The sequence below is a fragment of the Leucoraja erinacea genome, chromosome 10 (genome assembly GCF_028641065.1).
Source record: "Leucoraja erinacea ecotype New England chromosome 10, Leri_hhj_1, whole genome shotgun sequence".
Lineage (NCBI taxonomy): Eukaryota > Metazoa > Chordata > Chondrichthyes > Rajiformes > Rajidae > Leucoraja > Leucoraja erinaceus.
In genome coordinates, this window is record NC_073386.1 from 18,312,247 (window position 1) to 18,456,425 (window position 144,179).

Below are 144,179 nucleotides of genomic sequence, written 5' to 3' on the forward strand. Positions count from 1 at the left end.
GTCCCGACCTGAGACATCACCTATTCATTTTCTCCAGAGATGCTGCTTGACCTGCTGAGTTACTCCTGCACTTTGTATCCACCCCTTGGCTCTAAGCTGTCTTTTAACCACATAGTGTATATAGCTTGATACAAATGGCTGGAGTAACTCAGCTGGATGGGCAGCATCTCTGGATAGAAGGAATGTGTGACGTTTTGGGTTGAGATCCTTCTTCAGCGAGTATATGGCTATTCCAATTGAGATTCTGGTCAATGATATCTCAATTGATATTGAGAATGAGAGTTTCAGTGATGCTAATGCCATTGAATGCCAGACAACAATAGACAATAGAAAATAGGTGCAGGAGGTGGCCATTCGGCCCTTCGAGCCAGTGCCGCCATTCAATGTGATCATGGCTGATCATTCTCAATCAGTACCCCATTCCTGCCTTTTCCCATATCCCCTGACTCCGCTATCTTTAAGAGCCCTATCTGACTCTCTCTTGAAAGCATCCAGAGAACCTGCCTCCACCGCCCTCTGAGGCAGAGAATTCTACAGACTCACTACTCTCTGTGAGAAAAAGTGTTTCCTCGTCTCCGTTCTAAATGACTTACCCCTTATTCTTAAACTGTGGCCCCCAACATCAGGAACATGTTTCCTGCCTCTAGCGTGTCCATACCCTTAACAATCTTATATCTTTCATCGATCGCTGGATGTCTCTCACTGGGTATCATTGTTGCCTGGCAGTTGTGTGGTGCGAATGTTCTTTGCCACTTGCCAGCTCAGACTTGGATATTGTCCAGGTCTTGCTGCATTGAGATGTGGACTCGTTCATTAAATGAGGAATCGAAAATGTGGCTGAACATTGAGTAACCATCAGCAAACATCTCTACCTCTACCCTAGGATTAAAGGAAGGTCATCGATGATGCAGCTGAAGATGGCTGGACGTATAATGCTACCCTATAGAACTCCTGCAGAGATGACCTGTGGTTGAGATGCTTGACCTCCAAACATGACAACCATACTCCTTTGTGTGTGGTGTGACGTCAACCATCAGAGGGATGTTCCCCTTGCTTAGCTCCCTTGGCCTCCCATTATACAAGCTCAAGGTGATCAGTACCATCTCTAACATTTCATTCAGTTTGGACATGGGCCAGGAATTCACCTGTTGTGAGGATGTCACTTCTATTAAGGAGTCATTGAAAACAACACAGAAACCTGTCAGAAGACGTCCATGGAATTTCTTATTATGTTGGAGCAAAGTGTATGTATCGTGAGTCTCAAGTCAGATATGGGGACAGTGTGATCTGGCATAATGAAATTAGAGCCTTTATGCTGGGGATACTGGGCTGGGAAGAGATGCTGGTTTGTTTTCTTCACGCTAACAAATCAGGAGCACTTTATAGGCACCGTTTTGGTGATATCTTCCCAGGCATGGCATTCAATGTTTCTGAAACAGACAAGAAGTTAAGGATAGACACAAAATGCTAAATGATATTTGAAGTCAATCATTCTAACCCCAGCACATCATTGCAGGAGATAGACACAGAATGCTGGAGTAGCTCAGTGAGTCAGGCAGCATCCCTGAAGCAAAAGGATAGTCCGATATTTCGGGTCGGGATCCTTCTTCAGACTTAAAGTAGATGGGGGAGGAAGGAGGATGGGGGGACGGGGTTGGTGGAGGGGGGGGGGTTGAAGAGCTGGTGTCGAGAAAAGACCAGAGCTCACTGTTTACCTGGTACAACATTAGAATGTTGAGTGTGACTATTTTAATTTGGCCTCAGAGGGGCTTAATCTTTGATAGCACACTGAATGCAGTGATGAATTTTGTTATCAATGTCGGACTTTGATAAGGCATGTCTCCCGAGTTATGGAAAGTGATCCATGTTTTCCAAGGTCTCAAGCTGGACTTTATTATAATTATTGATGTTATGAAGCAAGGGTTACGTTGATAGAAAACCTTTAGTGTTGCAGATGTGTACTATATGACCAATTCTTCGGTACATTTCTGGAACTGAGCTAATGAGGATTTCAAATGTGGCCTATAATTAGGGATTGTCTCAATACAACAGCTTGATGGCTGTCGATTCTAAACAGAGAAGCTGGTTTGCATTGGTGATTATGTGTCTTGTAGGAGGCAAAAGTTCAATATTGCGATCGAGAACATTAATGTTGAAGCAATGACATAATTCACTTTGTGTAGGAAGGAATCTGCAGATAGACACAAAATGCTGGAGTAATCAGTGGGACAAGCAGAATCTCTGGAGAGACGGAACGGGTGATGTTTCGGGTCTGAAGAAGGATCTCAACCTGAAACGTCACCCATTCCTTCTCTCCAGAAATGCTGCCGGTCCCGCTGAGTTAATCCAGCATTTTGTGTCTATCTTCGATTTAAACCAGCATCTTCAGTTCCTTCCTCCAGGAACTGCAGATGCTGGTTTAAACCAAAGATAGACAACATTTTTTTCCCAACTCTCAGTCTGAAGAAGGGTCTCGATCCAAAACGTCACCTATCACCTATCCCTTTTCTCCAGAGATGCTGTCTGACCCGCAGAGTTATTTCAGCTTTTTGTGTGTATCTTCGGTTTAAACCAGCATCTGCAGTTCTTTCCTACACATAATTCACTATACTATGTATGTAAACACACACAATTCATGAAGCAATTGATGCAAAATGAAGAATTATTCTTGTACTCAATATTTTATTTTTTATAGATACAGAAGTTATGACGGCCTTGAAAACTACATGTAAAAGATTGGGTGCACCAGCTCCTCCCATTTAACAATCCTTCTCCACTATAAACAACAAGCCTGTTTTCAACTCATCTAATTCACACCATTCCTCAGCTGTTCTATCATTTATAGCACTTGTAGTTGATAATGCTTCTAATACTTTAAACATATATTAATTTCAGCACAGTTCTAACAAGGCATTGCATTTTCACAAGCCGCATGAAAGCTTCGCGGAATGAGGGCCTGTGAAACACGGGTGGCTGAGGAGGCCACTATTCCCGACCTCGGGTGGACTATGATTAACTATGGATTTTTAGTGCCTTCCCTCACAGTGAATTCTGCTGTGGGGGGACGTTTCATGTTGATTTCTATAGTGTACTGTGTCTGTGTCTTTTTTCTTTTTCTCTTTTTTGATTTGTATGGATTTATTGCATTGATCTGTTCAATTAATTTTAATCAATCTCTGTAAAGCACTTTGGTTCAAATACTGGTTTTGTTGAAAAGTGCTATATAAATAAACATTATTATTATTATTATTATTATTAATGCAGGCAGACATTACAAAGGAGCATCATCTTCATCCAACAAAATGGTCATACATGATCACTTTTAAAACAGAGACCATTGGTAGATTGGCAAGAGCAATAATAAATCCTGATTTTCTGATCAATGTAATATGCTAAGATCAGAGAGATTAATACAGCTAACTTAGCACGGCTACCTTACAGTGCTTATAAAGCCATAGACCCAGGTTCTATCCTGACTAGGGGCACTGTCTGGATGGAGTTTGTATGTTCTCCCCTGACTGCGTGGGTTTTCTCCGAGATCTTCGGTTTCCTCCCACACTCCAAAGACGTACAGGTTTGTAGGTTAGTTGGCTTGGTAGAAATTGTCCTTAGTGTGTGTAGGATAGTGTTATTGTGCGGATATTGTGGTCGGTGCAGGCTTGATGGGCCGAAGGGCTTGTTTCTGTACTGTATCTCTAAATTAAACTAAACTAAACTAAACTAAACTAAAAACACTGGTCAGGGACTGATATTGGGACTCGTTCTGTGTGGCCCAGTTCAGTATAGTACTAGTTAAATCATCAATCTCAGCAACTAGTTTATCAACAAAAATATTAATTGCGATCAAAAACGAACCATTCATTCATCTTGCCTAACTCCAAAATTACACATCTCCCGATTAATTATTTTAGCTATTTTTAATTATTGCAAAAAAAGTCAGATTTATGTAAGATAACACTTCTCTATAATCAGTGGAATCAAGTGCTGACTTTGCTATGCACTCTGTCTGCCAGAGCATCTAAAACTCCTGGTTGCAAGCCAACTTAATACCCCTTCCAATTTCAACAATGGGCTGGATTTCCTCTGCCTCCTCTGCTGCATGGGCGAGAGGAAACTAGAGGAACAGCACCACATTTTCCGTCTGGGTAGTCTACAACCCAAACATTCAATTCTCCAAATTATTCCTTGGAGCATCTGAGGAGGGAATAGGCAGGTGACAATTCGGGTTGGGGACCCTTCTTCAGACTGATTGAAACAAAATGGGCTGTAGTAACTCAACGGGTCAGGCAGCATCACTGGAAAACAAGGATAGGTGATGTTTCAGATTGGGACCCCTCCTCAGAATGAAAAGGTAACCCAGCACAGTTATATCCAGCACTCGTGGCTAACCACCATTATCTCGGTCACCCAAGACCTCCATCAAAATTCATTGTTTTCTTCCATAACTGTTTATGTACTCTTTGAGACAAAGGAAACATTCATGTGCTGTTGTGCAAAGAACTGAAAGACTTCAAAGACTAGCACTGGAAACCACCGATGAGACCACAAGGTTGCAGGCAGGAAATTGTCCTGCCTAGTCCTTGGTGTCACCGAGTAGTAGCCTGCAACAACAGGGTTCCTTTGGGGGAATATCTGTCAAAAAAAATAGACACAGAACTTTATATTGACTTTTATTTGTTGTTCCACTTAATGTGGGATTACGAGTAGGTGCAGTTCATTATCAGATAGACTAAAGGTACAAACTTGCCTGCCTGGGAAATTTTGGGTGGGTTACATTAACACATCCCATTTCCACAACTTGTGCAAAATTTTCTAGTTTGCTATGCAAAATTGACAGCTATTTGAACTGTACCCGAATGACCTGTGGTGTTTCCCTGCAATATTATTTCATATTTGATATCCCCAGATGAAGGTTTACTAGGCACTGCTGCCTGGCTTTCATATGTGGTGCAATTCATCAAAGACTTGCAACGCACTCCCTCGCAGAAGTTGTTTCTCTGTATGCTTGATTGATTGAAAACTGGCAGTTTTTCTTAAATCATGCATTACTTACTTACCTGATCCTCAAAGTATCTTCTATGTCACTATATAATGGTTTAATTGAATGAGCTAAATTCATAAGCAGCACATGAGCAAATTGGGTTATTTTGGTGAATATCATGAATTCTTCAAATTAACTCAATTTCTTTAAACAACCCAAAGCACCGGAGGAATTCAGTGTGTTTTAGACTTTAGAGATGCAGAGCGGAAAAAGGCCCTTTGGCCCATCTAGTCCGCACCGATCAACGTTACACTAACGTACACATACACTAGGGACAACTTTCCAAAGCCAATTAACCTACAAACCTGTACGTCTTTGGAGTATGAGAGGAAACCAGCGCACCAGGAAAAAAACCCTTGCGGTCACCGGGAGAACGTATTAACTCCGTACAGATAGCACCCTTATTGAACACAGGTCCTCCTGATTAAATTTTACTGATTGTATGCCTCGTTGTCAGCTTCCTCTCAGCTAACGATGAACCATCCTACATTTTCCTTGATCGTCGTCCCCTTTGATCTCTCCTTTTCACACTTTTCCCTTCCATATCTCTGTCCCCCTCTCCCCTCACTCTCAGTCTGAAGAAGGATCTCGACCCAAAACTTTACTCTCCAGAGAGGCTGTCTGTCCCACTGAGTTACTCCAGCATTTTGTGTCTATCTTCAGTGTAAACCAGCATCTGCAGTTCCTTCCTGTACCTATTAAGAGTAGTCTTGACCTGAATCCAGCAACAATATTTGCCTCTACTACGTTATTTGAATGTGCGACTGAACAAACCCCAGTTCAGTGCCTGATACAGTGAACGGAGTCACATTGAACCTGTTCTTACAAGTGAGGTAAATTGTTTTTCACCACTGGGTGTCATCATGTTCAAAGCACCTAGCTTTCAAAAATGTATATATCCTAAAAAAGTATTTATTTTTTGAGCAATGTCATTTTATATCTGTTACCATGAAGTATAATTCTATTATCATTCTATATAATGAAAATAGAATTATAACTTTCATTTTTCTTCAACTTGTAATGTACCTAGCCACAATATTTAAAAAATGATCTGAAAACATGTTCTTAAAATCATCCCCAGGAGTGTAATTTCCAATGACTATTACAAATGTTGAGAATAAAATGCTTTCATGGCATTGTAGAAACTTTATAGTGGGACTAATTTCTTCTATTATTCCATATTCTTCATGACACCCCTGCCTTTTTTTAAACTTTCTTTTGAATTCTGTTTTCATATAACTCTGTCAATGATTCTTTCATTGTGGACTTCATTCAAGCCCAGTGACACGGTGGCACAGCGGTGGAGTTGCTGCCTTACTGCACTTGCAGCGCTGGAGACCCGGGTTCAATCCCGACTGCGGGTGCTGTCTTTCCGGAGTTTGTACGTTCTCCCCTTGACCGTGTGGGTTTTCTCCGAAATCTTCGGTTTCCTCCCACACACCAAAGACGTACACGTATATAGGTTAATTGGCTTGGTGTAAGTGTAAATTGTCCCTATTGTGTGTAGGATAGTGTTAATGTGTGGGGATCGCTGGTCAGTGCGGAATCTGTGGGCCGAAGGGCCTGTTTACATGCTGTATCTCTAAACTAAATTACACTAAATATGGCAGGTTTTTCACCCATAAAAAGGTATTTATAATTTTAATGTAAATGGACATGGCAAATTAAACTTCAAGGCTGATTCAAGCCCTAAGATCACATGGTTGCCCTCAGCCGTATGCATATAATAGGATTTTAAAATCTCAGTCAAATCAATAGCAATGGTACTACATTATGGCAAGGTTCTTTCCACAAGAGAGGCTAAAGTCGTAAGGGAAGGACAACCCAATTCATGTTTAGCCTGGTCAAACTGAGAGGAGTTACAAAGCGACAGAAAACAAAATACTTATCACCTGTCCCAAATTCTCATTTAGAGATTAATGCACAGATACAGAACTGCAAAAATAAATGTTAACTTATGTTATTCTACTGGATGGAACTTATCAGCATTCTAACATTTCTCCCTCTCTCTCATATATATATATTTTAAGGAGCGCTTTACTCACAAATTCACATCCTATTGAAATACTTACTGAACTAATTTATCAGTCTTTCTGTTCATGACCCGACAACATAAATAGAAGAACCAGATGTTTGCGAATGCAACAAAAAAAATGTCTATTGATAACTCTGACATCAACACCAAGGCCTGCTCGTTCCTTTTCTTTCTGTAATCAGGCTTTGATTTCTGTTCAACGCAGTCCAATGTTTATGTGTGTGAGTATCACATAAACCAGGATAATAACAGCGGCACACACTGAGCAAATTGTGTGTTAGCAACAGGAACCCCAGTGGAAAGGCAGCTGTCACAGCCTGCAGCTTGGGTGGTCCATTCAGCTGTGTTTATGCTCCCAGCCTATGAGATTGCCATGCTTGTGCTGGGGAATTGAATCTGATTTACAAGTGCTTTAGGCCATTATGGGAAATCAAGCTGCAAATCTGGGATTTCTGGAGGCGTTCAGCTCACCCCCCCTGAGCTCCACATTTTACTTAAATTAGCCAATTTAAAGTGATTGAACTGCATACGAATGAAACTGTATCTCTTCCCTTTGTCACATCGGACAGGAGCACACAGACTGAGCCTTTAACCCTTTCAGGAAAGCAACGCTTTTGTGACTGAGTTGAGGAAGATATATTAAAAGGACAATTTCATAATTTGACACTTCATGCAAATGGTTTGGGTTTATAATTGTCTTTTTAATAAACCAGTGTCTTCTGAACTGCACTTTTCCAGGCAGCAATAACAAGAACAATAATGGTTGACCATTGTGGCCTCCAGCTTTCCTTGATCATCATTATATTTTGCATATCTTTCATTTATTTATTCTATATCTCTCTATAATGACTGTCTATATCTCTCGTTTCCCTTTCCCCTCTCTCTCAGTCTGAAGAAGGGTCCCAATGCGATACGTCACCTATTCCTTTTCTCCAGAGGTGTCGCCTGACTCGCTGAGTTACTCCAACTTTTTGTGTCTATTTTCTGTTTAAACCAGCATCTGCAGTTCCTCCCCACACATAACTTCCATTGTGTTGTGCTTTCAATGGAGTAAAATGTGCTAAGGTGTTAGTTACACAAAGGGTGTTATCAAAGAATCATTGACTCTGAACTGCCTAAGATTGTGCCCAAGTAAATACCTAAAAAATTGTGTTATAAAAGATAGGCGTTAAGCAAGATTTTAAATGAAGGTAAAGAGGTGGAGGGAAGGAATTCTAAAGGTCTGGGACTCAGCAGGCTGATGGAGTGATTATATTTAGGGATAATGCCACAAGTGCAGATATAGACCTGGATTACATTACTGAGATAGAGAACAGACCCTATCTTCCTGACCTGAGTTTCACTCTATGGCTCAGCAATGGTCAGGTTGTTCTGTGCTGTGCTTTATCCAGGTTAAGATTTACTTAATGTGACCAGCAAGTGAATAGTCTATTTAAATTGTTATACTTACGTCAATGATTGAGATTGGGTTTGATAAAACAGTAAGTACATATGCCCAGGTTGGGATTATATTTGGCGTGACTAGGTAGGGTTTTCATTTTATACCCTAGCTGACATGTAATACAAAGGGGGGAAAAAATCACAAAGATAATTCAAATCATGGGAGAAAAATAATTAAATTCGGGGATAGACACAAAATGCTGGAGTAAATCAGCGGAAGAGGGAAAGCAGAGGGAAAGCAAGGGTTACTTGAAGTACATTGACTTCTCTAACTTCAAGTAACCCTTGCTTTTCCTCTCTCTCCATCCCTCAACTTTCCAGTTCACCGACCAGTCTTACTGTCTCCGACTACATTTTATCTCTGTTTGCTTTGAACAGAGATTAAAAAAAAGCAGTTAACTCCCAGCTAACAATGATCTATTCTAAGGTACACAAAAATGCTGGAGAAACTCAGCGGGTGCAGCAGTATCTATGGAGCGAAGGAAATAGGCAACGTTTCGGGCCGAAACCCTTCTTCTATTCTACATTTTCCTTGATCGTGCCCTTTGTCCTATTTTCACACCTTACACTTCCTTATCTATGTATGTCCTTCTCCCTTGACATCAGTCTGAAGAAGGGGCTCAACCCAAAATATCACCCACTTTTTCTCTCCAGAGATGCTGCCTGTCCCGCTGAGATACTCCAGCATTTTGTGTCTATCTTCGGTTTAAACCCACATCTGAAGTTCCTTCCTACACATTAAATTCCATGCATTGTTTAAGCAGGAGCATTGTTTAAGCAGGAGCCTGTTCAGTGTGTCAGGGGTTATGGGGAGAAGGCAGAAGAATGGGGTTGAGAGGGAAAGATAGATCAGCCATGATTGAATGGCAGAGGAGGCTTGATGGGCAGAATGGCCTAATTCTGCTCCCGAGAATTTATGAACATCTGTAGGAAGAGAAACAGAGATAACTAAACAGGTGGAAGTGCCTTTGTCTTTCTGCAGATGCTACCTTTTACTTTGCGGGACATTGTGCTCTGTGGACCTTGCTCGGATGTATAAGATCTGTCTACACTTTGTGCTGGACAGTGCAGTGCGGGAGGGAAGGGAGAAAAACTGGCAAATGCACAAGAGGCAAATATTTATTTCCTTCTTGGTTGTGAAATAACATGCAGTCTTGCCCATTTTTATAACCGATATGTTTACCTGAATCAGTGTTCTGAATTCTCTGGCTTCTGCTGCCTGTCCAAATAATAGCATTTGCATGCGCTACAGAGACAAGCACACAGATACCAGCGGTACTCTCTTTGATAAGCCATGGCCTCTACTATGATTATTAAAAATTTCATTTTATAGAATCTGGCATTTACTTATTGCCAATCCCCAATTGTCTGATTGCAGATTATTTTGTTTGGCCTCATACTGCGATAATGGAGAGGAATTTGTGAGTTTGTGCTGGGAGCTAAAGCCAATGCACAATTTTTCTGCCACGACAGGTCAGCTGGTGCAAGAGTCCATCTCTGGACAATTCCTGGATGGAGGTTGTAGTGCAGCCTTCCGCCCAGCAAAGCAGCTGCTGCAGGACTTCTCCACTGCATGGTTGGACACCTCACAGAGCCGATTGGAAGAACAGTGGTGAATCTCTGGAACTCTCTGCCACAGAAGGTAGTTGAGGCCAGTTCATTGGCTATATTTAAGAGGGAGTTGGATGTGGCCCTTGTGGCTAAAGGGAGCAGGGGGTATGAAGAGAAGGCAGGTACAGGATACCGAATTGGATGATCAGCTATGATTATATTGAATGGCGGTGCAGGCTCGAAGGGCCGAGTGGTCTACTCCTGCACCTATTTTCTATATTTCTATGTTTCTATATAACAGGAATGTGTGCAGATATCCCTAGGAGTAACCCAAAGAGCCTGCACCAGGTTACCTCAACACAAGTAGAATGGGCCAATTTCAATTACTGCGAAGAGTCGCTGGGACAATAGTATGAAAAGGTCTTTATTGGGTTTTTAAAAAGCTAGTTTAAATGTTTAACTGTGTGTGTATGTGTGTTTAGTTTAACATCCTTGTCATTACTGTCAGCCTCTTGCATTGAGAGATCCATCACACTCCTTGCTGGTGTACTTGGAGTTAGGGTCATCAAGGAAAACCACAACCTGGGCCTGCTGGACAACTGCCCCAATGCATTTAGTCTTCCTAACATTTCATTCAAAGAACCATCTGCTCACTCAATACTGGTACCTTCAAATTCCCACCGTTAGCCTTTGGCCCTTCATGCACTGTGACCCTTGCTCGGCTTGGAATGCTGGGAGACAATCCTCCACAGCTCTACCCCATTTTCACCATTTGGACCATTGCAATGGATCCTCCAGGCTAGCGACCTCCATAAACTTTGGAGCAACTGAAGCCTATACACTAACTCACAAAAATTACTGTTCATATACCATCCCCATATTCACTAATAAATGCTGGCATTATCTCAACTTTAAAATTCCCATCTCTGTTTTCATATATCATTTTCACACCTCCCCCTTGTCTTATTTTTAATGTTTCCAGATCTGTGACCTTCATTTCCTCCACTGGGACTGTTGCACATCCACGATTTCATTCCCTCCAAACATTATTGCCTATGCTACAGCTGCCTTCAGCATAAGCAATAGAGATTTCTCCTTAGAATTTTCCACACCGCTTACGGATCTCTGCAGCATCAAGATGCTCCTTGAAATATTGTTCTGAGACCAAGCGATCACCGTGGTTCAGTGACAAACATTGTTTGACGATGTTCCTTGGAATGTTTTACCACATTACTACGCTAGTTTACGAAGAAGCTGCACGTTCCCCATACTTGTCTGTATAAATGATGTTTTTACAAATCAGAACCAAAAATGGCTTTCTGAAGTGGCTCCCTAGTTTGAAGCCACGCTGCCGATTGGCCTCAGCTGCTCCCTCCACACTCCAGAGACACTGGGTCCAGTACAAGTGCTACTAGTCGGCCCTAGAGAGCAGTACAAGTGAGTAGTTGTGGGTGGCAAAGTGGCTGCAGGCAACGGATGTAGATTACTTAATCATCAATCGAGAATGTCCCAAGCAACCGGTTTGCATGCTTCTAATTTTTCTCTGTCACTTTAAACAGACCCAGGCGTTTAAAAGGTCACAGGCCAGGCTTTGCTAAGTTCCTTCCCAGACAGTATCTAAAGCATGTAAATGATTATGCTGACTAGCACAGTAACTCATGTAACTGATCACCCAAATGTATGTTCTTCATATATCATTCATTGAAGTCACAAAGTCTCAGAACATAAGGAACCGTTTTGCTTAGCACTGACCCCTACTGGAATTATGAATTATTGTCATGCGTATAATGAGATTTATAACCTGATGCAAATAAATTTGAATTAAAAATCAAAATTGAAATGCAACACTGGCATGAACAGATGTGAAGAATACAACTGTATGCTCATTGATTCCAAGATTTATTCTTCCATTGTTTATTACCAAAAAATGTTGAATTTCACGACCTGTATGAATTGGATCTGGTCAATTTCTCCCTCCCCTCCATACCCACTCCCCGTGGTATGTTTAAAGTGGCTTTCTCTTTGTGATTATTTATTTTACTTTTATCTGGATAAGGAACAAAGCCTGAAAAAATATACTATTTTCGTCATGATATTCCCTGAATCATCCTTCGCATCACATCATGTATGCGACAAACAGAATCTGCCATTCATTTTGTATGAACGTGGAGCTTCTTTGACAACATTCATATAAAGGGGCTGTTGCACTTGGGCGACCTAATTGGCGAGTTTAGAAGAGTTTAGGAGAGTTTGAAAATATGTCATGTTGAAGACCATGTAGAAGACCTCCTTTGACTATGTTGAGGACTACTTAGGACTAACTTCTGGAAAATTGGACACTGAATAGTGGAGAGTGAAGATGACCTCCTTCGATCTCCTCAGACCTCCCTTCGACTATGATGAAGACTATCAACGACTACCTTCGACTACCCTCGATTACCTACGACTAACATGCCGACCTACTACGACCTACTACGACTAAACCTACGAGTAAAAAAAGTATCGATTTTTTTCCATGGCGACCTTTTTTTACTCGCGGGCATTTTTCAACATGTTGAAAAATACGTCGCGACCAAGCTGTGGCCTCGAGTACACGGGGACCACTCTCAAGCATGAAGGGGAGTTATAAAAACCTCCTACGACCTCGTGTCGACCATGCTGCGTGTACGAGTCGAGGGCAAACTCGCCAGAACTCGCGAATTAGGTCGCCCAAGTGGGACAGCCCCTTAACTAATTTCTCCCCATTATTTATTTTATTTCCTCCTTTTTCTTTGCAGATTTCCCTTATTGTAAATGCTATAATTATAATTTAGAATGGGGTAAGGTGCTATCCGCCCCTCAATGTTTTGAGGGGAACTTATAGAATCATGTCAGAAAATGGTTTCACTTCTAATTGGTTGTAAAACCTCCCAGAATGTAACTGTGGTGCATTACTGGAAACACCTGTGGATTGATTGAAAGTCTCTTATCTGCCATGTAGAAATAAAGCACTGCTGATGCTGCCTAATACAAAAAAGTATATAAAGTACTGGAGTAACTTGGTAGGCCAGGCCGCATCTCTGCAGACAATATGAATAGTTGACCTTTTGGGTTCAGTGGGTCTCAACCCGAAACTTTACTTATCCATGTTCTCCAAAGATGCTGCCTGACCTGCCGAGTTACTCCAGCACTTGTGTCCCTTTTGTATTTTCTCATCTCCTATATCTGCGATGATTCTAAGTAAAAGCAGCGTACTGGATACTTTCAGTGGGTTCCAAATAAGAATCGAAGGTAGAAACAAAATGCTGGAGTAACTCAGCGGGACAGGCAGCATCTCTGGAGAGAAGGAATGGGTGATGTTTCGGGTCGAGACACTTGTTCAGACTCAGGTCACCCATTCCTTCTAACCCATTCCTTCTCTGCCATTCCTTCTTTCCAGAGATGCTGCCTGTCCTGCTGAGTTACTCCAGCATTTTGTGTCTACCTTTGATTTTAACCAGCATCTGCAGTTCTTTCCTCCAAATAAGGATCTATGTTACAAAAGGTGCCCATTACATCTGTCTAATCCTTGTAAAGCACGAGGATGCTGGTGCAGAAAATGGAATTACCCAAGTGCTTGAGGGCGAAAGCTGAGCTGCGCTTAAGGTAGGAGAAGGAAACAACAAAAAATCTTGCACTAACTGTGCTGTAGATAAATATATAGTACAAGGGGGACTTGTACTTTGAATTTCCAAATCCAACTGCACAGCAACCCCTCACTTTAATAAATGGAAAATTCTCATTTCCTTTTTGTAAACTGTTCTGATAACATCAAAATCTCATTACGATTAGTACATTCTTATGCTGTTGTTGATAAAGCCCATGAGTTACCATTAGAGGAGGTAGAAAACTGAAGGGAAAACTGCAACCCATTACCTCCCTTGGTTTATTACTCTTTGAAAATATATGTATTTCTAAAAGTCTCCACCCATTATTGTTAATTTAGCTATACCAGCCAAAGTTTTGTAAATTGCTGTTCTTATTGATGGATGCAATAAATTATCTGTCGACGACTATGGCTCAGCATTTTGGTTGTTGAAAATAATTGTCCAAGTATAAAATGTTATTGGTTCTTTAAAATAAGCTGCAACAAAATCTATTCAAACTCCTCTTGAGGTGGGGTGGGGCGGACAGCAGAGAACAAAGGGGAGACCTGTTATGGGGCCGTTAAGAACGAAGTGGGGATCCTCGGAGTGCTGCCTGCTGCCACGTGCGTTGGCAGGCAGAAGATAGGACGGTTCAATGAATTTTTGTAACTTTGGCAGTGCTAGAAACATGGTGACTCTTGTGTACTGCTTAGGTGAAGTCTTCTAAATGATATCACCGGGTTGTTTGCGAAACAATGCCTTTCACTGTGCCTAGGTACATGTGACAATAAAATATAATTGAATCAATGAATGATTGGCAACCAGTTAAGCTTCTGATAAATGGTGATTCCCAAGATGTTGTATTGAGATTTTGGCTACGCTGATGACTTTGAAGGTCAAGGTGAGATGTCTGGCGTTTCTCTTCTTCAATTTAGCCCATGGACATTACCCAGAACTCAATGCCGTAAGTCTGGATATTATATGAAGTCCTGCTTTAAATTGCTATTATTTATTTTATTAATGGGTGAATTTGAATGAAGATGAACACAGTAGAATCATAAGCAAACAGCTCCACTTTTCTAATGAAGAGAAGATCAACTGGAAATGGTCTGATCATCTTTTCTTCTGTGAGAAATCTGTTAAATAAAAGCAGGGGAGTGTATTGAGTGCTCAGTTAATTGCAACCACCTTTCTTTGCAACAATTGTAATCTCAACTACTGGAGAGTTTTCCACGCATAGACTTTTGAAAATTTCATGGTACAGGTACTATGCATATATTGTAATGGTGTCTCAATAACGTGGATAATTACTCCAACCTCTCCTCTGCCTTCAGTTATTCCATGCATTCCTGAATCAAGCTGAAAGTAGGTAGACACAAAATGCTGGAGTAACTCAGCAGGGCAGGCAGCATCTCTGGAGAGTAGAAATTGGTGACGTTTTGGGTCGAGACCCTTCTTCAGACTAGTTAGGAAAAAGGAAAATGAGAGATATAGACAATAATGTAGAAAGATAAAGAACAATGAATGCAAGATTTGCAAAAAACATAACGAAGATAAAGGAAACAGGCCATTGCTTGTTGGGTGAAAACAAGAAGCTGGTGTGATTTGGCTGGGGGAGGGATAAAGAGAGAGGGAATGCCAGGGTTACTTGAAGTTAAAGAAATCAATATTCATACCAGTGGGCTGTAAGCTGCCCAAGCAAAATATGAGATGCTATTCCTCCAATTTGCATTTAGCTGCACTTCAAATGGAATTGGCATAAGTTTATTACTGTCACATGTTCCAAGATACTGTCACATGTTCCAAGATACAAGACTAAGCGATGCAGGCCATATGGCCTATAGCTGGGACTTGTCGTGGCCTAGGTCCTCTGATATACCCAGGGCGTTCTTCCACTTATTGCAAAGGTGTAAAATAATTTTGCTGGAAATTGCCAAACAAAATGACGGGAAATTGTGCAATTAGCCATAATAGCAGGCAAAATAAAGTATTTCATCGTATCTTAGTATACATGACAATAGTAAATAAATCCCATTACCAATAGTCTTCTGTTCCCATCTGCTTCAAAGAAACCTCCATCATTTCACTTAATCACATCTGTCCAGTAACTCTGCCATCAACCATGATAAAGTGCTTGGCAATGGCTCACATTTTCACCAGTAATCCGGACAATTTTGACCTCGTGCAATTCATGTACACAAAAAATAGATATACGAAGAACACCATCTCTTGCACTACTTTCAACTGGCTTATTTTGACAATAAAAGCAATGCTATTGTTGCTATAGATGACTAGACATTGCTATACACTGACTATGTTGAGGCAGCAACTATGCAATGTTTAAGAAACAATGAGGCAGGTACATGGGAAAGTTTGGCAGAAGGGCCTTTTTCCACGGTGTATCACTATGATTAAATGTTCTCATTCTTTAGTAAAAATGCTCCCCCCCCCGGCTGTTGTGGATGGATTCCTCATTTATGCCTTCTCTGTGTCCTGTAGTTCTGCTCTCTTCACCCCACCCCCCCCACCCTACAGATGGAACAAGGATAGAGTTTACCTGGTCCTTGCTTTTCACCCCCACCCTCTCTACAGCATCCAACACATCATTCTCCAATTTTCTGCGACTGGCAAAGTGATCCCACCACCAATCACATCTTCCCATCCTTCCCTTCCAACTTTCCAGGGAGACCCCTTCCCATCCAAACTGCTCCCCCTCCCCCAGGTACTTTCCCCTGCTACAGCTGGAGATGTAACACCTGTCCCAACACCTCCTCCTTCATCTCCCTCATCTCCTCCATCCATGAACGCCAGCAGCCCTTCCAAGTGAGTCAAAGCTTTACATGCACATCCTCTAACCTCATCTACTGCATTCGGTGCTCATGATGTGGCCTCCTTTACATTTGCGAAACCAAGTGTGGACTAGCATCAAACACTTGCACTTGTCCGCCAAGGATCTCTGCTGGATCTCCCATTTCTAACTATTTTAACTAACCTTTCCATTTCAATACCAACTTTTCTGTCCTAGGCCTGGTTCAATGCCAGAGTGAGGCCACACGCAAACTGGAGAAACAGCATCTTGTATTCCACTTGGGTACCTTATAATCCAACCTTATCAATGAATTCTCCAATTTCAGGTAACACCCCACTTATTTTAATTTCTTTCCTGTGCCTCTCCCACACCACTCCCACGCCTATTTCTCCCATAATCCTGGACCACCTTCTACTACAATCAGTCTGACTAACTCTTTTCCAGCCTCTACTACAATCAGTCTGACAAACCTTCTACCAGAGTTGCTGCCTGACCCATTGAGTTTCTCCAGCACTTTGTGTTTTACTCACGATTCCAGCATCTGCCTTGTGTCTCTGCCTTGGATATCTTCCTGGCAAACAGGATAATCATAAAAGAGGAACTATTTACTTGCTTCCCCCAACTGTGTGTGTTAAAAGGTCAGGAAATCAGCAGATTGGGAGGATGTGGACAGAAGCTGATTTTACTCCTACAATAAATTGTACCAGCACATGACCTTTTTCTTGCCTTTTTTAATTACCACATTGTTCCCAGTCATTTGTCTTTCTGAGGATGGCAACAATTTCAGAACCATTATAAAGAATTAGCCTCAAAACATTTTACATTTAATCCTCTCTTCCAATCTCTACTCCCCATAATTGCACTTCACTTATTTGGCAGTCTGCAGATCAGATAGGTTGGCACTAATTTACTATAAATGGACTGTAAACACTGACTTTCCATGGGAGGGAATGTAGATCAGGCAGGATAATAAAGTGACATGAATAGTTATTTCATTAAGTACCTCATTATTATTCTCTGTGGGAATATGGTGCACCAAATTTCAGTTATCTGTTTCCTGTTCTCTCTTTTAAATGAACCTCATTCCGAACCCTTCCTGTGAGCTTTTCCTTGTAACTTCCAATGAAATTACATGACCCAAATCTGCTTCAGACTGATTTGGAAGGGTTTTGGATACTGAGATTGTTAAAGGATTATTTGGGGGTTATAAAATGACATGGAGGTAGCAGCCATTATTTCAAAACAAGAACCAAAATATCTGTTCGAATGTGTATTGAACGCAGTAATCAGTTTGCCATTAAAAGGATTGTTTGGCAAACAGTCAGGCTATCTAATCAAATGACCATGACTCGTTTGTGTGTGTGAATCAGCCAAAGTGTAAAATAATGGGGTATGTTAATTGGCCTACATCAAACCAGGAAGCTTCATCTTGTTTAAGAAAGAACTGCAGATGCTGGAAAAATCAAAGGGAGACAAAAATGCTGGAGAAACTCAGCGGGTGAGTTTTTCTTTTTCTTCGCTCCATAGATGCTGCCTCACCCGTTGAGTTTCCCCAGCATTTTTGTCTACCTAGGAATCTTCATCTTGTTATTTCACACCATTGTGATTGAGATGACAGAAGCTTCCAGACCAGATATATTTGTCACTTGGTCATAAGCATGAAGTCTGAAGAAGGGTCCCGACCCAAAACATCACCCATTCCTTCTCTCCAGAGATGCTGCCTGGCCCGCTGAGTTACTCCACCTTTTTGTGTCTGTCAGAGGCATATTTGTCTGTCTAACAACAATTGGAATATTTATATTGTCAAGAAAGTCAGCCCTCACAATGCCAATTTTGGGTTGCTGGATTCTCCGCCCTCAGATGCTTTGAGATCATCCCTATGAATTATTTTGTCCCAGCAGGTGTTTGAATACTCAAGAGGAGCCTTGGCAGCTACAATATGCTCCAATTGTAAATATGTAACTCTGCAAAGTTTCTTGTCTTTGCAAAAAATGTTAAAGCTCAGTAGATAATTGTCGCCGTTGAAACTGTAGTTAATCATTTATTGCATGGGAAGGAACTGCAGAGGCTGTTTACACCGAAGATAGACACAAAATACTGGAGTAACTCAGCGGGCCAGGCAGCATGTCTGGAGAAAAGGAATAGGTGACGCTTTGGGTCGAAACCCTTCCATTGTTGCCTTTGTGTTTCAAACATACATAAGCTCGAAGATAGACACAAACTGCTGGTATAAATCAGCGGGACAGGCAGCATATCTGGAGAGAAGGAATGGGTGACCCTTCTCGACGCGAAACGTCATCCATCCCTTCTCGACCCAAATCATTATCCATTCCTGCTCTCCAGAGATGCTGCTTGTCCTGCTGAGTTACTCTAGCTTTTTGTGTCTATCTTCGGTTTAAACCACCATCTGCAGTTCCTTCCTATACATAAGCTCGCTGTACATTGAGTTTGTAATTTTTGTCGAGAGCTTCTCCAACAGAACAGCTGTTTCTCTTGGATAAACAATGACTTTTATATCAACCAGCTTCAGCCTCTAATGACTTAGTTCAAAATATCACAACACATTAGACTCATTTGAAAGAGTTTTGGGTACCAGGAAAAAAAACATTGGAGAGGAGAAACAAGGTGAATATATACCAGGGAGTGATAGTGTGTGGATGGTTAAAAATGAAATGCCTTGCCTTTATGTGGAGCCTTTCATATCCTCAAGTGTTTTCCAATCAATTGAAAAGTGGTCATTATGGTGAGGAAGAAAAAGTAGCAACCATTTTGCACAATGTGATAAAAATATAAATTTTGAAATGCTGAATGAGGGGAAAAAAAATTACTTGCATACCAAGAGGCAAGAGTCATGAGTGTTTTATTGTCATATGTCCAGAAACAGGACAATGAAATCCTTACTTGTTACAGCACAACAGATATGCAAACATAGTACTCTGCATACACCATCATTAACAAAAAAGTTCAGTATATATAAAATACATAAACAAAAATAGTGTAAAGCTAAAAGCCATGCCCCAAGTCTATGTCGATCTTGTATGAAGGTTGTTGTATTTAACAGCGTGATGGTTGTTGGGAAGAAGCTGCTCCTGAACCTGGACTTTGCAGTTTTCAGGCTCCTGTACCTTCTTCCCTATGGCAGGAGTGAAATGAGAGCATGGCCAGGGTAGTGTAGGTCTCTAATGATGCTGGCTGCCTATTTGAGGCAGCGACTCCTGTAGATCCCTTCGATGGTTGCAGTCAGTACCTGTGATGGACTGGTGGTCAGCATTCATCACATTTTGCAATCCTCACCATTCCTGGGTGTTCGAGTTGCTGAACCAAGCCATGATGCAACCAGTCACTATGGTCTCAATTGTACACTTCTACAGAAGTTCAAGAGAGTATTATTTTCGATACCGAATCTCCTTAAACTTCTAAGGAAGTAAAGACATTGATGAGCTTTCTTTGTGATTGTGGACTTTGTGTTGAGTCCGGGACAGAGATAAGTACATCCAGGAATTTGAAGTTTTTCACTTTCTCCACCACCGCCCATCGATGAAGACAGGTTTGTGAATCCTTGGCCTTCTTCATCTAAAGTCAACAATCAGTCCCTTGGTTTTACTACTGTTGAGAGCAAGGTTGGTGTTCTGGCACCATTTGGTCAGTCAATGATTTCCCTCCTATACTTATTATCATCTGTAATTTGTCCAACAATGGCGGTGTCATCAGCAAAATTGAAGATGGAGTGGGAACTGTGTCTGGCTACACACTCATCGTAGAATGAGCAAAACGCAGGGCTGAGCAACCAACGATGAGGTGCTCCTGTACTTGTGATTATCGAGGAGGAGGAGGAGGTGTTGCTGCCAATTTGTTCAGATTGTGTTCTGTTGATGCAGAAGTCAAGAATCCAGTTGCAGAAGAATAAGCATAGACCCAATTCTGAGTGCTTGGTAACATGTTTGGAGGGGATGATTGTGTTGAATGCCGAGCTGTAGTCAACGAACAACATCCCGACGTATGTGTTTTTATTGTCCAAGTGGTCCAGTGCAGAGTTGCGAGTCAGTGAGATAGCATCCTCCATCGACCAGTTGTGGTGATAGGCAAATTGTAATGGGTCCAGGTTTTGAGTAAGGTAGGAGTCGATATGCGCCATAACCAACATCTCAAAGCACTTCATCACCATGGTCATTAGTGCCACTGCTTGGTGACGCTGTGTGTCATGGAGGCATTTACCTTACTTTTCTTGGGTACTGGTGTAATTGACGCTCTTTTCATTCCCATGCTCTCTTGCATAACAGAGCCTTGGGATCTTTTGTAGAAACAAGGAACTGCAAATGCTAATGAAGAAGGATCTTGACTCAAAACATCACCTATCCATGTTCTCCAGAGATGTTGCCTGACCCACTGAGCTACTCCAGCACTTTGTGTTCTTGGGATCATTTGTGTGTTGAGCTTCAATTTAACTTCACATCTTAAAGGACAGAAATTCCAAAAATGCAGCGATCCATCAACTAAAGTATTAGCTTATGTTTTTGTTTTTCAGTTTCTGGAACAGGACAATCCTCACAGACTACGGTGAGATTGCAGTGAATGTAGAAATATGCATGTAGCATGGTAAATACAATTGGTGTAACCACAGGTCTTTGCAAAGGACCAAGATATACTAGCAATTAAGGGGAAAAGAGAATTTATAATTCAGGAAAGAGTTTGAAGGCAAAAATAGAGCCACTGGCAGCTTTAAATTCATAGCATTGAAGAGGGATGTTGTGGTTTCGGGCTCAACAACAAAGCCCCAGAAATTGTGATTTGACTAATAATGTACATCAAAAAGCCAAAGCAAATCATAATAGGGGGGTTAAAGCTTTAGAATCAGTTCCTATGCCAACCATACCCCACCCAACACTATAAGTGTCTCCATGTTAATCCCACTTGCCTCCTTCATCACTAATTAAATATCTCCCTGACTGACTGCTCTCTTTTTGATTATCTCACTAATTCAACATTCCATGGGATCATTGAACATGTCTAGCCAATTCCCAACCACAGCACGGTGGTGCTGCGGTAGAGTTGTTGCCTTACAGCGCCAGAGACCCGGGTTCGATCCTGACTACGGATGCTTTCTGTGTAGAGTTTGTGCGTTCTTCCCATGACCACTGGGTTTTTCTCAGGGAACTTTGGTTTTCTCTGAGATCTTCTGTTTCCTCCCACACCCCAAAGATATGCAGGTTTGTAGGTTAATTGGCTTGGTATAAATGTAAAATGTATACGGATTGGAGTTGAGTTGATCGGGTTGGACTCGGTGGGCCGAAGGGCCTGTTTCTGTGCTGTATCTCTAAGCTAAACTAAACTAAACCTCCCCATCACATAAGTACCAACCTGATTCCTGACATGCAAGAAGATTGACTTGAATCATTTCTTTGCCTGCTAAAACAAAAAGACTGACTGATCTCGCTCATACTGCCAACAATAGAAAAGTAGACATTGCTTTTGCTTCCTCACTGTGAAGACATAGGTGAATTGGCTCTTGTAAATGATCCCTATTGTAGGTGGGTAGCAGGGGAATTGTAAAGAGTGTTAATGTGCATGAAGACAATAGGTTACAGGGAAATACTGTAAGTGGGGAAATAGGATGAGCCAGCAGAGACTTGATGGGCTGAATGGCATTCTACATCATAAACAATATGGGAAATCTATAAATGACTGATTCTAGCCATCCCTAAAATCAAGAAGAATAGCCGATCCCTTCTCTGCCCAAACACAAGAAGACCAGTCAACCCGTCCCATGTTCCAATTGTTCAATGATACTTTATTTCAGATGTACTTTGGTAAAGTCATTGCTTAATTGCATATAGTTCAGGAAAAATCTCACCATGCATCGGTACAGTCATACTCAAATTGAAGAATGTACGAATAGTAAATACTGAGTCAGTAGACAAAGAGTCGCTGCATTTCTAGCATTTTTTTGTACGATTCAAGTCCAAAGCTGCTAAAAATGTAGAGTCTTGACTTTGCCATGAGAGCACGTTGTCCTGGCGGCAGCGCTGGGTTGGAGTTGCAAGGTCGGCTTGGTCAGGCCGTGCTGTTGGTGTCCTCCACCACTCTGCTGCTTCATGCTGCTGCATGCCACCTGGAGCGGCGCCTGATCTAATCTAGCCCCAGTTGTCTGATCCTTCCCTCTGTAAGCAAGAGAACCAACCTTCTATATAGTGTGGCACAGTGTTACTGTGGTAGAGTTGCTGCCTTACAGCACCAGAGTCTCACGTTTGACCCTGACCACGGGTGCTGGCAGTACGGACTTTGTACATTCTCGCTGTGACTGCGTGGATTTTCTCCGGGTGCTCCAGTTTCCTCCCACACTCCAAAGACTATAGGTTTGTATGTTCAGTAATGTTAAATTGTCCCTAATGTGTAGGATAGTGCTAGTGTATGAGGTGATCGCTGGTCGGGGCGGACTCGAGAGGCTGAAGGGCCTGTTTCAACGCTGTATCTCTAAAGTCTAAAAAGTCTAAATTTCACCCCACTCCTCCACCTCAATGCAGGAAAAAAGAACAAATCTCTCCCACCTCCTCAACACCAGCAAGCTGCCTGACTGCCTCTCCAAGCATTACAAACACAATGACCACCCACCACTCCTCAAGCACAAAAATAACTGGCTGAGCTCTTCCAACAGAGTGGCTTAAGTCATGGCAATATTAAGAATTAAAAGTAACATTACCAAATTTTCCGACAACACAAAGCTGGTTGGCAGTGTAATCTGTGAAGAGGATGCTATGAGGATGCAGGATGATTTGGACAGGTTGGATGAGTGGGTAGATGCATGGCAGATGCAGTATAATGTGGATAAATGTGAGGTTATCCACTTTGATGGCAAGAACAGGAAGGCAGATTATTATCTAAGGTGTCAAGTTGGGAAAAGGGGAAGTACAATGAGACATGGGTGTGCTTGTAATTCAGTCACTGAAAGTAAGCATACAGGTGCAGCAGGCAGTGCTTCAGTCACTGAAAGTAAGCATACAGGTGCAGCAGGCAGTGAAGAAAGCTGATGGCATGTTGTCCTTCATAATGAGAGGATTTGAGTATAGGAGCAAAGAGGTCCTTCTGCAGTTGTTCGGGGCCCTGGTGTGACCACACCTGGAGTATTGTGTGCAATTTTGGTCTCCTAATTTGAGGAAGGACATTCTTGCTATTGAGGGGGTGCAGCATAAGTTTACAATGTTAATTCCCGGGATGGCGGGATGATGAAAGAATGGAGCAACTGGACTTATATTCACTGGAATTTAGAAGGATGCGAGGTTGTATCACGTTGTAGCGGCTCCTACAGCCTGTCTGTCTTTTTTTTAATTTTTTGTCTAGTTAAATGTAGTTGTTCGTGTTTTTTTTTAATGCTGTTTTTAACTGTATACAAGTGGGAAGGGGGAGGAGGGGGAAACTTAAAAAAATCTCGTCCCTGCAAGGGAGACCCGACCTTTTCCCTGTCGTGGAGCAGCCTCCACCGGAGCAGCCTCCACCGTGGAGCAGCCTCCACCGGAACGACCTGGGGGCTCCAGTCGCAGAGTCTGCGGACTACTCGCCATCGTGGGGCTGGCCGGCCTCGGAACGTGGGGAACGGTGGTGGCTTGCTGCTGCGGCCCGGCTCCAGTGCTCGGAGGCTCCAGCTGCAGACCAGTGGACTGTGATATCGGGAGCTCGCGGGTCCGGGTGGGAGACCGCTTTTTGGAGCTCCTGCAACGCAACTTCTCCTGCCCGTGTCGCGGTATTGGAACGACCCGGAGCGGGGGCGTACATCGCCCAGCGCGGTTTTAATGGCCGCGGGACATTACTGCGCCTGCCTTGGGCTCCAACTTTGTGACTTTTGGGCCTGGAGCGGGGCCGTACATCGCCCGGCGCGGCCTTAAATGGCCGTGGGACTTTCCATCGCCCACCTGGGGCTTTGACATCGGGAGAGAAATGGTGCAGGGGAGAGAAAATACTTTGCCTTCCATCACAGTGAAGAGGAGATTCACTGTGATGGATGTTTGTGTAAATTGAATTGTTTGTGTGTCTTGTAGGAATTGTTTTGTTGGTATGGCTGTGGAAACTGAGTTTTGTTTGAGCCATACTGAGGTGCAAATGCCATGGATTAAATATTGTATTGTATTGTATTGAATCAAAGGATATGGGAAGAAGGCAGGAACGGGGTACTGGTTGTGGATGATCACATTGAATGGCAGTGCTGGTTCAAAGGGCCAAATGGCCTACTCCTGCACCTATTGTCTATGTGTCTATGTATTCCCATTTGGCAAGGGAGGGGGGGAGAGGGGAGGAGGGGGGGGGGGGGAGAGGAGGGGGGGCGGGGGGGGGGGGGGGGGGGGGGGGGGGGGGGGGGGGAGAGGGGGGGGGGGGGAGGGGGGGGGGGGGGGGGGGGGGGGGGGGGGAGGGGGGGAGGGGGGGGGGGGGAGAGGGGGGGGGAAGAGGGAGAGGAGTGGGAGGGGGGGAGAGAGGGAGTGCTGTAGACATTTGTCAGTGTCATTCAAAGCTCTGATTGAGGCACACCACTTGTAGAGATTGATTGAGGCACGCCACTTCCTGGTTTTATAGTCGCTCCCCCTCCCTCCAGCAGGGGCAGCAGAGAGAATGGGGAATGTTGTAAAAACATTAATATCTCTGTGTCAATTTTCATCGATGGGAAAAATCCTCGGCACACATGCGGCGGAGGGGGGCTCTGAGCGAGGTGGCCAAAAATGACGGCCGTTGGTGACGGCGTACTCTCGGAAACTGCAGCACAGAAAGCCGAAACCGGTCAAGAACAGAGTTTTAGTAGAATAGATAAGAAAGATATAGATTACTAGGGGTATAAAAGAAGGGGGATTGATTGGATAGGTGCAGAGGTGATTTTCCCTCAGTGTCTAGAACTGAGAAGCATAATTTTAGAATACCAGATTGTCTACTTCACATGGGAATGAAGAGGACTATCTTCTGTCAGAGAGCCATGACTCTGAAACTCTTTCCCCTGGAGAACTAAGGAGTCCATTCAAGGTAATGAGTGGCAGACATTTAAACTACAAGAGAGTCAAGGAATGTGAATAGTGTGTAAATAAATTGGCGTTACGGTCGAGATTGGATCTTATCGATTAATGGAACATGCTTGAGGGCGGCACTGCTGCTCCTGTTTCTGAGGGTCATTCAAATAAAATGAGTCTAAAGGAACCACGGACATCCTTAACTAATGTTATATATTAACCTATTTACCTAGTAGCAGTGCGTTTGTTTTGCGTTGTTGTGAGAACTGTTATTAGGTTGTGCAAGTGAGCACAGTGTCCTCCAGCTGACTCCAGCCGTCCTTGTCAGTTGCAGCAGGCCCATTGCAGACCCGGAACTGTAGATCGAAGGCGCAACGAACCCAGTTCATCCGGACACCAAGCGCACATGCTGTGTCCGCGCTTCTTTTAACTCCCCGGGTCCAGTCACACACAGAAACTGTCCCGCCTGCTCCCGGCGTAGAGTTGTTTTACACCGTCCACCTTGTTTTTTCTCTAACAACATCGGTGGAGGCTGCTGTGCTCCGCCGGCTGCGCCGCAGAGCCCGCGCTAAGGTAAACGCGAGGAGAGCGGCCTGGGCCTGAAGCCGGAGAGTGTGAGCCCAGGACTGGGTGCAGGGGACAGGAGAGGGGACCAGGGAAGAGGGGATTGTGATCCAGGGAGAAAGCATTGGGCTCCGGGGGAGAAAGGACTGGGGTCGAGGGGAGAAAGTATTGGGTTTGCATCAGTGCCGGCTCTGATTTGTTCTGAACCTTTTCATACTTTTAGTTTCCCCCTTCCCTGAATCCCAGTCTGAAGAAAAGTCCTCACTCAAAACGTCTCCAGAGATGCTGCCTGACCCACTGAGTTACTCCAGCATGTTGTGTCTGTGAGAGGTGAAGGATGACGGGCAGGTGGAGCTGAGGGGTGGGAGGAGGTTGCAGTTGGGACACAGGCAACTGGGTAATAGGGGGAAGATGCATGGATTTGCAAATGATAGCAAAACAACAAACTCAAATCTAGACACGAGGTGCTGCAGATGCTGGTTTACCAAATAAAAGACACAAAATGCTGGAGTATATCAATGGGCCAGGCAGCATCTCTGGGGAACTTGGATAGGCGACATTATGGGTCAGGATCTTTCTTCGCTAATTGTAGTAGGGGGGAGAAGACTGGAAGACAGGTGAGGGTGGGATAAAGTCTGACAGGTGATAGATTGATAAAGGTTTGAGTTCAGCTTATTGTCACATGTACTGAGGTAGTGAAAAGCTTTTGTTGCGCACTAAAGAGAATACATGATTACAATCGAGCTATCCACAGTGTACAGATACATGATACAGGGAATAACGTTTAGTGGAAGGTAAAGTTTGATCAAAGATAGTCCGAGGGTCTCCAATGAGGTAGATAGAACCTCAGGACTGCTCTCTAGTTATTGGTTGGATGGTTCAATTGCCTGATAACAGCTCGGAAGAAACTATCCCTTGCACCTGGAGGTGTGCTTTTTTACACTTCTATACCTTTTGCCCATGGGAGAGGGGAGGTGGGAGTGGCTGGGGTGCGACTCGTCCTTGATTATGTTGCTGGCGTTGCCAAGGCAGCGTGAGGTGTAAATGGAAGGAAGGTTGTTTTGTGTGATGGTCTGGGCTGCGTCCACACTTAAATCTGCAATTTATTGGGGTCTTGGATGGAGCTGTTTCTAAACCATGCTGCGATACCTTGCTAATGCTACATGGGATGGTTTGGACTAGATTGGAAGGGGGGGATGGGATCGCGTACAGGACAGAGGCACGTGAGAGGCTAGACCTTGGTATGGAGGGTGGTGAGAGAAAGGTTAGTGGACAGAATGGGCAGGTGAAAGGCAGAGTGCGAGGAAGGAGTGTTGGTTTAAACGGCATGTATTTTAATGCAAGGGGCCTGACGGGTAAGACAGATGAGCTTAGGGCTTGGATAGGTACGTGCGACTGGAAAGATGTAGCCATGACTGAAACCTGGCTAAGGGAGGGGCAGGGCTGGCAGCTCAATGGGGTACACGAGCTTCAGGAGAGCCGGGGGGGTGAGGGTAAAAGAGGAGGGGGGGGGGTTGCATTGTTGGTTAAAGAGTATGTCACGGCTGTGGTCAGAGATTACATTATGTCTAGTGAGGCTATATGGGTAGAGCTGAGGAACAAGAAAGGGATAATCACCTTGTTGTGGTGTACTGGGATCCCCGAATAGTGAACGGGAATTGGAAGAACAAATATACCAGGAGATTGCAGACAGCTGCAGGTCAAATATGATTGTTATAGTAGGGGATTTTAACTTTCCCAATATTGAATGGGAAAATCATAGTGAGAAGGGTTTAAATGGGGTGCAATTCCTCAAAAGTGTTCAGGAGAGTTTTCTTAAGGAGTATGTAGAGGCCCCCACACGTGAGAGGGCAACACTAGATCTAGTATTGGGATATTGGGAAGGGCAAGTTAATGAAGTGTTTGTGGAGGAGCCTTTTGGGACCAGGGACCACAGAGACCACTGTCTGAAGAGGGGGTCTCGACCTGAAACGTCACCTTTTCGTTCGCTCCATAGATGCTGCCTCACCCGCTGAGTTTCTCCAGCATTTCTGTCTACCTTCGATTTTTCCAGCATCTGCAGTTCTTTCTAAAGAACAGTTCGATTAGGTTAAAGATAGATATGGATAGAGATGGAGAGGGTACACATGTTAAAATGCTCAACTGGGGTAATGCCAACTTTGAGAATATGAGAGATGGTCTCGCTCAAGTTGACTGGAGCAGGTTATTTGAGGGGAAGGGAACATCAGCCAAGTGGGATGTTTTTAAAAGTGTGCTGACACAAGTTATGGATGTGTACTTCCCCGTTAGAGTGAAGGGCAAAGCTGACAAACGTAAGGAAGCTAAGCTGATGAGGGAAATTGCGGCGTTGGTCAAAATCAAGAAGGATGCATGGGACAGGTTTAGGCAGCTGGGATCAAGTGCATCCCTGGAGCAGTTTCGGGAACTATGGAGTAAACTGAAAAAGGAGATCAGAAGGGCAAAAAGGGGCCAGGAGATAGCTCTGGCGGGTAGCATTAAGGACAATTATAAATGCACAAGGGGGAAAAGGGTGATTAGAGAGAGAGTGGGATCTCTCAGGAATCAAAGCGGTCACCTCTGCGCGGAGCCACAGGAGATGGGCAAGGTACTATATGAGTATTTCTCCTCTGTATTTACCGAGGAGAAAAACAGTAGGACAGAGGAACTTGGGGCCGTCAATGGAAGTGTCTTGAGAGCAGTCAGTGTTACCGTTGAAGAAGTACTGAAAGTGCTATCGTGTATGAAGGTAGACAAATCTCCAGGGCCTGATCAGATATATTCAAAGACATTGCGGGAAACTGGAGAGGAAATTGCGGGAGCCCTGGTTGAAATTTACGAGTCGTCCTTAAATGCAGGAGAGGTGCCGGAAAAATAGAGGGTGGCAAATGTTGTTTCAAGCAGGGCTGCAGGGAAAATGCTGGGAACTATAGGCCGGTGAGCTTAACATCTGTAGTTGAACAGTTACTAGAGAGTATTCTGAGGAATAGGTTATACAGGCATTTGGATGGGCAAGGGCTGATTAGGGATAGTCAGCATGGTTTTGTACATGGGAGGTCGTGTCTCACAAATCTGATTGATTTTTTTTTAAGAAGTGACCAAAAAGGTCGATGAGGGCAGAGCTATGGATGTTGTGTACATGGATTTCAGTAAGGCATTTGACAAGGTTCCGCATGGTAGCTGCTCTGGAAGGTTAGATCGCATGGGCTCCAAGGAGAGATAGCTGAATGGATAGCAAATTGGCTCCATGGAAGGAAGCAATGGAAAGGGTGATGGTGGAAGGTTGCATCTCGGACTGGAAGCCTGTGACTAGTGGTGTGCTTCAGGGTTCGATGCTGGGACCCATTACTGTTTGTCATCTACATCAATGATTTGGATGAGAACATACAGGGCAAGATTAGCAAGTTTGCCAATTATGCAAAAGTGAGTTGTTTTGCAGACAGTGAATATGGTTGTGAACAATTGCAGCAGGATCTGGATCGATTGGCCAGGTGGTCTGAGAATGGTTAATGCAGAGAAATGTGAGGTGTTGCATTTTGGGACGTCGAACAAGGATAGGACCTACACAGTAAACAATAGGTCTCTGGGGACTCTGTAGAGCAGAGGGATCTAGGAGTGCAGGTGCATGGTTCCTTGAAGGTCAAGTCGCAGATAGATTATGTCGTCAAAAAAGGCTTTTGGCTCATTGGCCTTCATTAGTCAGAATATTGAGTATAGAAGTTGGGAAGCCATGTTGCAGTTGTATAAGACATTGGTGAGATTACATTTAGAATATTGTGTTCAGATCTGAGCACCAAGTTATAGGAAAGACTAGACCAAGTGCAGACCCGTTGGGTCTGTTCCCCCAACGTGCGGCTGGGGGGGGGGGGGGGGGGGGGGGGGGGGGGGGGGAAGGTGGCATGCAGCGTCACACACTAACTACCCCCCCCCCCCCCCACTCACGCTAATGGAGGAGAGAGAGAGCGGGGGGGGGGGAGGGGAGGGAGGGGGGGGGGGGGGGGGGGGGAGAGGGGGGGGGGGTGAGATGAGGGGGGGGGGGAGGAGAGGGGGGGGAGGGGGGGGGGGTGGTGTGAGGGGGGGTGGGGGGTTTAGGGGAGAGGGAGGGCGGGTGGAGGGAGGGGGAGGAGAGGGGTGTGTGGAGGGGAGGGGGGTTTAGGGAGAGGAAGAGGGGGGGAGGAGGGAGGGGAGAGGAAGACGGGGGGAGAGGGAGGGGAAGAGGGGAAGAGAGGGGAGGAGAGGAGAGGGGGGGAGAGGAGAGAGAGGGGAGAGAGGAGGAGGAGAGGGGGGGGGGAGAGGAGGAGAGGGAGGGGAGGAGGAGAGGAGAGGGGGTAATTTGGAGGAGGAGGCAGACGGGGGGGGGGGGGGGGGGGGAAAGGGAGTGCCTTTTTACTTCAACCCAAACCCAAACAACCATTTGCAGGCAGTGCTTTTTTACCTCTAACCATATTTTCATTTTCAAACCAAATTAAGGGTACTCACAGTGCTGTAGACATTTGTCAGTGTCATTCAGAGCTCTGATTGAGGCACACCACTTGCAAAGACTGATTGAGGCACACCACTTCCTGGTTTTATAGTCCCTCCCCCTGCTGCCAGCGGGGGCAGCAGAGAAAATGGAGAATTTTGTAAAATCATTAATATCTCTGTCATATTTCATCGACGGGAAAAATCCTCGGCACACATGCGGCGGAGGGGGCCTCTGAGCGAGGTGGCCAAAAATGACGGCCGTAAGTGACGGCGTTCTCTCGGAAATCGCAGTACAGATCGCCAAAACCGGTCAAGAACAGAGTTTTAGTAATATAGATATTATCAAGCTTGAAAGGGTTCAGAAAAGATTTACGAGGATGTTGCCAGGACTAGAGGGTGTGAGCTATAGGGACTGGTTTAGTAGGCTGGTCTCTATTCCTTGGAGCGCAGGTGGATGAAGGGTGATCTTATAGAGGTGTACAAAATTATGAGAGGAATAGATCAGGTAGATGCACAGAGTCTCTTTTGTCTACCTTTGATTTTCCAGCATCTGCAGTTCCTTCTTAAGCACAGAGTCACTTGCCCAGAGTAGGGGAATCGAAGACCATAGGTTCAAGGTGAAGGGGAAAAGATTTAATAGGAATCCGAGGGGTAACTTTTTCACACAAAGGGTGGTGAGTGTATGGAACAAGCTGCCAGAGGAGGTAGTTGAGGCTGTGATTGTCCCATCGTTTAAGAAACAATTACACAGGTACATGGATAGGACATGTTTGGAGGGATATGGACCAAGCGCAGGCAAGTGGGGACTTGTGAAGCTGGGACATTGTTGGCCAGTGAGGGCAAGTTGGGCCGAAGGGTCTGTTTCCACACTGTATCACTCTATGACTTCCGATAAAATACTTTCTACGGCGCACCTGTAGAAATTGGTGAGAATTGTTGGGGACATGCTGAACTTTCAAAGCCTCCTAGGGAAATAGTGGCGTTAGTATGCTTTCTTGACCATTGCTTCAATATGGGTGGTCCAGGACAAGTTGTTGGTGATATTTATGATGGTGATCTGAGGAATTTGAAGCTTTCAACCATCTCTACTTCGGCACCGTAAATACAAACTGGGCTCTGTGTACAACTTCACTTCCTGAAGTCTATCACTATCTCCTTTGTCTTGCTGACATTGAGAGAAAGGCTGGTGTCTCAACACCAGGTCACGAGTTTCTCAATCTCCCTCCTGTACTCCGTCTCATCACTATTTGATATTAGGCCCACAACGGTGGTGTCATCTGCAAATGTTTAAATTGAATTGGATTTGTACTTGGCTGCATGGAAAGGGGTTGGAATTGGCAAATGGGTGGACAAAGGGCTGTGATGAAAAGACAAAAAGTGCCTGGAAGAAGCATGAACATTTAAGAATTTAATGTTTATGCCTTTTAGTTGCAAGTTATCCAAGTGGAATATCAGCCACTGTTTGTTCAGTTTGCATATGGCCTCGCGTGAAGCCCAGGATAGTTAGGTCAGTCAAGGAATAGGAAGGGGAGATAAAATGATTAGCAACTGGGAAATCCAGCAGGTCTTGGCGGACCGAGCGCAAGTGTTTGGCGAAACAGTTTCCAGGTATACGCTTGGTCTTTTTAAATAAGAACCAGATAAAGTAGAGGAGGTGGATGTGAACCTCTGTTTCATTTGAAAGGGCTGCCGTTAGCCCTGCATGGATATCAGGGAGGTGGAATTGGGACATCTCCTGCGGTTGCATAGCACAATATCTGGGAAGAGGGTGGTTTGGGTGGGAAGGGAAGAATTAACAAATTAATAATTAAAAAAGCATATGTAATCGTGTGGGTAGTGCAATGAATGTGTAAACAGCTGCTGAGGGTGATTGGCGAGGATGTGGAGGCTAATGTTGTGGGATTCTGATACATAGAGAAGGTAATAATGGGAATCTTTAAGGGACAGATGAAGGGTCCCAACCCAAGATGCCGACCATTCCTTACGTTGCACGTTTGCTGCTGCCAGTGAATTCCTCCAGCACCCTGCATTTTGTTCCAGATGCCAGCATTTGCCATCTCTCGTGTCTCTGTATCTGGTCTGATCAGACCTCGTCGAACATTTCCAATAAAATAGGGCAAGAAATTTTGATGTACAAAGAATCTTTGATATAATGGAAACTCTTGCAGCTTCTGTCACTTTGTCTAATTTGTGCGATACTGGACAAAATGTTATTGCTGGAGAATTATTTTGCATTTGGAGTTCACATTTCCATTGTGGATCATGAACACCAGCAATAATTTTCATAACTTTCACATACTTTTCACAAATAAATAATTCCCGAGGTACTTTGCTGCGGCAAAAATAAGAACAACATGACAGTAAATCTTCATAAACAGAAGAGTCAAAGAATGAGGATTTGTAAGGGAGAATTCAAGGTAGCATTGACTGAGGTAGTTGAATTACTTTATAGTCGTACTTGGAATGAAAGGGACAAAGGGACACATGAAAGACCTGATTTGGCAGGACTGGTCACTGGAATTAAAATAGAAATGTAATATGAGGAAAAGTTGCATTATTGGGGGCATGGCAAAGTCACATTTGCATGAGAAAATACAGATGTAATGAGATGGGAGGGGGGGAAGAAAAAGCAGAAGTGGAGAAGTATCAAGGAAGCTTTAAGGGGCTATCCCACTGCAGCGACCTAATTGGCGAGTTTAAAAGAGTTTAGGAGCGTTTGAGAAAGTGCCATGTTGAAGACCTCCTTCGACTATGTTGAAGACTAGCTTCGGGAAAATTGGACACCAAATAGTGGAGAGTGAAGACTATTTCCTTCGACCTCCCTTCGACTATGTAGAAGAATACGACTACGTTCGATTACTTTCGATTACCTTCGACTACCCTCGATTATCTACGACTAACATGCTGACCTACTACGACCTACTTCGACTAAACCTATAAGTAAAAAAAATATCGATTTTTTTTTCCATGGCGACCTTTTTTTACTCGCGGGCATTTTTCAGCATGTTGAAAAATACGCCGCGACCAAGCTGAGGCCTCGAGTACACGGGGACTACTCTTGAGCATGAAGGAGAGTTACCAAATACCTCCTAGGACCTCGTGTCGACCATGCTGCGAGTATGAGTCGAGGACAAACTCTTCTAAACTCGCCAGTTAGGTCGCCGCAGTGAACCAGCTCCTTCAGCATGTTCGAAAGTTAACATGGGACTTGAATGAGTTTGGGCAAGATTGTGATTTGAGGGTCGAGAATGTGTGAGATGGAAGGAAGATATTTTGGCAATGGCTAACTTATTGGGCACAGGATCAAAACCACCTGCCCACTCCATTATTGCACTTTAGTCCATCGGTTACTCTGTTATTGAGCTTTAGTGTTTTCTTTTGCATTCTTTCAAATTGCAATCTGTGTACCATTCTGTTTACATTTGTCAATATATTTATTGTTGAATATATCATCATGTGTATGGGCATCCAATTAACTTAATGTGAACAAGGAATTTCATTGCACCAAGGCATTTATGACTAAACTAATCTGAATCATTTTTTGAGGTGGGACTAAGCTATTTTACCAATGGCTAATTTATAAGTTTTAAAGCTCGGCAATAGGTTGAACAGACTATCAAGGTTGTTTTAAAGATTGATTAAGTCTGTGTGATTTGCTGCAGGAATTGGACGGTCAGAAACATCCTCATTTGTATTGTTATGATGAATCCTAACGTCAGATGGAATGGACCTGACCTTTAATAGTTGTCATGCATAGTTCATCAAATGCTCATGTATGCATTGTTCAAATATAGATTTTATGTTTTATAGAAAACCATAAGATGGAGTTCCAGGCTGTGTTGATGGCAGCTGCTGGGGGCTCCCGCATGATGGACCTCACCTCCAGTATCCCAAAGCCCCTTCTACCAGTTGGAAACAAACCACTAATATGGTATCCTCTAAACCTTTTGGAACGACTTGGGGTTGAAGGTAGGATTGCTGCAGCAAAAGAATTGTAGAGATTGGCCAACGATATGTTAACGAATATTAATTGAAGTTGGCTTCATTCTTAAAGCTAGCAATAATAGATTTTCTGAGACTTCCCTTGGATTTTGAAACATTTTTTCTCACAGAGAGTGGTGAGTCTGTGGAATGCTCTGCCTCAGAGGGCGGTGGAGGCAGGTTCTCTGGATGCTTTCAAGAGAGAGCTAGATAGGGCTCTTAAAAATAGCGGAGTCAGCGGATATGAGGAGAAGGCAGGAACGGGGTACTGATTGGGGATGATCAGCCGTGATCAGATTGAATGACGATGCTGGCTCGAAGGGCCGAATGGCCTACTCCTGCACCTATTGTCTATTTTGCTGTGTTGATGAACCATTCCTGTTTCACACCCCTCCGTGGGACTGGATTTTTAATGGCTAATAATAGCCAGGTATTGCTCCTTTCCTGAAAATGACAATTTTATACCTGGAATATCAGCTTCCTAAGATAGACACAAAAATCTGGAGTAACTCAGTGGGTCAAGCAGGATCTCTGGTGAAAAGGAATAAGTGGCATTTCGGGTTGAGACCTGAAGAAGAGTCTCGATCCAGAGGTGCTGCCTGACCTGCTGAGTTACTCCAGCTATTTGTTTCTTTCTTCAGTGTCAAGATTCCCATCCACAATATATACAATAGCCTCCATAATGTTTGGGACAAAGGCCCATCGTGTATTTATTTGCCTCTGCACTCCACATTTTGAGATTTGTAATTTTAAAAAAAACATGTGGTTAAAGTGCACTTTGTTAGATTATAATAAAAGCCACTTTTATACATTTTGATTTCACCACATATAAATTACAGCTGTGTTTATACATAGTCCCCCCATTTCAAGGCACCATAATGTTTGGGGCACATGGCTTAATTGGTGTTTGTAATTGCTCTTGTTTGTTTAATTGCCTCCTTAATGCAGGTATAAGAGAGCTCTCAGCACCTAGTCTTTCCTCCATCCAGTCTTTCCATCACCTTTGGATACTTTTGTTGTTTATCAACATGATGACTAAATTTGTGGCACTGAAAGTTAAAGAAGCCATTATGAGACTGAGAAACAAGAATAAAACTGTTAGAGTCTTCAGCCAAACCTTAGGCTTACCAAATTCAACTGTTTGGAACATCATTAAGAAGAAAGGGCACTGGTGAGCTTACTAATCGCAAAGGGACTGGCAGGCCAAGGAAGACCTCCACAGCTGATGGCAGAAGAATTCTCTCTATTATAAAGAAAAATCCCCAAACACCTGTCCGTCAGATGAGAAACACTCTTCAGGAGTCAGGTGTGGATTTGTCAATGACCACTGTCCGCAGAAGATTTCATGAACAGAAATACAGAGGCTACACTGCAAGATGCAAACCACTGGTTAGCTGCAAAAATAGAATGGCCAGGTTACAACTTACCAAGAAGTACTTAAAAAAGCAACCACAGATCTGGAAAAAGGTCTTGTGGACAGATGAGATGAAGATTAACTTATATCAGAGTGATGGCAAGAGCAAAGTATGGAAGATAGAAGGAACTGCCCAAGATCCAAAGCATACCACCTCATCTGTGAAACACGGTGGTGTGGGTGTTATGGCCTGGGCCTGTATGGCTGCTGAAGGTACTGGCTCACTTATCTTCATTGATGATACAACTGCTGATGGTAGTAGCATAATGAATTCTGAAGTGTATAGACACATCCTATCTGCTCAAGTTCAAACAAATCCCTTGAAACTCATTGACCGGCGGTTCATTCTACAGCAAGACAATGTTCCCAAACTTACTGCTAAAGTAGGAGTTTTTCAAAGCTAAAAAATGGTAAATTCTTGAGTGGCCAAGTCAATCACCCGATCTGAACCCAATTGAGCATGCCTTTTATATGCTGAAGAGAAAACTGAAGTAGACTAGCCACCAAAACAAGCTAAAGATGGCTGCAATAAGCTAAAGATGGCTGCAATACAGGCCTGGCAGAGCATCACCAGAGAAGACACCCAGCAACTGGTGATCGCAGACTTCAAGCAGTTATTACATGCAAAGGATATGCAACAAAATACTAAACATGACTACTTTCATTTACATGACATTGCTGTGTCCCAAACATTATGGTGCCCTGAAATGGGGGGACTATGTGTAAACACTGCTGTAATTTCTACATGGTGAAACCAAAATGTATAAAAATGCCTTTATTAAAATCTGGCAAATGTGCACTTTAACCACATGTGATTTTTTTCTATTACAAATCTGAAATTTTGGAGTACAGAGGCAAATAAATAAATGATGGGTCTTTGTACCAAACAATATGGAGGGCACTGTAGGTGACTCCTACATGGGAAGGGGGAGGATTGCGTTCCTAGGAATCAGTTCTATCATGATCTTCCATAACATGAAGCCGCATCACCTGCACATGTGGCCAAAAATATAAGGCTTAGGAAAATGTTTTTAACAATTAACCTTTTATAACCATAAATTCCGTCATAGCTTAAATTTTGGGAGTTTGTAAATTGTACAAGGACATACTTCCATTGCCCAAAGGCTACAATCTGGTTTAAAATGCTACGTTTTCTGATTAAAGATTTTGTAGCAGAAGTTATCTTCACCATTAAAATCTCCATCTTGGAAGTTGGAGCCATCTGGCAATGGCTTGGCTTGAAAGAAAGTTGTACCAATTTTTAGTTTAGTTATGAGATGTTTGGCCCACCAAGTTCATGCCAACGATCGAACACCTGCTCACATAATTCTATGCTATCCCTCTTTCTCATCCACTCCTTATAAACGAGGGGCAATTTACTGTCCAATTAAGTTATAAATCCACACATCTTTCAGACCTGGGAGGAAACCCATGCGGTCACAGGGATAGCATGTAAACTCCACAAAGACAGCGTCCAAGATCAGGGTCGAACCCAAGTCTGCTGCTATGAGGCAGCAGCTGGGCAGCAGCGTCACTGTGCTGCAGTCCATGACTTTCAACGCCTTGTATTACTTATTACATTTTAATAAAATTGAGATGCTGTTGGGAGTTGGTTCACCCTCTGCAGATCAGCAAATGAATAAGGTTAAATATGAGTTTTTTGCAGTTTAATTTAGATGAACACTTGAACACAAGCTTCAATTAGCACGTAGGTATTAATGTTATGGTGTTTCCAGTAATGGTTGTCTCTCTGTCACATTCTATTGGGTTTGTGTGGATCACGTTGTACTATTATTTGTACGCTACTCACAAGCCCACAGCTAAGTTCTCCTCCATCTTGACAGCATTTGCTGACCTGGAAATGCTTAATTAATTCTTACACTGCCATGAGATGGCGCTGCATCTTGTATAACTCACCAATTTATTTTTATGAGCGGTATTTAGATCGGTATAACAAGCAAAAAATAAAGAGCAACAGGTAAATTCTTGTTGGTCAAAAAGAAAATAAGCCTTTAAGCACTGGGAAACAGGATTCTAATAATCAGAGTTTTAATAAATTCAAGCAAAATCGTGGTATTGCACGTTTTTCTTTGGTCCTTTGATAATGCTGCAAAATTAAATTTTGGAAATTAAAAAATAACTATCTCAATCATTTGAGATGGCCTTTAAATGTTAGTGCATTCCTATTTATGAAGTGGAAGACACCCTTAAGGACATCTAAATCAGAAATTTACCAGTACTTTTTGTAATCCTGTAAGCCAGGAGTTCATGATGACATGGGTTTCATTTTTAAGAAACAAATTATATTTGTTGTTGCTGGGAGAAACTGAATATCATGGAGTGTGTCTGTAGTGGGAGATTGGTGGGGGGTGCAAAATGATCTTATAAATCATTGTAGATTTTGCTAACACTGAATTTTAATATATACGTTAGAACTTGGACAACACTGCAAAAGGTTGCTGAAAAAATGTGAATAATAATAATGAGATTGATTAGCTGAGTAGTACTGCATGCTATTTGTACGTGATTTTCGACTGAGGCGATTTTCAAACTGAAGACATTCCTCTTTATCAAAGTCACATGTAACGTTTCACATGTTTGTGACAAATATTTTCAAAAACAAATGTTGACTAGAATTGCATTTTTGGAAGGTCAAAATGACCACGAAATGACTGGGTGAGGTCTGATTTAATCCTTCCTTTCACAAAATTTCCTTTGAGAGGATGATCTCTTCATTTCAGCATCATAAATCTCCATGAAATTTCTATGCTCTGGGCTTGAAATACCATCTCCCACTACACAGGAGCATTATTCATTTTTATAGTGAACCAATTTTCTTTTGGAGAACGATAGCTTATTTTATATTTACAAGCAGATCACTCAAGGCAGATGATGCTTTTTAAAGTATTTTGACTGGTTTCTGAAATTAGTGAAGACATAAGGGACTGCAGATGCTGAAATCTTGAGCAAAAAGCAAACTGCTGGAGGAACTCCGGATCAGGGAGTATCTGAAAGGAAACGGGCAGATGAAGTTTGTCCCCTTCCCCTCACCACAATCTGTCAGCTATCTCCCCTCTAGATTTGATTTGATTTAATTTATTGTCAAAAAAAAAACTCTACTCCATTAATCTGAATAAAGGTTGTCTGTCCATTTCCCTCCAGAGTTTATTTTGTGTTCTGGAAGACCAGTGTTGACATTTCCATGTTCTGCATATAAGAAAATACTGCATTTACTATGCAGTGTGGAAGACAAGTTTTCTTATCTTTAAGCAAAATCTGTTAAATAATAGCACCTGCTTCCGGAACTTGGTCTTGTCTTTAAGAACGGTGGTTGGTTTTGAAAATGAGTTACGCAATATGACCATGTGTGTGGACATACTATAAGTATGAAGGTTGGTTTGAGTTCTTAATCACTGGCTGGATTTTTACACCCAACACCTGTATTTGAGAACAGAATCATGGTGATTTATGCTTCCAAAGTACTGAATGACATTCTGAGAACGTGAAAGGTTCTTTACAAATCAAATGGAAGGGTGTCCTGCCCACACCCTTTATAATTGGATCAGTCATGAGGGAGAAGGTAGTAAATAGTTCACTCAATATGGTATGGCTAATAGTATTTTTGAAAAACATTAATAATTGATTTGCTTTGTTTCTGCGAATAGTGCAAAAATGCTAATTCAGATTACTAACTTGTTTTAAAAAATGGCTCTCCGAAGGAATTTGCTCTGATGACCCATGCCTTCTGGAAATCTCTTGGCCCAATCTGTTAGACTCCATACTGGTATCAATCCTCAGATTTTTTCAGTGGACAGTCTAAATTCCACCTTCTATCTATTCATCATCTTCCCTCTACCTCGTGCTCCATTTGTCACAAACCCAAAACCCATCCCAGAGCAAGTGATGGATGTGTTTAATCTTTGTGGCAGATCAGGGATTTGTACTGATTCAGACCTCAAGGATTTCTATATTACATATTTTGAATAAAACCCTGATATATCCTGTGATTTGTGTTTTTAAATTTGTTCACTGTGGTTACTGTTTGAGAGTTATCCTTTGCAATGAAGGAAATAATAGATTTCTATCCAGCGGATATAAAATATTATGAATGCAGTGGGATGAATGGTCTCCTAATGGTGACAAATGTCTAGTTTCTGGGTGATTCATAAGGCAGCTTCCTGATAGATCTGTTACTGCCAACTGTTTACCCTTGGTGACTTGCACTTTTCAGCTCTGTTCATGTTCTGTAAGCAAAGGATAACCAAAGGCTTCATGGAGTTAAATTCTGAAAGCGAGATTATGCAAAAATTCAATTTAAACAAAGTTGACAGCTCGGGCATAGGTCTTCATCCCTACAATGCCCTTCTCATTGCTGCAGCTCTTCACTTGTGACGGGGAGTCTCAACACAAGACCCACCCTAGACCCACTGGGAGAGCAGCATGGTGAAGGAGCAGCAGGTTATGGAGGATCTACTCCTTAACGTTCTTGTGAGGAGAGGACAGGAAGTGACAAAATGCTGTCGTATAAAAATGTGGATTGCTGTGCACCGAATAAATAAAATAATTTGAAGAAGTATGTGAGAGCACCAACTGGAACAATGTTTTTAACATTGGGACCAGGATAATAATTTTCATTGTATGTGAAACTGCGGTTTCACTTAGAACTTGGTCTTCCAGATTTATTTTTCCCTTGTGCTGCATCTCAAATTCCTGATTGGGATGTGTTGGTGTCAGCAAGGTATTCTACTGCAATGCCATGTTCTTAATTAAACGGGAGATTTAAATAAACATGGATGGGGAAGCTGGGTTTCTTGCTGAGACGTTCCATTATCCATTCTCTGATGGATTGATAGAGCACTGCTCTGATTTTCTGGCAATCCTTCCTAACCAGATTATTTAAGGTATTCGACAGACACCAGCCATCTGCTGTTAATATTAACGTAACCCCATTCCTGGAATTTGGAATCGGATTAATGCTTTCTCCTGGGAACAATGATGTCAGCGAGGGGTTTTAGAAGTATTATGCCTCTTTGTTCTTTTCAAAATCACTGCAACTAGATAACTAAATACCATGGTCTTATAACTACATCTGGGCAATGAAAATTTGCAGAGAACCTCTACATATTCTGCCATACTGTTCTAATCCATTGCTGCTTGACATCTTCTGCCATTGAAAGCAAAAAATGCTTCTTTATCTTTCATCTATTGTAACTTTTGATGCTTAGTGAAAGAAGAAAGGATATTGCCAGGTTCTAGAGGGTGTGAGCTGTAAGGAGAGGTTGAGTAAGCTGGGTCTCTATTCCATGGAGCACAGGAGGATGAGGGCAGATATTATAGAGATGTACAAAATCATGAGAGGAATAGATTGGGTTGATGCACAGAGTCTTTTGCCCAGAGTAGGGGAATCGAGGACCAGAGGTTCAAGGTGAAGGGGAAAAGATTTAATAGGAATCCGAGGGGTAACATTTTCATACAAAGGGTGGTGGGTGTATGGAACAAGCTGTCGGAGGAGGTAGTTGAGGCTGGGACTATCCCATTGTTTAAGAAACAATTAGACAGGTACATGGATAAGACAGGGATATGGACCAAGCGCAGGCAAGTGGGACTGGTGTAGCTGGGACATTGTTGGCTGGTATGGGCGTTGGGCAGAAGGGCCTGTTTCTACACTGTATCACTATGACTCTAAATCGAGGCATTATTGGTCACCCTATTCTGAAAACTCTTAAATCTTACTATCTGATATTAAGATTATATTTTGACTGAGATAATATAACTTAAATATGATAAAAAATCAAATTATTGTTGTGATACCTCAGTGGGGGAAGGGGAAGATCTTTTGGTATTTCCATTAAAGTGCATATTTCCAGGGCTAACGCAAGCTATTATGGTACTAAGAAAGATAGACACAAAGCTGGAGTAACTCAGGCAGCATCTCTGGAGAGAAGGAATGGGTGATGTTTCGGGTCGAGACTTTTCTATTTAGAAAAGTCCTTGATAGTTTGTATTTTTCTTTCTTAACCTTTTAAAGCTTAGTTATGCAGATTATTAACAAATTATGAATAAAAACATGACAGCTTGCTTCTGACATTAGTAGAATAATTGTAAAGTCTATATTGAAATCTTTCGGCATGTATTGAGCACTTCTAAGATCTAGATTACTTTGAGGATTGCCCATGGCCCATCTAGTTGTCAGACACTCCATCAACTATACACCAGGTCAGTTCACTTGTGTGAAGATGTGTGTTGAGTTTTAAATGACTAAAGTCAACAAAGAAACAACAATCTGAAATGTCATGCAAAATGTTCTTCATAAACCCTTGTGTTTAATTGTAGATAAGCACCTTTGACATCTGAAAGGTTAAACAATTGATCACTTCCAAGTGCTTAGCTCTGCATGTACATTTTGATTGGGAATCCTTGTTTACTTTCCTTTCCAGAAGTAATTGTGATTACCACAAAAGAAGTCCATAAACAGCAACAGTTCGACACAAAAATGAAATTGGACATGGTGTATATTCCTGAAGACACTGACATGGGAACTGCTGACTCCTTACGAGAGATACATGGAAAAATTAAGGTAGTACATCATTTTGAAATTAAGGTATTACTGAAAAAGAGTCAATCAGTTATTCCCATGTTTAGGTATGTTGGGAGAATAGGTAACATACCTGTTTTCTACATTTCTTTGCATAAAGAATAATATTTTTGCAAGGTATAATTTTGTTCAGTCTGGAGTTTCAGGAATATATTTTCTGTTTCCAAGTTTGCAGATTTGTTTTTATTTTTCTAATCCTTCAGATAATGTTGAATCTTCCCATTGAATCTGTATTTCAACCTTGCATTTTCTCACTTTATCAATCTTTGTAACTTTCTGCCATTCAAACTTTCTTTTTCCTATTTTGTTGCTTAAGTGCAAATATATTCAGAATTTTATAAACATTTTTAGTTTCTATTGACCAAGTCGAATAATTTTTCGCACCATCTGAATGCAGGTTTTACTGTTTTTTCAGTCATCGGCTGAAATAAATAAAATTAGGGCTAATTGTACTGTAGATAGATTACTGGTTCAATTGCTTATTATGGTGGGCTAGTTTATTGTCACATGTACAGTGAGAAGCTTGTTGTTGTGTGCTATCTAGTCTGCGGAAAGACTATATATGATTACAATCGAGCCGTCCACAGATCAGAATTTATGAACCTAAAGCATCCTCAATTTGCTTGGCTAAGTACTGTGTGGCACTCTGGTTTTACCACACTTGATTGGGTTGAGTAAGTATGACAAATTAAGCTTGGTTTCTTGGTCCTCCAAAATATTCCAAATGGAATGTAAACTGGAGGTGGTGAAGGGAGGGCTTAAGCCAGAAAGGGTTATTGCTCTATGAAAGCTCTATGCTTTCAACTGCAGAGATACCATTGACAGATGGCAGGGTTGTGCTCCCAATTTTGCCCTTTGTCATAGATGTCAAGCTTTTGGAATGCTTCTAGCCCCTGACGACTAGAAACATTGGAAAACCATGAAAATAAGATTTTAGAAAATTATAATACTACACTTTTAGAAAAAATAACCTTAAATAAAATTACATAAATACTTTTAGTTAATTAGAAACGATGGAAAAACACAAACCTTTAAAAAAAAAAACTTGCTACATGGCTCCCAAATGTGCAAAGCCTTCATAAAATGAATCAATTTGTGGTCTTGTGTAGCAGATCCCTAAGCCATTGTGTTTGAACATCTCAAAGTTCAGGCTCTATCTTTGGACTCCACAAGTAATCGAATAGCAGTGTGCTTGAACAACTTATCTGACTGGAAATGTGAGTGAGTTCAGGTTGTCTGAAGAAGGGCCTTGCCCTGAAACGTCTCTTATCCATGTTCTCCAGAAATGTTGCCTAACGCGCTGAGTCATTGCAGCACATTGTGTCCTTTCTGCGCTTGATTTGGGCTGCTTTCTTTATCAGTCAGGTGTTTCCAAGTTTGTGTCATTGTTGTAGAGATGCCTCTCTGTAAATGTTATGCAGTTATACTCTTCTTGATTTTTTTCCAACTTGGATAATGCTGTCCTATAGTATGCAGCCTCTTTAAGATGCTGTGGATTTCTGGGACTGTAAGGAATCATAATTGGCCAGCTCATCTATGTTTAAATTAGAGCTGGATTTCTAGGGCTGAAGCTTATCCAAGAAATTTAAGAGCAGGGTCATAATCATCAATTACAAAACCCTTTCCAGTTTGTTGAATTCAGTTTCATTCCAGAAATTCACAAGTTCATAAATTGTAGGTCATTCAGCCCATATTATTGCGCCATTCAATCATGGCTGATCTATCTGTCCATTCCAACCCCATCCTACCTGCCTTCTCCCCATAACCCCTGACACCCTAACTAATCAAGAAGGTGAGTTTCGACTCTTGGGAGGATAGCATGTGGGTAGTGGTAGTCTTTCACGTTTTCTTTGACTTTAGAAGGATGTAGAATCTTTGGCCACGCATGTTGGGCCAATGGCATTAATTCCAACTCAAAAACTGAAATGGATAAAGATTGTGTTTAACAAAACTTCAGCTGGTCAAACAAATCTTGCCTTTGGAAGACAAAAATTGAATTGAGATTCAAGAGAGTTTATTGTCATGTTTATTACTCATTTCAGATAATGATGGTAATTTTGATAATAATAGATTTGCAATACAAGCCAAATGCAAGAATCAGCAAGCTACCCCAAGCCAAAACTTGTTTATCCACTTAAATAGTTGATAAGCAAATATTTCTGTTAAATGTATGGAAATTGGTAAAAGGAAAACTTGATGATATCTACATCCTGTGTCGTCACTCCTGTTTAACTAATTTTCACTGTTTATTCTTGTTTTTGCAGAAATTGCAATTTTTGTTTTGTTTGCACCCCACATTCCACACTGTTAGCGTTCTGTATAATTTGTTGAATGACTTGTAATTTCAACAATAGTAAATTGCAGTGTATTTACCAGTACTATCAGAATGCATCAAGATTTTAGTTTTTTAATAACGTTTGTAGAAATGGGAGTATTCCTGTGGATTTGGATATAACCTATAATACACAATAAGACCAGTCTGAAGAAGGATCTCGACCCAAAATGTCACCCATTCCTCCTTTCCAGAGATGTTGCCTGTTCTCTACTCAATCACGTTACGAGTCCACGTATGTTAAGTTTGCTGAGATCGGTCTATAGGTTATGACAGGTATAGGTATGAGAGGCTCCCACCAATTACCTGCGGCACCAGACCAGTCTGAAGAAGAGCCTCGACCTGAAACATCACTCGTTGAGTCTGAAGAAGGATCTCGACCCGAAACGTCACCCATTCCTTCTCTCCAGAGATGCTCCAGAGAGTGGAGAGCATAAAGTTCCTCAGAGTGCAAATCACAGACAGTCTCACCTGGTCCAGGAACATCACTGGGATTGTCAAACGGGCCCATCAGCGACTGCACTACCTGAGGAAACTCAAACAGGTCTCACTTCCCACCAATATCCTCAGGACTTTTTACAGGGGCACGGTGGAGTCTGTACTCACGAACTGCATGAACACGTGGTACTCCAACTGTAACTGCTCAGACAGGAAGTCTCTGCAGAGGGTAGTGAGGGGAGCAGAGAGGATCATTGGCGTCTCGCTACCCTCGGTACAAGAACTGTTCCAGAGCCGCTGCCTGAAAAAAGCACTGAGCATAGCAAAGGACAGACTGCACCCCCTCCACACACATCTAGATCTCCTGCCATCAGGCAAGAGATACCATAGCATCAAAGCCCGGACAACCAGACTGCTAAACAGCTTCCTTCCACAGGCTGTGAGGCTGCTAAACAGTCACTCCACCTGATTCTGCTGCTTTTGCACTGACAATTTAATAACTGGCACTGAGTAATAACTCTGGCACTGGCACAGGCCACTTAAATCAGATGCCCTGGACATTTTATGACTTTTTTTTTTCTCTACTTTATTTTAATGTTGCTTTTTTTTACCTGCATTTTTTTTAAACTATTCGTACTGTTTTTTTTATCAGGAACTGGATTGTTTTTATTTATGCGTGAAATGTTTAAGTTTTTATGTGCGATGCTCCGGTATTCCCTGAGAAACGTCTTCTCATTTTGCACTGTACAATTGTTGCTTTGCATGATGACAATAAAAGGATGTTAATGATATTGATTACTCCAGCATTTAGTGCCTATCTTCGGTTTAAACCAGCATCTGCAGTTTCTTCTTACACTTTGTTTGAGCAGAGGTTGGGTGGAGAAGCGGTATTCCAATTTCATCAAGTTTATGACTAAAGCTTAGCTATGCTTCTCGTAATTCGGTTAAACCCAATTAGGTCTACCTCAATCGTTTCTGTTTCAAGGAAAGCAAACCCAGTCTCTCCAGCCACCTCATAGCTGAAATGCTCCATCCCAGGTAAATGGTACATTTCCTCTGTACCCACTCCAGTGTAATAATGTCTTCTCTGTAGTGGGGAAACCTGAAATACACAACAATGGACACAGTGGACAGCAAACCGTTGCTTAATCCATGTTTCGTTTCTTGATGTAGAGAAGGCCACAGGGTTTACAGCTCAAACTACAGAGTTCAGAGCCTGGATTAGTACATGGAACTACAATATTGTGGCCATTTATTGTCTGAGAGAGGTGCAGGACTGGCAGCTTAACATTCCAGAGTACAGATGATTTTGATGTGATGGAGAGGGGTGTAAAAGAACTGGCAGCTGCATTTCTGATGAGGGGGAATGCCACTGCTGCACTAAGACTGGACATCTTGAAGGGTTCAATCAGCAAGACAGTGTGGGTGGAACTCAGGAATAAGAAAGGTCTGCCTCCTTAATTATTTGCCTATATTCCTTTGATGACTCTTTGCTGCCGCACAACTTGCTTTCCCACCTATGGTACTTTCCCTTCATCTCAGTCATTAATACAGATTTTTTTTAAATTTCAGATATACACCATGGAAACTGACCCTTTGGTCCACCATGTCCATTCTGACCATCGATCACCCATTCATACTAGTTCTATATTACCCCACTTTCTCATCCACTCCTGACATATTAGGGGCAATTTTACAGAGACCTATAAACCTCCATATATTTGAGGTGAGATGAAAGCCCATGCAGTCACATGGAAAACAAGTAAACACACAGATATAGCACCCATGGTCAGGAGCGAACCCCAGGTCTCTGGCACGGTGAGGTACCAGCTGTGCCACTAGGCTGCCCTAATTGTAAATATTTCAAGTCCATACACTGATCTCTGAATAACACAGCCAGAGCCTGGGGAGTTTGTAAGATCACAACCAGTCTATCAGATAGGTATGAAGTCATTTTTAATCCAAGAAGCAGCCCTTTGACACCAGACGGCTTGTCAACCCCATTCCTTTTGTATCTTAGTGTCTTCACAAAATTGAAAGTGATTATTTTATGTTATCCCATCCCTTCTTCTCTTATTAAAATGCTTTTAGTGTATTTTACCATTAAAACAACTATAAAAATATTTATTCACTATTTACTTATTTGCCATTATTAATTTCCCAGTCCTATCCCCTTAAGGAGCTAATATTTAATTTAACGAGTTTCTAAAAATATGCTTATGGTTGATCTTGCTGTCTGTTTTTATATTTAATGTTATCGTATTCTCATAATCTATTTTCTCATTCATTCCTCAGTCATCCTTTCTTTGCTCTTAAAATGTTTCCAATGATCTGGCCAACCGCTAATCTTTATATCAAATGGAAAGAAAAGACATGCAATGTTGCTGTCCTTAATTTCCTTAGCCACAGATGAATTATCCATCTGGAGAATTTATTTCTCAATTCAATATGTCTTTGTTGGAATTATAAAATACTTCCTTATATGTCTACCACTGCTTATCTACTATCTTTTAATCTATGTTCGCAGCCCTCTTTGCCAAATCTGGTTTTGTTCAGGTTTCAGACACTACTTTCCGATCCATATTGTAGACTCTCAAGAGCGAGAACCTGTTGATGCCGGTGCAATAAAATATTATATCCCGCAGCTCCGCTCTTACTCCCTCTTCTCCCCCCCCCCCCCCCCCATTTTGTAGCAAGGACAGAGTTCCCCTTGTCCTCACCTTCCACCCTATCAGCCGTCGCATACAGCATATAATCCTCCAACATTTTCGCCACCTCCAATGGGATCCCATGACTGGCCACATCTTCCCATCTCCACCTCTTTCTGCTTTCCGCAGAGACCGTTCCCTCCGAAATGTCCTAGTCAATTCGTCCCTTCCCACCCCAATTGCCCCCTCCCCAGGTACTTTCCCCTGCAACAGCAGGAGATGCAACACCTGTCTCTTTACCTCCCCCTCGATTTCATCCAAGGATCCAAACAGTCTTCCCAGGTGAGGCAGAGGTTCACTTGCACCTCCACCAACCTCATCTACTGTATTCGCTGTTCCAGGTGTCAACTTCTCTACATCAGCGAGACCAAGCGCAGGCTCGGCGATCGTTTCATTGAACACCTCTGCTCAGTCCGTCATAACCTACCTGATCTCCAGGTAGCTCAGCACTTTAACTCCCCCTCCCATTTCCAATCTGACTTTTCTGTCCTGGACCTCTTCCATTGTCAGAGTGAGGCCCAGCACAAATTGGAGGAACAGCACCTCATATTTTGCTTGGGTAGTTTACACCCCAGTGGTATGAACATTAACTTCTCTAACTTCAAATAGCCTTTGGTTTCTCTCTCCATCCCCTTCCCCTTCCCTTTCCCACTTCTCTCACTAATCTTACCGTCTCCGCCCACATTCTATCTTTGTCCCTCCCACTCCCCTGACATCAACCTGAAACATCGCTCATTCCTTCTCTTCAGAGATGCTGCCTCACCCGCTGAGTTACTCCAGCATTTTTATATTTTTTAGAAAGTCTGCTCTTTGATTCATTTGGTTCTCTCATTATCTGATTGATTATTACTGATCCATTTGGTTTTGGATAGTTAATTTGATTGGATCATACATATTTTTTTATCTTTGAAAATGTATCAAGTGACATAATATATCAGTAGTTGCAATTTTAAAATTGTGAAGTGATGTGGTGATGTAAAATGCATTTCAGTTCTTTAATATATTAAGCCACTTTAAAGAGGCTGCGATTGTCTTGTACGTTTTTCTTTTTTGCTAAAGTGAGATTATTTAACCCATAATCTTAGTTTCATTATTAATTTCCTAGTACAAGAAAGTTATTTCTAAAAACTGGCATAGCTTTGATTAATAACTCAAGATAACCAATGTGGCAAAGAGTATTAAAGAAGGCAAGACATTTTATACATATATTAAAAACAAGAGGATATTAGGGAGAAGGTAGAACCACTCAGGGACTGAGGGGGAGCATGCCCAGTGCCAGAGGAAGTGGGCAATGTACTAAATTAGTACTTCTCATCTGTATCACCAAGGAGAAGAACATGAAAAATGGTGAGATCAGGGAGATGTAAAATGATATTCTAGGGTGTGTTGATATCAAGAAGGAGGAGATTTTGCTTGTAGGAAGGAACTGCAGATTCCAGTTTACCCCGACGATAGACATGAAATGCTGAAGTAACTTAGCGGGTCAGGCAGCATCTCCGTTCTTAGAAGGAGATGTTGGATGTGTTAAAGAACATAACAGTGGATAAGTCTCCAGGGCCTGATGGATCCTTTCCCAGGTTATTGAGAAAGGCAAAATAGGAGAGTGCTGGGGCCATGGCAGATATATTTGTATCTTCTACAGCCACAGGCAAAGTTCCTGAGGACTGAAGAATAGTCAATGCTTAAAACAAACCATGAAATTATAGGCCAGTGAGCTGCGGTTGGGAAATCACTGGAGAAGATTCTTTGAGATAGGATCTACCCTCTTCTGGGAAAGCATAGACTTATTAAGGATATCGGTTTATGCAGGGAAAGTCATTTCTTACAATCTTTGAATTTTTCAGAGGAGGTGAGGAAGATAATTGATGGGTGTAGGGCAGTAGATGGCATATATGGACTTTGGCTTTCGACAATGTCCTTCGTGATAAGCTGAACTAGAATATTAAGGCACATGGGGTTTGGTTGATTAGCTTGGCCAAAGAAGACAGGTGGTGCGCGTTATTTGGACTGTAGATCTCTGACCGATGGTGTTCTACAAGGATCAGTGCTGGAACCTCTGTGTTTGTAGTATAACACATATAAATGATCTGGACAGAAAAGCAGATGGACTGATTAGTCGATTTGCAGACACCAAGAAAACGGTGGAGTTGGATGTCAAAGGATTCAGAAGAAATGAAGGATGTCAAAGGATTCAGCAGGATATAGAAAGATCGGAGATATGAGCAGAGCAAATCACCAATCTATGTTCTGAGTAGCTGCTGCCTGAGCTGCTAAGCTACTCCAGCACTCTGTCTTTTGTAAACCAGCATCTGTGGTTCCTCGTTTCTACGTTTTCTAGCTAACTTGCATCCTATAACCAACATAATCAAAAACAGAATGCCTTTGTGTTTGCTCTTTAGAGGACTTTGCTGACTTAAAGCGAGCTATGGGCTATGATTACAAATAGGAACGCTTTTGGCTTTTGGAAATGTAACACAATTTAACTAATTCCAATTCTAGGTATTGAAAATTCTAATGTTTAAATATATTTTTCTTTTTGCAGACAGATGTACTGGTGGTCAGTTGTGACCTCATTACTGATGCAGCTCTGCATGAGGTGATTGACCTGTTCCGCGCACATGACGCCACAATGTCGATGTTGATGTGCAAGATGCATGACTGTACTGAACCTGTGCCAGGCCAAAAAGGGAAGAATAAAGCAGGTAAGCCTTTGCCAAGAGAAAAAGCAACAACGTTTTTATTTTTATTTTTCGAAAAAGTAATTAGAAAATGTAACTATAATCACAAATGCTTTAAGGACCCTGCTGAGAACTAAGGGGGGCTGCCGAGAACTGATGGGGACCTGGCGTAGGGGTCCACTGAGATTTTTTGGGGAAAAAGTCATTAAAAAATCTAAATATTCACAAACGCTTTAAGGACCCCTCGTGGAAGGGCCGCCAAGAACTAAGAGGAACCTGGTGGCGGTAGCAACAAGAATTAAGGGGGACCTTTTGGGGGGGGAACAAAGAAGGGATGAGTACTTTTTGTAACTTTGTCCGTAACCTTGGGGAGACTCTTTTGTGTACTTTGTACGCAAAAACAAAGAATTTGACTGCACCTAGCTAGGTACAAGTGACAATAAAATATTACCATCATCAAGACACTTCTTGCAACTCTATAGAAATCATTGCTGCAGAAAACTCGTGTTGCAGCTTTTGGAGGTGTCGACGCCAGCCCCTCTAAGAGGTGCTTGTTTAGTTGCTCATTGCTTCTCTAATGACACAGCACATAAAAAATGCACAAGGTTCCTACCTGTGGTAGTGGTCCTGATTTGATTATTATCTTTGATCATAGTTGGGTCCTAATGCACGCATATACATTTTGACTCGTACTGTGTAGGTTGAGTGCATGTTTTCATAAACTGAATGGGATCAGTGTCTGATCAATATTTGATAAATAGTCAAAAAACATTGCATCAAAATCTGAGACTGACCACAGTTCAGACCATGTTATGCCTTTGCATCAAAGAGCTAAATTCCAGTGGAGAATTGTCAATGTCTAACTTTTAAGTCAAGGCAGCATCTGACTGAGTATGGCAGTAAGGTGACCAAGTAAAGCAGAAAATCAAAAAGGCTGCACGTTGGGAATCTGAATTAAAAACAGAAAACGTTCAGCAGGTCGGGGAGCATCTGTGGAGAGAGTTAATGTTTCGGGTTGTTGAACATTTATCAGAAGTGGATCGGTAAAAAAAGGAACACAAAGTGCTGAAGTGACAAAGTGGGTTAGGCAGCATCTCAGGAGCTCATGGATAGTTGACGTTTTTCGGACTCTGAGATAGGGAATGTCTGTGTTAAGGTTTGACGTACAAGATTATTCGGATTACACAAAAAAGCATTTGTGATAACTAAGAGAGGGTTGATTTATCTGGAGGTATGTTAATGGGGAGTGAGAATATTGAGGGCAGTAGAGAGAAGAAAAATACTGGAACTGCGAGATACAGAGCATAACATTTGGGGGAAATCTGGAATAAAAGAATGCTGGAAATACTCAACAGATCAGATTACTGTCTGTGACAGGAGAAAACCAGATTGTGAATGGAATTAAACATTGCACAGTTTCTCAGCAAATGAAGCAGTCCAGGCTTGCGTGCAGCACACCACTCAGTGGCAACAAACTGTTCCAAGACTGCCAGGCAGTGACCATCTCCAACAACAGAACCTATCCTTGATGTTCAGTGGTATTTACCCCCCAACCATCAGCATAATGGGAGTCAACCACTGATCACAAATTTAACTGAACCAGCCAAATAAATCCTTTGTTTAAAAGATCTGGTCAACGGCTAGGTATCATGCAAGGAGTGATTCACCTCTTGGCAGATAAAAGCCTGGCCACCATTTGTAGGACATGTCAGGAATGTGATGGAATACTCCCCACATGTTTGCATGAGTGTAGATCCAATCCTATCAGTAGCCTGTTTGTTTTGCAGCCCATCCACCATCCGAAGCATTCATTTTCTATGCTCCCCCTCATGTACTTTAATGTTCCTTTAAAATAATAGGAGCAAAGTGATGGTACTCTGTGTTGACGTCTATGAATATCTAACTACCTAGCTCTTTTTTTTGATACTGATTTTCCAGGCATCATTTTAGAGCAGTGTCAAGCTGTCATCATGCCATTCATAGATAGACACAACATGCTGGAGTAATTTAATGCGACCAGTAGCATGTCTGTAGAGTGGGTGACATTTTGGGTCGAGACCATTCTTCAGACCCAGAATCATGCCATTCAATTGGCTCAATCGTCAGTTACATTATCATATAATCATCAATATCATCAATAATGGTAGGCACTCGGGACATCCGGTAAACACGTGACGTTTTTTCATCCCTGCAAAAAATGGCCATGAGTAAAAAAATACTTGTGACGAAAAAAATTGTTACTTTTTACTCGTACGAGCCGCTACGAGACATCCACGAACTCCTACAGACTCGCTACGGACATTCCCAGAGTTCGAATCAGGGGAAAACTCGGGAGAACTCTTGAATTGCCTCGTACAGTGGGACAGGGGCTTTACAGATTTTATAGAACAGAGTTTGTTAAGCAGTATTTATGGTTTTGTGTACCATATAAAGCTAGTATCAACCACAGCAACAACTCTGGATAAAGTGGATAGAACATGGATAGATGGCGTTTTGGGTTGGGCCTCTTCTTCAGACTGATTGTGGCAGCGGGAAATGGAAGAGTGGAGGGGTGTGGCAAAGCCTGGCAATGAGGAGTGTTACCAGTTTTACATGTATTTGCCGCCTCACCAGCTGAGTTTCTTCAATTTAAGCAATGTCTTTTAAACAAAAATTACAAAAAATTAAACCAAAAAGAGTGTAAAAGTCCCAACATGGAGTGTTTTTGTTCTCACCCGCTTGAGACAGAATATACCGGCTTAAGTTTAACTGAGTGACAAAAGTGTTTTCGACTACAATTCATTTTGCTAGCCTTCCTCTGATCCTTTTCCAAACACTATATATCTTCCAGATGTCTTTATTGTCATGACTGAAATGATAAGTTTTATTTTTATATTTTTGGTTGTGTGCAGCGGAACAAAGGGACTTTGTTGGAGTTGATGACACATTCAAGCGTCTACTTTTCATGGCCAACGAAGCTGATTTGGACGACGAACTTGTCATAAGAAAGTCCATGATGCAGAAGTAAGTAAATAAAGCACAAATTTTTAAGGCATCATTTGTTTCAACACATCGCATACTTATGTTGGGTTCAAGTAAGTCTTCTTCTTGCATATGACGTCCACAGCCTAAAGTTGTAGATCAAGGGTAGACATCCAGGCCAGGACAGCATCAGTTACTGGGTGGATGGCTTTGATGCCACCAGGGGAAAGCCTCAGTGAGCAGTCATTCAAGATGTGTGGAATGGTCTGGTCTGGATGTCCGCAGTCGCAAGCAGGGCTGTGTCATCCCCCATTTATGCGGGTGATGGGCTGTTCTTGCATGGAGGGTGCGGATTCTGTTCAGGGTTAACCATTGCTTGCGATGGAGGTCAAAACCCGGTGGTTTCACTGTGGGGTCTGTGATGACCTCTCCGTTGGTGTTGGAATCTTTCCAGGCTCTGCCCCACTCCGTCTTGGTCAAAGTCTTCTAGGGATTTAACGGAAGACCAGAAGGGTTTACGTTCAAGTATGTGTAAAACTGATTAAATGGAGAAGTAAGAAATTAACATAGAGAATAATGAGGGAGAAAATTGGATTATTCACTATAGAAGGTGGAGTAAAGGGATCTGGGAGTTGTAAAAGTCCCATACCATTGAAATAAATTTAGAGTACAAAGGAATCTGGGAATCCTAGTATATGAAACGCCACATATTTGCACACACAGTGAGTAATGAGAAAGATAGATGGACAGTTCCAAACCCAATGTAATAAAGGGATTTGGAATATAAAAGTAGGGATGTTTGAGAGCATCTTGAGAAACTCAACAGGTCAGGCAGAGGGAAATGAACAATTGATAGTTTGGGTTGTGACCTTTAATCTAGATTAAGGTTCTGAGGCAACTTTGCCGCATGCTGATGAGATTGCATACAGGTTTTGGTCTCCACTTTGAAGGATGTGCTTGATGGTTAACTAGTTTGATTCTGGAATGGCGTTGATATATGAAGAAAATTTGAGAATGCTGGCCCTATCATCATAAAAGTTCATAGAGATGAGAGGTAATCTCATCTGTAATTATCAATACAAAGAATTGTTATCTCAATACATAGAAAGTCCTGAGGGGTTGGCAAAATGATAGGTGATAGGATGTTTTCTTTACTGGGAATATCTAGTATTGGTGGATATAATTTCAGAATTGGAGTTTTAGCTTTTACGGCAAAGTTGAGGTAACATTTCAGATTCAGATTCAGATCAGATTCAATTTTAATTGTCATTGTCAGTGTACAGTACAGAGACAACAAAATGTCTTCTCTAGGAGACGAATCTTTGAAATTCTTTACTCTGGACAACTGTGTTGTGTCCATGGTAAAGTCTGACAGACATTCATCTGATGAAAGGGATGGAGGAAGAAAGCTAAATGGTGCTGAGGCAGAGGTTGAAACAGACGTATTCTTATTGTTTGGCAGAGCAAGCCTGAGAGTCTGACTTGCCTGTTCCTGCATCTGTTCCTAATATTTCCTAACTACATGAAAAGCACAACATTGTACATGCTGGAAGGCTGAAATAAAAACAGAACATTCTGGAAAAATCTATCGGGTCAGTCAGCATCAGTAGAAAATGATTCAAATCAATGGATTTTCATAGGACTTTCAATTGGAATTATACTAAAGCAAGTTTGATCAAATGGTCGATCAAATAAGCTGAAATGGTTACTGTGTTTCTGTTACCACAGATGCTGCCTGACCTACTGAGTATTAGTAGCATTTTCTGTTTTCTGTTTCTGCTACATGTTTCTGCCATTGCTGGATAATACACTTTGGCAGACTGGATATTTTGTGAATGGAGAGAGGCATTTATACACAAGTAGCGTTGGCAAAGTAATGCCAGCTTGAGTACAATTTTGTTCTCCTAAATCCATGCAATACCTTCCCTATTTTTATAATCCTTTTATAAACCAGCTTATTCACAGATTGTAAAGAACAAAAAAAATCCCGCTGATTTGGAGTTTTAAACCTAAATGTTTGCTTTTTGGATGGAATAATATTGGTCATTTATTATTTTTATTAAAGTAGCAAATAGAGAATTCACATCCTGCTGTGCCACAAATAGAACATAAATTATTTAGGTGATTTTTGTTTTAAACCCTGTTCGCTAGTTTAAATTTTAGCTTTATAGTTCTGATCCGCTATCGCCTGAGGTACCATTCAAGAATGCTGAGCAAGTAACTGTTTATTATTCAGTGCTGTTATTAAAAGAGGCAAATGGGTGATTCAGCTAAGTAACCAAGAGCCAGGACATTTATTAGTCAACATGTTGGAATTTAATTGATGTCGTGTATGAATGGTGGGCTTTCTTCCTAGAGGTCCCTTAGTAAACTAGTTGGATTTTTATGACAGCTTTGTAGGTTTTTCACTGAAACCAACTTTGTTTCTAAATTTCAAGTTGTTTTGAACTAAGTTCATATTTTCAAGATGTAAGCTTGAGTTTTCTGGTGATTAGTCCCAAGACTTTAAATTGTTGGTCAAATAGTGTAACCATTATGTGACCTATCACTTGACATGCTTATTCACCTTGGCAGGATATATGCAACATACAAATTATAAGCAAGAATAGGCCACTTGGTTCCTTGTGCCTGCTTTGCCATTTAATAAGATCTGATTGTAACTTCAACCTCACATCTGTATCTCTCCCTGGTCTCCCAATCTGAGGAAAGACATTCTTGCCATAGAGGGAGTACAGAGAAGGTTCACCAGACTGATTCCTGGGACTTTCGTATGAAGAAAGACTGGATAGACTCGGCTTGTACATGCTAGAATTCAGAAGATTGAGGGGGGATCTTATAGAAACTTACAAAATTCTTAAGGGGTTCGACAGGCTAGATGCAGGAAGATTATTCCCGATGTTGGGGAAGTCCAGAACTAGGGGTCACAATTTAAGGATAAGAGGGAAGTCTTTGTGGACCGAGATGAGAAAATCATTTTTTACACAGACAGTGGTGAATCTCTGGAATTCTCTGCCACAGAAGGTAGTTGAGGCCAGTTCATTGGCTATATTTAAGAGGGAGTTAGATGTGGCCCTTGTGGCTAAAGGGATCAGGGGTATGGAGAGAAGGCAGGGATGGGATACTGAGTTGGATGATCAGCCATGATCATATCGAATGGTGGTGCAGGCTCGAAGGGTTGAATGGCCTACTCCTGCACCTATTTTCTATGTTTCTATGTAACCTTTAATATCCTTGCTTATAGAAAATTTGCCTACTTTTATCTTTTAAATATTTAAAGTCTCTACTGTCAATACACTTTGAGGAAGAGAGTTCCAAGATTCAGAACTCATCACCTCTGCCTTAACTGGGTGACTCCTTATTTTTAAATAGTGGTTCCTAGTTCTAGATTCTGCTTAAAGTTCTGGTCACCTAACCAAAGGAAGATACGCTGAAAAGAATCACAAGGATGTTGCCAGGACGGGTGGGTTTAAGTTATAAGGAGAGACTGTTTTCTCTGGAATGAAGGAGTCTGAGGGCTGACCTAAGAGAAGTGCATAAAATCAAGAGGGACACAAATAAGATGGATCATCACAGTCTTAGTCTCCCAAGGTAGAGGAGTCTAAAACTAGAGTGCCATAGGTTTAAGGAAAGATTTAAAGGGGACCTGGAAGCAGGTTTTTCACGCAGAAAGTGGTATTTATATGGAATGAGCTGCCATAGGAAGCAGTAGAGGCAGATACAGTTACAACTTTTAAAAGACTTTGGGACAGGTCCATTGATGAGAAAGGTTTAGAGGGATATGGGACAAATGCAAGCAAAAGCGAGTGGTTCAATTTAGAAATACAGCATAGATACTGGTCTTTCATCCGAATGAGTCCACACCGACTATTGATCATCATCCACACTAATTCTATGATATCCCACATTTTGTCATCACTCCCTCCACACTAGTGGGCAATTTACAGAGGCCAATTAATCTACAAACCTACACGTCTTTCGGATGTGGAAACCAGTGCACCCAGCACCTGAGGTCAGGATTGAACCCAGGTCACTGGCACTGTGAGGCAGCAGCTCCACCAGCTGCACCACTGTGCCAGACTAGCTCAGGAAGGCACCTTGATTAGCATGGATGAATTGGACTGAATGGTCTGTTCCCATGCTTTATAACTGACTTTGTGAAAGACTGGTATATCCCCTTTGGAGATATCGGAGGCATTGGAGATGTTCTCATTCTTTAGGGGCATCGAAGATGTCCTTATTCTTTAAGGAACGGGGTTTCCCTCTTCTACTATAGATGAGGCTCTCACCAGGGTCCCTTCTATACCCCGTAACTCTGCTCTCACTCCACAACCCCCCCCCACTTGTAACAAGGGCAAAGTTCCCCTTGTCCTCACCTTCCACCCTACCAACCATCACATACAACAAATAATCCTCCGACATTTTCGCCACCTCCAACGGGGTCCCACCACTGGCCACATCTTCCCATCTCCTCTTTCGGCTTTCCGCAGAGACCGCTCCCTCCATAACTCCCTGGTCAATTCGTCCCTTCCCACCAAACCACCCCCTCTCCTGGCACTTTCCCTTGCAACCACAGGAAATGCTACACATATCGCTTTACTTCCTCCCTTGACTCCATCCAAGGACCCAAGCAGTCTTTCCAGGTGCGGCAGAGGTTCACCTGCACCTCCTCCAACATCATCTATTGCATCCGCTGCTCTAGGTGTCAGCTGCTCTACATCGGTGAGACCAAGCGTAGGCTTGGCGATCGCTTCGTCCAACACCTCCGCTCGGTTCGCAATAACCAACCTGATCTCCCAGTGGCTCAGCACTTCAACTCCCCCTCCCATTCCAAATCTGACCTTTCTGTCCTGTGCCTCCTCCATGGCCAGAGTGAGGCCCACTGTAAATTGGAGGAGCAGCACCTCATATTTCGCTTGGGTAGTTTACACCCCAGCGGTATGAACATTGACTTCTCCAATTTTAGGTAGTTCCTGCTTTCTCCTTCTTTCCCCTACCCTTACTAGCTCTCCCACAGCCCACTGTCTCTGCTTCTTCCTTTCTTCTTCCCGCCCCCTCCCCCCCCATCTCCACATGTCTGAAGAAGGGTCTCGACCGAAACGTTGCCTATTTCCTTCGCTCGATAGATGCTGCCTCACCCACTGAGTTTCTCCAGCATTTTTGTCTACCTCCCCATTTACTTCTATTATCCTGTGTATCTTAATTAATCTGAGGATTATTATTTCTGCCTTTAATTTTTGCTGAAAATATAAAATGTGTTTTATTTTTGTCTTCTTGCATCTAATTTTTCTTCCTTCTGTTTATTCTATACCTGTTCTGACATTGAATTCATTATTCTACTTTGCACTTCCCAGCTCAAGCATTTTGCTCCTCCTTAATAATAGTTCAGTGTGTTTAGTTAGGGATGCAAACACATTCTTGCACAGTTAATGCTGATCTTTTCCCATTCACCCATTTTACTGCACCTTGCTGTGGCAAAACTAATGGAAATTAAATGGATGGTGCATTTGTTTGCCGACTCCATTCAACTCTGGGCTCTTTGCCTTTCTTAATCGTGTGCATACTTTCAATTTAACAGTAGGATCACCTTCAAAACTAATTGTTTCATAATAAAGCAGCAACTTTGTTTAGCTCACGGAGCTCAATCTTAATTGAAGCTCATCTATGATTGTGTCCTAAGAACGTTTCATAACACTAAACATATGCAAAGAAATGAGAAAGAAAATTAAATTTTTAAACAATATCTAATCTTTTGTTTCTGGTATGTCTTGTAATTATTTACAAATGCAAACCTTTGTCCAACGAAGTGGGGTTTCTCTGCAGAACAATAGAAACGGAGTGGTCACAAAGTCTACCTTGATCAAAGGACATGTGTTTCGCAGGAATGGTTTATCAGTGTTTGTGAGAAACATGGATACCACATGCCTGATTGTCCACATGTTATTCATCAGAGTACGTATAAAATGATGCAATCTTTAAAGGAATGTGGAGCTTGCTCTTCCATTAAGTAAAATGTTTTTCCACATGTCACTTGAGGGTTTCAACCCGTAACTTGAGTTTTAAGCGTTTTAGTTGCATATTCATTGTTAGAAATACGTGTTCTTCCTTCAGACAAACACTCAGGAAAGAACAAAAGTAAATTTATGTTTTTATTGAAAAGTTTGGAACAAAGAATATTTTGAAACTAAAGTTGAGTTAAAGCCCCTTGGTTGATGGTCAGTCACAGATCAGGTTTGGTTATTTTAATTTTTTGGTTATTTTCGTAGCTTCCATGCATCACCTTCACTTTGCATCTGTAAAACACAAATTCCTCAATAAGATTACAAGCAAAAACGTGCTTCCAGACCTGCCAACATTGACAGCTGGGGGTTTTTATGTTACTTTTCATGCTAGGTAATTGATTACTTCTGCTCATTCCCCCCCTGCCCAGACAACTTGGTTGAGGCCTAAGAGCTTTCTATGTGGGAATTATGCAGAGTCGGTCGATTGTCTCCAAAGCACAGCATTGTTAACCACTACTAAACTTTGAACTTTTCATTAAAGTTATTTAAAGTCATTTTTATGTAAAGGTTTAAATAATGGAACGTAAATAAAGCATAAATGAAGAAAGTCAGGAGGGAAAAAAGAGGGCATCAAATAGGTTAGGCTAAAGACCCAAGTAGAATCGCGTGAGAAAGGTGAGATCCTCAATGAATATTTCTCCTGTTTTTACTGTAGAAAAAGACATAAACTGCAGGGAATTTGGGGAAGGTTAATGGGAATGTCTTGGGGGTAGACAGCAGTACAATAGAGGAGGTGCTGGACATCCTAAAACATATGAATGCAGATAAATCTCTGGGGGAAGCTAGAGAAGAAATTACAGGAGCTCTGCTGGAGAAATATACATCACCATTGGCCATGGGTGAGATTCCAGAAGATTGCAGCGTGGCTACTGTTGTCCTGTTATTTAAGAAAGGTTGTAAAGAAAGACCTGGGAACTATAGAGCCGTAAGAATAACATCTATGGTAGGTAAATTACAGTACAAGATTCTAAGGGATAAGATATACATGCATTTGGGACGACCACTTGATTAGGTTTAGTCAGTTTGGATGGGAAATAACTTCATAAGTCATAGGAGCAGAATTAGGCCCTTTGGCCCATCGAACCTACTCTTCCATTTAATCATAGCTGATCTATCTTTCCCTCTCAACCCCATTCTCCTGCCTTCTCCCTGTAACCTTTGACACCTTTACTAATCAATCTCCGCTTGAAAAATACCCAGTGACTTGGCTTCCACAGCTGGCTGTAGCAATGAATTCCACAGATTCACCACCTTCTGGCTAAATAAATCAAGACATAAATATGAAGAAGTAACCAATAAGTCACGATAGAGACAGAGTTGATAGACATAGTCTATGGGGATTTAAGCAAAGCCTTTGATAAGGTTGCACATGGATCACATAGGATTCAGGATGGGCCAGTTAATTAAATACATGATTGTTTTGACAGTGGGATGCAGAGGGTGATAATGGAAGATTGCTTTTCAGACAGGAGGCCCATGACAAGGCCCATGCGCTGGTGCTGGGCCCATTGATTGTCATTTATATCAACAATTATCAACAAATCATTTATATCAACAATATGGATGAGAATATACAATGCAAGGTTAGTAAGTTTGCAAATGACATTAAAGTAGGTGATATCATAGTTAGTGAAGAATGTTACTAAGAATTATAGCAGGATCGTCATTGGCTGGGTAGGTGGGCCAAGGAGTGGGTGGCAAGTGGAGTTCAATTCTGATAAATTGTGAGGTATTGCATTTTGGGAAGTCAAACAAGGGCAGGGCCTTCAGAGTGGACGTTAGGGCTCTGAGGGGTATTGTAGAACTGAGGAACATAGGAATATAAGCACATGGCATGGATGAGTTGGGCCAAAGGGCCTGTTTCTATCCTATATCACTCTATAAACATTCCAATTGTATTCCAGTGCCCGCTTCCAATTTCAGTTTTAGGATTCACAAATCCAAAGTAAATAATATCACTGCAAGAATTTGGGACTATATAATGGACCTTACTGAATAGAAAAAAAATATCGGGTGAACATTTTTAATAGAATAAAAATAAGCTCTGCGTTAAACTATGTGCTTAAAGATTTGAGTTCTTTCAACAGCCTGGGGAAACTAATCCTGTGTCCCTTGTATAGCATTCTTATGCATTTCAGATCAACTTTTGGTTTTCTAGTCCCCAGGGTTAACATTTTTCCCCATGTACATTAATCCCATTTGCCAGTGTAAGACCATATCCTTTTATGTCTTGCCTAATTAAATGCCTGTTACATGTAGTAATTGGAACTGATGCTGGCTACCTCTTCTGGCAGCCTGTTCCAGACATCAACCACTCTCCGAGGGTTTTTTTTTTAACAAAAACCTTATCAGAACTCTTTCCAATCTCGTTCCTCTCATCCAAAATCTATTCTCCAATGTTTTTGCTATTCTTGTCCGAGGGAAAATATTTTGACTATCTACCCACTCTGTATGTCTCCCATTATCTAATATACTTGTATCAGGTCATCCCCTCAGCATTATTCATTCTAGGGAAAACAATCCCTATCCAATCTCTCCCCATGACTACAGCGCTCCTATTCGGTCATGATCTGCTCTGACATCTGCCCTTGAGCACAATCACCCAATTCGCAACGAAGACTAGAACTGTACAGAATAGACTAAGTATGAATGTTTTATAAAACTGTAACATAACGTCCCAACTCTTGATCTATGAAGGCAAGCTTCATCACAGCCACTGTTGCCACTTGCTGGGTTTTTTAAATTATATTAAATTACATTAAAAACTTGGATGTGGGTGTGGTGGGTAAAATTTCCAAATTTGAGAGTGAAATGAAACAAAGTTTGAAAATGTTATCGACAGTGAGAGAACAACAAAAACACGGAGTGTATCTAAACATTTGCAATCTTCAAAGCACTTTATATCATAATATAGCTTCATAAAACTAGGTGATCGGGTAAGAAATCATCTATGGTGAAGCATAATTCTATATCCCATGACTAGGTGGTACTTCCATATTGCATGATGATTAAATGTATGTTTTAAAAAGAACATTCATTATCATTTATTGTAGCATTATAGGAAAACACCGCTGCAATTTTTAAAAAAATTGCAGCCTCTGTTTAAATGGTTTCTGTTAGTGGGGATGAATATAGGATTCGGTAATATTAAGCAGCAGGATCAAATGTTTAATTTTTGTGCTGTTTTTTTCCAGATATCCTCGGATGCACATAAAAACATCACTTGTGGATGCACATCTGTATTGCATGAAAAAATGGATTGTGGATTTCCTTGTGGAAAACAAGTAAGAAATGATCGTGCCATTATTTCATGAATAGCTTTTGCATATAATAATAATAATAATATTTATTTATATAGCACTTTTCAACAAAACCAGTATTTGAACCAAAGTGCTTTACAGAGATTGATTAAATTAATTGAACAGATCAATGCAATAAATCCATACAAATCAAAAAAAGAGAAAAAAGAGAAAAAGAAAAAAGACACAGAAACAGTACACTATAGAAATCAACATGAAACGTCCCCCCACAGCAGAATTCACTGTGAGGGAAGGCACCAAAAATATCCAGTTCTCCCCCTCATAGTCCACCCGAGGTCGGGGCCTATATCTGGCCTCCTCAGCCAGCCCGGTATCTTCAGGCCCTCCTGCCGTGAAGCTGGACCATCGGCGTCGGTGAACATCCATCAGCGGCCAGGACTGAAGCGGCCGCTTCCCCCCCGAAGACTGCAACGACCAAAGTTCACAGGCCGCGCCGGCCGAACCCCCGACACTAGCGATCTCGGATCCCAGGCTCCGCGGTGCCGTCAACGGTCACAGTGCCCCGGAGATTACCGCAAGGCGACCCGGTAAGGCATTGCACGCTCCTTGTAGATGTCCCAGCATCTACACCGCCGTCGAAGCTGCAGTCCCCGCAGGAAACGCCGCTCCAGCGCTGCTCCAGTTTGACTAGGCCGCATAGAGAGGACGAAGATGCGGTTCGGAGAAAAACCGCATCTCCGACCAGGTAGAACTGGGGTTAAAATAGTTTCCCCCTTCCCCTCCCCCACCCACCACATAAAAGAAGTCCTCCAATAAACATTTCATACGAACAGGACTAAAAGTAAAAATAAAAAAGGGTGAAAGGACAGACAGCAGGAGGAGCGGCCATACACAACGGCGCATCACCCCCGCTGTCCGCCATCTTGAATATAAATAGTTATAAATTGCCCTGGTGTTCAACGGCGTTCATAATGGGTAACTCTGATCTTGCTGGTGAGTGTCGCAGTTTAAAACTATTGCCGAAACTTTGAATTATTTGTATGGGCTTTATTGTGCAGAGGAGATGTTCATGTTCAGCATCTCAAAGACATCGCGTTAACTGACAGATTGATAATATTTTCAACGTAGTATTACATAACTAGTGCCATAAACTGGTTTGACCTTTTTAATATTGACTCCAAAATCAATTGGTGTGGCTCAATAATAGCAACATCACCCTCAGTTTGACGTTTGCAGACAAAAATGCTTAATTAAAGGTGATGATTCTGAAGGGTACTGAGGGTTTGCTGAGTTCCGAAATGTTGCCCAACTTACACCAATAACCTGACTGTCTATCTCAGTAGATGTAAAAGATTTTCAAAATTAACAGCCAAAACGTGTCGGTATCATGTCAGTTTTATTTATTTAAGGCAAATTTATTTTAATAGACTGAAGGCCATTGGAAGTCCAGAGTTATAGGGCCTGTCTTTGACCAGCATCTTCAGCTATGAATGAAGATTGTTCTCGGTCACTGCTAAAAATGAGAAATGTTTTAATTAAGCAAGGTCATAACTTTGATTATCCATGGATCTGAGTGTGAACTCATTCTGCGGCCCCTTCTATGACTGGAAGCATTATTAAGTCTTTATTTTTAGATTAAAGTTGTATAGTTACAGTTCGCTATGAAATGCTAATCAGACGATTCTGTACATCTGTTATATCTATTAGTTTATAATCAATACTCCTGGTAATTGTTTTAAGGGTTTAATTCTCACTTCTATACTCTGGCTCATCACCATCTGTAATTCGTCCCACAACAGTGGTGTCGTCGGCGAACTTGAAAATTGAGTTTGTACTATGTCCGGCTGTACAGTCATGAGTATAGAGTAAGTAGAACAGGGGGCTGAGCGCAGCCTTGAGGTGCTCCTGTACTGATTATTACTGAGCAGGGCTCTCGCTTAACTTTTTTTCCCTGTTGCCAGCCGGACAACCTTGGCAGCCTTTTAGGTTGCCAAATGACAGTTTAGGTGGTCATTTAAGATGGCTTGCATGACACGTGCTCGGACAAAGTGTGTAGTTACCATTCGGAATTATGCTCAATGAAGCATTCACATATTATTTCTGCTTCAAATAAAGTCACAAACTAACAAATTCACCAATCAAGACATGATATATACCACAATGACATGCAGCAAAATTATTATACAGTATCTCAACTCTTTTTACACATTGCAATTAATGCCATTTTTATTATTTCTTTACACTTCCAAACATAAATGTGGTTGAATTATTCAGCGTAAGATCAACCTGTGTCAATAAAACCTGGATCTTGATAACATACATGCTTAATCATGCACACTACAGATTGATGCAAGCATGTTTTCTGTGAAGGACCGAACATTATCATGGCACGGCCATAGCATGTGTCGTTATTGCTATTGGTACAGAAACACTCTCGCTTCCCACATAGTAAAGAGTAGGAGTAAATGGGACCTTTTCAGAATGGCAGGCAGTGACGTGGGGTACCGCAATGCTCAGTGCTGGGACCCCAGCTATTTACAATATATATTAATGATTTGGACGAGGGAATTGAATGCAACATCTCCAAGTTTGCGGATGACACGAAGCTGGGGGGCAGTGTTAGCTGTGAGGAGGATGCTAGGAGGCTGCAAGGTGAATTGGATAAGCTGGGTGTGGGCAAATGCATGGCAGATGCAGTATAATGTGGATAAATGTGAGGTTATCCACTTTGGTGGCAAAAACAGGAAAGTAGGCTATTATCTAAATGGTGGCTGATTGAGAAAAGGGGAGTTGCAACGAGACCTGGGTGTCATGGTACACCAGTCATTGAAAGTAGGAATGCAGGTGCAGCAGGCAGTGAAGAATGCGAATGGTATGTTAGCATTCATAGCAAAAGGATTTGAGTATAGGAGCAGGGAGGTTCTACTGCAGTTGTACAGGGTCTTGGTGAGACCACACCTGGAGTATTGCGTTCAGTTTTGGTCTCCAAGTCTGAGGAAAGACATTCTTGCCATAGAGGGAGTCAGAGAAGGTTCACCAGACTGATTCCTGGGATGTCAGGACTTTCATATGAAGAAAGACTGGATAGACTTGGCTTGTACTCGCTGGAATTTAGGAGATTGAGGGGGGTTCTTATAGAAACTTACAAAATTCTTAAGGGGTTGGACAGGCTAGATGCAGGAAGATTGTTCTCCAATACTCCAGGTATGGGCAAGAGTGACCATAATATGGTTGAGTTCTTCATTAGGATGGAGCGTGACGTTAATTCAGAAACAATGGTTTTGAACTTAAAGAAAGGTAACTTTGAGGGTATGAGACGTGAATTGGCCAAGATTGACTGGCAATTAATTCTAAAAGGGTTGACGGTGGATATGCAATGGAAGACATTTAAAGACTGCATGGGTGAACTACAAAAATTGTTCATCCCAGTTTGTCAAAAGAATAAATCAGGGAAGGTAGTGCATCCATGGATAACAAGGGAAATCAGGGATAGTATCAAAGCAAAGGATGATGCGTACAAACTAGCCAGAAAAAGCAGCATACCGGAGGACTGGGAGAAATTCAGAGACCAGCAGAGGAGGACGAAGGGCTTAATTAGAAAAGGAAAAATGGATTATGAAAGAAAACTGGCAGTGAACATAAAATCTGACTGCAAAAGTTTTTATAGATATGTGAAAAGAAAGAGATTAGTTAAAACAAATGTAGGTCCCTTGCAGTCAGAAACAGGTGAGTTGATCATGGGGAACTAGGATATATGGCGGACCAATTGAATAACTACTTTTGGTTCCGTCTTCACTAAGGAAGACATAAATGATCTGCCGGAAATAGCAGGGGCCCGCGGGTCAAAGGAGTTGGAGGAATTGAGTGAAATCCAGGTTAGTCGGGAAGTGGTGTTGGGTAAATTGAATGGATTAAAGGCCGATAAATCCCCAGGGCCGAGATAGGCTGCATCCCAGAGTACTTAAGGAAGTAGCTCCAGAAATAGTGGATGCATTAGTAATAATCTTTCAAAACTCCTTAGATTCTGGAGTAGTTCCAGAGGATTGGCGGGTAGCAAACGTAACCCCACTTTTTAAGAAGGGAGGGAGAGAGAAAACGGGGAATTACAGACCAGTTAGCCTCAAACATCGGTAGTGGGGAAACTGCTAGAGTCAGTTATTAAAGATGGGATAGCAGCACATTTAGAAAGTGGTGAAATCATTGGACAAAGTCAGCATGGATTTACGAAAGGTAAATCATGTCTGACGAATCTTATAGAATTTTTCGAGGATGTAACTAGTAGCGTGGATAGGGGAGAACCAGTGGATGTGGTGTATCTGGACTTCCAGAAGGCTTTCGACAAGGTCCCACATAAGAGATTAGTATACAAACTTAAAGCACATGGCATTGGGGGTTCAGTATTGATGTGGATAGAGAACTGGCTGGCAAACAGGAAGCAAAGAGTAGGAGTAAACGGGTCCTTTTCACAATGGCAGGCAGTGACTAGTGGGGTACCGCAAGGCTCAGTACTGGGACCCCAGCTATTTACAATATATATTAATGATCTGGATGAGGGAATTGAAGGCAATATCTCCAAGTTTGTGGATGACACTAAGCTGGGGGGCAGTGTTAGGTGTGAGGAGGATGCTAGGAGACTGCAAGGTGACTTGGATAGGCTGGGTGAGTGGGCAAATGTTTGGCAGATGCAGTTTAATGTGGATAAATGTGAGGTTATCCATTTTGGTGGCAAAAACGGGAAAGCAGATTATTATCTAAACGGTGGCCGATTGGGAAAGGGGGAGATGCAGCGAGACCTGGGTGTCATGGTACACCAGTCATTGAAGGTAGGCATGCAGGTGCAGCAGGCAGTAAAGAAAGCGAATGGCATGTTGGCTTTCATAGCAAGAGGATTTGAGTATAGGAGCAGGGAGGTTCTACTGCAGTTGTATAGGGTCTTGGTGAGACCACACCTGGAGTATTGCGTGCAGTTTTGGTCTCCAAATCTGAGGAAGGACATTATTGCCATAGAGGGAGTGCAGAGAAGGTTCACCAGACTGATTCCTGGGATGTCAGGACTGTCTTATGAAGAAAGACTGGATAGACTTGGTTTATACTCTCTAGAGTTTAGGAGATTGAGAGGGGATCTTATAGAAACTTACAAAATTCTTAAGGGGTTTGGACAGGCTAGATGCAGGAAGATTGTTTCCGATGTTGGGGAATCCAGGACAAGGGGTCACAGCTTAAGGATAAGGGGGAAATCCTTTAAAACCGAGATGAGGAGAACTTTTTTCACACAGAGAGTGGTGAATCTCTGGAACTCTCTGCCACAGAGGGTAGTTGAGGCCAGTTCATTGGCTATATTTAAGAGGGAGTTAGATGTGGCCCTTGTGGCCAAGGGGATCCGAGGGTATGGAGAAAAGGCAGGTACGGGATACTGAGTTGGATGATCAGCCATGATCATATTAAATGGCGGTGCAGGCTCGAAGGGCCGAATGGCCTACTCCTGCCCCTAATTTCTATGTTTCTATGTTCCCGATATTGGGGAAGTCCAGAACAAGGGGTCACAGTTTAAGGATAAAGGGGAAATCCTTTAGGGCCAAGATGAGAAAAACATTTTTTACACAGAGAGTGGTGAATCTCTGGAACTCTCTGCCACAGAAGGTAGTTGAGTCCAGTTCATTGGCTATATTTAAGAGGGAGTTAGATGTGGCCCTTGTGGCTAAAGGGATCTGGGGGTATTTTGGGTTTGATCCTGAACTCGGGTGCTGTCACTGTGTACTTTGCACTTTCTCCCTGTGACCACATGTGTTTCTTCTGGGTGTTCCAGTTTCCCCTCCCCCCCCCACACAGCCCAAAGTCGTGCGGATTTGTAGGTTTAATTGACCTCTGTAAAGCTTGCCCCTCGTGTGTAGGGAGTGGATGAGATAGTGGGATAACACAGGACCTGTGTGAATGGGTGATCGATGGTTAATGCGGATTCGGTGGGTTGAAGTGCCTGTTTCCATGCTGCATCTGTCAATTCAAAAATTCCAGAGTCTGCAGAGTGTTGATTGTTGAAAATGATTTCCTGCTGTCTGCATGGAAGCATTCCCACAACAGAAGAAAAGCACGATTGATCTTGAACCTTAGATTTGCCATGTACAGCTTGAAAAGAAGGAATTGCTGTGAGCGTTGCATTTGCATCAGGGCTGTGTATTATGTGATGTGATACTCTTGCCCTAAGATTTTGTATGTTGTTTACAATGGGCTAGTAACTTTAGGAAGTCTTAAGAACACAGAAAACATGCTTTGGTCAATGGATCTATAATTTATTGAATGAACTAGATACTTGACCTGCTCCTAGATTCTTCAATCCCTTCCATCCCCATAAATTCATATACAGAAAAAAATCACATGTGTTCAAACTGCAGATTGTCAGATTTTAATTATGGCCATTTTTACACATTTTGGTTTCATCATGAAGAAATTACGACAGTGTTTTATACATAGTCTCTCCCCACCCCCCCCCCCCCCCCCCCCCCCCCCCCAAATTTCAGGGCACCATATGTTTGGGATACAGCAAAAACACCTGTGAAGCTATGTGTCCCAACATTACGGTGCCCTGAAATGGGGGGACTATGTATGAGCTGTAATTTCCACATGGTGAAACCAAAATATATAAAAATACCCTTTAATAAATTCTGACAATGTGCACTTTAACCACATGTGATTTTTTTCTATTACAAATCTCAAATTGTGGAGTACAGAGACGAATAAATAATTGATGGGTCTTTGTCCCAAACATTATGGTGGGCACTGTGGCTACTATTCTGGATCTTACCTTTGTGTATTATCTAGATGATGGAATGAAGATTTTGCCAGTCTCAAACAGTTTGTAAGCTGAAGATTTGACTCGCTGTAACCTTTCCCAAATAAACATAATGAAAAGGGAATCGCTTTACCACCAGAACTGTAAAGATTTGAGAAAGAATACAAGAGAATATTGTGTAATTTTTTTTTTAACATGTATATGATTTTCTGAAACAAGTTTACTCATGCCTACAAAAGGGTTTCTGTCTCTTTGAAACTATGCAGTAGGGTATCTATCCAAGCTTTCTTTTTGCTGTTAATGTAAAATTGTACAGAAATAAACTGATCTATACAAATATTTATATAAATTTTAAGATTTTAATAACAATAAAAGCAGTCAGAATGAAATATCTCTTTAATAAGACCAGACATACGGCATGCAGATGGCCAGTTGGTATTCATGGTCTAAGCTCCAACCTCTCTTTGAAATTTATTATTTCTTGAAATGCACCTTTTAGGCAGCTGTATTTGGACCACCTGGAACAGTATCCGATTTTGCCAGGCTCGTCCAGGCTTAAGGGGCATGCCGATGAACACAAGTGACAGTTATGATAGAATCACTCATGGAAAACAAAGAAGTTTAGTCTGGAACCTTATCGTAAAGTAAATCTAGTAGGAACTGCCAATAAGGAGCACATGTACCTTAGCATAAACTGGAGTGCATATGAACTAGTACTGCTAATCAGTTTGAAGAAGGGTCCCGACGCAAAACATCACCTATCCATTTTCTCCAGAGATGCTGCCTGACCCACTGAGTTATTCCAGCATTTTGTGTCTACTTTTGATACAAACCAGCATCTGCAGTTCCTTTTATTACACAAACATGTTTTTGTACTTTCCCCACATGGATTAATCAATACCAGACCTATGAATTAATTTATATATGATAGGTTGTGCCCTTGCGTTTGTTTTCATATTGGTGCTTCTACATCTACTTATTGGAAAAAATAAATGAGTAGTCGTGGTCTTCAACTTTTAGTCACAAACAGGGCAATTCTCCTTGTTTTCTCCTAAAATAGGTCCTGCAGTTTGTTTCTATTTCCCATGTTTGAGTTACCTCTAGGGTTTTATGCCCTCCAATCGTGGGAAAGTTTGGCATATATTTTGAATTTTCTCAAAAGTTGTAACATAATTTTTGTCCTTGGTATTAGTTTTCCTTGATCGTGTTCCTTTCCTACCAATGTCACGTTGTTACAGTTTCTTCAACTAATGTGCATTCCTTGTATCCAAGTTTGCATCTTGAACAATGAATGATTATGCTTGCAGGGCTCTCTTGTGGATTTACGTCTCCAGGATATGAACAAACAATTTAGTCTACTCCTTCAGATTCCGATTAGTTTATTGTAATATACTCTTGGGTGCAGTGATATTCCTTGTTTGCATGAAACTCATAGAATGCAAAGTATTCATGACAATAATAGATATAATGATAAATACAATAATAAATGCAAAACTGCAGGATGGTGCAAGATTGTAGTGTAATGTGAAGTAGTTCAAAAAATACTATGCTGCAATAACAGATAACCGAATGAAGTAGAGTTAAGAGTAAGAGCATGTGGTAATAGCTGAGTCTCACATTGCGAGTTGACACAAGAGGTACCCCGAGTTAAAACTCGTTTTAATAACGTACGATTAACGTACGGAACTCGTGGACGCAACTTAGAGACTCGTGGCGCTAACGGCAGGTACTCGTGAAACTTGTCAACTCTTGCAAAAAATCAAAACATGTTTAAAATTTTCCACAAGTCAATTCTACTCTTGTGGTTAAGAATTGAAACATTTTAACTCGATGTAAGAACGTAGTGGCCCGTGCGTTTACCTTAGTGTATCGTGAGTCTACCGTGGGAACTCTTTAACTCAGCGGGCAGGCAGCAGCAGATTGTCACTCCCTAGTTTCCCAGCGACAATCACCTGCCATAACGCGAGAGAGATCATGCACTGTTGTAGGTCTCCTTTGCACGTCAGTGTTTCTGTCTTTCTCCACTCATTGTTGGCCCTATCTGTCACCACCCCCATCTACACCCCTCTGCTTCCCGGCCATGTGTGTGACCCCTTCCCTCCCCTCTCCAGCTCCCCGCCCATTGCACCGGCGCGGGGGCTTTGCACTGTCTTCACGTCGGCGATGCCAGCAGGTCAGTGCCAGTCGCCCCGAGGCAGTCGCTCCCTTCAGTTTCCCAGCGGGTCGGGACGGGACTGGAGCTGGGAGGGAAAGGTGTGGGTGGGGGGGGGGGGGCGATGGGTGGGTTAGGTGAGCAGGAGAGTGGGGTTGTTTGCAGTTACAGAGGGAGGGGGCAAGGGCGGTACAGTTCCCAGTCTCAGCTCCTGTCCAGGGGGCTGGCCGGAGCCGTCAGGACCAACAGGACACCGAACACCAGGCCCACTGCAAGCATGGAGAACCCAGAGACCCACAGACAGCAGCAACTCCAGCCCAGCCTCGCTCCAACTCCAGAGGAACCCGCTCCCCGATAGGCCGCTACAGCGACAAGTGGCAGTTCGCTCACAGCCCGAGCTGCACCCCCTCATCTGCCACCTGGGTTCCTCTGGAGTTGGAGCGGGGCTGGGCTGGAGTTGCTGCTGGCTGTGGGTCTCTGGGTTCTCCGTGCTTTATGGCAGGTGATGTCGCCTGCCCGCTGTTCCTGATGCTAAAGCGTTGGGATCGTTGCCCTTCGTGTTGGCGTGGAGGAGGAGGGGGGTATTGTGCTGTTTGATCGCCCCCTGCTATCCCAGGGACAAGGAGACACAGCGGCTTTTGAGACTGGTGGGCAATCACTTCCAAAGTGTCTGCCCATACAGTCAGTACACCTCTCCTACACTTGTCTCCCGCACTAAGATCATCCTGCAGAGAATGATCCCAGCCTAACCCAAGAGCCATGTCATCCCAGACAGATTAATGACACCCCCCCCCCCCCCCCCCCCACCCAACTCTCTCCTCCACCTCAACTCACGCCTGGGCACCAAAGCAGCTCAGGAGGCGAACCCTGAGCTCCGTCTCACAACAATCTGATGTGCACATCCGTCCACATTCAAAGCTTTAATCTCCCGTCTCCCCACAGTGTGTAGACATAGCAGTAAATTCAATTAAAACATATCAAACCTGTGTGTTTCAAACAAATCATGAGTATCACTGCTCTGGCACTGGATGGTGCACATTTTCCCTTTGTAGGTCACATCAATAGATGCGGCCGCGCTGAATTCTATCTTTAAAACAAAGCCACAGGATGGAGAGGTCTTCTTTAACACTGTTGCTTATTTAAACATAACACTGTTGCTTATTAAAACAAACCTTCAATCAGGATTGGCTCAAGAGTAATTCGGGAGACGAACTTGGAACATCGCAGAAATGACAAATAAACGGCAAACTTGTCATACCCGCGGGAACTCGGTTAAACTCTTGATCATACACTTGCAATCTCGTACACAACCACGAGTCTTTCACTCGGGGTACCTCTTGTGTCAATTCGCAACGTGAGACTCGGCTTTTATGCTTCTGGGAAGGGGGTGTGAAAGAGGTGATTGGTTTAGGAGTGTGATATTGGTGTGGAAGAACTGTTCTTGAGTCTAGGCGTGCTGGCTTTCAAGCTTCTGAATCTTCCAGGAGGTGGAAGAAAGAAAAAGGTATATCCAAGGTGGCAGCCTTCCTTGAAGATATTTTCAACGTTCCTCATGCAATGTACCATGAAGATGGACAGGATAACAATGACCAGCCTGCGATGGATTGGGCTGTGTTCACCACTCTGCGGTCAAGAGCAGAGCTGTTGCAATTCCAGGCTGAGGTGCATCCCGTCAGAATACTTTCTATAGCAGATCTGTAGAAGTTCAATTGAATCCCTGATGACATTCTGAATCTTCTCAGACTACTCAGAGTAAATACGATGATGCACTTTCTGATCACCGCAACAGTGTTAGAAACATAGAAACATAGAAATTAGGTGCAGGAGTAGGCCATTCGGCCCTTCGAGCCTGCACCGCCATTCAATATGATCATGGCTGATCATCCAACTCAGTATCCCGTACCTGCCTTCTCTCCATACCCCCTGATCCCCTTAGCCACAAGGGCCACATCTAACTCCCTCTTAAATATAGCCAATGAACTGGCCTCAACTACCCTCTGTGGCAGAGAGTTCCAGAGATTCACCACTCTCTGCGTCTGCGTGAAAAAAGTTCTTCTCATCTCGGGTTTTAAAGGATTTCCCCTTTATGCTTAAGCTGTGTGACCCCTTGTCCTGGACTTCCCTAACATCGGGAACAATCTTCCTGCATCTAGCCTGTCCAACCCCTTAAGAATTTTGTAAGTTTCTATAAGATCCCCTCTCAATCTTCTAAATTCTAGAGAGTATAAACCAAGTCTGTCCAATCTTCTTCTTCATAAGACAGTCCTGACATCCCAGGAATCAGTCTGGTTAGGGGATGAAGTTATGTTAATATGGATGGCAAGGAACTCTTAATCTTATCAATGGATGGCAAGGAGTCTTATAATCAATGGATGGCAAGCAACTCTTAATCTTATTAACTCCATTGGCGTGGACAGGGTTATGTTCATCTCATCACACCATTTCCCTGGCCCTAAAATGACCTGGAACACCTACAAAACAAAGACTCCTATTTATACACTATAAATCTACCTTCTGCACCATAATCCCATCCAAACTCCTCTCCAAACTTCTGGACCCAGGAATTAGCACCCCCCTCTGCCACTGGATCCTCGATTTTCTGACCCACACACCACAATCAGTGAGGATAAGTGACAACACCTCTTCCACAAAATTGTGTTCTTGGTAACATTATATACTGTATTATGTATATGTACAGTGTTATACTCCCTATATACCCACAACTGTGCGGCCAAATTTGGCCCTGACTCCATCTATACATTTATAAATGATGCCACTGTGGTGGGATGGATCACAAATAATGATGAGACGGAGAGCAGGAAGGAGATAGAACTTAGTAACATGGTATCAGGACAATAACCACTCCTCTATTGAGCAAGACAAAGGAGCTAGTTATCGACTTCAAGAAGCGTGGTGGAGTACAGGGCCCAATCAGCACCAATGGTGCCAAAGTGGAATTGGTTGAGAGCTTCAAGTTGCTTGGCATTAATACTACAACGATCTGTTGTGAACCAACCGCATTGAAATGACAGCCAATGCCTCGATTTCCTTAGGAGACTTAGGTAATTTAGCAAGTATCCAATGGCTCCTATAAGCTTGTACAGATACCCATAGAAAGCACATTGGTGCGTTGCATCACTATTTGGTTTGGGAACAACTCTGCTCAAGACTGCAAGAAATTGTAGTTGTGGATGTGGCCCAGTCTATCATACAGAGTAGACACCCCACCATTGACTCCATCTACACCAGGCTGCCTCAGAAAAGCAGCCAACATTATCAAAGACGTCCTATCCTGGTCATTCCTCCTTCTCCACGCTCCTGTCAGGCAGAAGATACAGAAGCTTTAAAGTGTGCACCACCAGGCTCAGGAACAGCTTCTTCTTCTCTGTTATCAGCTTCTGAACTGTCCTTCCATAAGCTAGGATACTGTTCAATTCACCTCTATCGTATTGCGGACATTGGACTTATTCTTTGGAACTGGTGCGCTACAATGCTGAGAACTATATTCTGCACTCTGTATCTTCCTCTTTGCTCTACCTTGAGTTTAGCTTGATTGTATTTATGTATGGTATTATCTGATTTTATTGATGGCATGCAAAACAATGTTTTTCACTGTGCACCAGTACATGTGACAATAATAAACCCAACCTAAACCATTTATTAACTGCTAAGAGGATGCTAGTGACTTAATTTCAGACCGAATACCGCTGCCAGATAGGAGAATGGCTTGGACTGCCTCTTCCATTACCCTTTTGTTTTATATGGGGCTGCCCAAAGAAGCTATGTTCTCGCCAGGGCTTCTACATGGAGCAGCCTACATTTTAATTCCTTGCAAGTAATTCTCAGCATGAGAAAACACACTATCTCTCTTCAGAGATTTTTTAATTTATTTGTAATACAAATGTTTTCTCTTTCAAGATCTTTCACGTCAATCCGAGGCGAATTGATTCCTTATCTAGTTCGAAAGCAGTTCACTTCTCCCAAATCGGCTCAACTTTCTAAAGATGATATAAGTGAAGGTCAGAAGCAAGCCCCCAAACCTACAGGTAGGTTGTGTAAGTGATTGTCTGTAACAGTACAGGACTGCATTCCTTGCATCCATCAAAATGTGAAATAGAAACAAGTTTTATCATTTATTTTAGCTTTTGTTCATCACAAATAAGATAAATAATAACACTGTAAGGTTTTATTCATTTTAATGATCATGTGAATGCATTGTGAGAAAATCCTTCGATTTCATGAGGGGTTCAAAAATAATCCTCTTTTTAAATAACAAACACAAATACAAACTAAACACTAATGGCGAATTAAGCATATTATTAAAGCTTCCTTGAATATATATAATATCATATATTCATGGAAATTTCTAACCCCAGGCTGTTCAAACTAGAGAAGCAGCATTCAGGAAGGCACAAAATGCTGGAGTAACTCAACGGGACAGGCGGCATCTCTGGAGAGAAAGAATGGGTGACGTTTCATGTCGAGACCCTTCAGACTGATGTCAGGGGAGAGTGAGATACTTCGATAAGGAAGTGTAAGGTGTGAAAACAGGACAAAGGGAATGAAGATCAAGGAAAATGTAGAATATATAATTGTTAGCTGGGAGAAGGTAACAACAAAGCAAACATAAAATGTAGTCCGAGCCAATAAGACTGGTCGGAGAACTGGGTAGGGAGAGGGATAGAGAGAGAGGGAAAGCAAGGGTTACTTAAAGTTAGAGAAGTCAATGTTCATACTGTAAGCTGGTGTAAGCTGCCCAAGTGAAATATGAAGTGCTGGTCCTCGAATTAGAGCTGGGCCTCACTCTCTGACAATGGAGCATATCTCCAGAGATACTGCCTGTCCCGCTGAATTACTCCAGCATTTTGTGTCTATCTTCCATCTGCAGTTCCTTCCTACACATTCAGGATGGCACGGTCTCTTCATTTGGGGGGCTGGTGTAGATGGGACATCTTAGTTGGCATGGACAAGTTGGGCGGAAGGGCATATTTCTATGCTGTATGACTATGCCTCTAGCTAGGTAAAGTATAAACTGTGAAAGGAGCACACAACATCCCAAACATACCACTCGCCCCTGAGAGAACACTTTCTTCTACCAGGGAAAAGTCTGTAGATGCCATAAATAATCTTGGAACCCACACATCTGGTTGGGGAAACAAGTCATTTTAAGAATAATTGTTTAAAAATACAAAGGGTAGTTATTTGTTTTCAGGTCAGAAAACAACAGAAGGGCTGTATTGGAAAATTGAGTGTTATTGGGATTTTTTTAAAGAACGGGATATAAAGGGGATTCCTCCGATTGAAATAATATGGCCATTAAGAAGCAGCTAAACTCTTTTCTCTATGTTATGTATTGCTAATCTAGTAAAATCTGTGTCGTGATCTTAATAACTACATACTGTAATTTCATTCTTTCAGAAGCGTTCCCTTTGATGCAACCACAACCCTTCCTCATCTTATCTGTCGCCTGTACTAATACAAAAACTAAGATGTAATGCTGAGGCTCTGCAAGGCATTTGGTGTACTGTGAGCAAATTTGGGCCCCATACCTGAGAAAGGATAAGCTGGCTCTGGAGAGGGTCCAGAGGAGGTTTACAAGAATGATTCTTGGAATGAGTGTGTTACCATATGATGAGCATTTGACAGCACCAGGCCTGTACTCATTGGAGTTTCGAAGGTTGAGGGGGAACCTCATAGAAACTTACAGAATAATGAAAGGCATAGATAGAGTGGATGTGGAAAGGATTTGTCGACTGGTGGGAGAGTCTAGAACCAGAGGTCAAAGCCTCAAAAAAAAGGGTGCTCTTATAAAAAGGTGAGCAGGAACTACTTTAGTCAGAGGGTAGTTAATCTGTGGAATTCATTGCCACAGAGGACCATGGGCGCCAAGCCAATGGATATTTTTAAGGCAGAGACAAATTCTTGATTAGAACAGGTGTGAAGGGTTATGGGGAGAAGGCAGGAAAGTGGGATTAGGAGGCAGAGATCAACCATAATTTAATGGTGGAGTAGGGCTGAATGGCCTAATTCCACTCTTATAACATGCAAACGTAATATGTTTTTATGTTTCTCGATTATGATGAAGAGTCCCAGGTGTGAAATGGTTCTCTTTCCACAGATAATGTCTGACTTGCAGAGATTTTCCAGCATTTTATGTTTATATGAGCCTGTTTTTACGTTTTGTACTGTGCATGCTATCTGATGCTCAGTTTACTTAACTGCAGTAACTCTGCTTGGTACCTAGTGCGCTCACAGATTTATTTATTTTTTGTTTATAGAAGATATATTCAGTTATATCAAAGAGGATGATCTTCTGAATTTAGCCAGAGAAAAATCATTTTGGAACGATCATCATGGAGATATGAGTGAACCATATCATGGAACCAAACTTCGCTGTTACGTACATATTATGGAAAAGGACATGTGTTACCGTGTAAACACTCTACCTTCATATATTGAAGCCAACCGACAGGTAAGAAGTGTGCCTTGCTTAACAAAGTTTCTGCTTTTCCCTATGTTTCTTATGTTGCAAACTGCAGAGACAGGAGTCCATATATTTTTTTTAATGGGTTGTCATGAGGATAAGAATGGATTTGTTGAAAATTCATTTAGATTAAGATTTTTTTTAAATTAATACTTTTTTGCTGATGGTTTTTCAGGAATGCCAAAAAATTAGCCTAAACTTTGAGTTTGGACAAGAATTTGACCATCTGAGCAATGAGCAAACTAGATTTACTTTGAAGATTTACCATATTAGCAAACAAAGTTCATCAATTTTATGTTTTAAACCACATATCCACTAATTTACCCCTTGATACTGCCAAACAAAGTTACATAAGTGTATAAATACATAGTTTGCAGAAGATAGATGATTAGAGCTCCTTTAACCCCAGCAACTGACTCCGTTTATAGAGATCATTAGTAGCAAAGTTGTTGAGAAAGGTTCTGAACGATTGGATTAGTGACCATTTGGAAAGTTCATTCCTCTGGCCTACCTCTCATCTTCACAAAATACTATGTATTTTCCCTATATTTGATACTATCCATAAGATAGTTATCCCCACCATGGTGCACCCTACTCATAGCGCCTCCTTTTCTCACTGGAATCCACCATTTCTGAGATTTATGAAATATTTCTTTAAATGACTGCCATTGCTGACATACCCTTTAATCTATTTGGCCAGACTACATTTGCCTCATGTCATTGTTATTGCCTTTTTGTTCAGGTTTAGGACACTACTTTCAGATCCTCGGAGAAAATCAAAGAGCTACAGATGCTGGAAATCTGAAATAATTATGGAAAATCCTGGAAACATTCAATAGGTCAGGCAGCATCTCCGGAAATATAAACAGAGTTAATAATTCAAGTTGACGATTTTCAACCTGAAACATTAACCCTGTTTCTCTTTTCACAGATGCCATCTGCCCTGCTGTGTTTTTCCATTTTTTTTCTCTCACACTCTAAATGAATTGAGCCACTATGGTGGCTGTTTAAGTCTATGTTTAATCTTTATGTAGTTATGTATGTTGATGTTTTTTTGTCACTGTATGATAAATCAAATTTCACTGTACCTTGGTACACGTGACAATAAAGGACCATTAAAGGTTGAATTAAAGGTTTTAACATTCCATGACCATTCTTTCTTGGAGATTCAACCCAATGAGATAATTATTAGTCCTGTCTTATTGCACAATACCAGATCTAACAAAGATGGCTACCTGGTTACCACTTAAATGCTTTGCTCTCAGAAACCATCCTAAATGTACTATGTGAACTCATCCCCATGGCTACCATTCCAATTTGCATTGTCCAATCAACATGATGATTACATTTGCCCACAATGACTACTGGACCTTCTGTATGTTATCTTGATTTATAATCAACATTTCATGGATATTAAAAATATGTTGCTCCCTTTCAAAAAAGCAGAGGGTTTCTGTTTGGTGTCAGCCAAATACAAAAAACTGCAACTGCAGGAAATCAAAATGGGGGGGGGGGGGGGGGGGGGGGTGTATAGGGGGATTGTGGGGGGGGGGGGGGGGGGGGGGGGGGGGGGGGAGGGGGGGGGGTGAATATTTCAATATCATTTTCCGAAAACATGATGTATGCAATTCATTTATTTTATTCCCTTCCAGACACTGGTGAATAGTCTGCTCTTGTGTTTTTTTTTTTATCTTCCAGGCTCCTAAATTCTTATCTACTTTATCCCAAGAAGAATCACTAATCCACCCTAGGGCACAAATTACTGATACGTATATGGTGAGTAGTGAGAAGCCTAATGTATGTGGCAGAAAATCTTGAGACTTTTAACTAAACACAGACCGCTCTATTCTGCCCAACTTATTCAAAATCCATTGATTACCAGGGCTCTGACTGTAGCAAGCCTATACTTGCCTCTGTTTGATTTATGATATTGTAGACTGAAAAAAAGACTATCTCTAGGTTGCTAGAAGCATAATTCTTTGTGTTTTAACACAATTATTATCTAATCTGAAAAAGCAAAGCAAACACACAAAGAGTCATTCAGCTAAGGACCTCAAAAATGTGAATTGATGCTTTCCATTATTTTCCAACAATTAAAATTCATGAATGGAAAATCATGAAGATAGTTTCTGCCAAAATTTATGTCCAAATAGCAAGAATTCATTCTATTCATTTATTGGTAATGCAAAAGCAGGAAATTAAGGATAGAGTATTGAAGATTTTCTAAAACAATTATTATTTTTTTTTTTGTAGAAACATGGAACTGCAGGTTGTGGTTTACAAAACAACACACAAAGTGCTGGAGTAACTGTGGGTCATGCAGCATCTCTGGGGAACATGAATAGGATAGGTGACGTTTCGGATTGGGACCTGAAACGTCACCTATCCATGTTCCGCAGAGAGGCTGTCTGACCCTCTGAGTTACTCCAGCACTTTGTGTCTTGTTTGTTTTCCTCTCTAACATGACAATGTTGGTAATTTGTTAACGTGTGGAGAGCAGTGGCAAATGGTATTTCATCCTGAGAAGTGTAAGGTGATGCATTTTAAGAGAGCTAAAATGCATCACCTCATACTTAACAGGATTAAATTCTAGTATGTACACAATGAATGGCAGAGCACGCGGGCAAATTGAGAAATAGAGTGACCTCAGTGTGCAAGCCCAAGAAACAGATCGAGACTGTGATTAAGAAAGTATATGGGATACTTACTTTCCAATAGCTAGTGCAAATGATAGGAGAGCAGGGATGTTAGGTACAACTTTATAAGACATTGGTTGAGCCGCAGCTGGAGTACTGTGCACTGTTCTGGCCATCACACTAGAAGAAGGATTTTTTTGCACTGGAGAGGGTGCAAACCAGGGGAACAGGGTGTTACCTGGGGTGGAGAGTTTCAGTAAAGAGGAATGATTGAATTGTGTTTGTTCGACCCTTGGAGGCTAAGTGGTGATCTAACCGAAGCACACATGATTAAGAGACATAGATAGGGTCGATAGTAAGAAGCTTTCCCCCAAGCAGACATTACTTCAACCAGGGGGCAAAGTTGTAGGAGGTTCAGAAGAGGTCTGAGGAAGAATGTTTTTGCCTAGAGGGTGGTTGGAATTTAGAAGGCACTGTCTGAGGAGGTGGTCAGGGCAGAAAATTCACATTTCATTTAGTAATTGTAAGTAACAAAGGCATAAACAGCTATAGCCAAGTGCTAGTATATGGGATTAGCATGGATGGAATCTTGATATGGACATGGTAGGCCAGATGTCTTATTTCTGCGCTGCTTCACTCTATGACTAATCTATGAAGCATTTCCGTTCTAATCATTTTCCATCAGTGACTTTTTTTCCCCATTTTATTTGTTTGCATGATTATGTTGAAGTGTGGAAAATACTTGGAGCTAGTCTTATAACAGGAACTTCCTGTTCTAGTTACATTAATCCCACATAAGATGGAGAGGATGGGCTGCTTTTCAAAACCCTGGGTGGGCTTTGTGTATCTTTAACACCAGAAGCATTGCTCAGCTGGACAAAACAAACATTGACTAAAGTAAGTAACCCATCAGCCCACACACAGAGTGAAGCAGCAGGGGATACACAGGAGTACAGTAGGTTATAATTACGGGTAGACCTCCTCTTTCATTGTAAGACAACTCATCCATTTGTTCCTTTAAATTATTTTAATTAAATATTTCATAGTATTTCCAACATTTGAAAGAACTTGAAAGAAACATATTATTGTGCAGTACTATTTTACGATATTTCATATGTTACTTGTCAAAAACAACATTCATCTAATAGTTCTACTTTTGTTAATATTAGTATTTTGATGTTGTTTTACAAAGGGGGCACGCATACTCATTTATATGTTTGCAATAGCACAGAAACTATTTTGTTAACTTCATTGTCCAAATGTTTAGAAAATAAATCTTGTAAGCTGTCCCTCTCTCTTTCTCTCCCTCTCTCTTGCTCTTTCTCCCACACTCATGCACGGACGCATTTAAGCCAACTTTAACTATTGCCATTTGGGAAGTTTTCCTCCCTGCTTTATCTCTGTACTACGGCTTCTGTACATTTTGTATAATTTTACTTGGCATCTTTCATATTCAAGCCTGAATTCAGGCTTGAGTTGGCTTATTTGCTCATATGCAGAATGTGAATAAGCTTTGAAACTTCAGCTGCAAACAAGGCCAGATAAGTAATCAGTTGCATTTGATAAGGCAGGCCTCTCTGGAAGGTTAGATCGCATGGGATCCAGGGAGAGCTAGCCAACTGGATAGAAAATTTGCTTCATAGAAGGAAACAGAGAATGATGCTGGAGGGTTGTTTTGCAGATTGGAAGCATGTGGCTAGTGGCATGCTTCGGGGATCGATGTTGGGCCCATTGCTGTTTGTGGTTTATATCAATGTTTCACTGAGAATGTATAAGGCGTGATTAGTAACTTTGCAGATAACGCTAAAATGGATGGTATTGTAGATAGCAAAGATGGTTATCAAAAAAATACTGCAAATCTTGATCAGATGGGCAAGTGCGCAGAGGAATGGTTAAAGGAGACTAATGCAGATAAATGTGAAGTGTTGCATTTTGGGAAGAATGCCAGGACATGACCTACATAGGGCTGCCCTGGTATTGGCAGGGCTCTGAGAAGTGTTGTAGAGCAGAGGGATCTAGGAGTGTAGGTACATAGTTCCTTGAAAGTGGCGTCACAGGTAGATAGGGTGGTCAAGAAGGTTTTCGGCACATTGGTTGTCGGTCAAGATATTGAGTATCAAAGATGGGATGTGCAGGAAAGAACTGCAGATGCTGCTTTAAACCGAAGATAGACACAAAAAGCTGGAGTAACTCAGCGGATCAGACAGCATCGCTGGAGAAAAGGAATAGGTAATGACTTGGGTCGAGAAGTTATGTGTAGTACAAGCTCTGATGAAGCCACAGTTGGAGTATTGCGTTCAGCTTGAGTATTGCATTCAGATTTGGTCACCCTGCTGTAGGAGAGATATTGTTAAGCTGGAAAATGTGCAGAAAAGACTTATGGGGATCTCGTCAGGACTTGAAGGCCCGAGCTCTAGGGAGAGGTTGGGCAGGTTAGGTATGCATTCCTTGGATGAGAGGTGATCCTGTAAAGGTGGATAAAATCATGAGGGGAATAGATAGAGTAGTTGTTCAGAGTCTTTTTCCCAAAGTAGGGGAATCAAGAACTGGAGGACATGCATTTAAGATGAGAGGGGAGAAATGTAATCTGAGGGACAACTTTTTCCACACAGTGGGAGGTGGGTATATGGAATGAGCTGTCTGAGGAGGTAGTTGAGGCAGAAACTATAACTACATTTAAAAGACATTTGGACAGGAACACGGATAGGAAAGGTTTAGAGAGATATGAGCTAAACGTTGGCAGGTGGAACTAGTGTAGATGCAGCACCTTGGTCGGCATGGGCAAGTTGGGCCTAAGAGTCCATTTCATTACTGTACGGCTCTATGACTCTAAATGCTTAAATATTATTTTATAAAACCTGGTATTATGTGGTAACCCTGCCTTGCATTTTCACTTTAACATTATATATATATTTCCTCCACAAAGGTTGGAGCTGACTGCATGATTGGCAGTTTGACTGAAGTAGCAGAGAAGTCCTCTATCAAGCGGTCAATCATTGGGGCCTCATGCACAATCAAAGAGAAAGTTAAAATTGCCAATTCAGTGATCATGGACAATGTGACAATTGAAGAGGGGTGAGTGACTAATATGTTGGAAAGTTGCTTTCGAAAATGTTGTGCTTTAAGCCTGCTATCTGGAACACTGTTTCTCAAAATATGGCTTGAAATTATTCAAGCATTCATTCTGTTTCAGTTGCTCTGGCCATCTAACGGATAAACAACTGATCTTGCTCATGTAAAAAGCTTCTGTTGTAATGTGGCCACCAGCAATGAAGATCTTGTATACTTGCCCAGTGCAATAATAGAGAGAAAAAAAACAGCTTCTGGCATAGCACTTGCTTTTCCATCTCCCATTTCTTCATATTAATGGCCCTGTTACTGTTGTACTGTTCCAAACCAAATTGCATCTTTTACTTTAAAAAGAAGTGTGACCCGTTTTGATCAAACTCATTAGGGAAGGTTATGTGTGTCTGGGAAAGAGATTTAAAGTGTAAAAATAGAAGTTCCAAACTTGCATTATCCCCAAAATTATTTTCAGTAAAATTGAGCAAGTGAATGTGCCTTTGCGGATGAAAATAAAATATCAAAAATCTATACATCTGAAGAGATGGATGTAGTGACTTTCTGCCGTATCATATTCTGGCTTTCTTATTCTGTTCTCAATTTCCCTGCAGTGTACCTGTGTGGTGGCGGCTAGGCAATTATTTGCTATATTGTGTGCCCGCCCGTGCTTGTGTGTTTGTGAGAGTCTGAGACAATAAAATATTAAACTAACCTTGTTGCTGAATAGTTTGCATGCTAACCTTGTGAAAGCAATGTAGTTAACGTGTAATTAATGATTGGGAAAGTTGACCACAGCCAAAAATATATATTTTTAAGAAAGCCCTTTAACTTTGCATATGGAACTCAAAGTTGCAAGACGGGGATGTGTAGTTTAGAAGGTTATGGTTACCTGACCCTTGTCAATTAATTGAAAGGCTGCTTAAAAAAAGAAGCAGATACATCAACATAAAGTGGACCTCAAATTATTCCGAGATATTGACAAAGGCAGAAATTGTCTCGGTAAGGAATGATATCTGGTTGGCCTTGTGCACAAATCAACGGTCAGCCAGTAAGCAAATGTAGCAAAGAAAATGATACTTCAGTCTATTTTGTAAGAGCATTAAGTACATGAGTGGAGATGTCTTACTGCATTGATATAGGGACTCAGTGAGATGTGCTGCTGGAATATTGCATATTCATTGGTGTGCCTATCGAAGGAAGAACATGGTTATGATAACAGCAATGAGCCATTATTCACTGGGATGGGTGTGGGGGGGGGGGGGGGGGGTGAGGATTGTCCTTTGAGGAGAAATAAAGCAGACTGGGCTTATTTTATCTAAGAGTTTAGAAAAATGAGATGTGGTCAAAAACACGAGAGGCATGCTCGAGCAGATGCAGGGATGATGCATGTATGCCATGGCACCACCCAACCTAGTGATCCCCGGAAGTGAAAAAGACAAGATTGGGAATGTGTAATGCAGGTAGAGCTGCTGCTTCATTGTTATCACTGATCCAAAATTCTGGAACGCGTAGTATTGACACTGTTGGAGCATTTTTACTCTTCTGACTGCAGAGATTCAAGATGTAAACTCACAAAACCATATCAGTAAAATCTGGGGTGGGCAATGAAATCGGCTTCACCCACATCTCCCAAGAATGCACTTAAAGAGAGGAATCCCAAATGTTTGGATTGGATGTTGTGAGCAAATTAACAGTTTGCCTATATCAATAAAAAAACACTACACATTTGGGGTGTTTATCCTGATTTCTATCCAGATGTATCACTCAATAATTTGGGGGAAATGCTTCACTTTTTAAAATTGTTTTCTAAGCTGATGCAAGTTGTCCAGTCATTGATGTTATTAGTATTTGTTATCCAAACAGTAATTTGCACTGTGAGTGCCAACACCACACAAAGAAGTTTCCTGTAATGCACTGAAGTTCAGTATCATAATTACATCTTTTGCCCTAGCCCACCCACAGCCATAATTACTGTTTAGAAGGAAGATCAATAATCAAATGTGCAACTTTCAGAGTCCTAGATGTCTGCTTAACGATATTCTTAGTAATCTCCGTGGTGGCTGTGTTTGATCATGGAGGTATGCTGTAGCTTTGAACTATCATGTTTGTTTATAAAATGCTCAGGTCTGTAATCAATTCGGATTATTTTCATATAAAAGTAAAATTACATTTTGTATGGTTGTAATCAACATGCAGTTTTTTAAATTATGTACTTTCGTTAGCTTAAGAGATGTAGATTTCATTTCCATTTCTCAATCATTTTTATTTTTCTGAAAGTATGTTCACTTCTCGAGTGAAAGTTCATAAAAGTTCAATGCTGTCAGTGGCAGCATCTTGTGGCACTGCTGTTGCTCTGAAAAGGTTAGACTCGGAATAAATCAAGCAGGGTGTCCATGAAATTCTGTGGACCATCAGCTGCAGCAGAAATGAATGCCCGTGCAGTCTAAAGGGGCTGTCCCACTTGGGCGACCTAATTCGCGGGTTCTGGCGGGTTTTCCCTCGACATGGTCGACACGAGGTCGTAGGAGGTCTTTGTAACTCTCCTTCATGCTTGAGAGTAGTCCCCATGTACTGGAGGCCTCAGCTAGGTCACGGTGTATTTTTCACCAAGTTGAAAAATGCCCGCGAGTAAAAAAAAGTCGCCATGGAAAAAATTAATACTTTTTTTACTCGTAGGTTTAGTCGTAGTAGGTCGGCATGTTAGTCATAGGTAATCGAGGGTAGTCGTAGATAATCTTCATCATAGTCGAAGGGAGGTCGAAAAAGATCGAAGGAGCATGGATTTGGTCTGTACGGAAGTTGTACATTCTCCCAGCGACCAACATTGCTTTTTTCCGGGAGCTCTAGTTTTCTCCCACACTCCAACGACGTACATGTTTGTAGGTTAATTGGCTTGATAAAAAATTGTGAATTGTCACTGATGTGTATAGGATAGTTAGTGTGTGGGGATCGCTGGTCGGTGCGGACTCAGTGGGCCAAAGGGCCTGTTTCCATGCTGTATAACTAAACTAAAGTAAACTGCGGCCAATTTAAAAGAGTATGCCACTGCTTTTATTTCTGGTCTTTGTTCCAACCAACTGCCGATCAAAAAATGTCTCTTGCCTGTTTTCACCTGCCCTCTCTCTTCTAGCTTTTCCTTCACCCTTCACCCCACCCCCCCCCCCCCTCCCCCACACACCATAATCAATCTGAAGATGGGTCCCAACTAGAAAAGCATCCTATCCATGTTTACCAGAGATGCTGCCTGACCTTCTGAGTTACTCCAGCACTTTATGCCCTTAAAGTGAAGACATCCCAGGGAAAGGGTCAGAAAAGGAAATAATTGAAATTAACATTAAGAAACAATAGTAGCAAACAAATAATGGCACTAAATGATAAATTCACAGGTTAAGAGCGTTTCTTACCAAAATTTTAGGTATTCTTCAGATTGGAAAATTGAACATTGCTCTATCGTTTAGAAAACGCGCTAGTAATTGATTCCAAATTTCCTGAAATAAACCCTAAACTTGGTTTACTTTGTTTTAAAATGGCATTAAACTTTCAGCTAGCTTCCTGTAAACAGCTCGCTCATAAAATGACGAGTAAGAATATCTGTGTATACAGATACTGTCATTATTTATCCTATCTCAGTCACGGACAGGCTGATCAACTCATTGCCGCAACAGCATCAGTTTAAGAGTTTGTTTTGGCAGTATTGCTCATTGGAAGACGCAGCCATTTAGGTGCCAGCTTCTGATATGAGATCACAATGATTGACCTCAGAATAGTGGACCACCAAGTAAGTTAAACAGGCAAAAAACTCTAATTACTACTAGTATATGCTCCTTTGCCTTCCATGTAAATAAACAATTCTAGCAGAACACTGACATTACATTACAGATCATCACATTACACATGCTCCATTCCTTCACACTGGAGACTTATAATCTACTCATTATTTATCTTCCAGGTTCTTGGTGAAGAGCAAAGAAAAAAATAACAAATTTTCAAGTTTCATGAACACACATCTTGAATACTTAAAATATATGTGGCTTTTTAAAACAATTTGAATTATAAAAAAAATAATAATCCAGTGATTACATTATTTAAAGACGGGTGATTTGGGTCAAGTCAAATAAATTTAATCTGAGTCAATTAAATCTGCAATGTTAGACCATTCCAGATAGGGTCTTAAGAGCAAACTTCAAAATACAGCTTCCTCAAGAATCAAGTGGGCATCTAAATTATGTGGATGAAAAAAGCCCTTGTTTCAATTCCAGGTCAACATTAGTTTTGTTGCAGCAGTGGCACTTTTTAGTTGTGTTCAATACTCCTAATAAACATACCATGATTCTTTTTTTGTGATTCCTATCTGTTCAATCCTCTTGGTTCTTGGTTTCTTGGTCCTCCAAAATATTCCAAATGGAATTCAAACTGGAGGTGGTGAAGGGAGGGATTATGCCAGAAAGGGTTATTGGGAAGAAAGAGCTACTTTAAATTTAGTTGCATCTGGTTGGAATTCCTCATTGGAATTTTCTGCAAGAATTAACCAAGAATAGTATTAATTACTGATGGAACAGCCCCATTGCTAAATTGTCACTTTAACGCTCTATGGTTCAGTTCATATTAGAGCTACTTGAACGAGTTTTCGGAGGACACAAATCAATGGAATTTTATGCCAGTGAGGGCCAGTGTTTCGCTACAGGAACAGAGAAAAACGGAATTTTTAATAACATCATCATAAAAATAAAAGGCTGCAATTTCCACTCCCCAGAGCCCTGCCATTTACTGTGAGGGTCCTGCCTTGGTTAGAATTCCCAAAGTGCAACACCTCTAATTTATCTGAAATAAACTCTTGGTCATCTCTTTAAAAAAAAAACACAATCAAATTTGTGTTTAATTTCCATGCTGACTATCTCTAATTAGTTCATGTCCTTTCAAATGCAAGTTTATCGTGTGAGAACCCGCTCGATAATCATGTATGGCTCACCAGCCAGTAATTCTCAGGTTTACACTTGCAGCCATTCTTAAATAGAGGCATAACATTTCCCAGCTCTAGACTTTCAGTAGGTCACCTGCAGTTGTTCATGCTGCAAATATCTCTGCCAGGGGTCTCACGATTCCTTCCTCAGCTTACCACTTTGTCTTAGGACACACTTGATTGAGTCACAGGGATTTATTTATCTTAATGCATTTTAATGTAATTAAGCTTCTGTAATGTGGACTTTCTTCATGCAGCTACTCTTGACTTCCCCAAGTCGCGTAGCATGCGTGTCTTTCTCCAAAGTGAAGACAAACAAGAAATATTTGTTTAGTACCTCGCATATATCCTATGTCTCCATACATAGATGACCTTATTCATCCTATACTCTCCCTCGTTGTTCTTTTGCTCTTAACATCCTTGAAGGATTTCTCTCAACTCTCCTTTAGCTTATCTGCTAAGGCTTTCTCATGTCCTCTTATTTGCCCTCTTGGATTTTCCTCTTGGAGACCTTTATATTCCCACTTCTCAAGGGATATGTTTGTTCCCAGCTGCCTATTCCCAGAGCCCTAATATCTCATCATCCAGTGCTCCCCACTCCAGCCAACCTTGCCTTGTGGGGTAAGATGCGTTCCATCTCCCACATACCCAATTCCTTCCATCCAGCAGATTAACTGGCCTCTTATCTTGTTTGATAACCTTCCACTTAAAGGGACCACAATAAGTTATCTGGCTGCCCTTCCTATTTTTATTCTGAAAGCATGGTGTGCACAACATAAAATCAGAAAATGCTGGAAAAACAGGTCCAAAGCATTGATCCTTCTTCTGATGCTGTCTGACGCTGCGTTTTTCTAGTATGTTTTATTTTTATTTCACATTTCCAGTATCTACAGGATTTTTAAAAATCCTTTAATGTTGAATATGCACCTCACCATTCTGCACAAGGGGTAATCACCGTATAAACAAACTATCATTATACTCCTCATCTTTGTGTATTTAATGATTCAGCTAACCACTAAATTAATAAAGACACTTGCCAGCTTTAATGAGCAAACCTAAAACATACCTGCCAGCTGCCTTGGATTGTTTATGACTTCATGCTTAAATGACAAAGTGATAAAGTCAGGAAGAGGTTCTCCTTCCCTGACTAATTGATGGTATGTGAAATTTATGGAAATTGTGAAATAATGCAGTGAAGCCAAAGAAAATTAAACCATGCAGGATTGGAAATGTACCATTTATTGAGATGGCTAAAGGGAAAGAGTGACTAATTATGGAATTGTAAAACCTTTACAACACAAGATAACCCCCCCCAAATCCTCTGTTGGCACCAAGGTAATCATAGAAACATATAAAATAGGTGCAGGAGTAGGCCATTCGGCCCTTCAAGCCTGCACCGCCATTCAATATGATCTTGGCTGATCATCCAACTCGGTATCCTGTACCTGCCTTCTCTCCATACCCACTGATACTTTTAGCCACAACGGCCACATCTAACTCCCTCTTAAATATAGCCAATGAACTGGCCTCAACTACCTTCTGTGGTAGAGCATTCCACAGATTCACCGCTCTCTGTGTGAAAAATGTTTTTCTCATCTCGGTTCTAAAAGATTTCCCCCTCATCCTTAAACTGTGACCCCTTGTTCTGGACCTCCTAATCAATCCTAAACCATTCAGTCCACCATTCTAATACTATAAACCCTGCAAATAATTGTCCTTCAAGTGTCTAACCAGTTTCTCTCTTAAACCCAGTTTGTAATGGTGGCAGAAATTGAATTAATCATCGGCGTCTAGATCTACCTATCCCCTGCTTTGAAAAAAAAATCCTCATTCTCCTTGGATCCTTTGTGCAACATTTTAAATATTTGCCTTTAAGCAATCTGGTAATGAGAACAGCTTCCCTCTATCCTATCAAAACTAGTCATTGTCCTGTGTGCCTCGATTAAGTCACCTCTCAACTTTTGCTCCAAGGAAAACAACCACAGCTTCTCTCTTGGAAAGTTCTTTCAAACAGCTCGGGTATGCATGATATGCTGACAAAATCCTCCCACTCTGCTTACTATTCTGTCAACTGCTGTGTTGTGTCCACGGGCTGAACTATTTAGTGTCCTATAAACCACAATAACATGTATTTATGGTAAACACTGAAGGAATAACCCTTTACTACCCAATCATCAGTTTTGTGAGAACTATACAGTCTTCAACCTAATTAAACAATGTCTTGAAGGTGAGGATAATTGCTTCCATTCCACCTTTCGAATATGGGTTTTTATATCCATACCTAGAGTCATACAGTGTGGAAACAGGCCTTTCGGCCCAACTTGCCCACACCGATCAACATGTCCCATAAACACTAGTCCCGCTTGCCTGTGTTTGGTCAATATCCCTCCAAACCTGTCCTATCCATGTATCTGTCTAATTGTTTCTTAAATGTTGCAATAGTCCCTGCTTCAACAACCACCTTGTTCCTTTCACCTACCACCCTTTCTGTGAAATAGTTATCCCTCGGATTCCTGTAAAATCTTTCCCCCTGCTCCTTAAACCTATGCCCTCTGGTTCTCAATACCCCAACTCTGGGCAAGTGACACTGTGTGCCCTCCCAATCTACGCTTCTCATTATTTTATACACTATAAGATCACCTGAAACAATATTTTAAAGCATTCTGGAGGTGAGAGTATTTGGTGGAATCCAGGTGGCACTATTGTAAATGGTTAATGAATGAATGAATAAGTTTATTGGCCAAGTTTCACATACAAGGAATTTGCCTTGGTGCTCTGCCTGCAAGTGACAACATGACATACAGTGACAGTTAGGAATGACACATAAAACATTAAACATTAATAATAAAACATTATCGATTAAACATTTGAATTAAATAAAATGCCAGAGCAAAAGGAGGCTACAGATTTTTGGTTATTGAGTAGAGCTACTACTCATGGGGAAAAAAGCTGTTTACGTCTGCCTGTGCGAAGTGCGTCCATTCAAAGAGTTTGTCTCCAGGGTGAGAGGGGTCAGAGATGATCTTACCCGCTCGCTTCCTGGCCCTTGCAGTGTACAGTTCGTCAATGGAGGGAAGGTTGCAGCCAATAACTTCTCAGCTGATCGGACGATTCGCTGCAGCCTCCGGGTGTCGTGCTTGGTGGCTGAGCCAAACCAGACCATGATGGAGAAGGTGAGGACAGACTCTATGATGGCTTTATAGAATTGGACCATCATTATCTGTGGCAAATTGTGCATCCTCAGCTGCTGCAGGAAGTACATCCTCTATTGTGCCTTTTTGACTGTGGAGTCGATGGTGGCCCCCCATTTAAGGTCCTTGGAGATGATGGTTCCCAGGAACTTAAAAGACCCCACAGATGTGACTGGTGTTGTTGATCTTGAGTGAGGTGAGGGGAGGGGGAGCTCTCCTAAAGTCTACAATCAATTCCACTGTCTTAAGAGCATTGAGCTCCAGGTTGTTGTTATGGCACCAGGACAGCAGCTGTGTCACTTCCTGTCTGTAGATAGATTCCTCCCCATCCTGGATCAGTCCAATCAGGGTTGTGTCGAACTTGAAACGATACAAATGCTCCTCAACATCATTCTCAACAGTATCTTCATCACTAATATGCTGTAGACACGTTGGGTGATAATAGGTTGAGCTGCTTTTGCTCTTTTTTTAATGGATGTGGCATGCTTGATTAATTCAAGACTCAGAGTGTTTATTTATCATATGCACTGGATACGAATTGGAACAATTAAATTCTTTCTTGTTGCATCTTCGCAGGCAGATTATCTTGTGACAATTGGAAGTACATCCAGTTTTTATACAGGAACTAAAAGTCTCTGATCTCCATGTTCATTATTTATTATTCATTTGTGAAGTATTTATGTGTAATTTATAAATTGTGTTGGTGTGTTTGACTGGATCTATGTGCCTGTGATGCTGCTGTAAGCAGGTTTCATTGTACCTGATCCTCACCATACTTGTGCACATGCCAATAAATTCTACTTGTATTCCCTCCCATCTTGACTACCTAGGGCATGGCGGTGAGAAAGGTCCAGGACCCATGCACACAGGGAGTTGTTGAGATCCCCGATGTTACCAGTAGCTTCCCGGCCTAGTCGCGGTGGGGACTAAACACGTGTTGAAGGCACAACTGTAGTCTAAAAGATGAACAAATCTTCAACATAACCAAATTCACAGAAGCATACAGCATGGAATCAGACCCTTTGGCCCATCCCATCCATGACAACCAAGATGCCTATCCACGCTAGCTCCTTTTGCCATTGTTTGACCCATATCCTCTAAACCTTTCCATTCAATGTACCTGTCCAAATGTCCTTTAAATGTTGTAGTTGTACCTACCTCTATCACTTCCTCTGGCAGCTAGTTCCCAACACGTAATATATTTTGTGTGAAGAATCTGTCCCTCAGGTTCCCATTAAATGTTTCAGACTTCTCACCTTAAAGTAATGCCCTCTAATTCTTGATGCCCCAGGGATAAAAAAACTGTCCATTCACCTACCTATGCCCCTCATGATATTATGCACCCATGTAACATTATCCCTCAGTCTCCTACGCTCAAAGTAGAAATGTCCTGCCTGTCAAACCACTCTCTTTAACTCAGTCCCTCGAATTCTGCATCATCCTCGTAAATCTTTTCTGCACTCTTACAGTTTAATAGTAAGATTAAACAAGAACTTACCAGTTCGAAGTTTGATCGTTATTTTATGAGGAGTACGTTGAGGGAATACGTGAAGAACCCCGCCAGGACGCATGCGTGTCATTCTTCAAAGCAGCGGTGTGAAATCACAGATAACTGTAATGACTGAACATAGTAAGATTAGAGAAGAAAATACCAGTTGAGTATATAATCAAGGGTGGGAGCGGAGGGCACGTATTCCCTCAACGTACTCCTCATAAAATAACGATCAAACTTCGAACTGGTAAGTTCTCGTTTAATCTTACTATTTTACTTCGGAGTCACATGAGTGACTACGTGAAGATTTCAAAGCTCTGTGATTTCATGACGTGGAAACGAGTCCATGCATCACATCTGCCTTAATTGACTGTGGGAGGAATTGTGTTAACATGTTTAGACATGAATCCAACATTGAAATCCATGATAAATTGTTAACAACAAATTATAGCCCCTATTTATGGGGTGAAATTATATTACAGAACTTAAAATTGGCTCTGCAAAGTTCCAGTTTAACTACTGGTTTGTGGTAGAATAGTTGGAACATTTTCCCCTGATCCATCCTGCTGTCTCGAGGATTTGGTTCATTGGTACATCCAACTCCATAGCTGCCGATGTAGTTGCAGCCCTGGTGGAATGAGATTTGAATATGTTAGTATCCACCCCAGCTGTTGTTAAAACCTGTTTCAGCCATCTGGAAATAGTTTGAACCGACACTTTTTTGTGGGTTTGTTTGTGGCTGATTAGTAGTGCCATCTCATAGCCTCAGATGTTTTTGGTGTTCTCCATATAGAACAATAATTGTCTTATTATACAGAGACGATATCTGTAGGGTGATCCCTAAATTCTATTTTGAGGCCTGATGATCCCGGTCTGTTCTGTTTGAATAATTCGTAATATGAAACGTTATATTCCTGTTGAAGAAGTCATATAGTCCAGCCTTAACTTATGTACAACTGTACCCTTAGTGCCGTGACCAAAGCCATCAGCATGATTGTTTTGTGCGTCAGTCTTTGCAGGGACAGAGCTGTTGTTGGAGACCAATTCCTTAGCAACGTTAGGGCAATATTCATATCCCATTTAGAGAGTACCTGGTTCTTGGGGGATTGATATTAAAAATTCCCCTCATAAGTTTGGTTACCAGGGGTGAGTCCCAACAGAATGACGCTCTGATCCTCGCCATAGATATGTTGAAAGGGCACTTCTGGCGCAGTTAATGGCACTGTAACTGAGCCCCTCATCATAATGGAGGCCTGCCAGGAATTCGAGAACAGACGTTATTTTCATCAAACTGTAGGTGATGTTGTTTCTGTGACAATATATCTCCCATTTCCTGATGTATACCAGATATAGTTTTTTGGTGGACTGGCTGTGGCCCGCTGAGATAATGTTCAATGTTCGGTCCGCCAGTCCCAGTTGCAGTAGAGGTTTCTTTAGACTCTACAAATTGATAGGTTCGTTGTTTTTGACATGGATGGATTCCCCTGTTACGGGATGAACCAATAATCTGGTTGTTTCAGGATGGTGATGCATGGTTAAAACCCATTTTGAGTATCACAGGGAACCATGGTTAAGTAGGCCAATCGGCACTACCAATTAACAGACGCTGAGTCTTGTTGTATTTTTGGTAATACCCGACTGATGATGCAGAAAAGGAGAGAATGCATAGATAAACAATTGCCCCCTCAATGCAGTGAAAAGCACCTGTCCCTGCTGTCCCAGGGTCTGGTTCCCAAGAAACACAGTTTGATAACTGGTGATTAAGTTATTTTATTGAATTTGCGTGACCTGATGTCTGTCACTGAATTTTGGATTACCTGGTAGGTAAGTAGTTGATATTCCAATATTTCTCTGGATACACCATTACCAAATTGTATTAATCAGATTGTCACTCTGTAGTCTAACATGCTGGTGATTTATCCCAGAGCAGTATGGCTTTAGGCCATAGAACGCACCCCACAATTCCAGGTAGTTTATGCCCAGTGTCTGTGATAATGATGCCTCCTGTGCCTTTCATCTACCTCCACAGATGGAGATGGAAATTGGTAGTACCCCAACCATGCGCACTGGCATCAGTTTGTAGCACCACTAAGGGTTTGCTGATAACGATAGGGTTGGAACAATGCCGAATGTTATCCCTCCACCATTTTAATTCCATAAGCTTTGATTGGTGGCTTATTGGTCTGTCGAAATGACCAGTATTAACTTTGAGCGTTTGTATTTTTGCCCTTTTATAGATTTTTGGTAATACAAAGGTCCAAATTGTGTGGCTGGAAAGGCAGACACTATATGTCAATTATACTTATCAGGTTTGGGAGGCGCTGTTGTGCATCTAGTAAAAAAGTTAAGGCTTATGGTGAATTATATCAAATTATTTCCTTTTATCCTCATAGACATTGCTTTTATCAGTGCACCTGGATGCCGCTTTTAGTTAAATGCTGCCTTGAGTCACTCTTACATTTCTTCTGGATACTGTTTGAAGTGAATTGGAATGAGTGTAGACTAGCGCCAATCAGATGGTTTTGCAGGAGGAAGCAAGATGGGTTATCTGCTGGGTATTTCTGGGTGAAGGTGTTGTGCGTAATGCAGCCTGATAGTGTGCACATATCGATTGGGTGCCAGTATTTTTTCAGGACAAATATATTTATGTATATCCCTCCAAACATTAACTATTTAATTGGCCTGACTTAAAGCATTTATGTCTAGCATGATAGTTTAGTAGTTTAAAATGCATATGGTTCTGCTTTGCAAGTTGGCACGTTATCTTCATGTAGGCCAGAAGCTACGTCCATCAATGACTTCTACACTTATTGATGTCACCTATTTATCTCTCTACCCAGCAATTTGATCAGCCTCTCGTCTGTCATTTTTTCATCAAAAATCCCTTTAAATGTAGCCATTTGCCCAAACATTTAGTCACTTGCCCGAATGTTTATTTTGATTTTCTGTGTATTTTTATGTGTTTGCGTTTCGCTAAAGAATACAAAGAGTCAAGAGGGTTTAATTGTTCTGTTTTGGTACTTGTGACAATTAAATTATTAGACTTTACTTTAAACTTTAGAGATATAGTGCGGAAACCGGGCCTTCATCCTGCCAACCATCGATTACCCCATACACCAACACTATCCTACGCACTAGGGACAATTTACAATTTTTACCAAAACCAATTAATCTACAAATCTGTACGACTTTGGAGTGTGGGAAGAAACTGGAGCACCCAGAGAAAACCCACATGGTCACAGAGAGAGCGTACAAACTCCGTACCGACAGCATCCATAGTCAGGAGGTGGCTGCCTTTTTGAGGCAGCACCTCCTGTAGATAGATCCCTTTGAAAGTGGGCAGGTTAATACTTGTTATGGACCAGGTAACGTCCACTATTTATTGTAATCTCCTTCGCTCTTGGGCGTTTGAGTTGCCAAACCAGGCTGTGAATCAACCAATCAATATTCTCTCTACCCTACACCTGTAGAGGTTCAAGAGAGTACTTATCGACATTGAATCTCCGCATTCTTCTACGGAAGTAGAGGCATTGATGGGCTTTCTTTGTGATTGCATCAATGTGCTGGGTCCAGGACAGATCTTCAAAGATCTACATGCCCAGAAACTTGAAGTTCGTGGGTCCTCAGCCTGCCTCTTCTAAAGTCAACAATCAGCTCCTTGGTCTTACTGATGTTGAGACCAAGATTGGTGTGCTGGCACCCATTTTAACTCGTGCCTAATTTCACAAAAGCCAACCATAATCTCATTATGAAGGACCCACCCTTTTTGGATTGTGGCAGCATGGTTGCTACATAAAGGAGCATTACGATTTTAGACTAGCATAATGGATAATGGTGGCACCCCCTACTTTTAATATTTTAAAGATGTACCCAACACACACACATATGGGTTGGCAGTTCACATGTGTGTGTATGTGTATATGTATGTATATGTGTTGGGTACATCTTTAAACCATACACACACACACACACACACACACACACACACACACACACACACACACACACTCACACACACACACACACACACACACACACACACACACACACATATATATATATATTATAAGCAATTACTTTAAATGAAGGTTTGTTAAGGATTTTATTAAGCTCAATAAATGCCACTAGACTAAGTGGGACACATTGGGTCCCATGTTCACACGGGAGAGCTGGTCCCCCAATGCAATATTCCACCTCTCCGCCAATTCCAATATTGGTGGCCATTGGGCTTTTCGGAGCGCTAGTATTGGGTGTTGTGGGCCGAAAGGACTGGTTTCCTGAGGGCTAGTATGGCCATGTGGGCCGAATGGATTCTTGGGCTGGCAGAGCAGTCACTCAGGCCTGGTGGGCTGGCAACTCAGTCACACGGGCCTGTTGGGCTGGCAGTTCAGTCACTCAGGGCTGGTGGGTTGGCAGTTCACTAATTCACGGCTGGTGGGCTGGCAATTGACTGACTCACGGCTCAATGCAATTTCAAGCGGAGTGCAGGCCACCAAATTCAAATGCAATTTCATACAATTTGGGCTTTATACTTCTGACCCCCCCCCCCAGAAGGGGTGTTACCTTCATCATGGTCATTGGCACCAGCTGATCTCAAGATTTTTTAAACATTCATAACTTTTATTTTTAATCGATCGGAAAAATCCTCGGAGCTACCTCAGCAGAGGAGGTCTGTTAATTGATGGCCAAAAATCATAGCGATATATGGAACCTTTTTTCTAAAAACTATATACAGAGCTGACAGGAAGTGGTCAAGATGAGACTTTTAGTTATATAGTTATGTGAATTTTATTCATAGACTATGATACATATATGAACGTTTATAGATTTATCAATGGAAGGAAATTAATTCATTGGAATAATGACATATAACACTTCAATGGTATATGAACTCACTGATCTGTTCTGTATTTATTAATGTCTGCAATGTTCTGCGTGCTGAAGCAAAGCAAGAATATCATTGTCCTATCTGGGACACATGACAATAAACTCTCTTGAATCTTGAATATAACACTTTTTAAAAATGAGTAATTCGTGATGGCTACAAAATAATCAGAAAATACAGCCAGTACTCAGCAAATCGGATAGAATCTGAAATGAAAGAACGTGCATTTCTGGCTTAATTCTTCAATTTTAAGTAAATGTTTAATGAAAATATGATAGCTGAAATAGAAACTTAAACCATCATTATGAAGGAGAAGAATAATTCTTCATTTTGGATGCGGACTGCTGAGTGACTGACTGAAGCTGCTGGATGTAAAAGATCTTTATTCAACACAAGCAGGCATTCTGGAGAATCTATTCTGTGAAGAAAGTCTAGAGAAAATCTTCTGAACTTAAATGCATGCTGAGGTTTTATATTCGTTAAGGACAACGATAACAGCAAGTGATTAAATACAGTTTCAAAAGTCTCAAACCCTGTTTACCGTAATGTTCTGTGATTAGACATAATGACTGTAGTAATAGCATATTTACAATGGAAGCACATCTCAGCTGACAGCAGGACCTCTGCATATTGAAACACCTTTGTTGGAAATCCAGACACCCAAAGCAGCCTTTTACCACTGCATTGAGAGATGGCTCTCTGCAGACAATGCTGTATATTCATGCAGCTCTCCTTGTAGATTGAAGACAGCATCTCATTTGTATTAACGCGCTGCTACCCCATTCCCTAACTCCTGAAAGATATCCCATGCCTAACATCTCCTAGCAAGGACACAATCCAAACTGAGGGTGCATAAAAATGGCAGGAATATTTCTGCCAGTTTAAAGCATCTGTTTCTCTTATTGTGCCTTGGTCGGCACTTTTCCAAACCGTTTAATATGGAAAACACAGTATATTGGATTGCAATTGTATGCAAATGTACAAAAGTGAAAATTGATGGCAATTTGTTCTATTTTCCAGGTGCTGCATACAAGGCAGTGTTATTTGCAGTAAAGCAGTCATTGAAAAAGGGGCTGATCTCAAGGATTGTCTCTTGGGAAGTGGACAGCGTGTTGAAGCTAAGTGTAAGAAATGTTATTAATATTCACTAATTACTTCTGAGTAGAAAATGTATAGAATGACATTGATGAAGCATTAACTGAAAACCTATTGTTCAAGCATTTTAATTATTTTTCACCACTGTACCTTTCCCTGAGCAACAATAGGTTGATGCATTTCCTAGCTCCCCCAATGCTCCAGTAAACTGGCTGCAAGGATTGCACAGTTTCATATCTTCAATTATGTAACTACAGTAGCATTATACCATTATAACTCATTATGACATCCAAGCCTCTCTTTTGCTCACATTTCCTTTAAATTCTGCGTTCTACTTCCATTTAGGTTTTAGTGGTATTATTTTTTTTTTCTTGAGTTAAAGCAGTAATTAACTGTTGCAATTAAGTTATTGTAATCTATAATTTAAGTTTGTTTTTATTAATTAATAATTTGAGTTAATCTGGAAAAGAAAGTATCGTGTAGAATGGATCCCCTATGAAATGTGCAGTTTTGGCATTTGCAATATTTTTTATTTCAAATGGCCTTGCTCAGATTTGTCATATATGCATATAGATTTGTATATGCATCAACATACATGAACACTTGTTACCTAGCGGCTGTCTGTGCTGCCTTTTAATCAGGTTTTAAACTAATATTAAAGTGATGAGGCTTAAATTGCTCGTCTTGCTTACATGGAACTTGTCTGCAGTGTCCACACACTGTCTTTATTGAACTCATGCACTTGGCAATTTCTTTCTTTCATGTCAATTAAATACCAAAAATGTCTGTATTTGATGTATTCTATCCCAGATTTAGCTAGCAGAAAATGGGATTTGACATTCTACCAATTGCTGAATATATATATATATATATATATCCACTCAATTCAGTGTTTAATTGTACAACAAAAATATTGACTCTTTTTCTATATATTTATATGGTCTATAATTGGTGCAAATGGCACAAACGCTGTTTCCTTTCATTGAAAAATGTTGCAATTATTATACAAATAGTTATAATCTAGGATCAATATTTAGAGCTTGATTGTTACAAACATGATTTTTTAGTTAAACATTGCAGTATAACCAAAGGCATTTGGTAAATGTAACTTTTCATGCAACAATTAAATATTTGTTTTACAATACATATATTTGACAGCTGGCAGAATGAACACAACCACATTCTTTTATCGGTCCTGGAACATAAACTTTTCTTTTTTGTATACATCTTGTTCGTGGTTTCTATGCATAGTACTTTAAAGAGAAAGAGAATGTATCTGCTCTGGGAAACAAACCAGAAATTTTAGCAGGTGAAATTATCCTGGTCATCAAGGTGTGTGTTTAAAGAATTGTTTGTGAAAACGTTATTAAAATGTTAAAGAGAACGATTTGAAGCTGATCCAAATGCTACACGTGCTGACTGTGAGGCCACCGGAGAAAAGAATTGTCAAGCAGTTCTTCATTCCCCAGATCAATTTTGCTGACTCTGGTTTTCAATCCAAGGTACTGAGAAAGATGAGTAATCCTAGACTGATTCCTGGGATGTCAGGACTTTCATATGAAGAAAGACTGGAAAGACTCAGCTTGTACTCGCTAGAATTTAGAAGATTGAGGGGGGATCTTATAGAAACTTACAAAATTCTTAAGGGGTTGGACAGGCTAGATGCAAGAAGATTGTTCCCGATGATGGGGAAGTCCAGAACAAGGGGTCACAGTTTAAGGATAAGGGGGAAATCTTTTAGGACCGAGATGAGAAAAACATTTTTCGCACAGAGAGTGGTGAATCTCTGGAACTCTCTGCCACAGAAGGTAGTTGAGGCCAGTTCATTGGCTATATTTAAGAGGGAGTTAGATGTGGCCCTTGTGACTAAAGGGATCAGGGGGTATGGAGAGAAGGCAGGTACAGGATACTGAGTTGGATGATCAGCCATGATCATATTGAATGGCGGTGCAGGCTCGAAGGGCCGAATGGCCTACTCCTGCACCTATTTTCTATGTTTCTAGATCAATTTCTAGATCCTCGAAATGTACAAGTTCTATGGAATTTGTACTGACCCCCTAAACTAATCTAACCAGAGAACGTTGACCAACCTAGTACACTGACACCATATTAATCGTTTCCCTTCTTTAGGTATGGTATGTTATGGCCCAGCATAACAGAAACTCCAACAAAACCACAGAATATGTTCATGCTTTGAGTAGCATACTCTTTGCTTTTTGGGGAGGGGTTGAAAGGGAAAAGAAACCTTGTAGTCTGTAGGAAAATAAACAACTGTCATGACATGATGAGAACTGAAAACCTGGCAGTAAAATTACCATGATCATTGGTTCTGTAGTCTGGTATTGAATGTGAGTGACATACATCATTCAGAAGCCAAAATATTAATTTATTACTTTCTCTTCAGGACAGCATATTTCCTGTTAAAATGGGAGTATTATTATTTCAAGAAATTGGCCAGTATTTAAACAGAATATTTTCATGTTGCTTGCACATTAGGGTCCAAAGGGCTAAAGCTTTAATTGGGTGGAAATCTAAAAATAACAATAGGCAGGCTTTGTGCTATAGTTGGATTTCAGAGCAAGACAAGGTGAAGGGATAGAAACTCCGTTTCATGTTGCTTTTGCACATTTCTAGGTCTGAAGGAACGTCTTTGAGGCTTGCTGTTCTCTTAGTAGTTTCCCAAGTGGAGATCACATGCAAGAAATAGTAGAAAGGATAATAAAACTGATCAGTATTTTTGTGTTATTAGTTCCGGTTTTTATGACAAAAATACATGCAGATTAATATTTTGGGACCGTAGCATTTTTAATGTTGACACTTAATCAGATTATTGAGAGAGACAAGAGAGGGACTTGTTGGGTCCTAGCCAGAGATCTTTGTATTGTTTTTAGCAATGGGTGAACTCCCAGAGGACTGGAGAATAGCCAACATACTTCCTCTGTTTAAGGAAGCCAGTGGAGACAAACCAATAATTATAGGATGGTGCGCATTGCATCAGTGGTAGGCAAAATATTGGAGAAGAATCTTCGTGACAAGATCTACTTACACCTGAAATAACATAGACTTGGAGACACGAGACTGCAGATGCTGCATTCATGAACCAAAAAATAAACTGCTGGAGGAACTTTGGGTCAATCAGCGATTCTAAGGAAAGAAATGGACATCTGACATTTTGGGTCAGGACCCTTCTTCAACCATTGACATCAGGGAAAGTCAGCATTGCATCGAGGGCGAAGATTGGGTATTTTAAGGAAGAGACAAAGATGATTAATGAGGATTGGACAGTAAAGCTTTTGATAAGATCCCCCATGGCACTCTGATCCTAAAAATTAAAGTCTATTGTGAGCATTGGTGTATAGAAGGATTTGGGGTGCGAGTCCACAGCTCCCTGAAATTGGCAACACAAGTAGATGGGATGGTAAAGAAGTCACACGGCATGCTTGCCTTCATCCATCAGGGTACGGAGCATAAATACCAGGATGTTATGTTGCAGTTTTATGTAACTGGTGAAGCCACATTTGGAGTATAGTGTGTGGTTCCAGTTGCCGCATTACAGGAATGTTGTGGATCTTTGGAGAGGGTGCAGAAGAGGTTGAACAGAATGTTCCTGGATTAGAATACAAGGAGAAACTGTGCACACTTGGATTATCTCCTCTGGAGCGCCTGAGGCTAAGAGGCGACTTGAGAGAAATTTATAAAATCGTGAGAAGCATTGACAGGGTAGATAGGAAGTCGTTTTCCCAGGGTGGAAATATCAAATTTCATAGGTTTAAGATGAGAGGGGGAAAGTGGAAAGTTATCTTTTTACACAGAGGTTCCAAAGACATACACGTTTGTAGGCTAATTGAAGCCTGAAATATTAACCCAGATACTGTCCCTTGTGTGTAGGGTAGCAATAGTGAATGTGTAATAGCTGGTCGGTGCGGACTCTGGGCTGAAGGGCCCGTATCAACGCTGTATCTCTTAACTAAACTAAACACAGAGTGGCTGGAATGTGCTGCCAGGGGAAGTGGTGGATAGCATTGTTTAATATGCTTTTAGCCAGACACACCAACAGATGGGGGGGAGGAATGGAGGGATATAGACCACATGCAGGCAGATATGCAGATTAAATTTGCTTCGTGCTCAGCACAGACATCGTGGGTGAAAGGGCCTGCTGTGTGTTCTAACCACCTGAGTAAATCCTAGGAGGTAATCTATCTATTATATCTATAAAACTCTGGGGCCATCCGACCGACTGCCGACCGACGCCCTTCCTGCCTTTCGATTCGTGCCCGATACTCGCAGATGTCCAATCGGAATGGCCGATGCTCGCAGATGTCCAGTCGGAATGGATTCATTTGCATGTACGGCTGCCGGCTGCATTTCTTCCTTTGATTCATTGCCACGCCCAATCCAGACGCTCAATCTCCGAGATATTTTCCATTTCGGTAGAGATTTTGCTTTTCTTTCTAAGTATCCGCTCCTCATTTCATTTCGTCGTGTTGAAGTACACGTTTTTAATCAAATCCTCCTCCCCCCCCCCCCCCCCCCCCCCCCAAGTATTTCAAAAAGAAACTGGCTTCTCCATTTACATGCCAGCTTCCAACACACTTCGAAACAAAGTTGCAAGACAGGAACATTCTGAACTTTTCACTGCTGCAGTAGGCAGGGGAGGTGCCATTGGATTTTTTTTTAATCCACTGCTGAGGGAGGCAGGGCAATGCTGGAATCTTACTTTTGGGAACGGCTTCAGTTCCATTGGAGGAGACGGGTGCATGGTGGAATATTGGGTTGGGGGATCACACCATTGGGGGGGCAGACCCAACGGGTCTGCACTTCGTCTAGTATATATATAAAACTCAAATCCGTCCGCCTGCAGTACGGATCCCTTCCTGCCTTTTGATTCGTTGACGGCTGCTCCTTCCTATCAGCTTCCAACACACTTCGAAACAATGTTGCAAGACAGGAACACTGAACTTTTCACTGCTGCAGCAGGCAGGGGAGGTGCAATTGAGGGAGGCAGGGGAGTGCTGGAAACTTACATTTGGCAACGGCTTCAGTTCCATTGGAGGAGACGGGTGCATGGTGGAATATTGGGTTGGGGGAATCACACCATTGGGGGAGCAGACCCAACAGGTCTGCACTTGGTCTAGTAATCAATAAAACTGCAGATACTAGGAATCTAAAATAGAGACAGAAAATGCTGGAAATAATCAGCAGCAGTTTAATCAGCATCTGTGGGAAGAGAAACTGGGTTAATGTTTCAGGTTGAAGGTTATTTGACTAGGTAACCTTGTGTTCGGTTTATGGTCACCCTGGTTTTACTCTCTCAGAGGCATTCCCTCCCCTTCCCCCTCCTGCGACTTAACAAACTACTTTTGTCTACATTGCAGTTGTGACAGAGTTTTCGGCCTGAAACCAACAGTTTCTCTTCTCATGATGCACACTGAGTGTTTCCAGCATTTTCTACTTATAAGTTAAAACTTAGAGGAATTGTTTCCTAGAGATGGAAAGTAGTTTTCAAGGAGCATATTGGTATGTGCGCTCAGTTAAAGGGGATCCGATTGCTTTTATGTTCATACTGCCTCCAAGGAACTTTGATCTGATTTATTTTGTTTTCTTTGCAGCATTTGTCCCCAAACAACCACTTGTAGTTTATGAAGGTTATTTTAAATGTAAGACCAAGGAACTGCAGCTTCTAGTTTACAAAAAAATACACAAAGTGCTAGAGTACCTCAATCTGAAGACAAACTGAAACTTCACCTATCTATGTCCTTGAGAGATGCTGCCTGGACCTTTGAGTTATTCCAGCACTGTGCCTTTTTAAAAATAATTTTAAATGCTGTGATAGGGATAAAGAGGCAACAAGAGCAATAATAACAGCAGCCTTATCACTCAGTTTGTTACATGGGATTAAAATACAATGGATATGAGATGCGGCTTGTGGATAGGCTGACTGAGCTTGGATGCTTTGCTGAGGAGTTGCATGTTATTGCTGTGCCTCTGCAAGTGCTAACTCCTTCAACCTTGTGGAATATTGCCTGCTGCTTCCTGCACAGGTAGCTACATGTTGCCAGTGTTAATATCATGACAACTCTTCATCCTCCAGTCTATGGTGCAACCCAAACATACATGCCAGGACCAAACATACCTATCAGTGCCCTTTCCGTGGATGCCAATCATCAAGTTAGGTATGGGCAGCAACAGCAGGGTTAAAGTGTTTCTGAAAGGCACGATACTCATGCAGTTGTCAAAGCACCGGAGGACCATCCTGTTGTTTTCACCAGTAAAAAGATCATTCCCTTTAATGTCTATTTGAGCAATTTGACTCTCCTTTGGACCACATTATTTGGCTCTTAAAAGGATCAGAATAGGCTTCAGGAATTATTACAGTTTGCTGCAGAAATTTCTCCAGCATCCTTGTAACGTGCTCTATGTGCCACCACATAGACACGCATACAAGCGCGCGCGCACACACACGCACGCTCGCACACACACGCACGCACGCTCGCACACACACACACACACACACACACACACACACACACACACACACACACACACACACACACACACACACACACACACACACACACACACACACACACACACACACACACGCAACAGGTCCTTTGGACAACAAAACTACACTATCCAGCACCATTTTGCACAATTTCTGCAGGAATCCATTATTTTATTCTTGATTCCTGGTGAAAGAAGTAGCACAAGATGGATCAATTAACTTTGCAGACAGAAACATCATGCATCAGTTGAATGCTCATGAACTCTGCTGATCTGCCCATTCCATTACCCTGAAACGTTGCACAAAATTCCTCGACATAAGATGTCATAGTTGTCTCTTTGCTTGTATTTATATATGTCTTTATGAGAGGCAAGCTGGTCATTTCTGCTCATTAAGTCTTGCCAGCTCAGAGGAAACCCAGCCCCTATATTTTTCCCCTGTGACCTCCCCACATTCCTATTAGACAGAGGAAACCCATAAGAAGAAAACTGCTCCAAGACATCACCAGAGGTCAGTATCAAAGCTGGTTCATTGGAGCTGTGAGGCAGCAGCTCTACAAGCTGTGCCACTGTGCTAAAATACTTAATTAGCCCTTTCAAGAGCATTAAAGCCATTCAGTATGAATGATATATGGATAATGCTGACTTGGAAGTTGCTATGACTATCAATCACATGGCAATTGCAATAATAAGCAACATTCATTTCTAAGCCAAACACCTGCCTTTCATGGTTTAATAATTCAAATACCATTGCTAAATGCTTCTCCCAATTTATTGAACAAAATTGGTCAAGATCTGCTCTTGTTCATAGTATATATAGAGTTGAAGTTTGAGACAACGCTTACTCATTTTTATATTACAGTGGATATTTTTTGAAGAAAGGATAAGCTTTAAGCGAAAACAGCATTTATTACTCTCACGGTTTCATATATGGTATTGTGCTGCAATGGCAATCTTTTCACCTGCATATCTATGGCGAGGTTCTTGAACCAACAACCTTCTGATTCAGAAGTGAGAGTGCTTCTACATGAGCCAAAATGAATACTGGTCAGCCTTTAGACTTTAGAAATAGACTTTAGAGATACAGCTCGGAAACAGACCTTTCGACCCACCGAGTCCGCACTGACCACCCCATACACTGGCACTATCCCACACGCTAGGGATAATCTACAATTTACAGAGAAGCCAATTAACCTACAAACCTGTACGTCTTTATAATGTGGGAGGAAACTGGAGCACCTGGAGAAAACCCACACGATCACAGGGAGAAGGTACAGACAACACCCGTAGTCAGGACTGGTGCCAATCAATGACTTTCAACATGGAAGCTATCTATTACAGTATCCTTTCCCCTGGTTAGAACAAGTAATGAGCCATAGATGAATTTAGTTTAGAGATACAGCCTGACAACAAGTCCTTCGGCTCACCAAATCCATCCTGACCATCAATCGCCCGTTCACACTAAATCTATATTATCCTATTCTCTCATCTGCTCTTTTTATGGGGCAATTTTATGGAGGTCAATTAACTCGCAAATCCATACTTCTTTGAGATGTTTGCAGCAGGATCTTGATCGATTGGCCAGGTGGGCTTGGAATTTAGTACAGAGAAATGTGAGATGTTGCATTTTGGGAAGTCTAACATGGGCAGGACCTACACAGTGAATGGTTGAGCTCTGGGTAGCGTTGTAGAGCAGAGGGATCTAGGAGTACAGGTGCATGGTTCCTTGAAGGTCGAGTTGCAGGTAGATAAGGTAGTCAAAAAGGCTTATGGTACATTGGCCTTCATCAGTCAGAGTATAGAAGTTGGGAGATCATGTTGCAGTTGTATAAAACATTGGTGAGACCCCATTTAGAGTATTGCGTTCAGTTATAGGAAATATGTTGTCAAGCTGGAAAGGTTCGAGAGAAGATTTCACAAGTTAAAGGAGTAGAATTAGGCCATTCGGCCCATCGAATGTACTCCGCCATTCAATCATGGCCAATTTCTGCCACCTCATCCTATTTTCCTGCCTTCTCCCCACAACCCTTGACACCCATTCTAATCAAGAACTGGTCTATTTCTGCCTTAATAATATCCACTGATCTGACCTCCACAGCCCCCTATGGCAATGAGTTCCACAGATTAACTACCCTCTGACTAAAGAAGTTCCTCCTCACCTTTTTAAAAGAGCGCCCTTTAATTCTGAGGCTATGACCTCTGGTCCTAGACTCTCCCACCAGTGGAAACAACATTTCCACATCCACTCTAACTATGCCTTTCATTATTCTGTAAGTTTCAATGAGGTGTCCCCTCAACCTTCAAACCTCCAGTAAATAGAGGCTGGGTGCTATCAAACGCTTATCATATATTAGCCCACTCATTCATGAGAGGAATAGATTGGGTAGATGCACAGAGTCTCTTGCCCAGAATAGGTGAATCGAGGACCAGAGGACATAGGTTTAAGGTGAAGGGGAAAAGATTTAATAGGAGTCTGAGGGGTAACTTTTTCACACAAAGGATGGTGGATGTATGGAACAAGCTGCCAGAGGAGGTAGTTGAGGCTGGGACTATCCCAACGTTTAAGACGCAGTTAAGCAGGATAGGAAAGGTTTGGAGGGATATGGACCAACTGGGGGCAGGTGGGACTAGTGTAGCTGGGACATGTTGGCTGGTGTGGGCAAGTTGGGCCGAAAGGCCTGTTTCCACACTATATCACTCTATGATTCTATCTATGGGGGAAACCGGAGCACTCGGAGGAAACCCACGCGATCATGGGGTGAATGTGCAGACTCCAAAGAGGCAGCCCCAGAGGTTAGGTGTGAAGGTTGTAGTGTTTAGGAGCCGAATGGCTGTAGGGAAAAAGCTGTTCCTGAACTTGGACATTACAGTTTTCAGGCTCCTGTACCTTCTTCCCGATGGCAGGGTGGTGCGGGTCTCTGATTATACTGGCTGCTTTTTTGAGGCAGCGATTCTGGTAAATGCCTTCGATAGGTAAATTCCACCGTCTCTGACGCTGTGAGGCAGCAGCTCTACCAGCAGTGTCACTGTGCTGCTTCATGAGGCCAATATTGGTAGAAATGCGTTGCTGGGTTATTTTCCTTAATCTGAGCAGCATCCATCTCAAAATCAACATCAGAGAAACTGATTACGTGGTTATTTTTAAAAGTAGAAACTAACTTAGTGTGAACTGAGTATATACATTTTAGAAGGTGCTTTGCCTACTATGTTCAAATATTAAATGTAGTTGATTTGGTAGAGTGGGCTACCATCTTGCATTGATCTGTACTCTCAACTTTAGGAAAAGGAGAGAAATAGGAAATAAGAGATACCAGGTTGCAATGGGTGTGAATATTCTTGACCATTATAAAATCATCAAGTTTAAAGTCTCAACATTTTTTTTGGTGGTGAATAACGTAGGTGTAGATGGTTGTAGGCCAAGAATCAGGCAGACCAGAGGAGGCAGTCATACCCCCATCCATATAAACGGGACTGAGGTGGAGCGCGTGTCCAGCTATAAATTCCTCGGAGTACATATCTCGGAGAATTTGTCCTGGTCCCTCAACACCTCCAAGCTGATCAAAAAGGCACAGCAGCGCCTTTGCTTCCTGAGGAGGCTCAAGAAAGCCCACCTGTCCCCCCGGTTCCTGACCAACATTTACTGCTGTACCATAGAGAGTATCCTGACCACCTGCTTCACGGTATGGTACAGCAGCTGCACTGCTGCGGACAGGAAGGCACTACAACGGGTGGTGAAAACCGCGCAGCACATCATCGGTGCCCCGCTTCCTGCCATGGATGCCCTCCACCGAAAACAGTGTCTGAGACGGGCTGGGAAGATCATCAAAGACCCCTCACACCCCAACCATGGACTGTTTGCCCTCCTCCCATCAGGGAGGCGGTACAGGAGCCTCAGGTCACGTACTAGTAGGATGAGGAACAGCTTCTACAATAATACAATTACATTGCTGAACTCGGAGTCCCGCCGATAGATTTCTCTGGTCCCTCCGTCCCCATTGTTTAATTATTCTGTATTTTTTGATTATTCTGTATCTTCTCTCTTTCTATTTTTTTTATTTCTTTATGCACAACTACTACGGACTGACGCAAAACTGCATTTCGTTGTACTCATACTTGTATTTGTGCGATGACATTAAAGTTGAATTGAATTGAAAATTGAAGAACTAATGTAGATGGGGCATATTGGTTGGCATGGGCAAGTTGGGCTGAAGGGCTTATTTCCATGCTGTATGACTCTATAACAATGAGAGAGTTCTAACATTTTTTAAAAGTTCTATAAAATCTGATATTCTTTCAAGAGCGTACATGATTTTGGAATGTGACTCCCAACTAACTTGGGCAGAAGATTGCACAGCAACAGTAGTTGAAAAGCCAGGAACAGATTGCTTTCCTAACTTTGACGATATCTAGTAGACTAATAAAAGGTTTTTCTTTTCAAAACTAGAAGTATATAACAGTATAATACTGTGTTTCATCCTTAAAAAATCTTCTTGCTAAAAGGAATATTGTATGGTATTACTGATTCTATTTTTCCACTTGAAAAACATGCATGGATAAATTAACATTTTAATTTTATTCCGTTATCAACAATCATATGTTTAATCTTGTAAGATAACCCATAGCCCTTAGTCCCCAAGGCAATAAGCTTCTTGATGGTCCTGGCCTAGGAACTAACCTTTTACACTAAAAGTTATCACAGTCAGCAGCAATCTATCCTTGAGCTAACAAGCAGATTTTGCTTCCTCTCCTCCCCAAATAAAGGGAAGTTGGCTTTACAGTAAGCTCTCTGTTGTCCTGACATTTGAATCTCGTACAAAAGGGTCATTGTCCTGAGCCAGCATGATCCATCATGAGATGAGCTTAACATCTGTCAGGAACAGTGTCCTCTCTGGCAAAAAGCTCCAAGGCCTTTATCCTCTACTGATTCAAACAACAGGATTTCAGGCTGACTTAGTGACTTTTACACGGGGATTTTCTTGTAAGGCAATGTATTCTTTCTTTTTATTAATGATTTACAATACATTGGGCAGTGGGAAAGTAAGTCTGCATAAATAGAATTTCTTAAGGGAAGTAGTTTTATCACTTTTTTATATATAATATATATATATATATATATATATATATATACACATGTGCAATTTTTCTTGCCCTTGCAAAGACCCAGTTTATTGTTCAAATGCTTGTACGTTCAGGAAGTACAGATCTCTGCAGGCCAACAAAAATATTCAGTCCTATATTTTAAAGCCGAAGGTGTCAATATGTAGTTGAAATTTTAAATTCCTTTAACGATTAAGCCACTGCATACCATAAACACTTCCTCCTCCAGTTAACCCGTAACTATTCTTAACTAAAGTTACTCAGAGCTTGAATTGGGTGGATCTCACAAATAGTTTCTCCAATAACTAATGACTAATTTGCACTTTAAAACATAATTACATTGCCTCATAATCAATCAGGGAACATCTTTTGTAAGATGTGGCTAGAGGATGACAGAGTTTCTTGACTGGAAGAGTGTTTATTTTAGTTTTTAAGTTGGAATCACGAATTCCTAACAAGTAGAGGTGATTTAACCTATCTTTCACCATCTCAGTAAATTCTCTGGATTTTAAAATAATTTCTTCGTGAAAATGACAAATTAAGTATTTTTGTTATCTATTTTAATAGCTCATGAAGATTGATGTATAGTGAAATCCTGAAGCAGGATTCAAGTTCAGGACCATGCTATCCCCATGGCTGGACATGAGCCTTTTTACTGCTTTGTACCTTAATTTAATTTTCTTGGCTATGTTTTAGTAGAATAACCAATGAATTAAAATATTGTAATTGATATAAATTATTGATTAGGATATTGAGTTTTATTAAAGGCTTGAGTCTGCAGAATTAAGTTTGCAATTTGGAGATAACTCAAAAGTTGGAGGTGCTAAACAGTGAGGATAGAACCAGACTGCAAGAGGACATAGACTGGTTGAACTGACAAACAAAGAACATAGAATTTAATACAGAGGTGCTGAGGTATGTATTTTGGAGAAACGGTGTTGATTAAATGGCATTGTTCTGAAGGGTGTGCTAGAATAGTCACACATTCTACAAATGTATGTCTTTCAAAGTGTCAGGAAGCATGGAAAGAACAGTTTAATAATTGTAAAGCAGAGAGGTTCCTGGGTTTCTTAAATAGAGGCATTGCTGCGTAAAGCAGGCAGATTAAGCTGAACCTTATTGAAACATCAGTTAGGCTACAGCCGAAATATGGTACCCAATTCTAGACACCAATCTATGGCAACCAGTGAAGGTAGTAGGGAGGGTGCAAGAGAGATGGTAAGAGGAGAACATGAGACTGCAGATGCTGAAATCTTGAGCTAACAGCAAACTACAGGGATAACTCAGCAAGTCAGGCAATATCTGCGGAAGGAAATGGGCAGATGATGTTTTTGGTCAGGACTATTCTTCAGACAGATGGAGTAGAGGGGAGATAGCTGTGGAGTAGAGAGGAGATAGAGGGGAGATCCTCATTCTTCCTACCAAAATGTAACAATTTTCAGCATTACATTTCACCTTCCAACAATCTCTAATCCAATCTATCAAATTTCCTTGATACTTAGGATATTCCAAGTTTGGAACTTGTGCCTGTTGTATTTAAATCCCAGTCAGTGATACATAATAAAGAAAGATAATGGCCCTAGTACTGTGGACATTTTGCTGTATACTTCCCTCCAGTTTGATAAGCACCTTGCACTACTACCGTTTCCTATTATTTTAGTCAAAGTTCTATCCATGCAGCTATGGCCCCTTTTATTCCATGAACTTGCATCTTACTGTTGAGCTTAACTATGTGCCAGCTTATCAAAGTCCATATAAACTATATCAACTGCATTTTCTTAATTGCTCCTTACGGTTAACTACATTGAAAAGGAAACTCAAAGGAAGCCCCCGATCAATTGTTACATCTCGAAAAGGAAAGGTGTGCAGCCTTTTTAAGGCGACCTTCAATCTGATGCGCAACATTCATCACTCATTAGTAACTGATCTTCACTTAACAGTTTATTGCATTGACGGCTTTCAGCAACGTAGCATGATTTGATGTAAAGCATGCTTAGTAAATGCATTGCTTACTTTGTAAAGGCTTGGAATTAAAAGCACATTCTTTCATTCCATGTTTTCAATTTGTAACTGCAAAGGTGAAATTTCAAGTATATTTAATTTTGTAGTAGTTATTGTAAGCACTGCAAATATATATAACTTTTTATTTCATACTTTGTTTCTTTGTTCTTACAGCCAAACATGTGAATGCAATAATTGTGGGCAACGATGGCTTGATGGAGATATGATGATACTGCTGATATTCTGGAATGGGTGACGTTTCGGGTCGAGACCCTTCTTCAATTTGCTGTTCATCTGGACATTGGACATGGACTGTTGGGAGACAAGTTAAATCTTACAAAGGAATGAGCATTGGGTTTGAATTGGCTCTGCTCCTATGCAAGCTAATTTCTACTGTTCAAAATTTGAATTTATATTCTAGATGATCAGAGTTTAAAAAGTCATATAACTTCACATAACAACTCAGCATGCTCGGAGTTAAAAAAATATTTGAGACTTCGGTTATTTAAATTTTTACGAAGATGGTTGGCACGTAGGAGGTTCTCAGACTTAAGTAATAATTGTGTTTTTTGATTCATATATTTCTGATGAATATAAATTGGTCCAGAAGGAACATCATTAGAAATGAAGTGACCGGTCATATTTAATGTAAATTGATGGCGAATGAATGATGGGACAAGGTTTTCATCTGATCTAACCCAAGAAGGCACTGGACAGAAGCAAACCAAATACTGAGAAGAAGAAAATTGACCTTTGCATTGTCTGATCTATCCGGTGACAATTTCAAAATGCCATTTGGCATTGATAGAAGTCGAAGAGGGAATCAGTGATCTAACTTTCGCTAACTAGAAAATGCTACCATGAACAACAACAAAATGTTGACTCTATAAAAATCGTTAGGAAGCAAATTGGGAGAGACTTTTCAGGGTGCTAAACTGAACGAAATTGCTAAATTTATGGGCATTAGAGCTTTGGACCTCTCCACAAACTTTGTTGGTCAGTACTGAACGAAGAGGGATATACTTAGCACACAGTTGTACAGGGACTTTCTCTTCCCAACACCAAAATTATACTTCTCTACCACTGTATGTTTTCCAATTTCTTAATTCCCAATCAAGAGTCAGTGGGCCATGTTTACTGAGTAGCACTAAACTTTGAACATTAAAAAATGCCACCATATGAACTTGGACAGTCCAACACAGAGACTTGACTGTTAAATCTGTCAGTTTTTTTTAACATTCAGGTGTGAAAGTGAGTGATGATTTGGTGATGGAGTTTCCATATCTGGCGTATATTTATCCATGTTATAATTTGTTTAATCTCGCACAGACAGCCATATGGATTCAGATGTGATATTTATTTAAATAGGCTGGTGATGCAGTAAATATCTGCCTCTTAAAGAAGCCTCCAAGATCCCAACCTATTGCTCATTCCAAATGCCGACAGTGCAGGTTCTTGAAGGAACCCATAGGGTTGCTTCAAAATGTCTGTATTTAACCCAATAAAAGAAAGATCTGTTAACATCTTTGTGTTTGTTTTTATTTTTAACATATTTACAGAATCATTGCAAAAACATTTATGCTAGTCTGGTTCGAGTATAATTCTGTTACGGGAGTTGAAGGCACTAGATCACACCAGTACAATTTACTGAGAATGTGTATATCAAAACTTTACAAAGCTTGATTACCATTATATTCGTCAAGGCTGAAAGAATCTCATGGTTTTGTATTTTACACTCATGAGTGACCAATAATTATCTAATCAAAGGATTCCGATTGTGTACTAATAAATGTAATAGTGCATTTATAAAGTTTCAGATAAAGTACACAATAAGTGTAGGAACATTGTGTGGGAAGAAACTGCAGATGTTCCGAAGTTAGACACAAAATGCTGGAGTAACTCAGCGGGTCAGGCAGCATCTCTGGAGAGAAGGAATGGGTAATGTTTCGGGTCGAGACCCTTCTTCAGTCTGGAGAGAAGGAATGGGTGACGTTTTGGTTCGAGAACTCTTCTTCAGTCTTAGATTTCTGATGTTTGAAAGAAAAGCTTCAGTTATAATGGCGGTTTAACCAGGTGTCTATGATTAAGAGTATGACTATTATGTACGAGTTTTGATATTGTAGGTAATATAAGGGATTGCAAACATAAGCCAACATACATACACATGAAAATTGAGGATGAATTTTCTGCTTATAGTGAGAAATGCAATATTTTATTCTTTAGTACCCATTGGCAGAATCAAACTCTCCCATAGGATATATTGGTGTTATTAACTAGAGAAATCGAAACTTCCACCTTGCAATTTAGATACAACTTGGAAGAACGTCAGCTAATGTGCCACTGTAATATTTTCACTTCAACTTTAACGTTGATTTTGATTTGCGTATTGCATAATATGTTGTATTATTAACAATGACGATTGGTGAATCCATGATCCTGAGGATACAAAACTGGGATACATGTTCCTGACACATCTTACAGCATCGAAGATTTGATAGCGATTACGTATTCAGTTTAGCCAAAGGGCATAAAAGCAGACTTAAATGTAACATTGAAAAGTTTGCTCTTGGGATTGTGTGTGGATTTTTTGTCTTGGTGCTGGATGCTGTTGTTTGGCATCTCCTGCATTCCTTGTATTATTGTGACTACGTGCCTGAGTAAATTCCATGGTACTGCTTCAGTTTCTTGTAGGCTTAACACCTTCATTATTCCTCTTTGTCGTTGCGTAGATTGAAGATGCAATAAGATGTACTGAAGAAGATTGTTCACATATAATTTTTTTTTAAATAAAAAGCACAGGATGAATATTGAGTAACCAAGGGACAAAGATACTAATGAATTTGAAAGGGACGTTTTTTTTTCATGGAAGCTTTGAGAACTCCTTGAAGCATTTCCTACGTCTTCCTTTGCTACAACATAGCTCCATGAGATGTGATTGTTTCAGGAGTCCGATGATAACCTACATGCAGGAGATAATTGAATGTGATCAGAGCCTTGAAGATGGGGATGTTTGACCTGGTAGAGATTAGTTCACATACAATCATTGGATTTGGAAAATTATGCTGATGCAGCATTGATGGTACTTTATCCGTGCCAACCTTTGATCATGTTTCAAAGCATACAGGAGGAATGGGATTGCTGCCACTCAGTAGTACCTGAATTTGTTGCAGGGTTTGAGATTTTCGTGCTGAGAGTCAGAGTTTTACAGCATGGATACAGGCCCTTCGGTCCAAATTGTCCATGCTGACCATGTTGCCCATCCTTGCTCGTCCCGCTTGTCAGCAAAGATACTCCTGCTAAATACAATGGGCTGACGTGTAGTACGCTACGGAGGGCATTTTTCCTGGGCATTTTTCCCCACCCATTTTAGTAACCGGAGCCTACCTGACCCGACCAGACTCGCAGTGTAATCAATGAACAGTTTGTGTGTGTGATATAGGGTTAGATTCATTCTGTCAGTTCATACTTCTTGTCAAGAATAAATTTTGACTCTGGTAATTGTCTTTTTTAATATATTTTAAATCATTTCTTTTTAAATGGCTCACAAACAGTGTTTGAGTTGATTTTGTAGTAACCGGAACCGACCCGACCCGACTCGCAGGGTAATTGACATTGCGGGGGAAGTTTTTGTGTGTGATATAGGGTTAGATTCATAATTCTGTTAGTTCATAATTCTGTTAATTCTTGTTAAAGAATAAAATGTTTATAAACACACATACATGAGTGTGATATAAATGTATATAATCATATAACACACACAATTATATTTCTTCTGATCCAATGATGAACTTTATTTCAGACTAGACAAGGGACATTAAATAAGAAACATTGTAAACCTCCCCGCAACTTCACACACACTAGGCCTTTTCCCCTGGCCCCACACTCCCTCTCCCACTGCCCCGGGCCGCACACCCTCTCTCCCGCTGCCGCGGGCCAAGAACTCCCTCTCCCTGGGCCGCGCACTCCCTCTCCCACTGCCCCGGGCCACGCACTCCCTCTCCCCGCTGTGGAAACAAAGATCCGATCTTTGACTGGAAGCAAGATGGCGGAATAAGATGGCAGAGCAAGATGGCGGGGGCTGGTTGCTAAAATGGGTCATATAATCACCCATGAATCCGCCCATGAGCATACTACATGTTTGCATGAGAGTAACCTATCTTGCTCCGCTATAAGATATTTGCTTGTCAGTGCTAGGCCCATGTCCCTCTAAATATTTCCTGTCCATGTATCTGTCCAAGCACCGTTTAAATGTTGTACTCACCTCTACTCTTTTCTCAAGTGTCAAGAGTGTTTAATTTTCATGTGAACTGTCAATGGAACAATGGAATTCTTATTTGTAGCAGTACATCGTGTAATATCCATAAATAAAATAGAATACAAAATGAATATATTATTAGCCACACCACCAGTGCAAAAAAGCTCATTGCCCTTAGACTAGAACAACCCAAAACAGTTCATAAGTAGTAATGTGTAATATTCAAGATACTGATGTTGTTGGGAAGAAGCTATTCTTGAACCTGGTGGTCACGGTTTTCAGAATTCTTCCTGAAGGTAGGAGTGAAATGAGAGCGTGGTCAGGGTGGTGTAGGTTATTTATGCTGACTCTCCTTTTTAAGGCAGTGCCTCTACAGATCTCTACTATAGTGGGAAGGTCAGTGCCCATGGTTGTCTGGGCATTGTCTGCCACTTTTTGTAATTTCCTTAATTCCTGAGCAATACGTTCTCTATTGTACACCTGTGGGAGTTCAAGAATATTTGTCAACATATAAATTCTACTCATTCTTCTAAGAGTGATGTGCTTTCTTTATGATTGCATCAAAGTGCTGAGCCTAAAACAGAGATATTTGGTGCCAAGGAACTGATTGCCTTTCTCCACCGCCAACCCATCGATGAAGACAGGTTTTTCTTTTCTTCGGCTTTCCCCTACCAAAGTTAAAAATTAGCTCTTTGTTCTTGCTGCTGTTGAGATAGAGATTGTCGTTTGACCATTCAATAAGATTTTCAATCTCCCTTCTAGACTCTGACATCTTTACTCATTGTTCATCCAACAACGATGGTGACGTCAGCAAATTTATAGATTGCATAACTGTAGCTCCGCAGTCATGGGTATAGAGTGCGTGGAGCAGGGAACTAAGTACATTACCCTGTTGTGCTCCTGTGCTGATGATTATTATGGGGGAAATATTGTTGCCAATTTGTACTGATTGTGGTCTATCAGTGAGGAAATCGAGGACCCAATTGCTTAGGGACCTCTGGCAGTTCGTCCCCTATACGCACTGTTTGGAAAAAGGTGCACCTCGCATGGTTTTTATATTTTTCCCTCTCGCCTCCAACCATTCATCCCGTAGAGTAGCTCCACTCAGAGGGGACATAGATGGATATGAGAAGCAGTATTGCACTGAGGAATACTGGGATGAGGATTGATGCAATGACACAGCCCTTCTTAATCTAAAGTGTCATTTGGATTGGATCGGCCTTGAACGTATTGATCAGGATCATGGCTTGCGTGTCATTGCATTATAGAATGCTAACAAGTTTTGAAAGCTGCCAACTTTGAGATGGATTCTTCATTGTCTTCGACAAGGGAGTAGAACGTTTTTTTGTGTGGACAAGTAACAACACATCCGGTGGTTTGTGCAACGTCATACATTGTTCTTCAATTTCCAATGCACTGAAGCTCAAGACCATTGTATCTCTTGACAGATGAATTTTCCATTGATTCTGGAGATCTTTAATCTCTGGAGTGGGCAGTTGAGAATGATGCCTAGAAGGACTTTCCGTGTGGCAGACTACAGGGAGGCTCCTCTGTACATACTCTGTACATAAATGAATATCTCCTTCCTTGCAGATGATTAATTATGAGATTTACAGCATGTTCTTCACTTATCCAAAGAGGGATGAGGTCATGAATTGGTGCCAAAAATACTTCTCCACCATGTTTTTGTAATTCTGCTCCAGAGGTTTTGCTTTCCATTTGTTGGGTGTTCCTATTTCTTGCTGGACTGGAGTACCACCAAGGTTATAGTTGATAGTGTGTTGTGGGATTCTGTCAATGATGCTATGTCAAAGACAGATTCTTGGTTGAGGTGACCTGCAAAGACATCACAGGGCATATATAGGTTGTGTAGCAGACTGAAATAATTAATAGCGTTGCATTAACTTTTATTGAGGATTTCATCTGTTCAACCATTTTTATTGTCTTACTTTATCCCACTTCAGTTTAGAGCTGCCAAATCATGGAACTGGGCACCCATTTGGCAAAATTGATGGGTGAGTAAATTTGCAAGACAATATGTGAAATAAGTGATGATTTATAGTGTTTGCATTTGCCAATTGTTGTGTTAGAAGTTTTCAGTGCTCTTTTATTTGTTTTGGATTTTCAATTTTTTAAGTTTGTATTTCTTCCTTTTTGATCATCAAACACTTCCTGCTTCATGATCAAGCCATCAAAATGTCAAGACTTTCTTATCACAAGTAGATAAGACACCAGATGCAAAATCCTGACTTTGCTTAATTTCTCAACAAAAGCAAACAAAGCAAACCAAGTCATGAGAACTATTTCACATTGGCTGTGCTAACTAAGTCTGGCCAGTTATGTGTATTTGTAATTGCAGCCAAAAGGCCGAGATTCCCTAGAGATTTAAATGATTTATCTTTACCCGAAATCTTATAAGATGGACGGTAGGAATCTCCCTAGTTTTAAGTTTGGTCTAGAACTCTGGCTAGTTTTAGTTTATAAATAAATAAATGTGAAATAATTTGGAGGAAAAAAATTGTCCATTTTCAGGAGATACCAAAATGGGTTGAATGGAGAAATGAAATTAAAATCGATTGATTGATTAAAAATGACAATTAAATGTATCTTGTATCTTGTATCTTGATTGTAAAATGATTAGCATAAAGGAGAACTGAAAGGGGAAGTCTATTCTGCTATTGTTGCAATGTGCTGATTATCTTTCTCATCTACTATAGTACTCATGGCATGGATAGGAACATCGGGTAAAGATATTAGTGCTATTACAGAAATGTGACCGAGGGAGGAACAGACAGGTCACTCAATGTCCCAGGCTACATATGCTACAGGAGAGATGGACATAGAGATGGACGTAAGTGAGGAGGACAATGAAATTCTTGCTTTGCTTCAGCACAACAGAATATTGTAGGCATACATAAATACAGAACAGATCAGTGTGTCCATATACCATCGAAATATATATATATATATATATAGACACATAAAGAAGCATATAAAGTGCAATAGGCTATTCAAGTTCAGATTTTTGGTTGAGTTGAGTTTAATAGTCTGATTGCTGTGGGGAAGTAGCTGTTCCTGAACCTGGATGTTGCAGATTTCAGGCTCCTGTACCTTCCACCTAAAGGCAGCAGAGAGATGAGTGAGTGGCCAGGATGGTGTGGGTCCTTGATGATGCTGCCAGCCTTTTTGAGGCAGCGACTGTGGTAGATCCCTTTGATGGTAGGGAAGTCAGAGTCGATGATGGACTGGGCAGTGTTTACAACTTTTTGCAGTCTTTTCCGCTCCTGGGCGCACATGTTGCCGAACCAAGCCACGATGCAACTGGTCAGCATGCTCTCTACTGTGTACCTGTAGAGGTTCGAGAGAGTCCTCCTTGACATACTGACTCTCCGTAATCTTCTCATGAAGTAGAGGCGCTGATGTGCTTTCTTTATAATTGCATTAGTGTTCTGGGACCAGGAGAGATCTTCAGCACGCCCAGGAATTTGAAGATCTTGACCCTTTCCACCCGTTGATATAAACGGGACTGTGGGTCCCCATCCTACCCCTTCCAAAGCCCACAATCAGTTCCTTGGTTTTGCTGGTGTTGAGTGCCAGGTTATTGTGCTGGCACCATTTGGTCAGTCGGTCGATCTAATTTCTATACTCTAACTCGTCACCATCAGTGATACGTCCCACAACAGTGGTGTCGTCGGCGAACTTGATGATGGAGTTTGCACTATGACCGGCTACTCAGTCATGAGCATAGAGTGAGTTCAGCAGGGGGCTGAGCACGCAGCCTTGAGGTGCTCCCGTGCTGATTGTTATCGAGGATGACACATTTCCACCAATATGAACAAACTGTGGTCTGTGAATGAGGAAGTCGAGGATCCAATAACAGAGGAATGTGCAGAGACCCAGTTCTGAGAGGGGATGATTGTATTAAATGCCGAGCTGTAGTCAATGAATAACAGCCTGACATATGAGTTTTTGTGGTCCAGAGCGGAGTGGAGAGCCAGCGAGATCCTATCCACCGTTGATCTGTTGTGGCAGTATGCGAACTGCAGTGGGCCCAGGTTTTTGTTGAGGTAGGAGTTGATTTGCGCCATGATCAGCCTCTCAAAGCATTTCATCACTACAGACGTTAGTGCCACTGGTCGATAGTCATCGAGGCACGTCACCTTGCTCTTCTTGGGCACCGGTATTATTGATGCCCTTTTAAAGCAGGTGGGAACCTCAGAAGTGAGAGGTTGAAAATGTCCATAAAAATTCCAGCCAGCTGGTCCGCACAGGTTTTCAGAACACGACTGGGTATACCATCAGGTCCAGGCGCTTTCCGAGGGTTCACCCCTCTGAAGTATTTTCTGTCGTCGACCTCTGTGACTGTGACCGAAATACCGTGAATGGGGGCTCGGGAATGCACATCAGTGTTCTCCCTATCAAAGCGTATGTAGAACACATTGAGCTCCTCAGGGAGTGATGCATCGCTGACATTTGAGCTGCCTCCTGATTTTGCCTTATAGGAGGTAATGGCATTCAAGCCCTGCCACAGTTGCCGAACATCCGTCTCATCCTCCAGCTTGGAACAAAAGTCCCTTTTGGCCTTTTTGATGGCCTTACCAAGGTCGTATCTGGACTTCTTGTAGACCTCTTTATCTTAACCATATAACCATATAACCAGTGTTTAAGAAGGAACTGCAGATGCTGGAGAATCGAAGGTTACAAAAAAAAACTGGAGAAACTCAGCGGGTGCAGCAGCATCTATGGAGCGAAGGAAATAGGCAACGTTTCGGGCCGAACCAAATGTCTGAAGAAGGGTTTCGGCCCGAAACGTTGCCTATTTCCTTCGCTCCATAGATGCTGCTGCACCCGCTGAGTTTCTCCAGCTTTTTTGTGTAACCTAACCATATAACCATATCTTCGGACATGAATGCCTGGTGTCTGGTCTTCAGAAGAGTGCGGATCTCATAGTTCATCCAAGGCTTCTGATTGGGAAACACTCGGAAGGTTTTTGTTGGGATGCTGTCCTCCACTTTCTGTTGGGAAATAAGGCAGGTCAAGTGACTGAAGTGCTAGTGCGGGAAGTCTGAAGAAGGGTCTCGACCCGAAATGTCATCCATTCCTTCTCTCCAGGGATGTTGCCTGTCCCGCTGAGTAACTGCAGCATTTTGTGTTCACATTCTACTTGTTTTTAAATAGTTATGGGAAATGATACCACTGTCCAAAAGTTGAAGTCCTAAACTGGGCAAAGCCAATTTTTATGGTTTGGATTTGAACTTTCAGAAGTTCACTGGAGAAGGCTATTTTCAGATAAAAGGATGTCTAATACTGAGGGGGCTTTTAAACATGAGATAACAAGAGTTCAGGGCCAGCATAATGCTGTTAGAGTGAAGTGTAAGGCTGGTTGGAGAAAGTAGCCTTGGATGGTAAGAGGTAATGATGCTTTGGTCAAGAATATGAAGGAGGCATCTGTCAGACAGTGGCAGCTGGGATCAACTGAATCCTTGGAGGAGTATAGGGGGTGTACAGGAGTACACTTAAGAGTGACGTCAGAAGAATGGAAAAGGGACGTGAAAAAGTTTGGGCAGATTAGGCAAAGGCGAACATGATGAGATTCTTCAAGTATAACAATGCAAAAGAGAAATGGCAGGAGAGAAGAATCAACAAATCAACAAAATCAACAAAGCCGTATATATGTGGCCACAAAAGATGGGTGAGGTGTTAAATTAACATGTCTTCTTTTACTGTGGGGAAAAACATGAATGCTAGGGATCTCTAGGAAATTATGTTTGGAAACACACAAAGGTAGATAAATCCCTGGGACTTGATTATCATAGAATGTTGTGCGAAGCTGGGGAATAAATTGTGGGGACCCTGGCAGAAAATAAGTATCATTGATAATCACGTCTGAGATGCCAGAAGGCTGGAGGTTGGGTAATGCTGTGCTTCTGTGTAGGAACGGCTGCAAGGATAACCCTGAGGAGCCTTAAATCAGTGGTGGGTAAGTTATTGGAGAAGGTTCAGAGAAATACACTCTACGAGCATGTGGAAAGATGACTGATTAGGGATAGTTAGCATGACCACATGTGAAATCGTGTCTTGCCAAATTGAGTTTGAAGAAATGAGCAATAAAATTGATGAGGGCAGTATGGTAGAGATGGTCCAAATAGGCTTTAGCAAGGCCTTTGACTTGGTACCCTACGGTAGGATAGTCTGGAAGGTTAGTCCATTGGAAACTAAATAAGAAAGTAAGAAACGGAAGTAGATGGTAGAGGTTTACAGGTATCAGTGCTGGGTCCGCTGTTGTTTGTTATTTATATTAATAAATTGGATGCGAATGCAGGTAACGTGGTTAGTAAGTTTACAGATAACACCAAAATCAGTGAAAGAGCTTTTCTATAATTATAACTAGATCATGATCAATAGCCTGAGGAATGGCAGATGGAATTTAATTCAGATAAATGCAAAGATGGTGAAGAAGGTGTTTGGCATGTTTGCATTCATTGGTCAGGGTCATGAGTACAGGAATTGGATATCATGTTCCAGCTTTGCAAGACTTTGGAAAGGCCACATTTGGAGTACTGTGTACAACTCTGGTCACTGTGTAATTATGTTCCTAAAGCTTACCCCGTTAGTCTAGTTCAGTAAAACACTTGAGTCAAGCACTCGGATCAACTAAGCTCTTTATTCTCAATCACAAACAAACTTCCTATACGATACCTAACCAACACCGAGGGTCCGGTCCTTGTCTCTACTCGTCCAAGCCCTTCAGCCTCGTGCGAATAGACACCTCCAGACAGAAGGTCAACACAGTCCCAAGTGCACCTCTAGAAGATCAACCTCGATCCATATGGTGTCCCCTCTTTTATACTGTATCGGACCCGTGGCGCAAAATACATGGACGGGTAGGAGGGGGGGAGGGGAAGCCAATCACAATTAAAGATCATATAATACATTTATTGAGAGCTCCCTAACCCAATCACAAAATACCCCATTACATTGTTTCCACAGAAGGTTCCAGTCGGAAGACAGTTGACCAAAGTAAAGAAACATTTCCCCAGGTAACATAAACAATTCGACCAAGGCTCCATGCTTTGACCAATCACAACATAACAGTGCAAAGACTCGGCATAATTAACAATACTTTTACAACACCCCATTCTAACACACCAATCCTGATCATGCATTTACAACCAAGCTCAGCTCTTTCTGCAAAACCCTCATACATATTACCAAATTGAGGGGACGTGTGGACATCACCCTGTGCTTAGCTTCCTCCCAGGGTCCAGATACCCTGGAGCCATGAGCCTCATGACTTTGCAGCTTTTTACAGAAAGATGACAAGCAGACTTTGCAAATGCAGAGATCCTCCATTTTGTGACATACTTATTTGGCCAATATTATCAACTGTTACAGGTATCAACTGGAAATGGTGCAAAGAAAGGTTTACTATGATGTTATTAGGCCTATCGTATTTGAGCTAAAGGTGAGGCAGGATAGACAGGGTCTGTTTTTCTCTGGAATGCAGGAGGCTGAGTGGTGACCTTCCAGAGGTATATAATCATGTGGGGAATAGATAAAGTAAACCAGCCACAGTCTTTGGGGTAGCAGTGTCAAAACTAGGCAGCATAGGTTTAAAGTGAGAGGGAAAATATTTCAAAACCACCTAAATTGTAACTTTTTCAAAGTGAGGGTGGTGGGTATATAGGGTGATTTCACGAAAGGTCATCAAAACTAAGGCATTATTGATGTTTTGATGAAATGCAGTGAGCAAACGCGATAATTCCCGATATTTTCTATCTTTATATCTGCACGGCCAACAACTTCCGCTGTTATTTTCCCTTCAGCGCTCTCTTGTCTTTACCTTCGTTTTTCTTTATCTTCTGGACTCTAAAGTAAGATAACTGTGCCTCACGGTCACCCCGACTGGCACAGTTATTTACAGCTCAAAAACGGGCCGTTTTCGCGGTTTTTAACAGGTTTGAAAGTGCGCGTTTTCAGCATCAATAACATGTACTGGGTGACGTTTGTATCCCAGTTAAATTTTGCGGTCACGTGGGTGAGGATCTATGATCCAGTGACCTTTCGTGAAATCACCCTATAGAACATGCTGCTGAAAGAACTGGCAAAGGCCAGTACAATTATGAAATACATATTTAAAAAACACTTTGAAAGGTATATGAAAATGTTTGGAGGGTTATAGGCCAGGTGTAGGGAAACATAGAAACATAGAAAATAGGTGCAGGAGTAGGCCATTCGGCCCTTCGAGCCTGCACCGCCAATTGATATGATCATGGCTGATCATTCAACTCAGTATCCCATCCCTGCCTTATCTTCATACCCCCTGATACCTTTAGCCACAAGGGCCACATCTAACTCCCTCTTAAATATAGCCAATGAACTGGCCTCAACTACCTTCTGTGGCAGAGAATTCCACAGATTCACCACTCTCTGTGTAAAAAATGATTTTCTCATCTTGGTCCTAAAAGACTTCCCTCTTATCCTTAAACTGTGACCCCCCTAGTTCTGGACTTCCCCAACATCGTGAATAATCTTCCTGCATCTAGCCTGTCCAACCCCTTAAGAAGTGGGACTAGCTCGGTTCAGAAACTTAATCGGCATCGATAAGTTGGGCTGAAGGGCCTAATTTTGTGCTGTGTAGCTCTATGGGTCTGAGTTGATGAATAACCATAGAGCTGCCTTGTGGTATCTCTCTGCAGCCCCATGGAAACAGTTAAAAGTGGTGTGGGGAGCACCAAAGATAGACACAAAATGCTGGAGTAACTCAGCAGGTCAGGCAGCATCTCTGGGCACGCTGAGTTACTCCAGCATTTTGTGTCTATCTTCAGTGTAAACTTGCATCTGCAGTTCCTTCCTACAAATAATTGGGATCACTTGGCTCTCAAATATGTTTCAGAATCCAGGCACCAATGCAAAGTTAAGTATTGAAGCAGATGTATTCCCACCCCTTCTAAAATTGATCTGGCCAATGGAATCTGAATGGGACTTGAATGCTAGGAACTCACCCTAAATATTAGAATAATATCAGCCCTGAATAATAAACGAAGGTTATAGTAGCAAAAGACGTCCCAACGCAGACTCTACCACAAAGGAAAATCCATGCCTTAGCATCGCTGTGATAAGGAGTCCCACGTAAACGCCTTTTCTCAATCTGCCTTAAACCAGCAACTTATTTGTCAAGAAATATTTTTGTAAAAATGATAACTGAAAATCTTTGTGCATCAATTTATTCAATTTAACAAGCGTCGGGATTGTGAGTGATTTAAAGGACTACCGTTTCCCTTTAATTTACTTCATGTTTTGATGTATTTGTTTTGATGTGACTCCGCTGGAATCTGCCCAGAGAAATGTGAAAGAATGAACAAAGTATGTTTTCTGTGTTATCCTGGTGGTCAGCGAAGCCAAAAGCCACACAGTTGAAAATGAAAGGAACTGGGTTGAGAGCTGCGTGTGTTTCTGGGTCTGGGTTGTATGTCTGTATGTTTTGGGAGGAGGGGGGGGGTTGGGGGGGCTAGGGCAGGAACTGCACCAAATAGACAAGTCGTAAGGACATGGAGATTAATAAGACAGGGTCATTCACTGTGCACAGGAAGATCAGGGTGGTTTGGACTGGCAGACCACCCACATAGAGCAGTCAGGCTTAACTGCTGACTCCAGCACGTTCATAGTGATCTCCACCAATTTGGCTTGAACATTCTGTTTCATAAATAAACTTCCTTTGTAAACTCGTACTTAAAAGGACACTGACGCCAACTCTCAAACACATAAAACAAAGAGGCTGCAGCCTAGTTTTACTGGGTTGAAACGAAAAATTCATCATTTTTAAATCGAGGTATTCCTATTATGTTATTTAAAAATAATTCAAAGAAATACTGGAAGAGATTGTCTAGGAGAGATTATGCAATAGTAATCTACAGTTTTACTGCCTGTAAAGCACACTTTGGAAGGAGGAATGATAGCAATAATCCATATGGAAAATATCTACATGGATGTATGCTTTGCAAACTGGACCATGAGAATAAATTTGCAAAGGACATAAAAACAGACTGTAAACCTCATTCAGTTGGAGTTAAAGAAAAATGTTAGTGAAGACAAAAGTAGTGAAGACAAAAGTCTCCGACACACAGCGATGGGAGAGTTTATACTAGGAGTGAGAAGATAGCGGAGTAATTAAACAAATAATATGGTTCTTTAATTATGGAGGCGGATTTCACAGAAAGGTTAGCAAACAAAGTGGCACAGCGATATAGTTGATGCCTTACAGAGGACATGACTTCAGAATTAAGGGACAGAAGTTTAGGGGTAACATGAGGGGGAACTTCTTTACTCAGAGAGTGGTAGCGGTGTGGAATGAGCTTCCAGTGGAAGTGGTGTCGGCAGGTTCATTGGTATCATTTAAAAATAAATTGGATAGGCATATGGATGAGAAGGGAATGGAGGGTTATGGTATGAGTGCAGGCTGGTGGGACTAAGGGAAAAAGTTGTTCGGCACGGACTTGTAGGGCCGAGATGGCCTGTTTCCGTGCTGTAATTGTTATATCGTTATATCGTTATATGGTTACAGCGCTTGCAGCACTGCAGACCTGGGTTCGATCCCGACTACGGGTGCTGTCTGTACAGAGTTTGTACGTTCTCTCTGTGACCACCTGGGTTTTCTCCAAGATCTTCCGTTTCCTCCCACACTCCAAAGCCGCACAGGTTTGTAGGTTGATTGGCTTGGTAAGTGTAAAAAATGTCCCTAGTGTGTGTAGGATAATGTTAATATGTGTGGATCACTGGTCGGCTCGGACTCGGAGTAAGGAGGAGGAATTAAAAGTCCTTGATATTTGTAAAACTAAATATTGCAGGAAAAATTCATGGGATTAAAAAATAAGAAATCTCCAGGTTTTGATCATCTGCATCCCAGATTACTACAAGTAGTTGCCTAGAAACACTAGATGCATTGTGTTTGTCCTTCAAAATTCTATATATTGTGAAATAATTATTGCAGTTGGGGAATTGGAAATGCCAATGCAGCCTGAGTATTTGAAAACAGACAGTGCCCTCAGACTCTGCCGCTCTGGAGAAAACAATCCAAGCTTGTCCAACCTCTGATATTACATTCTTAATGTTGGTCTTTGCAGACATGTGGGTCCCACGATATGGGAATGGTTCATCATTTCCAGGGTAGCATCGTGGACCTTTATTGTTGGGGATTAATGTGGTACAGCAGAGACGGGTTCATAGAGGACCTTCACCTAGGCTGTTCTCCTATACTGCTGGAAATGAACACACAATGGCTTGGAATTTGACCTGTGTGAGTATCTCTAACTGCAAACATTGTCTGCATTCTGCAACTTGACTACTGAGATTCGGGTGCCAATAATTCTTGAGGATGGTCGCTGCAGCTTGAATGGTTTCCTATTACGTCTTGGCTCTACTGCAAGATGTCTGTTGGAGATGAAATGCAATAAATGCAAAGACTGAGAAACATGTTGGAGCAATGACGCTGCTTTATTTGACACCTGTCTTCGCTGAGATTGGCACTGGAATTTGGATGAATGAGAGGAGATCTCACTGAGACTTGAGAGATTCTGACAGTGCTTGAAAGGCTGGATATAGGGAGAACCGCTTCTTACTCTACTCAGACACCTGGACCTATCACCTCTTTCACACCACCTTCCCCGAGGTACTGCCATGTACTCTTCCTCTTTTCTCTACCTCATTCGGTTATTCCGTTATGCTCAGTCTGAAGAAGGGTCTTGACCCAAAACGTCACCCATTCTTTCTCTCCAGAGATGCTGCCTGTCCTGCTGAGTTACCCCAGCATTTTGTGTCTATCTTCGGTTTAAACCAGCATCTGCAGTTTCTTCCTACACATTGCAATTTAATACTTCTTTGCCCAACTTGAGATTACACGACAATCTTGCACCATTCTGCTGTTTTGAACTTGTTGTTGTAATTATCATTACTGTGTGTATATTGTTTACTCTGTGAGCTTCATGTGAACAAGGAATTTAATTGCACTCTAGTATATGGCAACCAACTAACTAGAATCTAGTAAATTAGACTGGTATCCTGAACATATTCTTTTGGTTTTAATGAGAACATTTTGATTTGAGGAGAACAGGGTGGCGGGATAACTTGGTGCTGTACTATTCTGGAGACTGATAGTTATAGGTAGCCCCTTGAAACTAAGTGGCGGAGACATAATGATTGTAATGGCAGCAAGGCTGTCAGCAACTCTTGTGAATGCACGTTAAACTAACTGGAGAAATTCAGGAATTGCTGCCAGAAACGTCCAGCTCCTCCATGAGATATTTCGCAGCCTTCTCTGAAAGTAATTTTGGTAAATTAGCGAAATAATGAAAACCAGGTACCTGAAAACTTTGTGTCAGAAAGAACTGCAGATGCTGGTTTAAATCGAAGGCAGACACAAACTGCTGGAGCAACTCAGCGGGACAGGCAGCATCGCTGGAGAGAAAGAATGGGCAGCGTTTTGGGTTGTGACCCTTCTTCAGAGTCAGGGGAGAGGGAGATACAGAGATAAGGAAGTGTAAGGTGTGAGAACGACACATGAAAGGGGGCGGAGATTAAGGAAACTGTAGATAGTTCATTGTTAGGTAGGAGAAGTTAACAACAAAGCAAACAGAGATAAAATGTATTTTCTGGTGAGGTAGAGGTTCACTTGTACATCCTCCAACCTCATCCACTGTATCTGTTTTTCTAGGTGTGGACTCCTATATATCGGTGAGACCAAGCGCAGGCTCGGCAATTGTTTTGCTGAACGCCTCCGCTCAGTCAGCCTAAACCTACCTGATCTCCCAGTTGCTAAACACTTTAACTCCCCTCCCATTCCCACACTGACCTTTCTATCCTGGACCTCAAAAAGGCAACCAACATCATCAAGGACCCACACCATCCTGACCGCACACTCATCTCTCCACTACCATCGGGCAGAAGGTACAGGAGCCTGAAACCTGTTACATCCAGGTTCAGGAACAACTACTTCCCCACAGCCATCAGGCTATTAAACTCGCCAACAAACAGACTCTGAACTGTAACAGCCTATTGCACTTTATCTGCTTATTTATGTGTATATTGAACTGAACTGTTCTGTATTTTTGCTTACAATATCCTGTTGTGCTGCAGCAAGCAAGAATTTCATTGTCCTACCTGGGACACATGACAATAAACTCTCTTGACTTGACTTGACTTTCCCTCTCTCTCTCACTCTCTCTCTCTCTCTCTCTCTCTCTCTCTCTCTCTCTCTCTCTCTCTCTCCATGCCTCATGCCCCCCTTCCCAGTTCTCCGACTAGTCTGGCTGTCCCTGATTACATTTTATATGTTGCTTTGTTGTTCCTTGATCTCCACCCCCTTTGATGTGTCGTTCTCACACCTCACACTTCCTTATCTCTGTAGCTCCCCCTCCCCTGACTCTCAGTCTGAAGAAGGGTCTCGATCCAAAACGTCACCCTTTCCTTCTCTCTGGAGATGCTGCCCGTCCCGCTGAGTTACTCCAGCATTTTGTGTCTACCTACTTTCTTATGTTCTCGTTTCTTTATCCACAAATTGCAGCTGACACCTAGAATATGCTCATTGTTGGTCATGTTTTCCAAATGCTGCACTGGACTCAGTAATACATCCCTTCTTGCTGGGGAAGAAAAACATTTACCAGCCGAGGAACAAACCCATGTGCAATTTTTCTTCTTTGTCCGCTGCCCCACTCTGCAGGACAGAGTGCTTGTCCTTGTGGGAATTGTAGTCTGGCAACAATGGGAGAAGTCATTGAAAAAGCTTCTTTAAAGCTCAGCATCATTTTTCATTCTGCTTTCTCAGAAATATTTTCAGTATCCACTTTTTTCTCTCTCTGCTTTCAGACAAACAAATAATGGGGTTTCCAAGAAGTTTTAGTCCACTAGGCAGACTAGTGCCCCAGATTCACATGTACATCCTGTAGGATGTATTGCAACACTCTTCCTGAATGGTTTATGCAGCAGAAAGTGCTGGAGTAACTGAATGTGTCAGGCAGCATCTCTGGAGAAAAAGCATGGGTGATGTTTCGGGTCAGAACCCTTCTTCAGGCTTAAAGTAGAGGAGAGGGAACTGGAGGTAGGAAAAGGCCAGAATAAACCTGGGCTGGCATCAGATGACCAAGACAAGGTGGAGCCCATTAGGGCCCATTGTTGGCTGGCGAAGAGGTGATAATGAAGGGATGCAAGGAAGCGGACATTGGAACTAGTAGGACTAGGGTGGGGAGGGGGAGCAGAGGGAATGCAAGGGTTACTTGAAATTTGAGAAACATTGCAGCAGAATGTTAGTGGTTGCTTGGCATGCCAACTGTTAGCTTGATAATTGTTCTTTTGGTGGCAAAGGGCTGTTCTGCAGCCTTATGTAGTTGTCTTACATAAATCATGAGCCACCCCGTGGGTTTTCTCCAGGATCTCAGATTTTTCTCCCACACTCCAAAGATAACCATATAACATATAACAATTACAGCACGGAAACAGGCCATCTCGGCCCTACTAGTCCGTGCCGAACAAATTTTTTTTCCCCTTAGTCCCACCTGCCTGCACTCGTACCATAACCCTCCATTCCCTTCTCATCCATATGCCTATCCAATTTATTTTTAAATGATACCAATGAACCTGCCTCCACCACTTCCACTGGAAGCTCATTCCACACCGCTACCACTCTCTGAGTAAAGAAGTTTCCCCTCATATTACCCCTAAACTTCTGTCCCTTAATTCTGAAGTCATGTCCTCTTGTTTGAATCTTCCCTATTCTCAAAGGGAAAAGCTTGTCCACATCAACTCTGTCTATCCCTCTCATCATTTTAAAGACCTCTATCAAGTCCCCCCTTAACCTTCTGCGCTCCAGAGAATAAAGACCTAACTTATTCAACCTATCTCTGTAACTTAGTTGTTGAAACCCAGGCAACATTCTAGTAAATCTCCTCTGTACTCTCTCTCTATTTTGTTGACATCCTTCCTATAATTGGGGCGACCAAAATTGTACACCATACTCCAGATTTGGTCTCACCAATGCCTTGTACAATTTTAACATTACATCCCAGCTTCTATACTCAATGCTCTGAATGTACAGGTTTGTTAGTTAATTGGCTTCGGTAAGAATTGTAAACTGTGCCTATTGTCTGTCGGATACTGTAAGTGTGCGGGGATTGTTGCCGGCGGCTGTTCCACGCTGTATCTCTAAACTAAACTAAATACAAGTTGACAACCTGGTGGAATGCAGGGCTGTGACAGGATAAATCATAACTGATGATATTAATTGAGAAATAAAAATTAGCTCGCAGAGCAATGATAATTCTCCTGCTCTGTTGGAAATCATCCAGGTGTGCCCTGTTAACAAAAAGCTGGTGCATAAATCGAATCTCTGGGTAGTTCCCATCCAGTCAATCTGTTTTTAAGTGTCGGCACATTGAGGGAAGGTTTTGTTAACTGTTATCAAGCAGCACATATTTGTCGATAACCCTTAATTAGCTGTCATGAGCAGGTTTTGTTAGAGACACTCAGTGCTAAAGCTCATCAGTAAACATGAACCAAAAAGCTGAATGCCAGAGAAGAGATAGCAGTGATTATCCTTGATACCAAACCAATATTTGGGTGTGAATGGCTTCACAGAACCCCAGTAAAACTACAGTCCATGGGCATCAAAGGAAGATTATTAGTCAGAGGTCAATCTTCCCAAACACATGACTTCATTGAATAACCTCATCAGCGCATTTCTGGGCCCAAGAATCTTCAGCTGTTTTATCAAAAAACTGTGTTCCATTGTAAGGTTAAAAGTGGAGATGATCATTTCTATCAGCAACTCATTGGCAAATGCACCAGTCCATATCTTCAAGGGGAAAGACCTAGACAACATTCAGACATGGGCTGGCTAGGTGTCAAATATCGTTTGCATCATAAAGGTGCCAGGCAGTGGCCATCTCTTTATATTTTACTTTAGAGACAGTGTGAAAACAAGCCCTTCAGCTCACCTAGTCCATGCCAACCAGTGATTACCCCATGCACTAGCATTATCCTTTGCACGAGGAACATATTACAATTTAACCAAAGCCAATTGCCCAAGAAGGGTCTCGATGCCTTTTCTCCAGAGATGCTGCCAAACCCGCTGAGTTACTCCAGCATTTTGTGTCTATCTTTGATGTAAACCAGCATCTGCAGTTCCTTCCTACACAACCTACAAACCTGTGCATTTTTGGAGTGTGGAAGGAAACCGACGCACCTGGAGAAAACCTACGTGGGTCACAGGGAGAATGTACAAACTCTATACAGACAGCACTCATGGTCAGGTTCAAACCTGGGTCTCTGGCACTATAAAACAGCAACTCTGCCACTGTATCACTGTGCTGCCCAGAAGAGAAATCTCCGTAAATATTCAGTGGTATTGTCATTACTGCAGCACCTCGCTCAGTATCCTGGAGGCAACCATTGACCAGAAACTCAGCAGGAATAACATGAATCACCTGGTTATAAGGGCAGTTCAGAGGCTATACCTCATCTCCAGATACCTCAAAGCCTTTGAGTAATCCATAAGTACAAGTCAGGTGCAGAATTGAATACACTACACTTGCTTGACAAGTGTGGCTCCAACAACACTGAAGAAGATTGATACTATTCAGGACAAAGCAGCCCATCTGATATGCACCCCATTTAAATATTCAGTCCCTTGACAATGGTGCATGGTGCCTAAAATGTGCACTACTAAATAAGCTGCCATCAATTTAATGTGCAAGAAAGAACTGCAGATGCAGGTTTAAATCAAAGGTACAGGGCATTCAGAAAGTATTCAGACCCCTTCATTTTTTCCACATTTTGTTACGTTACAACATTTTAAAATGGATTAAATTCATTTGTTTTATCATCCATCTACACACCATACCACTGAATGCAGAAGCGAAAACAGGCATTTAGAAATTTTTGCAAAGTAATGAAAAATAAATAACTGAAATATCACATTTACATAAGCATTCAGGCCCATTTGCTATGACACCCAAAATTGTGCTTTGGTTCATCCTGTTTCCATTGATTATCCTTGAGATGTTTCTTGACTGGAGTCCACCAGTGGTAAATTAAATTGATTGGACATGATTTGGAAAGGCACACACCTGTCTATATAAGATCCCACAGTTGACAGTGCATGTCAGAGCAAAAACCAAGCCATGAAGACGAAGGAATTGTCGTAGACCTCCGAGACAGGATTGTATCGAGACACAGATCTGGGAAGGATATAAAACAATTTCTGCAGCATTGCAGGTCCCGAAGTGGCCTCCGTCATTCTTAAATGAAAGAACTTTGGAACCACCAGGACTCTTCATAGAGCTGGCCGCCCGGCCAAACTGAGCAATCGGGGGAGAAGGGCCTTGGTCAGGGAGGTCTGACAGATTTCCAGAGTTCCTTTGTGGAGATTAGCGAACCTTCCAGAAGGGCAACGATATCTGCAGCACTCCACCAATCAGGCCTTTATGGTAGAATTGCCAGACGGAAGTCACTCCTCCGTAAAAGGCACATGACAGCCCACTTGGAGTTTGCCAAAAGGCACCTAAACAATATTCTCTTCTTCTTCTTCTTCGTCAGCAGCGTGTCCATTTTTTTCTACTTTTTTGGTTTTTTTAGTATGTTTTAATGTATCTTTTTAATGTTAACCATACCATATAACCATTTAACAATTACAGCACGGAAACAGGCCATCTCGAACCTTCTAGTCCGTGCCGAACACGTATTCTCCCCTAGTCCCATACACCTGCGTTCAGACCATAACCCTCCATTCCTTTCCCGTCCATATAACTATCCAATTTATTTTTAAATGATAAAAACGAACCTGCCTCCACCACCTTCACTGGAAGCTCATTCCACACAGCCACCACTCTCTGAGTAAAGAAGTTCCCCCTCATGTTACCCCTAAACTTCTGTCCATTAATTCTCAAGTCATGTCCCCTTGTTTGAATCTTCCCTACTCTCAGTGGGAAAAGCTTATCCACGTCAACTCTGTCTATCCCTCTTATCATTTTAAAGACCTCTATCAAGTCCCCCCTTAACCTTCTGTGCTCCAAAGAATAAAGCCCTAACTTGTTCAACCTTTCTCTGTAACTTAGTTGCTGAAACCCAGGCAACATTCTAGTAAATCTCCTCTGTATTCTCTCTATTTTGTTGACATCCTTCCTATAATTAGGCGCCCAAAATTGTACACCATACTCTAGAATTGGCCTCCAAAATGTTCCTTTGTGTGTTTTGTGTGGGGGATGGTGTGGGGGGTGAGGGGAAACCGCTTCGGTCACCTCCTCCACAGAGAGGCGACTTTTCCAGGTCGCCTCCCCCGTGGCCTAATAGCAAGGATCGGCGCGGCCTTTCCCGGAGACGAGCCCGGGGCTTCAGCGGCGGGCGCAGTGCGGACTCGGCGTGGAGCGGGTGAGCCCTCGCAGGAGGGGAGCGCTCCGTCTCGCTAGCCCGCGGCAGCTGGCAGCCTGAAGCCGCGGTCTGCACAGCTTCAGCTGGCACGGTGTTTACAGCCCGGGATCCCTCGTGGGGGACCTGGGGGGAAGAAGAAGCTCCGAATGCCGGCCCGCGGCCAACTTCTACCGCGTTCCTGGCGTGAACTTACCATCACCCCTGGAGGGGAGCTTCGACCGCCGGCCCTGCAGTCTGCAGTGCTTCTGGCTGTGGTGCGAATTTTAAATCTTCGACCGCCGGCCTGCGGCCTACACCAGCCTGAAGCCGCGGTCTCCGGTGGGGAAGAGCCGATCCTGGACTTACCTTGACTTTTACCTTGTCCTTTATCATCTGGACGCCCGCAGCGACGGCTGCGGAGGATTGTGGTCCCGACCACGGGGGAAAATGGAGGAGGACTGGCCAAGTTCTGTGCCTTCCACCACAGTGATGAATGCTGTGGTGGATGTTTGTATTAAATTTTTATTGTGTATTGTGTGTTCTTTATCATTGTACCGCTGCTGACAAATTCATTTCACTTGCACTTTATGTGCAATGTGACAAATAAAACTGATTGATTGATTGATTGATTGATTGATTGATTGATTGATATGGCGTGCACAGCCTAAAGTTGCAGGACAACTTGTTCTATTCGATCTTATTTGATTGTGCACGCCAGGTTGATTGCATTAGTTGAACAACAGGGCGGTCCACGTGAAGGTTGCAATCTCCCACCCCGCAGGATTCTCTGGTCTGATGAAACCAAGATTGCACTCTTTGGCCTGAATGCCAAGCGTTAAGTCTGGAGGAAACCAGGCACCGCTCATCACCTGGCCAATATCATACCTACGGTGAAGCATGGTGGTGGCAGCATCATGCTGTGGGGATGTTTTTCAGTGGCAGGAACTGGGAGACTAGTCAGGATCGAGGGAAAGATGAATGGAGCAAAGTACAGAGAAATCCTTGATGAAAACCTGCTCCAGAGCATTCAGGACCTCAGACTGGGGCAGAGGTTCACTTTCCAACAGGACAATAACCCTAAGCACACAGCCAAGACAACGCAGGAGTGGCTTCATGACAAGTCTGTGAATGTCTTTGAGTGGCCCAGCCAGAGCCCGGACTTGAACCCGATCGAACATCTCTGGAGGGCCCTGAACATAGCTGTGCATCGACGCTCGCCATCCAACCTGACAGAGCTTGAGAAGATCTGCAGAGAAGAATGGGAGAAATTACCCAAATACAGGTGTGCTAAGCTTGTGGCTTCATACTCAAGAAGACTTGAGGCTGTAATCGCTGCCAAAGTTTCCTCAACAAAGTACTGAGCAAAGGGTCTGAATATTTATGTAAATGTGATATTTCAGTTATTTCTTTTTAATTACTTTGCAAAAATTTCTAAACACCTGTTTTCGCTTTTTCATTATGGGGTATTGTGTGTAGATTGATAATTTATAAAAAAAGAATTTAATCAATTTTAGAATAAGGCTGTAACATAACAAAATGTGGAAAAAGTGAAGGGGTCTGAACACTTTCTGAATGTACTGTGGACACAAAATGCTGGAGTAACTCAGCATTTCAGGTCTCAACCCAAAACCCGGTCATAATTCCTTCTCTCCAGTGATGCTGCCAGTGCCGCTGAGTTACTCCAGCATTTTGTGTCTGCCATCAATTTAAGATGGAGATGAGGAGGAATTTCTTCTCTGAATCTCGTGACTCTTTGAAATTCTCCATCCCAGAGGACTAATGTGGTAGAGTCAATAAATATGTAAACCTTCGTTATCACGGATGTCTATAGAACGATTTTGGTTATTGCTGATGGAGCATCCCCACAGTAATCAGACTCCACTGACTCTAAGAATATAGGCTGTTAGTTACGCTGGGATATAGAAATTGACAATCAATTACTTTGATCGACACTTGTGCAATGATGAAGGACACAAAGTGCTGGAGTAACTCAGCAGATCTGGGCTGACAGTGCCATTGGAGAGCATGGATACATGACATGTGGGGTCGGGACCCACTGCTGCATCGTGCCATACACCCAACATCCATGAAGCTGAGACCCACAACAGTGCCAAGAGATGCACCACCACCGCCTCCCTGGTCACTCTCAGGCCGGGACCACCGAAGCAGCCACCCAAGCACACCGCCAGGCCAGGCCTGTCAACTCACCTGGATTTCAGGCCCAGTTCCAGACTGAGAGTCTGAAGAAGGGTCTCGACCCAAAACGTCACCCATCCATGTTCTCCAGAGATGCTACCTGACTTGCTCAGTTGCTCCAGCACTTTGCGCCCTTTTGTGTATTAACCAGCATCTAAAGTTCTTTGTTTCTACTGTTTAGTTTAGTTTAGAGATACAGCGTTGAAACAAGTCTTTTGGCCCACAGAGTCCACACACACACACACACACACACACACACACACACACACACACACACACACACACACACACACACACACACACACACACACACACACACACACACACACACACACACACACACACACACACACACACACACACACACACACACACACACACACACACACACACACACACACACACACTACCTGTACGTTTTTGGAGTGTGGAAGGAAACCGAAGATCCCGGAGAAAACCCACGCAGGTCACGGGGAGAATGTCCAAACTCCGTACAGACAAGCACCTGTAGTCAGGATCGAACCTGGGTTTCTGGCGCTGTAAGGCAGCAGCTCTACTGCTGTGCCACCGTGCCACCCAATCATACTCCATAACTCTATTGGCCACTATAACCTTGCATAGGTAATAACAGACACCATTCATCTGAAAACATACTTCAGTACAAGAAAATAATTTCTGTGATCTATAGTTGTTTATGTTCATGTTTATGTTCATTTTACTTTTCTTTACACCTATTAGTTATTAGAAAACATCTGCATTTGCCTCAAATCTAAATTTAAATCGAATACCATCATGGAGTCATACTGCACAGAAACTGTCCCTTTGCCCCAACGTGCCCATTCCCACCAAGATTCCCCATCTACACTAATCCCACTTGCTTGCGTTTGGCCCATACCCCTCTAAACAATTCCTATCCATGTACTGTGCAGATGCTGAACAAGTGAAATAAATAGGAGGAAATGCAGATCATTAAGATACACAGATAAATGAATGTCAGAGAAGGCAGTCAGGTGACAAGTAGCAGATTGCATTGTTGAGCTGCCTTCCACATGGAAGCAGAGAGTGGGAGTAAAGGGTAGCTATTTGCAAAGAAAGAAAAGTGATAAGCGTTGTTGTGCAATGATTTACATTAATGGTTAATGCTTTGGAATTGAAAACTTGCAGAATGGCCAAATAATTGGAATTGAAATTCAACATAAATAAATGTGGGGTAGCACATGTTGGTACGAAGAATGCAGAGGTCACTGATTGCTTGGAAGATGTAAGTCTCAGTGGAATAAAGGAACAAATACACCAATCACTGGAAGTTTTACCATAAGTTTTCAAGTCTTAAATAAGCAAATCATAGCTCCAGGGTTTGTTTCTAGAAGGATGGAATTGAAAAGTTACACATGCATCGAATATTTGTTAGACCACACTCAATGTGCCATGTACAGTTCTAGTCACCATATTATAAAACCCATTGGAAAGAGAGCTGGGAAGATTTATAAGAACAATGTATCGAAATGTGACGGTGTACATACCAGGTAAAGATGTGCAGATGATCACTCTTTTCTGATCAGAAATGAAGCCTGGGGAATGGACCTGATATTGTCCTTTCAAAGATGAAAGACTTGGATAGTGATACTGAAACAACATCTTTATTCATGCGGATTGAATAATCAGCGGCAAACTCCAGACCCACTCAAAAAAAAAAGTATTCTCTCTAAGGCACTCTACCCTGTCACCTTAACTATTTCTCTTTCCAGGGATGCAGCTTGGCTTGCTTAAGTGTTAGTTCAAAATATCCCTTGCACTCGAATCCTCATGCAAAAATTAGTCAGCATGGTTTGTTTCCTGATTGCTTTCCATTCATGTATTAGCTTTCCATGATTTGTGTATAAGAACATCCAACTCCCTCTGAACTTATCAATCTCTCACCATTTTAAAAAACTCTGCTGTTATTTTTTCTGCCAAGGTGAATTTTTTTACAATTTTACGCAGGCCAGACTGTTTACACAAACCAACCAACCTATCCTTCCATTGACTCCATTTATACCTCACGCTGCCTTGGCAAGGCCAGCAGCATAATCAAGGATGAGTCGCACCCTGGCCACTCCCTCTTCTCCCGTCTCCCATGTGGCAAAAGATAGAAGTGTGAAAACGCACACCTCCAGATTTAGAGACAGTTTCTTCCCTGCTGTTATCAGGCAACTGAATCATCCCACCACAACTACAGAGCAGCCCTAAACTACTATCTATCTCATTGGAGACTCTCGGACTTTGATCGGACTATATTGACTTTTTTGCACTAAAGTTATTTGTGTTATTCCTTTTATCATGTATCTGTACACTGTGAATGGCTCGATTGTAATCATGCATTGTCTTTCCGATGTCTGGTGAGCACGCAACTTAAGCTTTACACTATACCTTGGTACACATGACAATACATTAAACAAATCAAAACTAAACTGTTTATCTATATAACCCAAAACCTCTCTTCCATCCACAATGCTACCCATCTTTGCACCATCAGAAGACTTGGATAAATTATGCTCAGGCCCCAGCAGTTCACAACCTCTGAATGATTTGGATGAGGGCACTAACTGGTGTGGCATACCATTGGCCGCCACCTCCAGAGTGCGGCACAGTGGCACAGCTGGTAGAGCTGCTACCTCACAGCTCCGGAGAGCTAGGTTCAATCCTGATTTCCGGCACTCTCCGTGTGGAGTTTGCATGTTTTCCCTGTGATTGAATGGGTTTCCCCAGGGTGTTCCAGCTTCCTCTCACATCCCAAAGTTGTATGGGTTGGCAGGTTAATATGCTGCCGTAAATTGTCTCTAGTGCATGGGTGAGGGGTAGACATTTGGGATAGTTGATGGGAATGTGGTGAGAAGAAAATAGGATGTATAGGATTAGTGTGAATTGGTGGTTTAGTTTAGTTTAGTTTAGAGATACAGCGCGGAAACGGGACCTTCGGCCCACACCAACCAGCGATCCCCACACACTAACATTATCCTACACCCACTAGGAACAATTTTTACATTTAACAAGCCAATTAACCTACAAACCTGTATGTCTTTGGAGTGTGGGAAGAAGCCGAAGATCCCGGAGAAAACCCATGTAGATCATGGGAACGTACAAACTCCGTACAGACAACACCCATAGTCAGGATCGAACCCGGGTCTCCGGCGCTGCATTCGCTGTAAGGCAGCAACTCTACCGCTGCGCCACCATGGCCACCCGGATGAAGACAGTGTTGACACGGTGGGCCGAATAGCCCGTTTCAATGTTATATATCACTCTATGACTATAACTGAATATGAACCATTTACTCCTTTTTGTTTTCTGCTCGTAAATCAATCCTCAGTCTATTGCAATATATTACCCTCAGTGTAGGAAGGAACTGCAGATGCTGGTTTAATCCGAAGATAGACCACAAAAAGCTGGTGTAACTCAGCGGAACAGGCAGCATCTCTGGAGAGAAGGAATGGGTGACATTTTGGGTCGAGACCCTTCTTCAGAGTACTGTATGTGCTTTAATTTTGTTTAATAATCATTTGTGTAGCACATTATTGAAATTATAAATACAGCACATCCTTTGGCTTCCCCTGATTTTTTTTTTAATAAGATACAACCTCAAGAAGACTTATCAACCTAATTTCTCTGTCATAAATTCATGTTGATTATCCAATTTTATTAATATTTCCCAGCTGCCTTCATAATTGATTCCAGAATTTCCCCAGATACTGGACGATACAATTATGCAGCTCAAAGAGTTATGGTCTTGCACCTCCAGTGATCCAGGTTCAATGTTCAGTGTTTAAGAAGGAACTGCAGATGCTGGAAAATCGAAGGTGCACAAAAATGCTGGAGAAACTCAGCGGGTGCAGCAGCATCTATGGAGCGAAGGAAATAGGCAACGTTTCGGGCCGAAACCCTTTTCAGACAGTGTCTTTAGTTTGCAAATGCTCCCTGGGATCGTGTGGGTTTTCTTAGGGTGTTCCTTTTCACCTAGGGATTATGGCAATTTGCACCAACCAATTAACTACCAACCGTGAGCGACTGGAGGTGTTAAGGGAGAATAAAATCCCTCCTTTCTTAAACAGTGTAGTTACTTTGGTTATCGTTCAATCTGTAGGAACTGTTGTAGACCAATGGATTTTTGGAAGGTAATGACTACCGGTGCATTCACCAGGATCCTGGTGGCTCGCTGTTACTGTCTCAAGGACATTTAGGGACAGGCAATAATGCTTCACTGGGATGCAACAGAGTAAGCTGCTGTTCTACCATAGTGATTTGAATTCCCTTGTTGTGAAGTATTCCTTTGACCATGAGGCTAAAATTACCTGTATTACCTGGAATGGAAATAATAGAATATCAGTGTATTAGAAGAGGAATAGGACAGGGATGGGCATGATGCAATCTGGTTTGGGGAACACAGCAGTTATTAGTAAACCAAAATTTCAAACTCCAATAAAATTACGACTTTGTCGATATGTGCTGCGCTCAGATTTCAGTCTTTATTTTACTCTTTAGACTTTATAGATTCAGCGTGGAAATAGGCCCTTCGGCCCACTGAGTCCGCAATGACCAGCGATCACCCTGTACACTGGGGTGGGAGATTACAACCTTCACGTGGTCTGCCCTGTTTCGACGAATGCAATCAACGTGGCGTGCACAATCAAAAAGATCAAATCGAACAAGTTGTCCTACAACTTTAGGCTGTGCACGCCATACGCAAGAAGAAGAAGAAGACCTTGTACACTAGCACTATCAATTTACAATTTACAAAAGCCAATTAACCTACCAACCTTTATGTCTCTGGAATGTGGGAGCAAACTGGAGCACTCAGAGATTACCCATGCAGTCACAGGGGGAACATACTAACTGTACAGACAGCACTCACAGTCAGGATCAAACCTAAGTTTCTGTTCCTATAAGTAAGCAACTCTGCTGCACCACTGTGCTGCCCAGATGATGGGAATGGAGGTGGAAGGGAAAGGAAATGTCGATGGAGAAGATCATAGTTCTCGATTGAGTGGGAACATTTCATTACATTGCATGTTTCCATGCAGAGTGCCTCCACCGTACATACAATGATGGAATTGATCCTGGGATGATTTTGATTCCATTCAAGTTCTCTCAGAAGTATGTTTGGCAGGCCACCAATGCTCACATGTTTGATTGAGTATGTCCAGTGAACTCTGTGACAGTTTTACTGTTGAATAGAAATCAGATTGTACTTGAAGGTGGAAAAGTCTGAGTTCTTAAGTAAATGAGAGGCATGACTAAGAATCTAATTTTACAACCATGGAATTATCAGCATCAGAAGAGATTAGTCTGGTTATACCAGAGTCGGCACAATTTGTGCACTGGGGCTCTGTAGATAACAAGCTTTCCTGCTACATCTACTATATAAATAAAGCACGTTTCAGGGACTGCACTCAGTGCAGCTAATCTAAACAAGGAGTAGAAGAAACAAGCTATTTATACTAGAATCCATCTGGTGCTGCATTGCTCAGTTTAGGTTCAGTGGAATGTGTCAGGTTTGAAAAAAACATTTACATATTGTGGGCATGCCAGAAATGTCCCTTTGTTAACCATTTTACTACTGAAGTAGTTTTAGATAAAACATCAGACTTGGAAGGGAGCAGCCAGTGATCAAAAATCCCTGTAACTACACAAGCTTACATCATTGAATCATAGGATGGACACAATGTGTTGGAATAATTTAACGGGTCAGGCCGCATTTCAGCAGTAAATGGTGGGTGACGTTTCAGGTTGGGACCCTTCTTCAGAAGGGTGCCCCAAACTAGATTACATCGGAAGAAGGGATCCCAACCTGAAACGTCACCCATCCTTTTGCTCCACTGATGTTGCCTGAGTTACTCCGGCACTTTATGTCTAACTTTGGTATAAACCAGCATCTGCAGTTTTTTTTAGTTTTTAGTTTAGTTTAGAGATACAGCACGAAAACAGGCCCTTCGGCACACCAAGTCCACGCCGACCAGCAATGCCCGCACACTAACACTATCCTACAAGCATTAGGGACAAGTTACAAATATACCAAGTCAATTAGCCTACAAATCAATA

At 41.9% G+C, this 144,179-nt stretch overlaps 1 protein-coding gene and 1 long non-coding RNA gene across 2 annotated transcripts; one reads left to right on the top strand and one right to left on the bottom strand.

Annotated features, from left to right (window-relative positions):
• Positions 1-9,090: 9,090 nt before the first annotated feature.
• On the bottom strand, positions 9,091-25,813 carry LOC129700863 (uncharacterized). Its single transcript, XR_008724114.1, has 3 exons — positions 25,692-25,813; positions 14,990-15,134; positions 9,091-14,808 (listed from the first exon to the last, which is right to left on the bottom strand). It is a non-coding gene; the product is annotated as an uncharacterized LOC129700863 (long non-coding RNA).
• A 70-nt stretch (positions 25,814-25,883) lies between these two features.
• eif2b3 (eukaryotic translation initiation factor 2B, subunit 3 gamma) lies at positions 25,884-114,781 on the top strand. Its single transcript, XM_055641627.1, has 12 exons — positions 25,884-26,035; positions 34,298-34,456; positions 42,320-42,459; positions 50,498-50,657; positions 53,525-53,636; positions 62,848-62,937; positions 75,771-75,898; positions 78,131-78,324; positions 80,035-80,112; positions 83,899-84,047; positions 99,584-99,687; positions 113,435-114,781. Exons 2-12 carry the CDS (start codon positions 34,309-34,311, stop codon positions 113,485-113,487), a joined length of 1,356 nt encoding a protein of 451 aa, XP_055497602.1. The 5' UTR covers positions 25,884-26,035; positions 34,298-34,308; the 3' UTR covers positions 113,488-114,781.
• The last annotated feature ends 29,398 nt before the right edge of the window (positions 114,782-144,179 follow it).

Excerpts from the sequence above, each read along its gene's own strand:
- eif2b3 (XM_055641627.1), top strand. The coding sequence starts at position 34,309 with ATGGAGTTCCAGGCTGTGTTGATGGCAGCTGCTGGGGGCTCCCGCATG. Across the intron at positions 53,637-62,847 it reads AGAAAGTCCATGATGCAGAA|ATATCCTCGGATGCACATAA; the intron begins GTAAGTAAATAA and ends GTTTTTTTCCAG. Across the intron at positions 99,688-113,434 it reads ACAGCGTGTTGAAGCTAAGT|CCAAACATGTGAATGCAATA; the intron begins GTAAGAAATGTT and ends TTGTTCTTACAG.